Here is a 121,974-nt window from a genome sequence, read left to right as displayed (position 1 = left end):
GTGTCGTCAATATTCCTCGTACTGTCATCCTACACACGATTTGTTATAGTTTCCTTAATTGATATATGCTCTTTATTGGGAAAGATACATATAAAAGAGACATTTCGAATCTAGAAACTGAAACCATGAACGTAGATGAAGAAGAAGTTGAGAGACTTGAGAAGAAATCAATAGGCTTGGCAAATTCCAAATCAATGGTTCTTATAGGGTACAAACTTACACTACCTTTCTTTCAATTTCTGTTGTTCTCTCTCTCTTAGATTTGAGATCATTTTTCTCTATCTCTGTCACCCTTACATTCCAAATTGCTCCTCGACCCAGATCGAGAGATGAATTTCTTGGGATTCGAGTGTCTAATAATGGACTCGATGGTGATCTAGATCCAGGTTATATGAACCATGCATATGCCTAATCTCTTGTGTTTAAGTGTTTAATAGCCGATACTCCCTTGGTAATTGATAGATGGGGAGATCTAATCGTGTCATTTGTAGGCCTGTGCAAAATACTCGCTAGGCCACTCAACCTGCACAACCCGGTTGGGTTGAACCCACTAAAATCGGATTGGGTACATGTTGAATCCTATTGGGTCGAACATGCACAACTCGACCGTGTTGCTTGCTGTAACGTCTAGGCCCCCCCTGACCCTCTTCCCTTCAAAACCCACCGTCCTTATAGTCTCCTTTTTTCTTATGCAAACTACCTAAATCTTGTAGATCCAGTAAGAAAAGCTTAAATTGAAGTGCAAGACTTGGATTTGGGACCACACGGAGAAGGGTTTTCCTGTGACGAAGCTCATGAGCAGATAGTGAGAGGTAAGCTCCCTTTCTCCTATTACTCATCCTCCTCCCCTACGAAGCTACTTCCAATGCCAATAAACTTCATGAGCTGGTGATAGACTCGTCCCCAAAAAACGAGGATGACGATGTTAGACGTGAGGACTCCCAGGAAGATGGCGTTGGTGCTGGGAGCACTACTACCTGTCGAGGAATCAATATCATGGAAAGGGAGCATATGTTCAATAAGGTTGTGACTCCAAGCGATGTGGGCAAACTTAATCACTTGTTTATCTCAAAGCAGCACGCCAAAAAATACTTCCTGCTGGACTCCTCCACCAATGAGAAGGGACTCATTCTCAACTTCGAGGATCGAAACGAGAACTCTGCAAATGAACATATCAAAAGCAAAGTAAAGAACGGGTTCGACCCGATCCTCATTTTTTGAGTCGGGTCAACCCGCATTTGTGAGACTTTTCCTGCATGTCGGGTCGTGTCGAATCAAAATCTGGACGGGTTAGATTGCTGTGTAGGCCTAGTCATTTGGATCCTGGGACATGAATAGTGGCCAACAATTCGGAATGAATTAGATTGCTATATGCTGGAGGACTCATGGTTGGAAGTTGGGTTTGGATGTTGCGTGTTTTGGTAGTTCTTGTTTTCCTAGTCATACCAGATTGATTTCTTGCATTGCTCTTTCATGGGAATTTGTACAATTCATTCCAGAAGCGGAACAGAAAACTCCATTTAATAATGGAGTCGGTGCTATCATTGGGACAAGAAATATTTAATTGCAACTAAGATTTTACTTTTCAACCTTAAAGATTGAAGCTTTTTTTTTACCCTTCTGATATGCAGTGCGTGCAAGGGACGGAGACCAACTTTTTCATTTACATCGGCTTATTTCGATTTGTACTTTAATATGTTATTTGGGTCTTTCTAATCAAAATATATATATATATATAAAAAAAAAAACCTGGCTTGTGTCTGGAAGGTCACATTTGGGGTCCTATTTAATGACGATAAGCGTGCATACTCGAAGCACCAGTTGGAACAGCAGCAAAGAAGAGGAAAGTTTTGGCATATGGATGGTGAGCTACTGCTGCAAGGAGTCCATGACAAAGTGGAAATCACACTCAAACCCACCCCAGCAGCCGTGGCTTCCATCGGATATCGTTTGGAAGTTAGCAACTGTTGTACTGGGTTTTGGTGATGCATTTAATAGTCTATGCTACTTGGGGAGAATACGTTTGCCCTAGTTTGAATCTCCATGAAGTTAACTAAGCTTCTCTTCTTCCCCTCCCCCAATAACTCTCGAGTGAAAAATGAGAATGGAAATTTTGCAAGTTCGCTAACCTGGCTGGCATGTCACTGTTCTTAAGCCGGAAAAGTGCAAAACTCCATGCATGATGCCAGGCATTTTGCGTAATAGGGGTATTATACAAAGGGTCTGAAAATGGGTTGAAACTGAAAGTTAGAAAAAAGGGTTCAACTTCAATCGTTTTTGATCCTATCATAAAAATACGAATCAGTAGCCATGAATGATTACTCGTTAAATTAGAGCCAACTTTTCCCAAAAAATGCCAGGATTGGCATATACAGAAGGGCCGAATCTTCCTATTGCAATGTGCACTTTTTTTGGGGGAGAAAGCGAGAGAGAGAGAGAGCAATTAACACAAGCATCAAACTGGAGTTGTCTTCTCTGAGAACTAATATGAGCCAAGGGAGCATGAGAAAATTTCATCACGATGATCCAGTGAGAATGAATGCGTGGAGGAGACTCTGAGCTGCCTGGGTTTCATCAGGTGTCCCAGATATGACAACAATCCTGTCACTTGATCCAGAAAGAGGTTCGTGCACTATGACCTTGGCGCCCGATATCTGATCAGAAACACCCAGAGAGTAAGTACAAGTTGGTTCTAAAAAATTGCATTAAACAGCAACAACCAACATAGTATCTGAGTATCAGAAAAAGTATAGCTTGGGATAAAATGGTAGAACGAAAGAAGGTAATGAAAGGAAAGAAAGGAAAAACCGAGAGGTTCTCTTTATGTGCAAAAAGCTCAAACGCTTTCAGGGATGCAACTGTGTTGTAGCAGCACTTCTATGAGTTTTGAAATAGTTCACCATTAACCTCGTTTGGACTTAACTGAGATCAACTCAGTTCAGTCTAATTTAAAGTTGAGTCTAATATCCAAACACTCAATTTTCAAATTACTAATTCATATTAACTCAAAACCTCTTTACATGTGAGACCCACAACATTTTTCAACTCAACACCACTTTACACGTGGGACCCACAACCTTTTTTAAATTCCTATAAATACATCTAAATTCATCTTAACATTTAAATACATATAAACTCATCTTAGGTGGGTCTCACAAAACTCACTCCATCATTTTCACTCACTACTATTCATAAAGAAGTCAACTCATATCAACTCAGCTCAACATCTAAACGATGGAAATAACTTTAAACTTTTGGAAAGCTTTCCATAGTTATAAGTAGAGATGGCAGCCATATTAACTAAAAATCATAATGTTAAAATCTATAACTGATACTGGTTTAAATGATGCCAACACAGCAATACTGCTGGAATGGATAGAGTATAGGTTACCTGTCTCAAACGAGCTAAATTACTACCATTTTTCCCATACACGGAGCTAATAACATTATCAGGAACTATGATCTCTACAGTTGTATTTGTCACAATGGCAGATTTGCTTCCGCTGCAAACATTAAACAAAAAAAGTGTCAAACTAAATAAAAAGATGCATACAATTACTCAGTTTTGGACATTGTGGACATATTATACTCCTCAATTATGCTTTCCAGTCAGAAGTACATGGACTATATAGTTTTTTTATCGGTACATTTATTGTTTTTAAATGTTAGGTACATTGACTATATGTATGCTTTCCAATCAGTTGTTTATTTTAGTTTAATACAGAATAGGCGATGTAAAGGGTTTCAGCCACGTGTAGCATGCATATAGGTAATTCAGTTGATATCTAAGAATAAAATGTGAGAATGTGCATAAACTAATAAAGCACAACATTATCTAAATTAATTACAAGCAAAGGCTCACCATTATTTCAAATTTTAACTTGTAAATGACCTTTCATTATCCCTGCAGATCTAATTTAGCACTCCATAGAGCAAAAACCATTAGAGTTTTGATAATCTTTATTTTTTTCTACAAGTAAAAGGATATTTTATTAATAATGAAATATGTATGGCCCACGTACATAGGAAGTATACAAGATAATACAGCTAGTTAAGAACTAGAAGTAGATACAAGAAAATTATGAAGGCTTGGACCATTAAAATCTATAGCAATGGCCCAAGGTTTATCTTCCTGACAACTGGTATCAGAACTGATAATGGAGCCCACTATCAGAACTTAGGGGGCTCCATTTATCTTTTTTTACTTTTAAGTTTTTATTTAATTTTGATTGGTATTGAATTTGATCATTCGTTAACTTTTTTTTGTAAGTGGTATTGATCCTTCATTGCTTAGTTTGATATTAAAAAGTTGTGGGTATTAAAAAAACCGAAAAAAACAAAATGTAGGTATCATAATACAAAATCTCCCACCAACCCTCCAAACTAACCCAAACTTGATTCCGATTTCTCAAACCAAAAGATAATGCATACATGCTTTACACTTTTCTATTTGTTTGCACTTTGTACCAATACTTATAAAAGATGAGTACTGCTACATCTACAAAGGAATTACATAAAATAATTCCACAAACTAACATGATTTCATCTGATTAGTTAGATCTACTTTATAGTAAAAATAATTTTACAATCTGACAAACCACGTCAAGTCACATCAGTTTACGGGATTGCTTTTGTGTATTTCCTTTATGGCTAAAGTATTTTTCATAAAAGATACTTGGTGCTAAATCTGATACAAATTGATTTTCATACAAACCATCCCATGCAAACAGAAATAGAGTTCCAATTAGATAGAATGGCATTGTGTGTTCAAGAATCGAACCTGCCAAGTTCTAAGCCACCTTTAAGAGATGTCAATCCCCTGCCAACATCAGTGATACTTCTTGGATTTACTCCAACTGCTGACTGCAATTGAACCCACCATAAGTGGCAAAATCATTGAGAGAGGGCAGGGGTGAGGAGAGAGTCTTACCTGTGACGTCCATAACCTTGGTGAAGAAGGACGGTCTAAACCATGGGAAATTGCATAATGATCTATACTTTGACTTAAACTAGCATTCTGACTAAGACCAACTGAAGGATCTGTACTTTGAGTTAGGGTAGCATGTCGACCAAGACTATGAGAGACACCAACTGACGGATGACTTCCAAGAGTTCCAGGATCTCTCAATCTTCCATAGGGGCTGGTATCGCTTAATACAGAGGAACTGCTCCTTGCTCCAACTGAAGGATCTGTACTTTGACTTAGAGTAGCATGTCGGCCAAGACTATGAGAGACACCAACTGATGGATGATTTCCAAGAGGACCAGGATCTCTCATTCTTCCATAGGGGCTGGAATCAGTTAATACAGAGGAACTGCTCCTTGCTCCAACATTGTTCTGGGTGCTGGAAAAAAGGTTATCTCGCAGTCTACCAGTTACATTATACAATGCATCTTGAACATTTGAAAACTCTCCCAAAATCTGTAGAAGTTAAATAAATAGAAAAATAAATGAAAGCCTTGCAGCAATTACAGATAATCCTATTTGACTCGGGCAACTATATACAAAAAAGCTTACTAAATGAAAACTGGATTATACAGTTTGCTTAAAGCTCTCATTCCAAAGCATATTAAACTACCAGCACAAACATTTTTTTTTAGAAGTACAATTAGTTTCTAATAAAAAAAGGACAGCTCAAATATACAAGGAGGGTATTGAAGCTACTTCTAAGAAATTACAATCTGAAATTCAGAAGATAAAAGAATAAAAAAAAAAAAAGGAGTTACTAACCCAAAAAAGAAACCATACAATGCAACAAAAGGCTAAATACTCATCGATAATAGCCAAATATAGGGCCCTTTGGACCCACTCCTAGGGAGTAAACTAGATGCACAACCCCACCCACCAAAACTGTGTATAGGTAATCTAGTGGAATTGAATCCCAGATGTATCCCAAGCCCACCCTTTGACTATTAAGTCGGATCTGAAAATAATCTATCCATGCTTTTATTTTTATTTTTTTTATAATTATCTATGCATGCTTCCAATAAGAAATACCCCCCCCCCCCCCCAACCCAAAAAAAAGAAAAAACAACATATAACAATGGGATGAAAAAAATTGAAGCTTATTTTGCCATCCTTCCATTGTACTTAAATAAAGGAGTGACATTGTCGCACCTGCACCACTTGATCATTCTCTGACACACACTTTGGGACCTGTTCACCACCGATTATTCGGATTCCAGCACCTGTAACTTTTCGCATCTCTGAAATGATTGCACCTCCTTTTCCCAGCAAACAACCAACTTGGTTTGACGGGACAACAAGCCGTGCTGCAACAGTTGACCCCTTATTTGAGCCTGAATCTTGCCCCTTTTCAATGCCTGCCTCTACACACCTAGAGAAAACAAGAACAACCGCCTTCTGTGCTGGGGAATATCGTGATTCAGGATTCTACACGCGACAAAGCCAACCATAAAACCTATTAATAACCCATACACCCCATAAATAAGCATATGTAAATCATGAAATTGTTAGAGAGAGAAAGAGTACTCAACAACAGACCTCCGATGCAGTAATGGTAATTAATCGTTCATCGCACTCAGTTATGGACGCTCCAACACATATAGTAGCACCTGTCTCATTTTGAAGAGCCCTCACAATGGCACCCCCCTTTCCAATTACACCTCCAACCCTATCATTGGAACAAAGAATCTTAAAAATAACGTCCTGCTGTAGTGTTCTTGTTTCAACTGCAGGAATCCTCTCAATCTCTATTGACATTGGATGAACTACTGATGCATAATTGATTGAGCTGCTTGGTGTCATGTGTGGCCCAGGATTTCTCTGAGGAAGATGATCTAAATGTAAATGCGGGTCAGGTAAATTCTCACGGGGAACTGCTTCCACAGGTTTGCTTCCAATCATCCTTGTTTTATCACCTGGTGAACAATCTTGAAGACAGCGAGAGACAGCAACAAGTGCTTTCTTTACAGCCAAAACATTCCCCTCTACCTGCAAAAATGTAGATGCATTCCACAAGGAAACAAGAGATAAGTCGTCTACAACATTGTATAATAAGAAACTCATTACCTACTCTACGAACATCCTGGCCTATAAACTTTAGCTCATCTAGTCGAAAAAACCAAAATCTAGAGCACAAAAGGTGAAACCTAGTACACATTATACTGGAAAGAAAGCAAGTAGAAAAAACCAAAATTTAGAGCACAAACGATGAAACCTAATACACATTATACTGGAAAGAAAGCAAGTAATCAGTGAATGTTCGATTCCATGAGAGTTCAAAACAAACCTTACCTCAATCATCTCTTCGGACGGTGAGGCGCAGGCCGGCAACTTGTCTGTCAAAACCCTAATTTTGCAGCCGCTCTCTTTCCTTATCTTCTCGACGACCTTACCTCCCTTCCCAATGACGGACCCTACCTGCGTCGCCTCCACCAGAAGACGGCACGACACAATACCGACCCCAACATCCACGCCATCGCTCTCTGCCGCCACCTCCAGTATCCTCTCGAAAACCTTCAGCAGGGCATCCTGCGCCTTCGAGACCTCAACAACACTGTCGGAATTCAGGAACTCGTTTCCTTTGCCGGCGCCAGTGTTGTTCTTTAGAGTGACCTTGGCGGAGATGGCGCCAGGGGCGATGACGAGAATGACCCGGTCAGGGGAATCGGGCGGGGCGTCCTCGATCCGGATCTTGGCGCCTGTGGACTGCTGGAGGGTCTTTATGACGCTGCCGGACTTACCAATGATGCCACCGATGCGGGAGGCGTGGCAGAGGAGGCGGAAGGGGACGTGGCCGGGGGGAATGGAGAGGGGTGGGGGTGGGTGCTTGGAGCGCTTGGAGGAACCGTTAGAGGGGATGGAGTAGGGGTCGGGCATGGAGGGTGTGGTGGACGAGTAGAGAGTCGAGTTCGGACGCTTCCCTGGTGGAGAAAGATAGGTGCTTCCCATAATCTAACACGCCCACAACACAAACATACACCTTCTCTCTCACTCTTTCTCTGTTCTTCTCTCGCTCTATGTAAGTGTTAGGTTTTTTAAAAAAGAAAAAAGAAAAAAATTGTCTATTTCTCGGTCTTACTGGATAGTTGCAGTGGTAGATAGACAGATAGAGACGGAAGAAGAGAAATGGGTTTTGGTCCTTGGAACAGGGATCAGGGAAACGACGCCGTACTGAAGCGAGCGCTTCGAATTACCATGAAATGTTAAAAAAGAAAAATCTAGCTGTAAATATAATTAAACATTAATATATATATTAGTTTAAGGAAAAATTTATTTGTAAGTATAAATATGTACTAATATGTGCACCAATCTAATATAATTAGTTAAAAAGTAGATTTTATTGAAAATAATGTTAATTTAAATTTTGAATATGAATAAATTAATATTGGTATACAGATTAATACGTGACTTTACTTGTACGTAGCAAAACTCATTAGTATTCAAATTAGTATGCAACTTTGCTCATATTTAGCAAAACTCATGCTAAAATTGGAGAGAATCTATTGGGCAAAAAAGAAAGAAAGACTGTTTACATACCTCAATTGTAGTTTTCTGTTTGATATATATATATATATATATATATATATATATATATATTCTATGGACTCTCCCATGTTTAAGGTAATTTACAAAAACTTTAATTGTGTCAAGTTATTTGAATGATTGAATCAAATCACAATATTCGTACTATATAGAAATTAATCATAATCAAACTAAATATTATAATAATATAATTTTTTAATATTATATTTATTTTAAGATTTGAAATTGTTAAATTATTTTTTGTGATTTGTTTAAAAGATTAACCTCTTCCAAACAACCACTTACTCTTTATTCCTTTTCATAATGATAAACACATTGTTAAGTGATATACTCTAATCATATTGTTATTATCTCATTTGGTAATGTCAAACATCTACAACTATCAATACATTTATAAAAGAGAAATGATTGGGATTATATTAATTATGGAATCAAATAGTATTTCATCTTATCTCATCTCATCATTATAATTTTTTTAAATTTTCATATAAAATATAATAAATAATTCAATTTTTTCAAATTCTAAAACAATAATAATATTAAAAATTAATATTATAATAATATTTTATTCAACTTTTAACTTTCATCTAAAACTATTTCATCTCATCTCTAAATCCAAACGAGTCCTAAATGTAAAATATTTAATTTCTCAATTTTATACATAATAATATATTTAAAATAAGCCAACTATTTTACAAAGAAGAAAAACTAGAGAATTTTCATATGCATATGAAAAGAAAAAAAAAAAAAAAAAACCATACCAATTGCTAGCTCTTGAGTTCATTCTAAATGGAAACCAACATGATCGATATTCGAGTTCATGAAATATGGGCAGGCAGACTCAGACCATAATGACAGAGCTTGCAAATACACCCTCAAATACAGAGATGAAGAGATTCTTTGAACAGCTGCAAAAAGACATCTTTCTAGGCTTCTAACTCTTGCAATTCTTGTATTAGTTCCGGACAAGATTAGCATATGAAAAGGAAAATGTTTGTGTGTCCTCTCTCTATGTCCCTCAAAGTCACAAAAGAGAAAATTTAATTATTTTTTATTTAATAATTAAGGAAATAATTTTCAGTATATTGATATTTTTTTTAAAATTTTTTAAAAATATTTAAATATATTAAAAAAATCTGAAAAAAAAAAAAAATCTGCATGCGGTCAAAATGAGCTGTGCAACTCTGCGCGCTCATATGAAAAACAGGGGAAGAATCTGAATTGTAAGAATTTTACAACTCTTGAGATTTTTGGAGTGGCCGATCACAAACTTTGGGAACTAAAAATCTTGAAACTGTGCTCTGAATAGCGCCATTGTTATCAATCTACAGTAACACCAAAGGCACCAGAAAAAGAAAACAAGTACCAAAAAAAAAAAAAAAAAAAGTAAAACAGAGGTTCAGAGTAACACATAAGGAAAGGCTTTGAAACCTCATGCTTCTTCCGAATTGCCAAGCACAAAGGAGAAGAGTTCGCGCATCGGAGGAAACTCCACCAAGCCTATGTCCACTGCATACCCAGAAACCGGCAACTTCAACTTCCGCACTAGGGTATATGCATCGGCCATCTGAGTGCTCGGCACTTCCTCAGCCACCTTGCAATAAGGAATCCAAGAGTTCTGTCTATACTGATCCGAAATTTCGATCCCTTCCTTCTGCATTGCATCGCACAGTTGCGCCTGGAACTGGAGAAGCGACAACGATGGTGTCGGCGAGAGAAAAAGCAGGTTATTTTCATCGGGAAGAGTTCCGATTGAAGAGAAAGATAGAGGCAAATACTCCTGCTTCGAAGCAAGGCTCTTGAGAACGTTTTCAAGCATCGGAGGATCGATAGAGGGGCTGGAGAAGAGGGTGATATGTGGACGGGATTGGTTGTCGATGAGTTTCTTGCTGATATTGCAGCGAGCGAGCACGTTCCAGGCCTTCAAGACCTGGTTTTCGAGGGCGGTTTCGAAGTAAAGCTCTATAGCATAGCCTTGCGACATTGTAATTAGAATCAAAGTTCAGAAAGAAAAAAGAGTGAATTGAAGAGAAAGGAGCACAACCCAAGAACCAAAATTGATATTTCTTGATAACCCAAGAAATGAAATGTAACAAGTGAAGATCAAAGATTTCGTGCAAGAACAGAGGGAATGGGAACTAGCCAAATGGGATGGAAGGGAAATGCGGCCTAAGAGGTGAAAAAGATGAGAGTCAAAGCAGCCAACAAAGATTAAAAAACCAAAACCCAAGAGTTTAGGGCAAGAACAGAAAGAATGAAAGATTCCCAGATGAAATCTAAGGTAGAAGAAGCCAAATGGGTAATAAGCATGAGGAAGAAAATGGAAGTGAGATGAGCAAAGGGAAATTTATAGGAGAGAGAGAGAGAGAAAGTGAGAGGGGTATTGGTATGGAAATGGGAAACTGAAAGCAACCTTGACGGTGGGAGTAAAGTAATCAGAAAGAGACTGGGAATAAAGGAAAATAAATCAAAAAAGGTTTTTGTGAGGAACTACTGTATAGTTACCCACAACGAAATCTCTGATTTTCTTTTTCTTAGAAAAAAGACATTTATAGATAAATTAACTGTTATAAAATACAAGTTTAATAGGATGAGAGTCCATTATAATTTTTTCAAAATCAATACAAATTACAACATAAAAACAAAAAACCAAAACGATGATCAGAACTAAAAGATTGGCTTCCATCCGATTCCCGCAAGGAGTATTGGCGTATCATTGTTCATTCTGCACATTGCACAACAAGGAGTATTGGCCTGTCGTTGTTCTTTCTTCTTTTCTTACTATTAGTAAATTAGTAGTGGTGGTGGTGAAAACCTATTTCTATGGACATTATTTTTCCTTTTTCGAAACTACAAATTTTATTGAAAAAATCAAATATTCATTTAATTATAGATCCACATCGTGTAAGGAAAAGAAAACGTGGAATTAGTTAACCAATATATTTTTTGTATGATTTAGGTGATAGACATATATTAATATAACTTGTCATGATAACATAATGTGAATATTACTCTTAAGATGCCCAAGAAGAGAAGACAAGGTTGTGTTTGGTTGTTGAATTAAATTTAACTCATTTTAAACTAATCATTGATGAGACTCACTACTTTTTCAACTTTCTGTCAAAAAATCAAATTCATAATCTCAAATTAAAAAAATTAAACCCATCTCAATAGGACCTAGGACCTAGAAATTAAACATTATTATTCACAACTCAACTCAACATTCAAACGTAGCCTGATGGTTGGAAAGTTAGATTGTCATTTCAGATGCAATGTTTATGAAGGCCATGTTTGTTAAAAATTGGACTTTCAAGTTTAAGAAGATTGTACCCCATATTTAAAAGAATAATCATATTTCAACGTCTTTACACCATACACAATTTACATGATATAATTTGATTTAAAATATAAATTTTCTTTGATTAAGTAGTTATACCCACCATTAGGCTTAATCTTTTGGCCCTTTTTATATAAAATTAGCATTAAATTTATTTGCTATTTGCTATACTTGTTGGATTTTTGTTGGGTCGTATCCCAACCCCTTGTAAGTTTCTTTTTAGGAAAAAGAAATTGCATTTAATTACTTGGTGCAAAGAAAAACCCACCATTTCATTTCTTTGTATGGTTCTATATATCTTTCCCTGTAAACAACCCAAACCTAGAAAGAAGATAAAACATTTTCTAGTTTCCTTTCTATTTCCTTCCCATCTTGCAATCAAATAACGTTAACAATATTAGTGTTTGGAGGTGATATATCATCATTATTACTCAAGTACAATATATAAAAGGAATCTTTAAATCGCCTAAGAAACTAAATGAAAGAAATCTGTATGATAAACTCTACATCACCCTAACCTAATTAAATAAGAAGCAAAGCAGGTCGAAAACCAACGAACCAAAGGGAGAAATAGACCGAAACTTTCAGCAAAATGAAACAAATTACGTGTATATTTGTGTTGTTCCTCCCTAAAAATCCAAAAAACTGACCCTAAGTACCAAACGAATGAAATTGATAACTTGGGACGGCACCCTTGGCCGCTCGAAAAAGGTTGATGTCCTAGGGTATATCACTGTAAGCAATTAGGAACAGACAAAGGAAGACACTCTGGGTTTCACGTTCATAAATCATAATCCCCAAAACCCAACTGATCAGAGAAGTATATGGGTAAGGATATCCATATAAATCCACAGCACATCGGCAAGGTTTTAGTTGGATATACTTTTAGACCTTAATTATGCTATTCAGAATGCATGCATGGCAAGTCGATAGGTTAATTGCAAGCACCAATGTGACCCTGCATGCCCCTCTCACTTTCTCTTGTTACCATCCTTGACGACTACTGTCAATCTTATCCAAACAAGAACTTTTGAATTAGTAGAGTTGGTTTGGATATAAAAATATCTCAACTCATCAGCTCATTTAATCATTATAATTTTTTTAAATTCTCACACAAATATAATAAATAATTTAATTTTTTCAAATTCTAAAATAATTATAATATTATAATAATATAATAATATTTTATTCAACTTTTAACTTTTATCTCAACTTACTATTCAAATCTCTCTGAATCACATTGCTGCAAGTGTTGAGGATTTACTTATGCGTATGGCCGTATGCACACGTTTTAGGCCATTTCTCGATTAGGTGTTTTTTTTTTTTTTTTAAAATAAAAAATAAAAAATTTACGTAGCATATCCACATGCTACCTGCATCCATTGTGGAGTGCTACTTTTATATATATGCATGGCCAATCTCCTGGTTGCACCCAATGTACATTAATTGGTTGGCGTATAACATCGTGAAGCTGGGAACAAAAAACAAAGTAACTGTAAACTAAAATGGTGTCTCCAGGAATGGATCTTTTGAAGTGTGAGATCCCTATTGAGCAGGAGTCCGTGGTATTGCATGAAGATGTTGTGACTGGTCTAGTCCTTGTTGGCATCGTCAATGGTTTCTGCACTGTTGGTGCTGGAACTATGGTAAACTTCAAATACCTAACTAATGTCTTCTGGTTTTCATCCCTTCACAGTTCTCTATTGGTTTTTGTTTTTGATACTTTTATTTGGAGTAACAATATAATTACCTTCCATTTAGCTTTTGTGAGTTGTGACACACATGAATTTGCTTCATTTGCTGGCTCTCTCTCTCTCTCTCTCTCTCTCTCTCTCTCTCTCTCTCTCTCTGTGGCATGCACCATGTATCCAAAAATCTTGTTTTGTTCCCTAATATATGTTGTGTTGTGTTTCAGGCTCCAAGAGAGCCTAATAGCCAGATTTCACGAATGATCAACGAATCGGAAAGGCTAGCTAGACTGTTCTGTGAGAAGAAATGGCCTGTTTTGGCATTTATTGATTCTCATCAGCCAGACAAACCGGAGGAACCATATCCTCTTCACTGTATTGCTGGCACCGATGAGTCAAATTTGGTTCCTGGTAATCACTCATGTTTTCTCTTTGCTAATGAATTTATATTGCATGTGATAATTGCTTGCCTGTTTGTTCAATCGCATCTAATCACATGACACCTAAGACAAATCTTTGTTGTTGAAATGATTGTTAAATTTTTTTATGATGATCAATTTCTATTAGTTCATGAATAAACACAAAAAACTGGAGTTTGATATCAGATGCAACTGCCAAAATAAGCAATATTAGTTATTTCCCAGTTGAGCTGAGGGGAAAACATTGCATGAAAAGGTCTTCGGTGTTGATAGTCTTCTGCTCGAACTTTATCTTCCTTAACCAAATATTATGGCTGTTAAAAGGTTACAAGGTAAAGTATTTTTTTTTTTCTTTTTGAAAGCTTATGATTATGTTGGCGAGTCCTTTTTTTCACAATATATATGTGTATGTATATTGATGTCATTTTCTGAATTGTCATTTTGTTGTTGTCTGTACATGCCTTGGTATTGGAAGGGTGGCTAGCTAATTTGAATGCCATCAAGCTCTCTCTCTCTCATGTTTCTTTCTTCCACTACAGCTCTGCAATGGTTAGAGAATGAACCTAATGTGACAATCAGACGCAAAGACTGCATTGATGGATACTTGGGTTCAACTGAGGATGATGGCTCAAATATTTTTGTGGATTGGGTAAAGAAGAATCAGATCAAAGCTGTAAGTGTTTTCAAAATTTGTTTCGGAATTTATGATGGAAAACTGTTTCCAAACCAAATGCGTCCATATCTCTATCTATTTGTTGAATATATCCTTCCTAAGTTTAAATTCGAATTGTAACCTATCAAAAGTACTTTTTATTTGAATTGTCGAGCATGGTTGATTTTGTTTATGGCTTGTCTTGGTGAAGATATTGGTTGGAGGGATATGCACAGATGTCTGTGTGCTGGACTTTGTTTGCTCTACCTTATCAGCAAGAAACCATGGTTTTCTCACACCTCTGGAAGATATGGTGGTGTATTCCCGTGGATGTGTGACATTTGATCTTCCTCTCCACGTTGCCAGAAACATCAAAGGAGCTTTAGCTCATCCCCAGGTCTTTAATACTGTGATTGTTATCATAGTTGCTTTTAACAATATTGAGATCACATAAACTTCCCCTCATACTCTGTTTTCTCATTGTCCAAAGAGGAATTTGACATTTCATAAACTTTTTGGCTCTTCTATGAGGGATTTTTATGAACTAATAACTTCTGTAAGGCTCTAATGTTAGACAATCTGACATAGGGACTCAAAAAATATCTTCGTTATTGGCAGGAGTTCATGCATCATGTTGGCCTATACATGGCGAAAGGAAGAGGAGCAAAGATAGCAAGTGAAGTGTCATTTCACGGACCAAAGAAACCATGAGCTAAAGTGCAGCAGCATATAGGGGGCATTGCTCAGTTAAATTGTAGGGCCTGTGTGTATTTTTACTCTTATGAATAAATTTGTGTGCAAAGTAGGTTGAGAGCAATGAGTTATATGCCGCTCAAAAAACTGAAAATAATATCATTAACGTGTGGTCCAGTGAGTTAAAAAAAATGCATCAGTTCATTAATATGAACCCCCTTGAAGTGCTTTAAAGTTGAACTATCTGCAACGAGAACTTAGGCTCACTGTGTGTACGTGATTTTCGTAGTTGTTAGCATTATGATCAGTTGTTCAGTTTTCAACACCATACAGGCTCTTGTCAGGGAGAACAACTTATAAGTAAAAGAGTAAGGAAATACAGCAACTATGAAAGGCCCATCTAGCCACATCACTTGCATAGTGCAAGCATAATGAAAGTTCAATCGCTTGCCAATGGAAGTAAATGGTGCATTTCTAATATTAATTGTGAAAAAGAATTTTGACTGCTTCCCACTTGAATTCTGTAATTGAACTGCATCCCAAAATTAAGGCCATCAACAGGCCTCACATATTTACATCTCTAGTTAAGGTATTTCCTAAGACCATCTACGGGTTAGAATATGATAAATATACTGCATCCAGTTACAAGGCAAAAACCCTGATAATTGACAATAGATATGCAGCACTACAACTACTCAAAAATACACTGATGAAAGGGTTGCCCAGAAAGGGGGAGCAATGGAAGGGGCCATTCGTTGTGTTTTAAATATATGATGGCCACACTTGCTGAGTCCATAATGCTTGCAAGTGCATTGATCAGTTGAGTGAGAAGCATGGACATGATGACTGAAGAACTCCAGGTATTCAGTCATAGATATCTTCGGACTGCACGACAAAGGTAATAAAGGAAATCATAGTAAGAGATCTTAAAATCTGTTAAAACATTTTATACCGGGCTCCGCATTATGTCACAAAAGGGGAAATTACATTTGAAAAGTACCGGGTGTACGCAGAAAACCCCGCAATTATAACTCTCGACTGAACAACCCCAGAGATGGAGAGTTTCCATCTAATTAAATTCACCCAATAACAAAAGGGTGTAAACCAGATTATTTGGTTCCAAGTGAACCCACTTATGGTATTTTTTTTTTCTTTTTTTTTTTCCTGCAATGCCTCCATATATTAACAAGCATTCAGCATCATAAAAAAGTGATACACCATGCATTTAATAATCTAATTGCAGACCACTGCTATTAGTGATGTTCATATCAAAGGGTGCACAGAGCGCTTCTTTCAAAAAACTTATTCCATACTCAAAGGGGCAACTAAAATTAACGCAGATTATGCATGCATGCTATGCTATACGCTATTGGGCCCCCTTTTCCAAAGGTTAGATGGTGACAAATAACAAGCCTCATCCCAACACTAGGATGTACATGGCAACATTTGTAAGGTTACATTCACATTTAATTAACTGTCTAGAAAAAGTAGACCCCGGCTACCCATCATAAAGAAAGTAAACCCCAGGTACTCATGGCACTGCATGTAAATTTTCTTTTTTATACATGAAGGGAACTTACCGTACAAAATCTGAATAAAGAATTTACAAGCTGGAACAACGAATGTACATTGAAAATCTACTCTTGAAGCCTCAGCCTATTGAAGAAAACCAAGAAGTGATATTCAGGGGCCCAATACACAAATCCAACAACAGGCCCCCCTTTAATGTACTGCAGAATTCCATTGAAGGTATAAGATGAAGTCAGTATCCCTATGCGGAAACAGCAAAGGTACAGGAAAAAAATGATCATATATATATATTGTGGCAAAATGAGACCTTTCCATCAAGAATAACAAGTTCACCATCAACCCATCGAGGATTACGAAACCCAGGCTCAGCAAGCCTCCCTTGACCCTTATAGCGCGCAATCTGAGTAGCCAACAAGATCGCAAGAAGCTCTTCAACTCAAAAGAAAAGAGAAAAGGGCGATAAAGAAATACAGAAATGGAGACTTTATCAGAAAAACTCAGCAGCATGAGCTAAATATATACCACTCCAAGTTCTTCTGGAATGATCCCTTTATGAGGAAGCTGATATCTTTTCCCAACCTTTGCTCGGAATGCCACCTGCAGAAACAAAGAGTGTCATTGCTTTGGGAGACAAACTAGATAAATAAATCAGTTGCCACGGAGTTAAATGTGCCTCAGGACCAGTAACATGTACCATTTTTTTTATGAGTAACGTACCAAGTTTTAGATTACAAAATAACCCAGTCTCATTATCATGAAACTGTAGTATTTTGTTTTTGATAAATAAGACTGTAGTATCATGAAACTGTAGTATTCCTAAGACTCAACAGCAAACATCAATTACACATCCCTCATAAATATTAGTATATTTCATCTAAAGTAATAATAAAACACAAATTTGTTTTAGCAACAAAAATGGGGAGAGGCTAGAGAAAAAACAAGAGTGGTGACAATATAACTGACATAGCAACCCCTATTGTTGACTAAAGACACAGCAACTGTAGCATAATATCCATACAAATTTGTCAATTGTATGTAGAGCTAAAAAGCAGGGATATTTCAAAATAGTCTCTGTACATTTTTTAACAAGTAGTCACCGTACTTGTCTTTGATATTGAACGATTTTTTTTTTTTTGGGGGGGTTGTTGGGGGGGTTGGGGGTGGTTAAAAGTTAAATTTTGTTGGGAAAAATGGATTTAGACGCAAAATAATAGATTTAGTTTCATAGAAATTAAAAAACCTTTGAAATTCTAAATTCTATGAATATCCCTTACAAATCGTGAATAGTGTACTTCTTTGTCATAAATAGCCTCTGAATTAGCTATAACAAGCGTTAAAAGGTATATCTTCACCTCTATCAAGAAAGATTGTTGTGATTCACACCGGCTAGATATCTTTTGTTAGGTACCAATGCCATCAACTCATATGGTCGTACTTATAAAACAAAATCAACTCATATGGCCATACTATTTAGTTAACTATAAAGTTTGTTATTGTCCTTTTAACCTTAAAACTAAAATAAACCCACAAGCTATAGCACGTTTACATCCAATATTTAGTAAAAACTACCAGCTATAGCGCAGACAAAGATGCAATTATGCCTTTTACAAGAACAGAATTTCTGACAATTCAAAGAGAAGTCTTCCTTTTAGTGCCCAAAAAGCAAAAATTCAAAGAGAGGTCTACCTAGGAGTGGGCTCAAGTGGTAAAGGCCTTGGGCTTGGGGATATGCTCCCCCCAGGTTTAAGGTTCAAATCCCCTTGGGTGTAAACAATCTCTAGGGGCCATTGGACTGGGGAATTTTTTCTTTAAATTAGCAAAGGTGCACTTGCGGAAAACTCCTTTACTAAGGGCCTCTGCACCCCCAGGATTAGTCAAGACGTTGTTCTTGAACGGCAGGTGCCAATAAAACAAAAAGACATTTATGAATTTCATGGAGCCAACACTTAAAAAAAAAAAATGTGGAGCCACCACACACTACGGGGAAGCACAAACTTATGTTTTATGCCACTAATGCAAAAGTGACTTCTGTTATTAAGCTCCACAAAATCTGGCTCTATTAAAATATGGATAATGCAAGAATTGGTTTTAAGAAATTACCTTGCCGGCTGGTACGTATGGGTCACCCGTAAGTTTCACGGCTTCTACATATTCATAAAACTCAAGCTCTGATGGCTCCTTTTTTCCACCATCCTCTTGCCACTGACCAAATTTGCGGCTCAGATTAATGACTTCTGAAGCGTACAGGCCATGTGCACCAATGTATAGACCTGATAAAATGGACATTCTGAACTCTTAATATACTGTAAGTTGGTTAAAGGGAATAGGATAGGATTTAGAAACATAAAAAACAAATATCATAACCGTCTAGTTTCATATATAATCTCATCATTATACAAAAGCGATACATTTCCAAAGAAAATCACCATTTAAAGGATCTGGAGTCGCTGGTATTTCAATGCGACTGAAGGTTGTTGATCCGGACAGTGGTTGATGATTTTGAGCCTGTCTGAGCGTGAGATTTATTAATTCACCAACATCTTTGAGAACCTACAGTTAAAGCAAAGATTACAACTAAGCATACTTGATAGGAAAACTTCACTACATGAACAGTCTGTCACTTTGGCATGTATTAGGTGGGTCAGCACTCTTCAAAAAACCAACCTTTAAGGGTATCTTCTCTCTACCAATGAATTTAGCAAGATCAAACATAACATGGTCAATACTGCGTTGATGCTTAGCTGATTTATCTACTGAAGGTCGTTCCTTGACACCAGAATCCTGCTCATTGATGGTTTTCTCTATAGAGAAGGAAAATGACAAACGCCCCTTCTTCTCCAGCTTAGCAGGTATTCGAAGTAAATCTTTAGTAGGCAAACTGTTGGAGAGTTTCTGTGCAAGACCACCTACAACAACTTTAACGGCAATTTCATTGTGCTCTTCGCTTTCAATAATCCCAGGATCATCATCCATCTCAATTTCATCAGTATCTTGGTCACTTTCCCCATCATCTTCGTCCTCTGCCTCTACACCTTCTATCCCATTGTCCTTCTCTTCATCTTCTTCCTCAATTATCTGCTCAATCACCTTAGATATTAAATTCTTGTCTACCTTCCCTGGTGTTGTCACTTTTAAAACCTTGACCTTGACACCAGGAATCATATCCCTCAATATGTTCTGGAAACCAGACAGACCCTCAGCTAGATCAGAATTATCATCACCATCTTCGGGATCTTCAGTATTCACAACAAATAGATCACTTTTATCTTCAGTTGAGTCTAAAGGATTTAAGCTGGCAGTGGCATCCCATGCTTTAGAGCGTATTATTGGAGAACCTTCAAAAGCCCCCCTCTGCTTTAAGTACACAGCCTGAAAATGACAATGCAAAGATAATGTGCTATATAGTATGGTAACTGGCACACCACATTCAACATGAAAGTGCAAAGAAATATAACACCTGAAACACGTGGTGGAAACATGCATCCTTAAATGCATATATTGTATGCCACCATTACGTGTAGACAAGGATGCAATAATGAGTGTAATCTCGATTGCAGTGAAAGAATGCCTATTTGCATGTACAATTACATACTTGTGGAAAATAGTATGCATATATGCCTGAAAGCACACCACTGCCAAAGTCTATGTAAACAAGAGTTAAGAGTATCAAGCTATAGTTGCCTAACTAGCAAAACTTGTAAAATTGATCAAGATAAAAACATGACCATCAGCAGACCACTCGCCAATGCAATCTAGATAACTATACTAAATAAAAATAAAATGATCAGATCACAAAAGCAGCCATATCAATTGCCATCACAATGTCAATAGAATACCATTCTTTAACCGCAACTAAGGAAGCACTTAAAATTTTCACTCTTAATGGGTAGAGATAACATACCTGCTGTTTGTATTCACCTCTCTTATTCACTGTAAGAAAAATTTCAAACAAGGGAACACCAGCTGCAGCCATAGCAAGTTGCCTGAAAAAATAAGCAATTAAAAATTGATGATTTTTTTTTTTTTTTTTTTTTTTTTTTTGTGGTGGTAGTGTGGAAGATGATCCTGTTGTGTATCATGGGGTGTACGTGGTCGGAAAGAAATGAGCGGTGCTTTGAAGATGGGGAGCACACAATGGCAGAACTTCAGAATTATTTTATGCACACTTTAATGCTTTGGTTCTCAGCCATTGTACTTGATGGAAACAATGCTCATGACTTTTTGTCCCTAATCTAGAATGTATTTAGGTATTCTTTTGTATACTTCCTGTGTACATGGGCTATGCCTATTTCATTCATATCAATAAAATTTACTTCTTACGTATAAAAAAAAATGATGAACAGCAGGGCTTGAAAATATAAGAATCTTTACTAGTAAGAAAAAGTAGTGTGATGTGTTGAAGGATCCAAATGGAAAAGTTTCGTTGGCATACCAAAACTGCTTGATATTAAAAGTATATGAAAAAATGTGTAGGAGAACCAAACCATAATTAACACAAGATATCTTCCATGAGAGAAACCCTTCCCAACAAAAATTGACTAAAAGAAAGAAAAAACAATCAAGAAAGCCCAGGAAAACAAAAGGCACCCAACAGAAAACAAAGCCAATCTCAGACCTCCACTCTTATTTGACTAAAACTTGAGGATCAAAATGAAAGAACTAATCAAGAAAAAGTACTTACCGAGGGCTAAAACTTTTTGCCACGTATCTTCCATGTTCTGCTGTTATTCGAATAATTAGACCCTGCGGATCATTGACATTTTTTGAAATGCCAGCCCACCATCCCACCTGAAAGTCAGAATCACAAACAAACTACATAACACCAAGTAACCAAATAATATGAACGGCATTATCTACTATTAGGTAGTATTTATTAAAAATTTTCATAGATATTGGTATTATCTTCCATTAGATCAGGAAAGTGGACATTGACCAAGTAAAGATTATGTGGTCTTTTATTATCCACAGAAATGTTGTGAAGAAATAACAATTTGATGGTATGCCAATAATAAGGAAAAAAACTAGCAATTTTCTTTGGAACCAAACAAATTCCACATTCAAGAAAACAGAAACCAGTTAACACTTCAAAAATAAACAACAAATTTGCAACAGTGGAAATTAGTTGACTTGATTTTCTGTTCACTGCCTTTTACAAATGAACAACCTTGGGTTTATTTAAACACTGAATCCCCTTCCGCCAAAAAGAAAAAAAAAAAAAAAAGTAAGGAAGAAAAAGAATTCACAACAGAAGCAACTCAAAGATTGCATCTTGGCTCAGATAAGCAAAATGTCAGGGCATCCGCACCCCTTATGAACACCGGCAAGCTGGCGGTTGTGGCAAACAGTTACCAAAGATTACGATGAATATATGCAGAAATCTTTCTCAGAGACAAATGAGAAAAATATCACCAGTGTCAAATATGCACATCAAACAACTACAAGAATCATTTATTAATCCACCTACTTGCACATAAAAAGGTATGTTTACAACTGGAGCTGAGACATATTTGTACATCATGATGCACAATTTTTTTATGCAACTCACCAATCCAGCACAGGCATTATCACGTATATCAGCTGCATCCTGGAAACGCTCTTCCTCTATAGCTTTCTGAAACAAAGATTTCAAAAAATAAAAGAAAGATAAAATGAAGGACAAGCCAGACAAAATGTTTTTTTTTTTTTTTGGTGCCAATGACTGTTTTCATACATTCAGATGAGATATCACTCTGCCAACAGTATCATTTGTAGCTGCAGCTGCAATGGCCACCTTGAGCCTAGCAGCATCTTCATAATCCTCTATAAATACTGCATGACCTAACTGTGACTGTTGAAACAAAAAGAAATATATTATCAGCGAATAAATTACGTCCACACAAAAGAAAGCAGCATAATAATTAAACCCGGTAATTTGATAGCATTCACACATAAGTGTGACGTGAGCGTTTCCCTAATTAGTTTCTTAAAATTTTCATAAAAACAAGATTTTAAAGGATGATTCTGGAAACTTCATTTGAAGATCAGTCATAAATTCTTGATTTCTCACTGGCAAGTACATTGGAGTTGCCTATAGAGCCTATAAAAAAGTGTGTACTGGAGTTGCTAAGCAGGATAACAGTTTCAAGCGAATATAACAAAAGATTATTTTTTAAGTCGAATATGTATATATAAAGCAGTCATCGAGTAGAGACTCTGAAGAGTGTATTTAAAGCATAAAAGACGAACTCACGCTATCTCAAAACATCACCCACAAAGCGAAATATGGGGAAAATTAATTAATAATTACGAGGTGTCAACTAGTTTAGCTGGTAAAGTTACCTGGTTTCACGGAGGGTTAAAGTGAATTATTAACGCTATTTTTCAATCTAAAAAAAAAATAACTTTCTATTTATTTCTCATCCTGCCAGTTGTTGAATTCTTCCCTAATAAAAGTCTCCGACCCGGTTCCAACGATGCACTTTGTGTTGGCTCCAACTGTGGAATTCACGCCTTCCAGATTTTAATTTGTTTGCTAGAGCATGTCCATTGTCTAATTGGCACTTCTTCATCGACAAACGACCCAATATAGAAAAAAAAGGAACAAACTCGCAAAGCCCACGTTCGTGCAATAGAAAAGACGTAAACATTGAAATCAAATTGACCTTCAGAAGGGAGACCATACGCTCCTCTTCATCGATTTCGTCGAAATGCTTGCGCCAGCGATCCCAATTCCACTCTTCGACTTCCACCTCTGCATTTCGGCTCTTGCTCAGCTCACCATCGCGAACGTCCTCGGCGTCTTTCTGTTGCGAGTTGAAGTAGGAATCGAACCGTTTGATTGCAGTCTTGACGACGTCGCCGAGCACAGAGTCCCATCGCCAATGGGTGGAGTTGTCGGGAGAGGATGAGGGATTGTGGTGGCAACGGCAGAGGTAGGAGTCGGAAAACCGAGAGAAGGAGAGAGAATGAATCTGAGAGGGATGGGACGGTCGTTTGAGAGGGTGAGAGGAGGGGAATTTGGGGTTTGGAAAGGTCAGGTTGCGAGGAGTCGAAGGAGATATGGAAGCCATAACAGATAACTCAGAGAGAGAGAGAGAGAGAGCTGCGTTTGTGTGCGTGGGTGGGAGCTGTGGTTGTGAATAGAGAGCCAAAACCAGGTCTAGTGGTGAGAGAGAGAGAGAGAGAGAGAGAGAGAGGGTATTGATATTGGGAACCGGGGGTTGCAGGTGGCCGGGAAGGGTTGGGCAACTTTAAGATAAGGATTAAATTTCAGTTGTTTTCCTTCTCTGGGTCTGGGTTTTATATCATCGTTTTCTATTTACTTTTAACCCGTCCATATTTGGTTAATTGAGACAGTTAGGCCTTCTATTTTTTTAATATATAAAAGTTCTGATATTTATATTCACTTTTATATATTATTTATATATTTTATTTATATAATTTATTGAAATAATTATTTTATATTAAAAAAATAATGCAATTAATCAAATTAATAGAACATACAAACAACACATAAAAGTGTCTATATATATAATTTTTATAATAATAATGTTATTATTATTTATGTGTATCTTAATTCCAAATCACAATCTCACAAATTGTGAGTGAGACTGAATTAATTTTGAAGTATTTTAAAAATCGAATTGACAATTTTAATAAATAAAAAGGAGAGTGATGGAGAAAAGTCTCAATTCTTATATAATTATTGTCATTCTTAAGGCTCGAATGCCTGCATGATCTCTCTCCTAAATGAAATCAATCGAATGGAAAAATATAGGTAAGAATGCACAGCAAACACAAAGAATTGAAATTAGTTTGATGGATGTGACAGAGCAGAACTAATGGAATAATAACCAGCTTTTAAAACTCATAAAAAGGTGGCTTTGGATTAAGGATTGGTGATTGCATCATTTCAGCTCATCGTATTGTAGCTGGGAAGTATCTGAAACTTGTTCAACTGGGGACGAAACATCTGCAGCTGCTCAATGAAGTGGACTCCAACTTACAATATTGCTTAAGTAGCAAGACAAAATCATCATGTTCTCTGCCTCTTTCTTTCTCAGGCAATCATATTCTCGAGTGACATGCTCGCAGCCTCGCACGCAGTTTCCCATTTTTTTATTTTTGTTTGACACTATTGCAAGTGGCAGTAATTGATTCTCTACCTACTGTGAAAGTTGCCTAATTTTGGCTTAAACTATAATTTTGCACTTGGGAGGAATGATGGTCTGTTTGATAATTTATAGCCACCTTACTACTATGTTTTTTGGTGTTAAAATCTGATGTTAATTGTTAGAGAGTCATAGACGTAAAGAAATTACATAAAAAATAAACTCACAAATTGATATGACTTCATGTAATTTATTATATTTAATTTATAATAAAAATAATTTTACAATCTATGTACCTAATTAGTTTGGATTTACTTTTACGTAATGACTTAAATATTTCTCTAATTGTTATGATTGATTCAATGTTGTATCTTATTAAGATATTGCCAAATAGATGGTCTACGTATGTATGATAGTAACTGTAAAAACAAAATGGAAACGCAATGATTCATCCTTTTCCTCACCTAATACTTTGACGTAAATGATGGGACTCGTCCTCTCAAGACGTGCAGAGACGTTTCTACAAAAATACACACACAGGGTTAATGTATTTTTTGACTGAGAACTTGAGATATTATTCCAACATACTTTTCAATTATTGCATTGTTTTCTTTTCAGAGTAACTCTTAATGGTACTTGAGATTTACAAAGCTTTCTTATGCAATAAAGGATCAGAAATGACTTGAGGCTCAAAATCTGGCTTCAAATAATGAGCAAGCAGCTCTGCATACAACTCATATCGGGCAGTCATTCGGAATCCCCACTTGTCTTTCAGCTGCCTACAAAGGTTGAGATCCATGTCTGAGATCAGCAGCCCATCCCTGTTACGGGAAAGAGATGGAGTGCAAGAAGCATCTGGGGCTGAAAAATAACTGGATCCATAGAAATGCCCAAAATCTGCATGTTGTGGCTTTCCATCACCGGAGGTGAATGGATTGGGGAATATCTCAGTTCCAACACGATTGATTGACCCAACAAAGTAACTATTTGCTATTGCAGCATTACGGGCCTGTAAAACCGACAATTATATGTCAACATTCTATCAAGAAACATCTTCTCTTTCTGGATATCATGAAAGATTGGGTTTAAGGGTTGAAGTGTAACAAATGGCTGCCAAACGTTTTCATTTGAGTGGTCATCTACTAGACAGTGTCCACAATGGTACTAGAGTATTTCCCTTTTAATAAATTCTGTCATTCACTAGAATGTATTCCTCTCTCTATGCAAAAGAATATGGGGCTGATATTTAACTCAAGTTATTTCTAATGTGAAAATGTTAAACCGGCAGAATCTACAGTCAACAGAGATAAATCCATCAAAAAAAAGAGAATTTTGATAATAAAGCAAATCAATGGAAAAACTAACCTCAATGGGCCACATAGGTTCACTGAGTTCACCAACAGTAGCAGAAGGGTTGAAAACAATCTCTGCACCATTCAAGCCAAAACCTAACCAATTCAATGGATGGTGCCTCCCATAACATATATTAACACCGATCTTTCCATAAGCCGTCTCAAAAACAGGATGCCCGGTATTGCCCTCCATATAATATGTGCTCTCATTGAAGTCTCCAACTCTTGGTATATGGTTCTGTTGAAAAGGCCAATTTCATCACATCCTCCAAAAATAAAATAAAAAATTAAAGAGAACCATAACAACAGACAAACTAGTAGTTTACTTTACGATGCTTGCCAATTATGTTGCCATGATTTCCAATTATAACAGCAGTGTTCCAAATGGTCTCTCCATGATTGACATCCCTCTCAAGAATTGGATTTATGATGACCATATTATATTTCAGCGCAAAATCTTGAAGAAATTGTGTTGATTCCCCACCAACAGGTTCTGCAAATTCACACCAACTCTTCTCCCGCGTACAAAAGGCAAATGGCATCATCCATGCTTCCTGGTTGAAGTTTACATAAATGTCACTTGAGATTTTCAGACTTTAGATAGAAGTGAATCAATAAAACTATTTCACCCAAATCCCATTACGCACTTGTAGGCATAATATGTTGACTCCTGAAGCACCAGCAACCTCAATGATAGGCTTTAGTTTCTGAAAGATAGCCCTCTTTTGTTCCTGGAAGTGGGTAGTAGTTGGAAGAGCTATGGAGTTCTGAATAAGACCAACCCTAACTACTCGAGGTGCTCTTAATAATTCTTTGTCAGCACGAAAGCAGAAAGCCTGAAAGAATTTAACATAAAAAATTAGGATCCATCGATAATGTAGCAGAAATGAAAGAACTATTACATGTCTGGTACTAGCAGACAGAACGCCGTGGTTCTGCATGTAAAATTACTAAAATTACATTTTTTCACATTCTACAACAAAATCACAATGTTGCCGTCCCACAATGGAAAAAAACTCGTACCAAAAAAATCAACAAGATCTCCAACTTATCAATCGAATGATAACAAGTCCAGTCATTATTACGATGAATTACGTTTCTTGAGTTGAAAGGATCAATTCAGATATACTACATAACGCACACGGAAAAGGAATTTATGGTCAACCTAGTACTGCAAAGAGATTCTAAAACTGAACCACTATAGCATAGCCAGGATAAATGCCTACCTGGAGGTCAAAATCATGTTCTGAAGAGAGCGCTTTAGCAGAATCTGGAATATCTATTTTATCAATTGCCCTCGCACAATTAAGCCCCAGAAGTAAGCGGCTGACTTCCTGTAAACTTGCAATCATGTAATCAGATATATCACAATATGTCTACACGTGGTCAATCAAACATCAAAAGCACAGCCAATTTAAGAGAAGGAAAAAATAACCCACCTTCCCTCACAATTAGAGAAAAATTTAAACCCCACCTTCCCCAACAAGAGAGACACAGAGAGAGAGAGAGAGAAGGGTTGGACCTACACATTATTATTTTTTTAAGTACTACACATTATTTTTTGTTTAGTGGTAAAAAAATATAACTAATAACATATATTCACGTGCAGAATTGCAATATTTAGCTCCGCCCAGCAAATTATACTAAGCCAGGGTAGCATGAATATGGTTTGCTCTTCAGATAATCCAGACTAGTCGGACCAAACTGAGTGCTTTTACAGCTGGATAAACAAGTATGATCTAAAGTATAGTTGGGTATGGTACTTGAGCTTAACCTGCCATCTTCATTGCAGAGGAACCAAATCCTTTCACAAATGGTTTTCAGTTTTCAGTTCAATTTACATGATCACAACAATTGCACATATATCCAAAAACCAAATCCTCCAGATCAAAATTATATATTCAAAGATTACAGCACAGGATTAATTTTTTTAGAAAAAAATCGAAACTTGTAATTTCAACCAACTCCACAAGTTTTCTATCTACTCATCGAACGTAACAATTTCTTGATCGCTCCAAAAAGCTTGTCGCTAAAAAATAACGAAACACCAATGTCATCGGGGAAAAAGTTGTTTACAAATTGAGAACACTCAAAGCACCTTGAAAGTGAAGCACTACTCAAATTTGATGGTTCGCAAAATTGAAATAGATCAAATAAAGAATCAGCCCAGATTGAAACCGTAAAATCAATGAACTCGATACATATTTCTTTCTTTTTAAAAAATCTAGAACTAGTTGAAAAACCCAGCTAAGATAAAACGAAACTAACCTGGGAGAGCTCAGGTTTGAGGTTTGCGCTTAGAAGAGAGTGAAGCGATTCGTACCCACAAATGGAACCGTCTTTCACGGTCTTAGTTGTTTCTTCTTTAACTTCTCCATTTTCTGCTTCAATCGCTTGTGCTTTCTCCATTTTCTTCTCTTAGAGAGAGAGAGAGAGAGAGAGAGAGAGAGAGAGGACTCAGAGGAGGTGGTGGTGGTGGAATGGAATATACCAGGAGTGACGTGCCCTCTCTGAATATTAGAAGTTAAAACCTTGAAACAATTTGAAACGGCCGGTTACAGAGTGGGCTGTGGGCGTGAAACTCGAGCCGTTGGATCAAGAAGCTGTTGATGTTGTGGGCTGTGGTGGGGTAGGGTGATGGAGGAATGCAACTGCCGGTCAAGCCTTTCAAGTGCCAGACGGAGGAGGATAATCCGTTAGATAAAGGCACGACCTTCAAAGAACACGTGTCCGTTCAGAGTTTGGCTCTCCAACCGCCACGCGTTCCGTTCTCAATTCAGTTCCTTGAATGGCAGGTGAAGAGTCCCGCTTTCCAGCACTGAGGATTTTCTCGGTGCTGAGAAAATGACGAGAAACGGAGAGGAAGAGGACCTAGTGAGGACGGCATCTACGAGCTCCACCACTAGACTGAGAGTCAGAACGGACCCTTTCCTGCTGGTATGTAGGGGCTTCAGCGTCATAACCGCTCTCACTGCCATCCTCTGCATTGTGGTCAACGTTCTCTCAGCCATTCGATCCTTCAAGGACGGATCCGATGTACTCTTTTCTCTCTATCCCTGTGCATATTTGTATATGAAATGCATTTGTTTCTACGTCGAGGTGAAATTTTGGGTTGTTATATGATCGTAATTGCAGATATTCGATGGGATATTTCGGTGTTACGCCGTTGGGATTGCGTTCTTTGTGGTTCTGGCTGAGACGGAATGGGGATTCATCCTCAAGTTCTGGAAGGTTCGGCTCATTGGTTTAGTTGTTGTCTCAAGCAATTTTAATTTGATGTGTTGTTCAAGGAATTCGATTGGAAGTTGATATTTGAAATGTTAATTGTTCTTTGGAGAGACTTTTGATTTGACATTCCAAACCATGTGTTAGGTTATTATTTAACGCCTCCACTAAATTCAAATGTTTGACAATATAGATGTTACCATTTAGATCAATGATCTCGTTAAACATTTGTGTCACCATTTTGCAGGTGTTGGAGTATTGGGCTGGTAGGGGTATGCTGCAGATCTTGTATGTTATCAATTTAGTAACGAGTTTGTTTTTTTCCCTACCTGTAGATCATCTCTCCCTGACAGTGGCTTGATTCGGATTTCATCTCACAAAACCCAATAAAAGTAAACCCGAGCCGATATTTCAAAATCCAAATCCTAAAAGTTTATCTTAAATGTTTGAATCTGATTTGATTCAGTGCCAAACAGAGCAGGCTTAGGTTAGTTAAACTGGGATGTACCCAAACTCATTCTAACAGTCACATTACCAAATCAAAGAAGCAGGACAAGTGATTACATTTAACTATTCTTTATTATTGGGCAAGAGATAGAACTCTCAAGAAATCATTAGACTTTTTCGATAAGGTATTTTAGACTCATTTTTTACACAATCTGAAAAAAGTAACAATTTTACTCGGTGAACGAGAACATTCTCTTCAGCGTTGCAGTGATGACAAGAGCTTTCCCTGATTATTCTGGGGTGCAGGAGGACCTTATTCTTCTTCAGAACATATCAAGTTATATGCTTCTTGCTTATGGTGTACTCTATTTAGCTTCGGTAAGATATTTGAAAGCTCAGATTTTTAATTCAGGAGGTTTGAATGTTTGAACATGTTTTTATCCTCCTCCAACCCGGCTTATGTGAGGCACAGAAACTTGCACTGTTCAAATTTGTAAAACGGAGCTTTTGCATGTCTCAATGAAATTCATTTTCTCAGTCAAGTCAAATAGGTATTCTTAATTTACTCATTGTGGCACAAGTTCTTCAATGATGCCTTGCCGTGTTGCGGTTAAAGTATGTGATGTATAAGCATCATTTTCCATTATTTCTTTAGGACCTGATGTCTTAATTGATTCTTGTTCCAATTCTAAGGGGCTCCTGTGCATTGGGCATCTCAAGCGTTTACGGCAGAAGAAAGAGATTACAAGGGACCAAGCTGTCAAGGATCTGGAAGTAAGCTATTCTATTACTATAATTTTACAATTGACGACTTACTAACAAGATTTCTGGTCTGCCATTCACTTTCATGATTGTTTTTTGTTTATGATTCCAATTCCCACTGTGATGGAAAATTATATTTGAAAAAGGAGAAAAAAGATGGGATTTTGTTGCATCATATCTTTTGAGTTCAGGCTCGCAGGTTGAAAATTTTAAACCAGCTAATGATGATCCTCTCTTAAATCTTTCATCTCAGTTGGTAAAAAAACCTAACAATTATGAAGCTGGTGGTTAAATCTAGTTTTCCCAAAATTGTCTTCCTACTGGAAGTATTGGGGAAGTCTTTGACTCATACATGATTTTACATGATGAGCTCATATCGAAAGGCTATTACCTATTATCAGTCCTACGAAAACTGATTTTCCGATTTTGGGTGCTTAACTAACTGAGGACTATGTGTTAGGTTGTTCCAGATATTCTGCTTCGTGTGTTCATTAGGGTGCTAAGGAGGCTGTGTGGTTCTTAAACTTTCTTGTGGGTCACATGCATCAAGCTTCCCCTTACATCATCTAATTATAAAACTGGATTCGAACGGACCGCTATTTGTTCCACCTTTCTTTATCTGCTAAATTTGAAATGTAATGATCAGTCAAAACACATATGATGGCGTTTTAGAATGTTTTTTTTTTTATAACCTTGGGTGTCCGGGCCAGCTTACGCGCACCTCGACTAATCCTAAGGGGCCCTGAAGTTAACGACCAGGTAAATCCTCCAATGGCCCTGAGGGGACTCGAACTAGTGACCATTGGGGAGCAAACCCAAGGCCTGACCAATTGAGCTATCCCTCGGGGTTATGGCGTTTTAGAACGTTCATAAGAATATAATAGGCTTTTGTTATTAGTGGGGTACGTAGGTTTGCAATGAATACTGTGATGCTGTTTAAGGTGATGGCATTTTGAGGGTTAAGATTTCACGTCTTCTGTAGTTATGGCACGATTCCTTTGAAGGCCCTGCTAACTGTTAAAATAGGCAAAATATTCATAAATCTGATTCAAACCACTTATCAGATTGATTGGTTGGAACTTGATTATCTTATGAAGTACCCTAGATTTTGGAATGATGTTAAATTCTTTCCTTCGATTGTATTGTTTGTTGATTTCATGCAGAAATTTCCTGTATTAACTTGCTTTTGCTGACAATTATAGGAATTGGAGCGGCGTAGAGAGGAACTCGAACAATGGCTTGTCACAGAAAGGGTCTAAGACAATTTGTGGTTTGGATAGTGGTTTTCAATGAAAGTTGAAAGTAGAAAAAAAATATTATTAGAATAGTATTTTTTAATATTATTATTGTTTTGTGATTTGAAAAAGTTAAATTATTTATTATATTTTGTATGAAAATTTGGGAAAGTTGTAATGATAAGATGAGGTGAGTTGAGATAAGATAAAACAATCTTACAATCCAAACCTAGCACAACAGTCAAGGAAACCAAGTCTGTTTTGTCATTTGCTTTGTTCAGTCAATTTGAAGAGGGATGTTTTTGCTCCTTCTTGACCGAGTAATTGCTAGTTATTTAAACAAGAGAAATCCCAGCGATATACCTTCTGAAGTCCTTGAAGTTCAGTTTTGAGCAGCTAGCATAGTGTATCCATGGAAGACGGTGCCTGATGCTACCTATCTGCTCCTAAGTCAATGTTCTGGCAGGTGATTTGTATATTGTACTGCTGTATTAAATTCTGATGCTAAATAGGGGTAAAAAGTGAAATGAAAGGACCGGAACAACACAATTTGCAACATTAAGGAAGAGGCTCAATCAAAATTTATGATTATGGAGCGAAGATCTCTAGTGGAAGTTGTCTTAGAAGTTCTAGAGACCCAAGAATTTTACCCTTCTCAAACAGTTCCATCAGTAGTGGTGATTTCAGTGCTTCAACATTGCTGGCTGGACCTTTGTAAACCTAAACTGAATATTATTTGCTATTTAAGAAACACAACATTTGCTATGGTATTGTTTACAGTGATAAAAAAAAAAAAAAAAAAAAAAAAAAAAAAAAAAAAAAAAAAAAAGTGAATACTAATAGTTTTTTTATACTAATTGATGTCAAAATTTCTAAATAGACAAGTTCGATACAAGCCCTTGTAAAAAAATGGACACCACATAAAAAAGTGTAAAAAAACTATTTTTTATTAGTGAGAACCCACTTTTTAACAAATGGCTTATGAGTAGTCTGATGGATGTAGCATGACAAGTACTGATAACTGTAAAAATAATTTTTTTTTTCCATTGATTTTTTTTTTTTTATCCTTAAAACATTTTTTTAAAAAAGTCACAACATTATTTAAAAACACTTTATTAATCACTAAGTAAGAAAAAAAAAAGCACCGGGACCCAACCATCGGTAGGAGTAGCATTTTTCAAGGGTTTATATGAGTTTTATCTATTTGATACTTGTACATAGCATTCATCATCCATAGTTCATTTGTTTTCTGAGAGTTACCAGATCCTGATCGAAGAACATGCAACTATTTCGGTTCTTTAATTTGGAATGAAAAGAGTGGTCAGTAGTACTTTATTTGAAAGGGCAGATATTGATCGATTTCTGCGTCCATACTTCAGAAGTAGTATGCCTACTTTGGTTATATGGTTGGTGCCGTTTAACCTACACGCAACATCTATTATACAGCCAGCAAACGCAAAGCATTCTTCTGTAGAAGGCACATGGAAAATGAGCTTGCTTTTAATTAGGCTTCCCCATGCAGCCGGCATATAAAAACAACGGTTTTCTGGGCTACGCCTGATTGATTAGCTTTTATCTGTACTGCCTCTTATTAATTCTTTCTATATCTTTCTTTCTGAATATAAACCTCACAGAAAGCTGCTTTACAAAATCAATCGAAATCGATCATAACAATTCATTATCGAAGCTAAAAATATAAGAATTAAGCACCAGACAAGCTGGTGGATTGCGGAGGCAGGATATATATATATATATATATATATATATATATATATATATATATTTTCATGGGCATTACAAGAAGACAGACTAGAACAATCACTCGTTACCAGAAGTACTGAGATTTTAACATGAAATTAGATGCAAAAAATGGACCTTCCAACACACACACACAAACACACAAAAAAAGGCTATAGATGTTTATATTAATGGTCGAGTTCCACCCCTTTTCATGAACATGCTACGCATACTTCCTGCAATGATTACCAGACACACGACACACAAATACATGTATATATGTATATCATCATGAATAAGTAAGTTCATATATGACATGAGCTTCATAAATCCCAGCTAATCTGTGCATCTTGTACATCATATCTCGCCAATGGATGAGTCTCAACAGTACGTACATGCATTTTCCATTAACGCTTTTTATTCTTTCCCCGACATTATTTTCCATTGGAACAAATTGGCCCTTATAAAATGTGTCCTTAACATGATTATAAGGAGCATCTACTGCTAATCAACATATACATTTGCCGACTTTCTGATCTGAAGCAACTTTTGCCGAAACAAAATGGTCTTACTACTGGAATTTAACTACTTACGCACAACAGTGATCGAGCTGGGTTTGATATTTACTTGGACATGTTTAATTTTCATGTTCTTCAACTGAGAAAATGCTAACCCATGCGCTCTTTATCTCCACTATATATCTTTCAGACTCAGTCATGAGGGTAAGGCAACCTGCAAGACGTATCCAAGGCAGCAAGGCATTTGATCACTGACCAAAAAATATTGATATGTTGAAATCAATATTACTCTATAGTGATGTATATTGATTTGGTACTTAAGATTTACCTTCCCATAAGTTTTATAATCTCATATATCACATCCAAGTAATTATGTCAATTTGTAAAATAATTTTTTTATTCTTTTTTTAGACTAAGACCCTGTTTGGATTGTAAGATGGTTTCATCTCAACTCAACATGCAAACACTTTTCAATTTCAAATATTCAATTTTTTCAATCTAATCATTACTTAATCTTACAACTTTACTAAATTTCAAAACAAAACAAAAAAAATAATTTAACTTTTTCAAATATTAAGACAAAAATAATATTAAAAAATAATATTCTAATAATATTTTAATTTTTTTCTCAAAACCTCATAAAATATCTTAACTCAAATTATTTCACTTCTATTCACAAACTATTACACTACTATTCATAAATTTTTCATTTCATCTTAACATCCAAACGAGGCCTAAACGCTTCACTTACACCAGGGGAAAACATACCAGTGGGATATTGCAAACTCACCCCAATCTGAGAGAAGTGTCAGAAGTGTGAAGGTCCTGATGAGGAGGATCAGCTGAGCTACAAATATTGGTGACTAACTCAGATGGCTGACCTTGTCCAAGTAAATGTGCTTCAACGTTCAATAGATTCTCCATCTGCTTAACAGACATTTTCCATAAAACTCAGGAAGTACCAAACAAAGAAAAGAAAGAAAATCAAGATCCGACACCTGTCTTAGTTGCTGGTTCTCATCCATCATCTTGTCTCTCTGCATTAAAAATGAATCAGATAAACGAGATATATATTATTAAGACATCCTAGTATATAATATTAACCCCCAAAAGGTATTTTATTTTAGGTTGGCATATAATTACCGAACTCAATTAATGTTCATGATAGAACAATATTGATACCCTACTTTTGGGGAGAAGGGGGGCAATGGGCCTATTTAGGTCGAGAAATAGTATAATCATTTGCATAAATAATGAAAAGAGATTCCCTTCAATCACCTAACTTAACTGGATGGCTCAATTCTTTACAGAAATAGACACATCATTTTGGGTGCCAATCATTTTATATACATCATCCAATTTGGTCAAGCAATTTGAAAGAATCTCAATTGGCACATAACATACGATTATAGATTTGTGTAAAAAATGGTTTCACGCGTAAGAGGTTCAACTGTGTTGTGTTAGCAATGCGCCCATAGTCTTCCTCTATGCTTGAGCCAAGCCAGCACACATACAGAAACCTTTGCAAAAGGCAGACAGAGCTTAATGAATCCCAGACTTGTCTCAGTAATTTTTATGACCTAGGAGCATAAAAGTTACTTAAGAAAGAATCGTGAAGATGTTTTTCATTGAAACCATATAGAACAACATTACTTTCGTAGTTTCTGAAATGGTAATAACAGAATGAATTGTATTGTAAAAGTCTGAAGTTTGGCAACTAACCTTCCACTTAAGGGCACTGATCTCTTTTATAAATATTTCATTCTGAAACACAAAATTTTATTATCTGTACTATGAAGAAAATGTATAGAAAATTTCAAAGCTCAAATATTATAAATGCCAGCAGACATGAGGGATCACAGGAAAGAGAGACAAACCTTTGTTTTCGAAACACGGCCCAAGCTCGCATGAAGCAGCTGCTCTAATTCCTGCAACTCATCTACATTCAATCCTTGGAGTTCTTCTCCCTTCATCTTCCTGTTACGTGTAATAATTTCTTTTACTTTTTGTGGAATGCGCATGTCTTTACGTACAGTAACAAGTTGATAGCAACGTCGTTGTATTACCTCAGTTCATGAGTCTTCTCCACGATTTCCTTGCTCAACAAAGTACAGGTGGTGTTCTCAAGCTAAAAGGGCACAAAGAATTGCCATTGATGAAGATTTTCCATGATGATTTTCAGTATACAATCTGTTTGCAAGCACTTATGATATACCAATTGTTGCTAACAAATTACTTACAGGCATTTCCTTTGACACGAAATTAAATTTTCAACGATGTTGTGAATATTAATTAGGGTCATCATTCTGGATTGCTACAAGGAATTTGTTCCAATATTAGTTGTTTCAGAAAACACACCAAGCTTTTCCTAAGCTAAAAAATTTACATTTATATCCAGAGGGATTATGAAACAATATATCCAGAGCAAGCAATTGTTTCCTTGTGATAATGATAGAATTACGAGCATTAACACCTATACAAAAACATTAGAGAAATAGGATTGACAAACATTGGAATTAAATAAGCTATAGCCACAAGTTAGAGGTGTAAATTAATCAACCGCTTGAAGAAATTTTGAGGCTCCATATAATCTTAATTGTGATAGAAAATTTTGAAAAAGGAGGGGACGTTGGATAATGTGGGTGTAGTTACAGTGTATCGAGTATCAGAATAACAAGATGTATACTGCAGGTGTGGGCTAACAACCTAGCTATGATACGTATGGAATTGCATAAAAAACCAAAAATGAAAGAAAGCCACTTCTGCTTTTTTGAGGTATCACTGACTCACTGTCTTGTGAGTCAACAAAGCTTGAAATTAATCTTTGTACCCTCAAATTACTTATTCATTAATTTAAGAACATGATGAAACTTCATCTAGTACTTCTAGCTAACATCAAAAGGTGCGTTATTCTCCGTGCTAAAACATATGTATCTCACCTGCAGCTCCACAGATTGCGGTTGGTTCGTTTTGTCAAGATTCCGGCCTGAATGGAGATCATGCCTCTCAATTACCTGCTGCATACTTCAAACAGCAAAAGAATAACAGATTCAGTTCTTTATTCCTTTGTTTTCCTTAAAATCATGTTGTGGACTCAGAAGAATGGTGCTTGTAAATAGAAAGAACAAGGGTCATGTGACCTAATCAGGGAAGTAAGTGGGAATGACACAACATGAAGATCATGGGAAGTAAGTCCATTTATAATTCTTTATGCAAGTTCTTTAACTCTTATATTTGTTATTTTTTAGCATCGAAATCATTTCACTCTGGACTAGATTACAAGGTTTTTCCTAAGCTTTAGGATTTTTCTCATCAATAAGATCTTGCGTAACACTTGTACATGCATTAGTGTTTTTTGGGATAAATACACTTTGTACCCTCAAACTACCAAGGGCTTTACACTTTATCATGTGATACCCCATTTTGAGAAGTGATAAGTATAGGCCTGGTGCATGCATGGGATCCTACATTACTTGAAAATGAGAAGTTATTACTCTTTATAATGTTCCAATGGAATTCCAATTGTATTATTGACTAGTCTTTCAGGATTATAAGTCATGTAGCTTGGGCCTTCTATTGAAGCATTACAAATGATATCAAAACATATGCTAACTAAAAATGTGGGACTTGAGCCGTGGCACCTACGATGGACTCTTTCAACAAGGACGTCGGGAATAAAAGGTACGAGATTGTGATACCACGTTCTAATAAGTGATAAGAAAAATCGTTGAACTTTAGCAAACTTTAAAGGAGATCTCTCGGAGGCACCATCGACCGTTGAACTTGTGCTACTGCCACTGTCACAGACAAGGCCGACAGGCTTTGGCAAATCCTCTGAGGATACTCCGTTGATGGCCTTCCCTCCAGCAACCACAATCCTCATAGGAAGCTTTCCACTTTGCTTTGTCGACGCAGACTTGGTGTAGAAGGACCCTGGTTTCAATGTCTAGACCTAGGCGAGTGTTGAGCATCAAAAGGAGAAGTGGGTCACTTACATTCAAAGTGGGTTCAACATCAGGTCTTGGTGTGGAGACGACTGAAACGAACTGCCCCTCACCAAAGTTGACCCATAAATCGCCGAAGAGTCGCGTAGCCAATGCTCTTTTGGTCAAGTCGACAGCACCCACGATAGAAGTTGAGGTATTGCTGAGTTTTTGGGTTTCAGCTAACCCCAAACTCCAAATGGCGGCCAGGGTTTCTATTCAGGCATTTTGCAGGTCGGCACAAAACTTTGGCCAAGGTGGTGATAGCATCAATAGCTCTATGGAGGAGATACGAGTTTTAGGAACTGGTGTGGAGGAAGGGACGGGGTTGTCATTGGTGCCTTGCGAGAGGGAATTTTTAGGGTCTGGTCCATTGTTTGGAGCGGAGTCTAAAAAAGATGTCCCCCTGATATCTCTCCCACCGATTAGCAATATAGCTGATTCATCTTCAAATTGGATTTTGGACAAGGTAAATGAGATGCAGTAGTGTGTGAGGATTACCAGTGAAGGATTTGAGGACCAATTCACAACAATACTCACTACAATAGAGGCTGGTCATGTACTTGGCACAAGATCAAGATCTAAGAAGAGTAGAAAGCAAAAACATCTTACTTGGACAATCAATTATAACGATAAGGGAATTAACGGTGCACATTGAGGCTAACAGAATTAACGACTTGGGGATAAGTCTGTTTCTATACAACGTTGTTTAATTCACCATCTTCCTTCTATAAATAGGAATGTAATAACAGATGATATTCATTGAACAATTTGCTTAATTCAGTTCTTTCTTGTAAGGAGGTTTTGGGTTACTCGAAAACCCATTTCAAGAATCAATAACATTAGGTTCATGGTTTCCATTTGGTTCTCGAGTGAGTGAGGTTATTGGATTATTCTTGTTGAGTAAGTGAGTGTTTGTTTTCATTCCCAACTTGGTACCTTACAATTGGTATTAGAGAGGCGATCCTATCTTGGCAATTACTTTGCTGGCTGGAGGCACGAGGGGGGCCATCAAGTCCCTGATTGATGGCAAGCAATAGGAAGCAATTCAAAGGCAATTAAACGATCACAATAGGGCAATTCATGGTCTGACTAATAGGTTAGATCGAATTTTATAAATGCTTATGTCTTTTGTTGAGACTAGGTCAGTTGTTCCTAATCTTGATGTACATAACAATAGTGGGAAGGGTTATGAAGAGGAAATATTAGTCTTACCTCGAGGAATGAGGTTAGATTTTCCTCACTTTGATGGTATTGATCCATCAGCATGGGGTTTTAAAGCAACCAAAGTCTTTGACTTCCATCAAACACCTTTGAGAGAAAGGTTAGTGATAGCAGGGTATCACATGGAAGGTCAGGCCTTAATTTGGTATCAAGATGCATTGGATGCTGGAATCTTTAAATGTTGGGATACCTTCATTAAAGAAATAAATGTTCGATTTGGTCCCACTGCCTACGATGATCCTATGAAGGCTTTAAATCGCCTCAAGCAAACCATTTCATTGACCAGTTATAAGGATCAGTTTGAACTCTTACCGAATAGGCTTAGGCTGTGTTTGGGTGTTGAGGTATATTCAACACTTCTCACTACTATTTATTACTTTATTATTATTTTTTACCTACTTTTACTACTATTCTTTACTTTTTGCCTACTTTTTATTACTATTCATTACTTTATTATTACTTTTCACCTACTTTTTACTACTATTCATAACTCTCCTCAACATTTTTCAACACTCAAACCCACCCTTAAGGGTCTTTCTAAAAGGCACAAGTTGAGTATATTTTTTAGTGGATTGAAGGATGAGATTAGGCTTCTAGTCAGGATGCTTGATCCCATTAATCTTAATGTTGCATTTGATTAGCCAAGATCCAAGAAGAATATGTGTTGGCCCCAAGAAAATTCACTAGATTCATGAGCAATAGTTTTGATAAAACACAATCTAAGACACCTAGTGATCGAGGTTAGAAGTTTGATGGACCAATCAGCCATCAGGAGGGTGTTTTCTACACAAATGGATGAAAAAAAAGGAAAAAAAGGTTGTGTTACCATTGTGAGGAAAAATGGAATCCAACTCATGTTTGTAAAAAGCTTAGAGTGTATTTGATACATGGGGATGAGCAAGAGGATTCTGTGATTTCAGAATCTAGTGACCAAGAAAAGGTATTACAGGGAAGCAATGAAAACAATGAGGGAGGGATGAAAATTTCGATACCTGCATTATCTGGGTGCATGAACAGCAACTATATGAAGTTGTTAGGAAAGATTGGTGATAATTCTATTGAAATATTGGTCAACTCTGGATCTACCCATAATTTTCTTGACCCTCTTGTTGTTAAGGCAGCTAACCAGAAAGTTGATGCAAGTACCAAGTTACAGGTTCGAGTTGCTTATGTGAATTCTCTTTTCAGTCATGGTAGATGTGAGGAGGTCCTTAAAATTCAAAGCTCTAAGTTTCTTATTCCATTTCATGTTCTTGACTTGGGAGGATGTGATGTGGTTCTTGAAGTTCAGTGGCTTAAAACCTTGGGACCTATTATTTGGAACTTCTCAACTATGTCAATGTGTCTTTCTATGGGGCAATCTAAAATGAAGTTAAGTGGGATATTGGAAGCTCAGTTGAAGATGTGTCAATGACTAGGTTGTTTCAAATTTGCTCTAGTTAACCAACAAGGTTGGTTTTTGCAATTGTTGGCACAAAAACCTGATAAAACAATAAGCACTTGCTTGGAAGAGGTGGCTGCAATAGTTTATGAATTTGCATGTGTTTGCTGAGCCAGCTAGTTTACCACTTTAGAGAACTTTTGATCATCAAATTTTCTTGAAGGATAATACTACACCTATTTCAGTTAGGCCTTATAGATATCCCCATTACCAGAAAACTGAAATAGAAAACATTGTTAAAGATTTGCTCAAATCTGGTGTGGTGAGGCCTAGTCAAAGCCCATTTTCTTCACCTGTTCTTTTGGTGAAAAAGGCAAATGGATCACAGAGAATGTGCATTGATTATTGTTCACTTAATCAAGTAACTATCAAGTATAAATTTGTCTTGATGTTTTTTGATGATATTCTAGTGTACAGTTCTTCCTTGGCTGAACATTTGGAGCACTTAAGGGTGATGTTGGGTGTTTTGAGGCAAGATACTTCGTTTGCAAAGAGATCTAAGTGTAAGTTTGGCTTACAAGAAATTGATTACTTAGGCCACTTAATTTTTGTAAAGGGGGTGAGAGCAGATCCTTCTAAGTTGGCAGCAATGATTGATTGGCCCATACCTGGTTCCTTACAAGTATTGAGAGGCTTCCTTGGTCTTACTGGGTACTATAGGAAGTTCATAAGGAACTATGGAACAATAGCAGCCCCTTTAACAGACTTGCTTACGAAGAATGCATTTCAGTGGTCAGATTCTGCAACTCAAGCATTCCAGAAATTAAATGAGGTAGTGATTGAGCCTCCTGTGTTGAGGCTACCTAACTTCACAAAGATTTTTACTATAGAATGTGATGCCTCAAGCATTGGTCTTGGAGTAGTCCTTATACAAGAAGGACAACCTATTGCTTTTTATAGCAAAGGTTTAAAAGGAAAGGCACTACTGCTTTCTACATACGAAAAAGATCTTTTACCTCTTGTTTCTGCAGTGTTTAAGTGGAGATCTTATCTGTTAGGGCAATCTTTTGATATTAAAATGAATCAACAGGCCTTAAAACATCTCCTTGAGCAAAGAGTTGGCACTGAATTCCAACAAAAATGGTTATCCAAGTTGCTTGGATATGATTTTACCATTGAATACAAACAAGGCAAAGAAAATGTAGTTGCTGATGGGTTCTCTCGACAGAATGAGGAGGACTGTGTTGTGCTGGCTTTAATCACTTTTCCTACTCCTTTATGGATTCAGAAATTAAAAGATATTTATAAACTATTTCCTAAGTTAGATGAGATTGTGTTGGATAATTCAATCAGAATGTATTTTAGAGAATTTGTTGTATATTTGTGAATATCTTAGGAGAGTTCTTTAGGAGATTCATCTTTTTATTTTTGGGAGTTATTTCTTTCCTTATCAATTAGTTATTTCTTTCCTTATCTATTTCAACATTGTAATTTATAAATAAGCCCTTGTAAATCTATTTTCCTTATGAATGAGAAAAGTAAACTTCAATTTTTCTAGATGGTATCACAGTCGAACCTAGGTATCTCATACTAAATTTTTTTTACCCTCTAAACCTGCTAGCAACCATAATTTTGAAACTCTTATTACCTTTTTCTCCACTTTGTTCACTTTCCTAATCCCTTCTTTCATCATGTCTAATACATCCAAACCCTTTTCCTTGATCAAGACAAACACTAATCACAAACCTACCCATACCAAGCCTCATTCTATCCAGATTACAATTATTCGTCTCAATGAAGCCAATTACTTGCGGTGGTCATAGTCAATGCGAATGTATATTCGTGGAAGGGGGAAATTTGGATACCTTACTAGTGAATCAAGATGCCTGTCAAATCAAATGCGTCATATTCTACATGGGATGCTGAGAATTCCATGATTATGTCATGGCTCGTGAACTCTATGGATGAAGAGATTAGTGCCAACTACATGTGCCACTCAACTGCTAAGGAAGTCTAGGATAATGCTAGTCAGATGTATTCTGACCTTGAAAATTATTCACAGATCTATGAATTGCAGCAAAGAATTGACAAGAACCAACAAGGAGACGATAGTGTCACGAAATACTTTAATGTCCTTAAGGGGCTATGCCAGGACTCGGATCCATTCAATGAGTATGAATGGAAGAGCCAGGATGACTGCAACCACAACCAAAAACTGGTGGAAAATGCAAGAATATTTACATTTTTGGCTGGACTCAATGACGAGTTTAATGACGTCCGAAGGAGAATTCTGGGTAGACAGCCTTTGCCTCGAATTGGAGAGGTATTTTCTGAAGTGCGACGTGAACATTGTCATGCTAAAATGGAAGGGAACTGATGGAGCAATGGAGAACTAGGCTTTGACTGCTACTAACTCCAATAATTTGAATACGATTGTTGCAGCTAATGCCTCTGCACAGGGGCCATACTCTACTCAAAGGAAGCATGAAGAAAAATCTCAGAGTATGGTGTGATTATTGTAATAAGCCACGCCACATACGAGAAACTTGTTGGAAACTCCATGGAAAACCAGCAAACTAGAAGAGCAGCAAACCTGGAGGCAGTCACACCAACCCGGAAGCAAATGAAGCAAAGGCCAACCCTCTCAGTTCAGATCAAGTGGATCATCTTCTTCAGCTGCTAAAATCTAATCCAATATCTGGTACTTCTACTGGTTCCTTAGCCCAAACAGGTAATATTCCTAGTGCTTATTTGACTTACTCAACTCCTGTACCATGGATCATTGATTCAGGTGTAGGGCTACAAACGAACAGAGCCACTCATGAACAATTCGAGATCAACTCATATAAACTCGACTCAGACTCAGTTAATTTAATAAATGATTTGTTCATGAAAACTAATATTGGTTTAAATATTAAACAAACAAAACTCGTATAATCTCGACTCAATTTGGTTTAGCCTCATGAACAATATTCGTATAAACTCAATTCGACTAGTTTTGAGCTCGTCACAAGACTCGTAATATTTATATATATATTTACATATATACTTAGATATATTCTTTTATTATATATATTTTATTTGCTATATATATTATTTTTGATACTTTGTATAAGCAATATATGTTGTTATTTTAAGTTTGTGTACAAGTACATTGTTTCATTATTTTACAATAATAATGTATGAAGTTCATAAAAGAATTATTAAGTCAAATATAAAATGTTTATAAAAATGTACAACTCTAATTGATTGTGACACTCTCTTAACTAATCCTATTTTGATTATTTGGCCATATTTAATATTATATCGAGGATGATTGAATACTTTAATATTAAATCAATAGCTTTATTATGTAATTTTTTAAATGACTTTAATGTATTAGGCCTTCTTTATGCCATATGTATTAGAAAGTGACAATGAATCAATGTTACATTGATATTTGATAGCCTTATATTTTAGTATGTGTATTATTGTATATAGCTCATATCATGTTAAAATTGATTAAGAGAAATAATCTCATTTATTTAAAAAAAATAATAATCTCATTTGTGCTTCAGCCAACCAAAAAAAAAATTGTGGATCAGATTTAAACTGAGCTCGAGTCAAGCTACCCGAGCTCATATCAACTCGAATATTTTTGTACTTGAATATTTTTTGTACTCGAGTTCGACTATCCTTTATGTTAGACGAGTCGAGAGCTCAATAAGAAATTTTCAATATTTTTCGAGCTCGAGTTGAATTCAAGCGCATATATATGCTAAACGAGCTCTTGACCCCCTGTTCGAATTTGACTCGATTCAATTCGTTTGCAACCCTATTCAGATGCATCTAACTATATGACTAGTCTCCCTCAATTATTTCATTCTTATTGTCCTTTTTTGAGTAATAAACAAGTAAGCATTGCTGATGGAAGTTGTTCACCCATAACAGGCACAGGATCTATTAGAATTTCCGAAAGAATAGATCTAAAATCCATTCTTCGTGTTCCTAAGTTTACTTGCAATCTTTTGTCTATAGTAAATTATCCTGTGATTCTAATTGTCAATTCATATTTTTTATTCTCATTATGAATTTCAGGACCAAAGCTCAGGAATGATAATTGGCAGTGCTAGGATGATCGATGGCCTTTATTATTTTGATGATACTCTATTCAACAATAAACAAGTTCATGGCTTGAGCTATAGCTCTAGTTCTATTCCTATGAGTGATCAAATAATGCTTTGGCATCTTAGACTAGGGCACCCTACTTTTCCTTATTTAAAAAATTTGTTTCCTAGTTTGTTTAAAGATTTGGATTGTCTCCTTTCATTGTAAAACTTGTGTTTTATCAAAAAGTCATCAAGTTTCCTATCAGTTGAAAACATATCGTGATTCGAAACCTTTTTATTTGATTCATAGTATGTTTGTGGTCCTTCAAAGGTTACCACCTTGTCTAGAAAGAGATGGTTTGTAACCTTTATAGATGACCACACTTGCCTTTGCTAGATATTCCTATTGAGTGTAAAATCTGATGTTGCAAAATTATTCAAGGATTTTTATCTTATGATTGAAAATCAATTTCAAATCAAAATAAATATCCTTCATACAGATAATAGTATTGAATACTTCAACCAATACTTGCGAATTCTTTTGAAAGAAAATGGTATTCAACATCAGTCTACTTGTTGGGATACGCTGCAACAAAATGGTATTGCAGAAAGAAAAAACCGTCATTTACTTGAGGTTGCATGAGCTATAATGTTTTCTATGCATATTCCAAAATATTTGTGGGGAGATGCCATTTTAACTGCATGTTATCTCATTAATAGAATGCCTACCCGTGTTTTAAAATTTGCTACACCTTTATCTTGCCTGAAAAATTCTTTCTTGATACTAGAGTAGTCTCAGATCTACCCCTAAAAGTTTTTGGATGCACCGTTTTTGTTCATATACCATCTCACCTTCGGTCTAAGCTTGACCCACGGGCTGAAAAATGTGTTTTTCTTGGTTATGCACCTAATAAAAAAGGGTACAAATATTTGAATCCAAAAACAAACAAAATTCATATGAGTATGGATGTTTTTGTTGAAACACAATCTTATTTTAACCCAACTTATCTTCAGGGGGAGAAAGAGAGTGAAGATCATTTTTGGCAAACTTCCAGCCCTCTCCCTAACACCTTTCTTGAAAAATCTTATCCATTAAATACTCAAGTAACTGAAATTTTAAATAAAGAAGACTTAGGAGATTCTAATCTTCCTGTACAAAGTATAAGTAAATCACAAATAGGGGGAGAAAAGCTACAAGATGATCCTACTCCTTCTGAGCTCCATGTTTATACTAGAAGAAGGTATCATTACAATAATAAAGATCATCAGCCTACAATTCTATAGCAAGGTCAATCATCATCTCCAAAGCATTGTCATCTGAAAGTCCAGCCTACAATTTCTGGTAGTCCTTCTACTATATCTCCTAGTGATAAACTTGCAGACTTTGATGAACCGATAGCCATTAGGAAAGGAATTAGAACATGTGTACCACACATCCTATTGCTAAATTTCTATCCTATCATAGACTTTCTGATAATCATAAGGTCTTTACATCCAATATTTCTCACCTATTTGTTCTAAGGAATATTCATGAAGCACTATATCATCCAGATTGGATATTAGCAGTCCTTGAAGAGATGAATGCACTCTGGAAGAATGGGACTTGGGAGATTGTTGATTTACCTAAGGAGAAGAAGTGTGTAGGATGTAAGTGGATGTTCACTATGAAATGCAAAGCTAATGGCAATGTAGAAAGATACAAGGTGAGACTCGTAGGTAAGGGATTCACACAAACCTATGGAATTGACTACCAAAAAACTTTTGCTCCCATGGCAAAGATAAACGCAATCTGAGTGTTATTATCTTTGGTTGTACATTTAATTGGTCCTTACACCAGTTAGATGTAAAGAATGCCTTCTTAAATGGAGATCTAGAGGAGGAAATTTTTATGGAGTTACCACCAGGTTTTGAAGGTAAACTTGGTAGAGAAAATGTGTGCAAATTGAAAAGGTCATTGTATGAACCCAAGCAATCCCCTAGAGCTTGGTTTGAACGCTTTGGGAGGGCTGTAAAGAGTCACGGTTACATTCAAGGTCAAGCTGATCACACTATATTCTACAGGCACTCAAGTGAAGGGAAAATTGTTGTTTTAATTGTCTATGTTGATGACATTATTCTTATAGGAAATGACAGCAGTGAAATTGAAAGATTAAAGAAGGTGCTTGCTGATGACTTTGAGATCAAAGACTTGGGCAGCTTGAAGTATTTTCCTGGTATGGAATTTGCAAGGTCTAAGAGAGGTATTCTTGTTTCACAAAGAAAATATATACTTGAATTGCTTGGGGAACATGTTTATTAGGGTGTAAGGCTGCAGAGACACCCATAGAGCCGAATCTAAAGTTACAACCTGCCAAGCCTGAAGAAGTCACTAATAAAGATCAGTTTCCAAGACTAGTTGGAAGACTAATTTATCTCTCACATACACGCCCTGATATAGCTTTTGCAGTAAGTATGGTAAGCCAATTTATGCACTCACCTGGACTTGGACCACTTTGATGCAATGTACAGAATTCTAAGGTACTTAAAGGGAACTCTAGGTAAGAAACCATGGACATCTACAAGTTGAGATATACACTGATGCAGATTGGGCTGGGAGTAAAACAAATAGAAGATCAACATCTGGCTATTGTGCTTTTGTTTAAGGAAACCTGGTTACATGGCGCGATAAAAAGCAGAATGTGGTGGCTAGGATTAGTGCAAAAGCTGAATTTAGGGCTGTTGCCAATGGGATATGTGAAGTGCTATGGATTAAAAGATTATTTGAAGAATTGAGGGTGGAAAATTCACTACCCATGAGATTATATTGTGATAATAAAGCTAGAACAAAACATGTTGGAGTTGACAAACATTTCATAAAGGAGAAGATAGATAGTGGACTGATCTATTTGCCTTATATTTCGACTACTAAACAAGTAGCTGATATATTTACCAAGGGATTGCCAAAGAAACAGTTTGAGAACTTGAACAGCAAGCTGGCCATTGAAGATATCTTCAAGCCAGCTTGAGGGGGAGTATTGGATGATTCAATCATAATGTATTTTAGGAAATTTGTTGTAAATTTGTGAATATCTTATGACAATTCTTTAGGAGATTCATCTTTTCCTTTTTAGGAGTTATTTCTTTCCTTATCTATTTCAGCATTGTAATTTATAAATAAACCCTTGTAAATCTATTTTTTGTATGAATGAGAAAAGTAAACTTTAGTTTTTCTAGATGTGCCAGGGCGTAATAAATACAGCTTACAACAAGGGTTGTTGTTGAAGAAAGGGAGACTTGTTCTAGTTCCTAATTCTTCTTTCAAAATGAAGATCCTTGACCATCCTCATGACAATCCTCAAGCTCGGCATGTTGGTTACAAGAAAACACTCCAGAAGGCTAGCAAGGAGTTTTATTGGCAAGGGAGGAGAGAGAGCTAATATTTGGACCTTGGTAAGAGAATGTGCAGTTTGTCAGACTACCAAGCATGAAACAGTGAAGTCAGCAGGACTTTTGCAGCTATTATCAATTCCTCATTCTCCTTTGTTGGATATAGTAATGGATTTTATTGGCCTTCCTCATTCCAATGGTTTTTCTATCATTCTTTCTATGATCGATAGACTAACTAAATTTGCTCACTTTTTTTCTCTGTCTCATCCATCTACAGCAGTTAAAGTGGCTCAGACTTTCTTCTTAGGGGTGTTTAAGCTTCATGGAATGCCTAAATCTATTGTGTTTGACAAAGATCCTATAGCTCAGCCTATCACCCATAATTTGATAGGCAAATTGAGAGCTTGAACAAGAATGTGGAAGGGTATTTGAGGTGTTACGTAAGTGGCAAGCCAAAAGAGTGGAGTAGCTAGCTTTCCATGGCAGAATGGTGCTACAATACGACACACCATTCTTCAATTAGGATGTCTCCTTTTGAAGCAATTTATGGTTATGCTCCTCCAAAGCTGATGACTTATGTGCTTGGAACAACTTCTAACGCAGCTATAGACCATCAATTGAGATCCAGAGATGAGCTATTATCCTTGTTGAAGGAAAACATCCAGAAGGCTTAGCAAAGAATGAAGTTTTTTGCTGATACCAAGAGAATAGAGAGAGAATTTCAGATAGGGGATTGGGTTTTCTTAAGACTTCAACCCTATAGACAAAACAATGTGGCTTTAAGGCACAATTTAAAGCTATCACCAAAATTTTTTTGGTCCATTTTAGGTGATTGAACGAATTGGATCAATGGCATACAGATTGGATTTGCCTAGCTCATCAAAGATTCACCTTGTTTTTCATGTTTCTTGTCTCAAAAAGAAACTTGGTCAGGGTGTTTCTCCTTCACCAGTACTTCCTCCAGCTGGTGTCCAAGGAAGGGTACAGCTTGAACCTGAAGTAATCATTGAAAGAATGATGAAGAAGGTGGGTAACCAAGCAGCAACCGAGGTCTTGGTCAAATGGGTTGGTGCCCCAATTGGAGATAGTTCCTGGGAAGTTTTATGGAAATTAAGGAACTTGTATCCATACCTTGTGGACAAGGTTCTTTGAAAGGGGAAGGAAGTGTTAAGGCCTTGAGGACAAGGTCCTTAAAGGGGTAGATAATGTAAGGTGCAGAAGGGAAACTGATCTTAGTTGGCTGGAATTTGTCTAAGTGTAGAAATGGGAAGCTTGCATCGAGAGGAAATAAAGGAACAAAACGGTGCATTAGCCACTTAAGTGAAATGGTGCACATTGAGGCTAACAGAATTAACGGCTTAGGGATTAAGTCTGTTTCTATACGACGTCGTTTAATTCACTATCTTCCTTCTATAAATAGGAATGTAATAACAAATGATATTCATTGAAAAATTTGCTTAATTCAGTTCTTTCTTGTAAGGAGGTTTTGGGTTCCTCGAAAACCCATTTCAAGAATCAATAACAGTAGGTTCTTGGTTTACATTTGGTTCTTGAGTGAGTGAGGTTACTGGGTTAGTCTTGTTGAGTACGTGAGTGTCTTTTTCATTCCCAACTTGGTATCTTAAAGATATCATTGTTATTCAACCTGAAAATTCTCAATCCTGTCCCCTTGGAATACGGGGGATACGAATTAAAATTAATTTCAGTTTGTTATTCCAATATCTTCTTTAAAGTAAGTAGTTTGCTTTTGTCTTCTCGAATATGAGAGTTCAAAATGTGCATTGGGGCTTAGCTAGGTAGGATCATAATTTCTTGTTCTCTAGGATTAACTAGAGCTAATCGCTCTCTCTTTTAAGGATTTAGGTTATGTAATTTTGTGAATGGGATCCTTCAATATTTGTTAGGAAGGAGAAGTTTTTGATATTTAGCATAATTAATATTTCTGAAGAAGTTTCAATTGTTGTAGTTAATTTGAGTTTTTCCTATGGCTGTTACAGACTATTAGCGTTTCTTTTGATAAGAGAGTTGAAATGTGTATTCATGTTTATCCTATCTGGGAAAAAAACAAAAACAAAATAGGACCAATGGCTGAAGATCATAGATTTATATTTTTAGTATTGATATCTATGTTATATTAGTCTGCATGCATGCCATCATTACTCAATTAAGATTTGAAGCATAAATTGGTAATTTGTTTGTGGTACATGCATCTATGCACCCTTAAACTATTAATATCGATTGATACAGGAGATAGATTGACTACTAACATAGGTTTATTGAGGTTCTTTATGGAGATGCAAATTATATATGCTTGTGTGATTCAGTTACGTACTTTGCTGCTATTTGCCTATCACGAGAGTTCCGGTGGCCATGGGTATTTCTAAATCAAGGCTTTTGCATGTCTTTGTGGATTGAGCTATTAAGACCAATTTAGACATATTTTCTTTTTGATAAGTAAATTAAAACTTTGATAAGTAATTTAGGAATATCTTCAGAACTTGACGTTATTTTTCCTATCCCCTTGAAAGGTGATAAAGTTGCTCTAACACTACTTGGAGATTGAATTATATATTAAAAAGAAGGATTACTTTTTTTTGATAAATATAAAAAGAAGGATTACTTAGAGCTTGCATTTCAGATGTCTCTTTAATTCCAGATCAGTCTCTCCTATTAAAGGGGTAGGCTACCTGTGTCTACTGAGATTTGAGATAGTTGAAGCATGCATTAGATCTTAATTACATATTATCTGGAGAGAGAGAGAGAGAGAGAGAGAGAGAGAGAGAGAGAGAGAGCATTGACTAAAGCCAGTATAGAAGGACAGGGTGATGGTGAGTACTTCTCAATATGCTTCTTAATTATAGTTCCCCAATATATATATATATGCTAACGAGTTTATCTTAAAGGATCCAATTAAATGCATTAATCTAGCACTCATTCAATCTATGGGGAAGAAGAAAATTCATTAAATGGTTTTACTGGAAAAACCTTCACCAAAATTAGAGACAAAACTTAATATATAAAGCTTGTGATAACAGTTTTCCATGAGAGTTCATCATAAATCCCTACAAAATTGTTGACTTCCTCCTGCTATTGATCTATACTTGTACTGATATTTTAATTCCATATCTTACCTAAATTGAGAATCCTTTTAAAATGAAGCCAGTACTCTTTCTAACAACTAAATTAAAAGATATGTTTAGAAGTGTCATTAGCATAATTATGATAAATATATAATTAATACTTTTATGATGGACAGGAGATATATTGATTTAAAAGTGCCATAAGTGAGATTTTTTTTACCAATAAAAAAAGAAACGAAAAGAATTGCAATAAGTGAAACTGACTGATACTTGTCGAGTTGTTAGGAATCCATGCATGAGTTAGTTGACTAAGCTATAACACTTAGGACCGTTTGGAAATTTCGAATATCTTAATATATTTATGAATAGTAATGAAATAGTTTGGATTAAGATGTTTTATTATATTTTAGGAAATGAGAGAGAAAAATTTGAATAAAAATATTATAAAATTAAAATATTGTTTGAATTTTTTTAATATTTTTTTAAAATTTGAAAAAGTAGTATTATTTTTTGTGTTTTGCTTGAGAATTTGATAAAGTTGTAATAATTAGTTACTAATTGGATGAAAAAATTGAAAATTTGAAATTGAAAAGTATTTTGTATTTGAGTGATATTTGAAAAGAAAATATCTGAAAATACTTGAGATGTGTTGTCAACGGGGCCTTATTTTCAGTACTATAGTGCAAGTGATCAAGACATTGTGATTGAAAATCAAAGATTGGTTAAGCATCATTTCTTAGAGAATGAATCCCAATCATGTTATTTCGGCTTGTTGACAGCGCGCGGCTTGCTACTTCTAGTGATCATTTTCACATGTCCGGTTGTCTCAACATTTCATCAGCCAGTCACTACCTACACCCACTAGGGCCATAGGATGTAAGCCCCACAACCCAAAGCGATGAAGAACAAATAGAATATCTACCCTAGTACTCACTCTATTGACCAAACACAGAATTAATACACGTACATAGATTTAAAGATCATAATCAAGAATAAAATCCTAGAATGAAAATTGACAAGTTTGCTTTTGTCCTGGTATTCTTGTGTGAATCAATTCTTTAAAGCAAAATTTATTAGTTTTCTTACAAGATCCATTAATCCTAAAACCTCCCAATATTAGTTGACATATATCAGAGCTACGTCTCTCTAGCTCTACATTGCTATCATTACAGTGTGTCTACGAGCTAAATTGCTTTAGAACTGTGATTGAGTCCGAAAAAGTGAAAGCATGGTGATCCAAAAGTTCATTCTTATATATATATATATATATATATATATATATATATATTAATCAGTAAATAGGAATTTTATAAAAATTAGGTGAAGCCAAGTACAAGGACATACATGAACCACACCTATAAACAAAAAATTAAAAATTAAAAAAAGAAAAAAGAAAAAGAGTTCATTCTTATATGTGCAATTGGATTCGTGTATTAGAGACTTGATGCAAGAAAAATTGATAGAGTTACAGCTTATCACAATTTTAACACAATTATTACTAGAAAAATAAAATTTTCAGTACTTTTAAACTGTTGATTATCGAATGATATGTTTGAACTAAAGTAAAAAAATTATTTTTTAATGCTAGTTGTGTTAAAGTAGTAACCCTATCCTTGCTCCTTGATGCAGCTATAAGAGCTAGCATTGGCACAAATGCCAGTTCATCTTCAAAATTTGAAGAAATAGAGATGAAATCATCTGCATGGAGTAGTCACATGCTAGTGACTTCAAATATGAGCTACAGTATATCTAAGTGTTTCTTCATATTTGAAGATGTACAGTTTATCAGTTTATCTTCAAAAGTGATATTTTATAAAATATCAGACCCTACTGCTCATAACTGCTTTGATATATTAAGATCTACTTGTATATTATACTTGGTCATGTATATTAGGTTCACATATCAGTCTTCAAGAATAAATTGGTTTTATAAATTAGGTTGAGAAAAAAAATTAGTTGGGAAACAATAATTTAAGTAAAAATTAAATTATTAATTAACATGTGATTAGTGTAGTTGCAAAATATGAAAAAAAAAATATAAATATTATTATTAAAAAAATATTATTATATTATTATTTTGACTAATCCAATGTGCGGTTATGGTTTGAATGGTTTTAAATTTAAGGAAAAGACGTACTTTTAGCTAAATTTTGGAGATCACTTTGATGAAACAAATGCTTTTGCTCTAACGATGAGTTGCATGACATTGTGATTGGTTGTGGTAATCATGAAAATGCTATTTCTAAAAAAATATAGTGAACAAGCTCAATTAAGACATATTGGTTCGTATGGATCAATTAAGATAATGACGTAAAGGTTACCAAATGCTGCCTAGTTTCCTTTTTTCTTTTTTCTTTTTTTCTTTTTTGGCAAATTTTACTACGAACAAGTTTGGTATGATGCAATTCATGTGAATGTATGCCATATGCTTTGAGGAAGACCTTGGCAATATGATGGGCATGCTATCCATGATGTGCATAGAACTACCTACACTTTTAAAATTAGAGAGTTAAAAATTGTTCTTTTACCTAGAAAAGAATAAAAGACCACCAAATTTTAATAAGGAGTAGTAATATTACAACGCGAGAAAGACTAAGTCCTATCAGATCTTGTACGGTTGTATTCCAAAATGAGTAGTTAAGATTATGATTGAAACTGATCGTAATCATTATAAAACATAATAACTTCTCTTTCTTACATGATGTGAGATCCCATTCATCACAATGTGTAGGATATTAGTTGTTGATCATGGGGGGTCCAATAAGATTAGTCATTGAATAAAAAGCCTTCATTCAGATGAAGGAGGGAGGCTTGGTGCTCATCACAGAGAGGAGCTAGAGGGTAATGAAAGAGCTAAAACTTGGGAAAGTTATGGTGCAATGGTTCATCAAAACCTTGGAGGAAAGCCGAAGGAGTGGGATGAAGGAGCTGTATGCAACGAAAAGGGAGGGTGACAGAAGCTTTATAGCGCAGAGGTGATCAAATGTCAAAGGAATTAGCTAGCCATTTAAAGTTAGTAAATTCTATACCTTGTACAGCTTTGACAGCTATCTTCTATATTTGTAATATTTTATTCTTTCCTTAATTAGGATATACTAGTTGTAGGCTATCTTTAGGCAAATCTGTATATGGTAGTTTAGCGATTTTTAAGGGCTGAAGATTAGCTTGTATTCGATATTTAAATGGAAACTCTCCACCGAGAGAAATACACTTTTTGCTCAAAGATCTCCAAGTTTATCATGGCATCAGAGCCACAATTACGAATTCTTACATGTCTCTTGTCCAACTCAGCCCTAGTTTAGTCTTTGTTCTTCTCACGTGTTTCTTGTTCTCAAGTCCAACTCAACCCTAGTTCAATCCCTTATTCTCGGTTATTCTTGATCAAGTTCTCTCGGCCTCATGTCTTGATCAATTAAGTATGATGCCTTCTTGGTTCATTTTAATGGCAAAAACTACTCAGCCTGGGCATTTCACTTCAAGATATTTGTCAAAGGCAAGGATCTATGGGGCCATGTTGATGGTAGTAACCCTGCTCTTGACAAAAACAAAGAAAAGGATCAGCACGCCAAGTGGGAGGTCAAGGATGTTCAAATCCATCAAATCCAACATCATCTTGAACCTTCAATCCTCCAAAACCGTAGCCAAGATGTGGACTTACCTTAAGAAGCTCTACAGTCAGCACAACACTACTCGTCGGTTCTAGCTTGAACATGACTTGGCCAATCTCCAATAGAACAATCTCTCTATCTCTGGTTTTTACTCTAGCTTCATGAATCTTTGGGCTGAATATACTGATATACCTTACCTCCCAAAGGTCTTAGTTTTGTTCAATCTGCCCATGAAACTACTAAGAGGGATCAATTTCTTATGAAATTAAGATCTGAATTTGAAGGCACAGGTCTAATCTTATGAATCGAGAACCTGTCCTCTCCTTGGATGCATGCCTCAATGATTTGTTTCGTGAGGAGCAGCACTTTCTCACTCAAACCACCATGGAACAACGTAGATCCACCTCTGTTCTCATGGCTTATGCAACACAAGGCAAGCCAAAAGGCAAGGATATGAGCACTATTTAGTGCTTTATTTGCAAAGGATTTGGCCATTTTGCTTTAAACTGTCGCAAAAAATTCTGCAACTATTGCAAAAAGGATGGCCATATTATCAAGGAATGCTCTACCTGACCCCCCAAGAGATCTAAAACAACATATACCACCTCAGTTGGCTCTTCTAGTACTAGTAATTATGTGGATACACCACCTCTGACACAAAGTGCTCCTGCTCCTTTTCAACCCGTGACCCTGAAATGATTCAACAAATGCTCATTTTTGCATTCTCCACTTTAGGACTCTTAGGCCCTTCTCTACATCACCTCCTTGGTACTTTGATTCTGAGGCTTCCCATTATATGACAAATAATGTTTATTTCCTTACCAATATAAACAAATATTTTGGAAATCTCAAGATTCATACTGTTGATGGGCAACCATTTACCTATCACGGCCACCAATGATGATTCTCCTTCAATAACCAATGTCTTTTTCTCTCTTGATCTTACCACTAATCTCGTTTCTATTGGTCAATTAGTTGACAATAATTGTAAAGTGGAATTCTCTAAATCTGGTTATGTTGTGCAGGATCAACAATCAGGGAAGATGATCGCGAGGGGGCCTAAAGTTGGACGTCTTTTCCCACTCCAATTTCCTTTGTATCCATGTTTCTCTTTGCCCTTTGTCACTTATAATTCTGCTCATGTTGATTACCAAGCATGGCATAAGCATCTTTGTACTTCACGATTTGCTAAATTCTGATTTACTTGGGAATAAAGGGTTACCATCTCTTAGTGCTATTCAATTTGATTGCAATTCTTGTCAACTTAGCAAAAAGTAAAACTCTGCCATTTCCCAGTCACACACCAAAAGCAATCTAGTTTTTTTATATGATACATAGTGATGTGTGGGGTATGGCACCGGTTACTTCTCATGCCAATTACAAATACTTCGTCACTTTTATTGACAACTATAGTTGTTTCAGGTGGATTTATTTCCTGCATTCTAAAGATGAAGTATTTTCTATTTTTAATCTCTTTCATGCTTATATTCAGACCCAATTTTCTACCAATATCAAAATCCTTTGCTCTAACAATGGGGGTAAGTACATGTCTCATTTGTTTCAAGAATTTCTGTAAACTAATGTCATAATCTCTCAACGGTCTTGTCCTTCAACCCCCAACAAAATGGGGTGGCTGAAAGAAAGAACCGTCACCTTCTCGATGTTGTCCACACCCTCTTTTAGAGTCATATATGCCCTATCAATTCTGGTGTGAAGCTCTCTCCACTGCTTTTCACCTCATCAACAGATTGCCTTCTCCCTCATTGAACCACGTCTCTCCTTACACTCGGTTATTTGGTCACACTCCAAATTATTCTAACCTTCGTACATTTAGTTGTGTGTGCTATGTTCATCTTCCTACACACGAATGCACAAAACTCACAGCTTAGTCAATCCAATGTGCCTTTCTAGGATATTTTGTAAACCATAAAGGTTTCTTTTGCTATGATCTAAATCTACGTTGTATTCAGGTTTCTAGAAATGTGATCTTTCTAGAAAACCAATATTTAATCTCCACTCCCCACGATCCCCTTTCTCATTCATTTTTTGTTTTTCCCTTGTTTACTAACTCTTCTGCAGATCCTGTACCTTCTAAATCTCTCATAGTGTATCAATGATGCTCCTCCACCACATCAAATCAAACTTCCACACCTCCCGACCCCCTCAAGTTCATTCCCAGACTACTGATCCTGTTCCAGCAACTACACCTACACCTCTCAGACAAAGTACTCGGGTTCATAGACCGCTAGATAGGTTTGATTTCACCCCTCCTTTATCCTTGACAGCCACCTTGTCTTCTACTCCTATTCCTTCATCTTATAAGCAAGCAATGGAGCATGAGTGTTGGCGGAAAGCTATTGAAACAAAACTTCTAGCACTTTAAGAAAACCAAACTTGGGATGTTGTTCCATGTTCCCCAACCGTGAAACCCCTTGGCAATAAGTTGGTGTTTTCTATATATCAAGCTTCGTTCCGATGGATCCATAAACTATAACAAGGCTCAATTGGTGGTCCTTAGCAACAAGCAAGAGTATGGCCTAGACTATGATGAAACCTTCGCACCAATAGCCAAGATGCCCACAGTGCGAACCATACTAGCTCAACTGCATCTCAATCATGGCCTTTACATCAAATGAATTTTAAGAACACATTCCTACACGGTGATCTCAAGGAGGAAGTTTACATTAAGCTTCACTCTAGTATGCCTACTTCCTCACCTAATGATGTTTGCAAACTAAAATGCTCATATGGTTTGAAGCAAACACCAAGAGTATGGTTTGAAAAGTTTCGATCCACTCTCCTTGGCTTTTCCTTCACTTAAGAGTCAATATGACTCCTCCCTTTTTCTACAGAGGACATCTAAGGGCATAGTTGTTCTCTTTGTTTATGTGAACAACATTGTTGTCACTGGTTTCAATATGGAGCGCATCTCTGAGATTAAAAAATTATTGCATTCTACTTTCCACATGAAAGACCTTGCCCTACTCACCTACTTCTTGGGGTTAGAGGTGCATCATCGGCCTCAAGGTATCTTCTTGAATCAGCACAAGTAAATTCAGGATCTGGTTCAGTTAGCTAGACTCTCAGACACTAGTTTTGTTGACACCCCCATAGAACTTAATGTGAAGTATTGACATGACGAAGGGAAGCTTCTTGAGGATCCTACTCTCTATCAAAACCTGGTTGGTAGTCTTATCTATCTAACAATCACCCGACCGAACATCTCTCATACTGTCCACCTATCAACAAGTTCATGCAAGCCCCTCGGCATATCCACCAATCCACAGTCCAACGTATCATTCGATACATCTTTGGCACACCTAGTCATGGTTTATTTTTCCCTACTGGTTCTTCACTCCAGCTACAAGCCTACAGTGACGTGGGCCGGCTGCCCAGACATGAGGAAATCTACTATCAGATGGTGTATGTTTCTTGGTGATGCACTTATCTCTTCGAAATGTAAGAAACAGGACTATGTCTCCAAATCATCAACTGAGGTAGAGTACCGAGCCATGTTTGTTGCATGCTCCGAGATCATTTGGCTGCGTGGTCTCCTCACAAAGCTTGGTTTCTCCCAAGTTCAACCTACTCCATTACATGCTGACAACACTGGTACCATCCAAATTGCAACCAACCTTGTCTACCACGAATGCACAAAGCACACAAAGGTTGATTGCCACTCCAACTGAGAGGTCTATGACCACCAGGTTATCACCCTCCCACATATCTCCACTACTCTACAGACTGAGGATGTGTTCACCAAATTCATGACATGTCAACGCCATAATTTCCTTGTTAAAAATTGATGCTTGTAGATTTACCAGCAATTTGAAAGGGGATGTCAAAGGAATTAGCTGGCCATTTAAAGTCACATTTTATACCTTGTACAGCTTTTACAGCTATCTTCTATACTTGTAAATCTTTTATTCTTTCCTTAATTAGGATATACTAGCTATAGGCTATCTTTAGGCAAATCTGTATATGGTAGTTTAGTTGTTTTTAAGAGCTAAAGATTAGCTTGAATTTGATATATAAATGGGAATTCTCCACTAAGAGAAATAAACTTTTTGCTCAAAGATCTCTAAATTTATCACTAGGAATCTTATACAAGTTAGATATGGAGATTGTGTATGATCATGTTAACTGGGAGTTCTTGCTCTAAGTAATGTTACTCATAATTCTAATTCTCATCATCCTCTCATCTTCTCATAATGTAGCATTAGATGATTCGAAACTATTTATTATATTTCACTAGTGAACCTATCATCTAATTGTCAGATTTGGCTAAATAATCCATTTGAGGTGCTTCCTTCTCATTATATAGAAATAATTACATAGATAAGATTGAGAATTCAAATTTGAATCTCAACAAACTACATCTTTATCTCTATCTAATCTCAACAAACTAAATCTTTATCTCTATCTAAACTAATATGATTTTATCCTATCTAAATATGTACAAGTTGAATTTAAATACAAGATAACTATTAGAAAACATATCTATTAGGAGACTGCCACATCCTAAGAAAAGAAAACCCTAGTTTCCTTTGATACCCTCCCTCAAATTGATGCGTGAGTCAACTAGCAGCAATTTGCTAACTAGATATTGATGTCGTTGTCGAGTTAAAGTTTTGTTGAAGATATCAGCTACTTGGTGTTCAGTTGGCACATGAGAGAGAATGATAGCTTTAGACTCATAAGCATCTTGGATATAGTGACAATCAACCTCGATGTGCTTCGTACGTTCATAAAAAACTGGATTGGCTACAATTTGAATGGCACTTGTATTATCACCATGAAAAGGTGTGGGATGTGTTTGTGCAAACCCAAGTTCTAAAAGAATACCACGCAACCACATGATTTCTGAACATGCGGCAAACATTGCCCTATATTCAACTTCTATAGATGATTTAGATACACAATCTTGCTTCTTACACTTCCAAGAGATAAGCGAATCCCCAAGGAAGACACACCATCCAGTAGTAGAACGTCGAGAGTCTGGACAAGCTGTCCAATCTGCATCACTATAGACAGTCAAGTGAAGAGAATAACCCTTAGGAAAAAATAGTCCACGATTAGGAGTCCCAAGTAGATAACGAATAATCTGACGAACAGCTACCAAATGAAGATGTCGAAGTGAATCCTTGAACTTACTAACAGTGTGGACAGCATAAAAGATATCAAGAAGCGTGATGGTGAGATAAATCAAGCTGCCAACTAACTTACGATATAAGGTAGGATCTGGGAGTAGTTCGCCTTCATCTTTTCTATACTTAGGACTATCAACTGGAGTAGTATCTTCCAATTTCAACAAATTACATCTTTATCTCTATCTAATCTCAACAAACTAAATCTTTATCTCTATCTAAACTAATCTGATTTTATCCTATCTAAATATGTATAAGTTGAATTTAAATACAAGATAACTATTAGAAAACATATCTATTAGGAGACTGCCACATCTTAAGAAAAGAAAACCCTAGTTTCCTTTGATACTAATACCACATCATGAGATGATAAGAGGATGATGAGAAAATGAATGATGAATAGATTTGTTGTCTTACTATATGTGCTTGGGAGGTGCTGTTTTGGGGAGAAATTGTGCTTATGGATTAGATTGTGTACTTCAATAGTGAGGTTTTCAATATTGGTGAATAGTAGCCCAAATTGTTTCTTTAATAGCTCCTGAGGCCTAAGATAAGGAGATCCTTTGTCCCCACTCCTATTTGTTCTTGTCATGGAGATACTTAGCAAAATGATTCTAGCCTTGGTGAATAGTAGATTTATTAAGGGATTCTTGGTGGGTGATCCTAATAGGGGCACTATTAACCTATCTCATTTATTATTTGCAGACGATACACTTATTTTTGGTGAGGCAGAACAAAATCAAGTTCAAACATTAGGGCATTATTACTTTGTTTTAAAGAGCATTCGGCTTGAAAGTGAATTTTCATAAATCAGAATTGGTGCTAGTGGATAGTGTTTGCAACATCAAGCAACTGACTTGTATCCTTGGATGTAAGGTTTCCTCTCTTCCTATGAATTACATTGGTCTTCCTTTGAGGACAGTTGCAAGATCTATATCGATTTGAGATATAGTGGTGGAGAAGATTCATGAGCATGGATTGGTAGGTTGGAAGAGATTATCGTTAGGTTTGGTAACTAAGTTCAAATACAAAATTCTTATCTTATTTCATCATTACAACTTTTCCAAATTCTCATACAGAATATAATAAATAATTCAATTTTTACAAATCCCAAATTAATTTTTTCAAATTTCAAAACAATAATAATATTAAAATATAATATTTTAAACTTTAATCTAAAATCAAAAATTTTCATCTCTCTCCCCAAACCTAACCTATATCTCTCAAGAGGTGGTAGGATCACCCTTATCAAAAGTATTCTTTCTAATCTACCAACGTATTTTTTATCTGTATTCCCAATTTCAACAAGTGTGGCAAACCATATTGAGAAGTTGTAATATGACTTTCTTTGGAATGGAATAGGAGAAGAATTCAAGTATCATCTAGTCAAGTGGGATAAGGTATGCTCTCCAGTCTCTTCAGGTGGGTTGGGCATTAGAAATTTGAGGGTCTTCAATTGAGCCTTGCTTGGAAAGTGGTTGTGGAGATATAATACTAAATCAGAAGCCCTATAGAAGTCAGTGATGAATTGCAAATTTTTTTGGGGGGAAGGGGTGGGCGCACTAGAGAGGTTCACAGGATTTATGGAATGGGTGTTTGGAAACACATTTGAAAAGGGTGGGGGGTCTTTAATCAGCATACTAGAATGGTGTTGCGTGATGGATCTAGAATAAAATTATGGACTAACCTATGGTGTGGAGACCAAGTCTTAAAGGATTCATTTCCATCAGTTTTTAAGATTGCAAGTGAGAAAGACGCATCAATGGTTAATTGCATGGACTTATCTAGGGACCTAGTCCAGTGGAACGTGAATTTCACTAGAGTCAACCAAGATTGGGAAGTTGGCAGCATTGAGGAGTTCTTTGGTCTTCTATACACCATGATGCCAAGAACCCAAGGAGCAGACAAGATGTGGTGGATTCCCACCGCTATAGGTACATTCTCGATTTTCTCTTTCTATAAGTCTCTTACACAATCACAAAATACGGAATTCCCATGGGGAAAGATATGGTAAAACAAGACACCTCCCAAAGGGTTATTTTTTGTACAGACAACAGAATTAGGTAAGATCTTGATGACAAATAATCAACAGAGATATATGGTGATCATCGTAGATTGGTGTTACATGTGTAGCAAAACTGGTGAAATTGTGGATAATTTACTGTTGCATTGTGAGATGGCCAGGATGTTATGGAATGAAGTGTTTAATAGAATGGACTTAGCTTGGGTTATGCCTACCACAGTGACAGAGCTCATGGCCAGTGGGATGAATATACAAGGTCTCCCACAAATCTCAATAGTGTGGAAAATGGCCCTGATTTGTATCACGTGGTGCATATGAAAGGAGCGAAATGACCGGACATTGGAAGACAATGAGCACTCACTAGAAGAACTTAGATTATTTTTTGTTAGTACTATTTTTCTTTGAGCTATAACTGTAGATTTTCGTGGTCTTTATTTTCATGATTTTCTTGTTTCTATTGCTTCTCTCTAAATAGGTGTGACCTTATATATACCATCTTATGTACTTAGATTATACCTATTCATATCAATATAATGGTTTACTTATTAAAAAAAAAAAAAAAAGATTTACAATTCCTCTAAATCCTTAACATTGTTCTTAAATCATTCCATTGTAGGTGGCATAGCTCAAATCCATTGTTCTTAGATCATTCAATTGTAGGTAACATAGCTCAAATCCCATATTTCTGTCTGAAATTTATCTATAATACCATTTGTAAGGACTCAAGAAAAGTCCAAGCCAAATCTAGTATTATACTTTAAAAAGATTAGTTAAGGTTATAATTGTAGACCATTGGAGTAATTATAAACTGCAAAAACTTCTCCCTATTAAACAATAAGAAATTTCACTCACTACTATTTTGTACTAAATTCGGGGTCTTAGAAGTACTAGTTTTCTTCTCTTGATCAAGTTTGAGAAGAAAGTAACCAAAAGGATCTAGTGCATACGTTGGCTGTTAATTAATAGAAACTTTGTTATATATATATAGTCTTACCTAAAAAAGGAAAACAAAATTATTGTTATATCTCTCATTTGCCATAATGTTAACAACCCAAAGAAAGTGATATCCACGCACGTGTTTATACTTTCATAAGACTAGTACTCCTCAAGGTTGCAATTGGAGCTCATTAAAATTATTATAAAGCTCCATTTTTTACTCAGTAAGGAACCAATGTCGTACTTAGTATTTTTTTTTATCGGTGGTACTTAATTAGTACTTTTATGATCGTAACATTCTATCATCCTTCAAAGTTCAACATCCAAAGTGGTCTACGCTGGCATGATGATATTAGCTCTTTTTCTTTCTACAGCCCTAATCACCTATATATTAGTAGTCAAAGAGTTTTAATAATATCCTCATAGGAAACCAATTATTACGGATCCAAAGAAAACATTAGCCATATCTATGCTTGCCCGCTTTGTCTAAAATGGTCAATGTTTTTATCGAACTTTCTAAAATCATAATAGAACAATAATATCCTCCTATGAAACCAGTTATCAAGGATCCAAAGAAAACATTAGTCATATCGATCTCCGGCGCGCTTAGTCTAAATTAGTCAATACTTTTTACAAAACCTTTTTAAAGCATAATAAAACTAAGTTCCACTTCGAAAAGGGAAAACCAATGTGACTTGGCACTTACAAAATTGCTAGATCTAACTTATGGACTATCTATAAGTAGAGTTTTAATACTCCTAATTAGTAAAATTCCTAGCAATCATATTTGGTCATATAGAGCCTTCAGTTGGAGGACGTTTACGGTTGCATGTGGGCAAATGCAGTTTGATTCCAGTGTAACTAACGAAGGCTATGTTTCTTCATGAGATATATGTCTTTTTGATAGGTATGTTTCTTTAGATATGGTCATGATCATGGGCTTCAAGAGGAGTAGGATTTTTCATTCAATGATGATCATGATTCGGTAGATATATCGGAAAGCACGACTAATATAGGTACCACAGAACAGTTTGGGAACCAAGCATGCAGCATCAGTAATTAATATATATGACAATGAAAAATAGTAGAACTACGAATTGCAAGGGAGATGACCTTTCTGCACTAGGAAACTATATATGCAGGTTCATAGCTAGTATAAATTTCTCCCCAAAATCTCATATCCTAAAAAATTAGCTTGGAAGTACTCGATTTTTGCATGCATTAGTGAATAGTTCTCAAACTAATTCATGATGTTAACATGTGCATATGACTATAAAACACAGGAAAGGCACTAATTATTAAGAAGGCTCAAACCTAAACAAGAAGCTAATTGCAATTAAATATATAGGACATGCATTAATTGAGGATGTCAAGAAGACATGCAACACTTGGCTTCATTATAAAGATGAATAATCTCTTTATGTTTAAAAAGCACGTACTTTTCACTTGCATTTCGTTTGAAGATTGCTTTCTGAATAATTCTTTACCAAAAGCGATAATTAGAATATGATGAGGTTGGACTTCATGTTGCTTTGTCGAACTCATGAAATCATCACTCCACTTCTGTTTGCAATGCCTATATATAGCTAGCTAGGCCTCGGGTTTTCTTTGTGAATAGCCCGGAACATTGGTGTCAGTTAATGCAACTGATCTAAACCAAATGTTCTAATTCCAAAATATGTTCTTATACATCGGCCCATCATGATATCATTCATTTGGATATACATAGATACTCTATATTTTATGAAGACGTTCGTATAGATATTTAGTCAACATATTAGTAGCTAGGACAACATAAGTGAATTGAATTAGGAGGAAATACAAAAAGACAAACGTCAAATACTCGTGATTTGATTCATTAACGAAAAACTTGAAACGTCTACTGAAGTTTTACAGTAATTTAATGTTACACTAAACATGCATGGGGAAAATCAAGTATTAATTATAAGTTAGTAGGCAGTAATTAGCAATATCACAAGGAAAAAAAAAATAGTTGGCTTCTAGCTAGCACCGCAGAATAAGTAGCAGCAACACACGTCAAACCCTTATGGGTGGCATTAGCGTCTCTCTCTTTCTATCCCGCATGGAAACTGGGCTCTATGTAATTTGCAGAAACCGTAAGATTCTCTAGTACTTTTTTCTCTTTATTTGAGGTTTCACATGTAGATATATATATATATATATACTGCATTGTTTCAGGCATTCGTCTAGTTAGTTTAATCCTGTTACTTGGTCAAGGGATCTTTCGTGGCTTTCCGGAAGTGATAAAAGCATGAACGAGAAGATCTAAACGTGTAAACGGTTATTTTGCTATAAGAAGAAACTATATTGCTTTTCTATAAGTAGAAAGGTTGCTGAGATAGAGAAAAACCTTGAGCTGGCGTAGTCGAAGAGTTTTCCAGTAGAAGAAAAGACTATGAGTCCTATTTCAGCATCGCAGAGAGTCGAGAGCTCCAGAGCCTTCTTAAACAGCCCCCTCCTCCTCTTAGAGAAAGTTACCTGCCTGGCCGTCGTGTTATCGATCCTCTTGATCTGAATTTTCTTTCTCGTCATTTTCCCGGAAAAATCATCCGACCCTATACATCACACTAATCAAATTGTTAGTCCAAACTAGTATTCCGGAAAGAGGTCGCTTTTAAATGGAAAATTTTTAAAAGAGACGCACAAAATGATACGTATAGAAAAATACGAAAGAGATCAAGTCTCAATAGGTTTGAATCAGATGGTATAGGGGAGATCAAAACTGTACTTGCACCAAAGGGGGGTAATTTTCTTTCATAAAGTAATCGAGGATCTGGAATGTGAATCATAAAGAAAATCATAAAAGAAGAAGAAGCAAGAAGTAACCTTTACACAAAATCTAAGTGACAGCAAAATAACCAGTTTTTTTCCACACACACAGTATAATCATAAAGAATCAAACTTGATTTTCAATCCCAAAAAATTAAGAAGGGAAATAACAAAATCAAAGCTACTCTTCACACAAAAAGTCGATAATCCAGCAGATCCCCCACAAGTCTTCTAGTAAGAAAGCATTTCCTTAAATGGAAAACGTAGAGAGAGAGAGAGAGAGAGAGAGAGAGAGAGAGAGAGAGAGAGATTGATATGTAGGGGAAGATCAATAGACGAAAATAGAAACATGGGTTTTGCAAAAAAGAAAGAGAGAGGGGGGGGGGGGGGGGGGGGGGGGGGGGGACAAAGCGCGGAACTTTGGCAAATGTAACCACAAATCTGAAACCAACCCTAATTTGCAGCAATACCGTGGGGGCCGGTGAAGAAGAAGGATACCAATGAACCCTAGGAAACCAAGCTCATTGAGTTCACAAATTGCAAAGAGTATAGTGGTGGGAGATATAGAGATCAACTGGTGTCATATCTCATCGTTGCACTTATCTTTCTTTCCTTCCTTACTTTTCAAGGTCGTTGTCGTTTGTAGCGCTGTTGACAGCAGTATCAGATACAAGATGCCACCAATGGGTTATTGCCACCAATGGTTGAGAGAGCCTGTGTTTGAGAATGAGAACAAGATTAAACCCATTTTCTCTCTCTTTTTTTCTTTCTGTTTTTGTTTTCTGGGACCAACCTCTCATCCTAAATGCGTCCTGAGATCAAAAACAGTAAGAATCCTTATGTGGCCAAACAGAGGCCAGGGTTTCTCATCTTTTGGAAATCTCTATTCGTATTCGTATAAGTCAAGTGATGAAAAAAAGTGAAAGGGATGCGGGGAGCATCCATAGTCGTAGATTATATAAAATCTTGAAATCGTGAGTGAGTTCTGAACATATGAAAATGACTTTTTTCTTTTCTCTTTTATTTAATGGGATTATTCTTATTTTTATATGGTGATTGTTGCTTTTCGTACAAATGGCCAGGCCCCATCGCTGACAGAAATCATGGCATGCTGGTACCCTCGTACCCGTCGTGTCTCCCACCACAGTCCTCATTTGGAAGTTATAAAAAAAACTAATAAATAAGAATAAAGAAATATTTCTCTCTTTTCTTTTCTTTTTTTTATCTTTTCTTTAACTTAAAAAAATATTCTCTCTTTAGAAATTAATGCAAAAAAACCAAAAAACCCACAAATATTAAATTTTCTCCATTTCAATTAACTTTTATCTGTGTTTTGTTTTCAATTCATAGTTAAATAATAATCGACTACTTTAAGTACGGCCTGGGCCATTACGCGACTTTTCTGAGATTGTGTTTGGTTGGTGAATTAGATTCAATGCCTTTTAATTTATTTTAAATGAATTATTAATAAGATTTATTATATTTTTAAAACCGTACCCAATTTTTTTATATTTTTTAATTTAAAAAATTTAAATCTATCTCAATAAATTATATAAAATATTATTATTTATAACTCAACTCAATTACTCATTTTAACATCTAAATTGCATTTATTTCTTCCTTTACATTTTCTTTATAAAATATCTTATGAAATAACTATTTATTGAGTTATTTCATAAGATAACTATTTATCTTAAAAAAAATAGATTTAGTCAATGTAGATCTATTTCTGTTCCAAGTATTGGCCAAATAATAAGTTACGAGAAAGAAGATGGAATGTAGACATATCTAGTACTGTAGAGTTATATACTCTTAGCCATGTTTGAGATTATGTTCATCAAAAGAAAACTATAAAATTCCATTAATTAGCTTATAATAGTTTAGCCAGATGATGATTAATCAGAAAAAATAAAAAGGAAAAGAGCGTCTTGTTTGTTATGTTAGTTTCATGTGTTGGCATGATCTGTATACAACCAGTACTATTCGTCATGACCGGGAGAATTCATGATATATAATTATATGTACTTGAGATTTTAGAGGACTTAAAGCCCTTCAAGACATGCACTATTTTAGTCAATGGTGTTTGCTCCATTTGTGGATGGAGCTGAGGGGCATCTTTTTCTGATCATTTGCACATTGGAAAATAAAAAATGGTCGACATTATCTCAATATTGGCGAATTTAGATTGAATTGTTATTGTTATTATTATTATTTGGAAAGCATGCGGAAGACCAGTAGATAATCAATATGGTAGTGCAGCACAAAGTAAACCAAACTCAAATGAACATTACAATCAACCAAAGACAATATATGTAGTACAGTCCAACAGGAGTACCAATATCTGGTGCATGGAAACAAACTAACACAAGAGACAATATAGATCAGCGGAACACAAAGAAAGTGTCGGAATGAATTCTACTAAAGTCCAAGCCAAGCAAGCAGGCATTGAATAAGAGAATGATGCTCAAAGAGTAACAGTTCAGGGATTGTTGGATGAGTGAGTAGGGATCATGGGAATATCCTTGGGCAGTGTTGGGATGGTTGGCACTGGGGGCTTTGGAAGGTCAGGGAGATGAGGAAGAGTAGGCAATTTTGGCATTTCTGGATTCGGCACAGTCGGGATTTCAGGCTTAGGCAAAGTCGGGATTTCTGGTAATGGTGGCAGTTCAGTCTTCGGCAAAGTTGGCAGCTCAGGCTTTGGCAAATCGGGAAGTGGTGGCAACTCAGGCTTAGGAAGCTCTGGTATCTTCGGCAACGGTTCCTGCAAAAGGTGTCGAGCCCCTGCCAGGACTGTGCTGCAGCTCATCAATAACATAGCAGCGAGCAGCAGCTGTGAAATAGAGCAAGAAGGGAGGCGGTCTTGAGCCATTGTTGGAACAGATGGAAGACACTCCAAGACAGATAAGAATGGCAGCTCTTTTTTCTTTTGCAAAGGGTGTTGAGTTTTCTTGGCACAATGACAATGCTTCATAGGCCAAGGGTTTTAATAGAAGGGGAGGTAGGGCAGAATGGGTTGGTTGGTGAGAAAGTTTTGCTGTAGTTTGTTCAACTTCTTACCTATATGCAACGTGTACAAGTTCCGTGATCATCATCATTTTATAGTATAACATATGTGGGTACCAGAATCAGATTACTCGAAACTTTTCAACTGCTGAAGCTTTTATTTATTGCCTTTTCGACATAAGGAATTTGATTCCTTTCGGCAGTTGAGCGAATCGTGTGACAGTAAGGAATTAGTATTTTTATATTACGCTAGTCAATTCATGGCAAGCAAATATATAAATGTTCAGTATTCTACTTCTTTGAGAAATGCTACACATCATCTCACACCACACACTTTATATATTAAAATATTATTTTTTATTTTTTTTATTCTTATTAAACTAATTAAATTATTCTATTTATCATCCACACACTACATATTTATTATAAAAAAAATAAAAAATAAAATAAAATAAGTGTAGTATGTGAAATGTGAGAATGACAAGAAGATTTTCTTAAGATGGAAAAGGGGCTCAGATTGAAGCCTCGTGATAGACCCAATAAGAAAATGCTTTCGATATAGAATTGGCTTGCGTATTGCGTAAAGCCCACCTCAAGATATGGGCCATAGGCTAATCGTTGCCTTTTATTTTTCGAATAAGCAGAGGCCTAACTTCGAAAGCTAGACCCAAAAGTAGAGAGTGAATGGTAAAATTAAGCTGCTATTTGTGAGGAAAAAGAAACAACTTCTGTATTAAAACCCCAGGGGTAATAAAGTTCAATAATTTTCCCAAAAGTTTGTAACGTGTCTCGAGAATCTTGAAGGGATAATGTTGTTCGCTTCCCACATGTTTGCCAATGCTTTGTGGGGAAGACAGATATCTAATTTTACAGATTCAGAATGAGAAACCTAGTGGTAGAATCTAGTTCCCACAACTAAAAATGCAGCAAATCCTTCAGCCAAGCAGGCACAGATTTTTTACAATAGGTTCCCAATTAGTGTCTCATTTACATTTTTACGGTTTCAATCTTCAGGCAGAAACAGAAATCAGCTAAATCGCTATTTTTTCTTCACCAGATTCAGCACCAATAAAACTGGTTTTTTACTGCAAATCTGCTATGTTTCTCCCTGTTGCTTGCCTTGTAGTCCAGTGTCCACTTCTCAAATGTACAATCGATGAAGTCATAGTAGCCACCATGCACAGAGAGAGCTCCTTCAGCCACTTTTTCTTCAATCCATGGGTAAGTGAGCAGGTTTAACAAGGAGTGGTTGACTGATTCCTGTAATAGAATTTTACAGAATGTAAGAGGCTTCATCACTGAACATACAGTAACTTCTTATGAATCTGGTATATTGACCTAAAATTTCTGAGTGATTCATGTAGTAAGATGAGCTGTTCTAGTTGCACAATTCTCTGAACAAATGGCTCATACAGAAAGACCCCAGCTCTTACAAGATGTGGACAGTTATGGACGCAACGTTCATAGAGGTAGGATTAGCCTCACTTTTTTAGCAACTGACTTGTATTCTGGCCCCTATCATATGGCATGAATTTGTGCAAGTAGTTTTAGCCCCACTTCTAACCCGGGAGTAAAGGGAATTTTTATAATAATCATAAAAAGGTGAATATTTGATCTATCAAGCATTCATACCATGGGATTTGATATTCTAATTAAGGATGAAAGAAACTACCTTCTCACAGTGTCTGCACTGCTGGTCAAAGCTTAGGTTGGAAGCTGCAGACTTTGTGATTAACTTTGCGTTCTTTCCAACAACAACCCAACTTCTAATAAAGCTACTGTATGGAAGAGTTTGGCCACATAAAAACATGTATGCACTGTCATCTATGCCTAATACTATATAGTAGAAAATGGTGCACGCAGAACTAGTAAGAAAAAGAGTGGTGTTGTATCAATTACCTTGAATCTACTTCATCTTCCATACTCATAAGTGCATGAATGCCTCCGCAACAGCTGTGGCCAATGACTAATATGTTTTCGACCTGCAATCGGAATTATCATTCAGCACTCAGTATAGGAACTTTTGAAAGATTTTTTCGATAAGTATGAAAAGGGAAAAAAAAATACCTCCAGACTTTGTGGCTGTATAATTGTCCATATTGTTTTGCATTTAAGATGCCAGCATAGAGTGAATTAAGCCAGTGAATTAAGATTCCTTGAGTTTAAAAGCAAATCCATCGTACAGGAAGCTGACTAAAGGTTCATGTTCATGACTTCAACAGATTTTGGTGCTTGAATTTGTGTTCCTAACTAAGACTCTATAATAGCACAATATATTTCTTTTTTCCCCGATTTTTTTCCCTTGCAGTCACAAGTTCATTCTCTTATGCAAATGCACTGCTAAAAGTTACATAAGAATTACAGTCATCACTGACCATTATTTCACACGAGTACAGTATTTAGAGCATTTTATTGATCAATCCCCCCAGGGGTTTAGGTTCCATGGGTGCGTCCCAAGGGCTCTGCCATGGGTTGGTTCCCCCGTCATTAAAAAAATAATAATTTATTGATAATAGACTCTCCAGGATACAAAAGACGTGATCAAAGAAGCCTATTTGCTAGAAATCTAGGTATGAAATACTTACTTTAAGAGAATTTACAGCAAATTCTAATGCAGCATTTGTTTCTGAGGGTCCACTCTGCACACACAAAAGAAAAAGGAAGGGAAAAACACTGTATTCTGCTGGGAGTAGAACTTCAAAATAAACCACATCCAATGAAATATGCACCTCAAATGTGGGCACCAGATTTGCAACATTTCTGACCATAAACGCTTCTCCAGGTTGAAAACCCAGGATAATTGAGGGGCAAACCCTAGAGTCTGCACAAGCAATAATCATGAACTGTTCTGCAACTAGTTAGTTTCAACAGGCTACCTATCCTGACACTTCAGAAAATAAATTGGGGGAAACCAAAGTTTGTCCATCCAGATGTTCTCTACATTAGAAGTAAAACAGAAAAAAGTTATCACCTTTGGTGCTTGAGCTTGGGCAAGATTTTGAAAATGGTCTAAGTTTTCCCTGGGTAGATAATACAAGTCACTTTAGGAGAAACTAATTGGTTTAGAGCCTAACAGCCTTAGGCCATAGATAGTTGCTGCTTACTTGAATTTACGTCTTTTGAATCTCAGAAATCGATGTTTCAGATCTTCAAACAAATCACTCCCATTTTCACTTTCAGTCAAGCTTTCCAGCTTGCTATTGTCAAGTTGCTGAGTCAGTCCTAAAGGTTCCTTTGACGCCTTGAATTTTAAATGCCTGCAAACATCAAAGCAGGACAATTAAAGCAGCATACAGAAATTGTGCTTGTACATTCAAGTTCAATGAATTATATTGCAGATGCCTTTAAGTTGAAATGGAGACATTTTTATCTGTGAGGTTGATGAGGTTTGTGTGGTAGTTGTGATCTTAAAATCTACAATTCTCTCCGGTTAGTAAACCTCAAAAAATATATATATAGTCATTAGTCAATGACAGCACGATGTGTTCCATAACTTTAGTCTTATAACAACAGAAGCGATCCATGGATCTATAGCTACGGGCAGGTTTTTACTCGAACAAACGAAAGGTCATTGTACAAAATAAAAAATTACATCACCAGTCTTGCAGTAGAAATTTTCAGATTTAAGTACGAGATTGAAACAGAGATAATTTGACCAATTAAATCAAATTCAAGCATTTTCAATTCTATCGGAATAGGTAAATCTTAATCTGAATCATCGGAAATCAACTTCTACCTCAAGTTAGAAATAAACATATAGGCAGCTTGTGAGCAGCTTGTGATATTAAGCTATTAACAGTTCAAAGTTCTTAAAAATACAATTAGAATAACTGTATTATAGCAGGGAAACGAAACAAATTTAAAATAGCTAACTTACTTAAAAGAAGTCAATAATCTCAGATGGGCCTGCTCAGTTTCTCCTGATTTCAGCTTAGGACCAAAGATCTATTGCCAAAAATGACATTATTTTATTTAATTTTTATTGTTAAACCAAAATGACAAGAAAATCACAAAACCGCATAGAAATGGGGAAACCTCAGGGAGAGAGAGAGAGTATATGCAAGAACGAACAGTTGCTGTCTTTAAGGAAGTTGGGCGAGAATCCACGGAAGAATTGAAGAGCCGATAAAAGGGAGTTGGTGAAGGAGCTGCCATCGGAGAAATCTAAGCTGAAGGGGATTCGGGAATGAACGTAGCAGAAGGTGGATTCGGAAGAAGCAATGACATAAAAGAGGCACAAACGTCGGTTGTATGGATCAAGAAACAGCTGCCCTTGTCTCCAAGAAAGACGGAGAAACCGAAGTTTGAAAAAAACAAAAAGATAAAGGAAGAAGAAGAAAAGGCCAACTGTATGCGCCATTCCGTTCAGTGGCCAGCCAAGCTCTCCACAATGAAGTTGGACAGTGATGTAAACCCTACAGCAAGTGTCACACTAATTAGAGAATAATTACAATAAAATAAAATAAAATAGTTATAGGATTGAGAATTTAAAAAAAAAAAAAAAAAAAACAAAATAAGGAAAAGTGTTATAGAACTATCGGAAAGGAAAGAGAGAGATAGATTTATTATAAAACTTTCTAAAATGAGAGAGAGATAGAACTCAGAGAAGTTATGAAACTTATGAATTTTTTAAGAAATTCAACGATATATATAGGCGTACAAAGGGAACTATGCCAGTTACTATGCAGTACTATGCTGGTACTATGCACACTGTGCTATGTCGGCCAGTTACTATGCAGTACTATGCTGACACTATGCACACTGTGCTATGTCGGCCATTTACTATGTCAGTTACTATGTAGTACTATGCTGGCACTATGCGCACTGTGCTATGTCGGCCATTTACTATGCCAGTTACTATGCAGTACTATGCTGGCACTATGCGCACTGTGCATTTGACGACTAGATAAATGTGGTCATATAATTTTACAATGTTATTTTACAACACTCCCCCTTTGGATGACCACATATAATGAATATGTCTCGTTAAAACCTTGCCAAGGAAAAACCCTGTGGGAAAAAACCAATGGCGAAGGAAAAAGAGTACAATATTCATGTGTATCGTAAAATGCTTTAAGATTGCCTCATTAAAACCTTGCAAAGGAAAACCCAGTGGGATAAAACCTTAGCGAAGGAAAAAGAGTACAATCAGCATAAGTCTTCAAGACGTTACTCCCCCTGAAAAGTGCATGATAAAAGGTCTTCAAGTCTCCGCATTCCAATGTTCTGCATAATCTTCTTAAATGTTTCAGTTGGTAATGCTTTAGTGAATAAATCTGCCAGATTTTTACTTGACCGTACCTACTTGATATCAATTTCAACTTTCTTCTCATGAATTGCAATGATCTTCTTGTGTGTATCTGAAAGATAACTCGCATCTGTACATCCAACTAACTGTGGACTTGATCCATGTTGATAAAATAATCACAACTGGATCTTTCTGTACATCACTACTCTTCTGGAGTTGTACTCTTCTGGAGTTCTTGTAAATAACACAGTTAGTAGAGAATTCATCAACATTAAACCGCTAACCTCATTTTTTAATAAAAACGGTGGCCAGCCTTTTGAGATCAGACAAGCACCGCAGATTTTCAACTCCTCTGTAGGTGTCAGGCGTGCTGTTAGGTGCTGCAGCTGTCAGGCGTGCTGTCAGGCGCCTTAGCTGTCAGGCGTGCTGTCGGGCGCCGCAGAGCTATGAAGCTATATTTCGTCTCTTTTCTCTTGCTTCACGAGAGATGTTGTATCATAATTTTCTCTATAAAAGAGATATTCAGCTCATCTTCATTCACATCTCATCTTCTTCACTTTTCTGTAATCATACTGCATTTTTACTCTGCAATCTCTTTCTGCATTTTTACTCTGCAATGGCTCAGCGATCTTCTCATGGCCAATATATGAGGTACTCTGCACCTCGTTCATCAGCTGTTCCTGCTTCTACCACAGGTGCTATCATGCAATATAATGATCTGACTCGTAGGGCAGATAATGAAGCTATCTATGAGCTTGTGAGTCTCGGTACCCAATACTCATCATCCATTGTCGCATTTTCTCAGCGACTGCAATCCAGAACTTGTGGAGTTGACGATCTCCACGAGAATATTGCTATACTTCAGCGACTTCTTCTGGAGTCCAACATGAAGATAGAATCAATAAAGCAAGAGAATAGGAATTTAAAATCCTTGCTTAAATCTTCTTTTCGATTGCCCACCGCTTTAGATAGGGATGCCATGCAGATTCTTGAAGAACAAGAGCATTTGAAGAATGAGGCAAAGTGCCTTAAATTTCTGTAATTCTTGTTTCAAGATAATAAAATAATATTTCACAAATATTCATATTTGTGTTTCTATCTTTTGGTAAATGTTCTGTGTGCTTTATTTCTTCTTTAATAATGCACATTTCATATCAAACCCATAATATGAATCTGAAATACTAATTGTATTAAAAGATGGCATTTCATGACTAATAACATCATCCATCTTCCCCTTGAAGCCGCAAGGGTTTCAGATTTATATTTCAAATATGTGCAGTTTTTATGAGCTCTTCTGGAGTTTCAATGACATTTAAATCATATATATAAACTGCAATAATAGCTTGTTTTCATTTGCGTTTGGATTGCTTTAGATCATATAAGGATCTTTGAAACTTGATAGAATACATATTTCCAGATGTATTCATATTAGAAGTTTCAGATATTTTCTATCCTTCAGGGATTTTCATATATATATATATATCATGATCCAATTATCCATATAAATATGCAGTTAATCATGCATATCCAAACTCTCGGTAACTTTCAAGCTAATAAAAATCTCAATATGATTTCAACCACTTTAAAAACATATCAATATTGTTTCTTCGAGAAACTAACTTGTAATCTCTATATCACATTTTCATATTAAAAGCTTCAGGCTTTTTATATCATGTATATAAATATCCACTGATATTTAACAAAAATCACCTCTTTAGGTATTTGGACTTCAAGTCAATATTTATCACATTTTACTTAGTGATATCAATTCTGCATATCAATTCTGCAGGAATTGAGAAACTGACTCGTGATTTATATATCACATTTTTATTTCCTTTCTATAAATACCCGTGTGACATTCAACAAGCATCACCTCTTTTAGGTGTTTGGACTATAAGTCCCGATGCATCATATTTTACTAGTGAATCAATTCTGCAGGAATTGTTTCTTTCAAATTTGGCCAATATTTTACGTCGTATTCTTCGACAATTCTTGATTCACTTTCATCATTACTTCTGGTAATGTCAATTGCCATCTCATATGGAAATACGTTGTTGACAACGATTTTATTTCTATTCATAATTTCTCCATTATTCATGAAATGTAACGAGATCTCGTTATTTTCAGGTACCTGTCCCTCTTCAAGGGAAGACATTTTCATGATAAACCTCTTCAGGAGGCACTCTTCAGGAGATTTGTACTCTTCAAGAGTTTATATAGGAGAATTTTATACAGAAAATCTGGATGGACTTTATTGCTTGTTTCGTGGGTATGGCCTCTTCAGGAGCACCAAATTATTTGTGCTTTTCTCTTTTGAGATGCTCTATCTTTTGTATCAATACGTCTCACATGCCTTTAAACATGTCTTTAGACTGCTGAATTTCTTAATTGTCCTTCAGGGACTTCAATCCTGGCTGGGATTTTAGCAGCTCGAATATGAGACATTTTTATCTTATTGCATCCATAATTTAATTATCATATGAACTTCTGGTTCACATATGATAATCAAGATAACGTCGAATTATTTCATCTTATTTGCTTCTGACAAATTTTTCTTTCCACTTCTGGTGGTAAGACTTTATAGTAAAAGAATCTTCTGGTTCTTTTATGGACGTCCATATGAAAATCATTCGACTTATCATAATTGATTTTGGATGATCAAGATAACCATTAAAAGATACAAATATTTTGAATCATATCACCTTTTGATGCATTGATGCATCATAATATTTGATTCAATAATTTGTATAATATCATCTCAAAGAGAAAGCTTACAGCTTTTCCAATACGAGCTTCTGGCCCGAAAAGATATTCATTATCACGTCCAATCTCTTAGTTTCTTTGAATGAAACGCATCATTCTTTTCATTTCAGGGAATAGAATGATATAAATTTATTATCATTCACTTCAGGGAATGATGTAAATTTAGTAAGACGTGACTAATGATTCTTATAAAAAACTCATTATTTTGCTCAGTCACTGAAAGACCTGACACAAATTTAGAATATATTGTGAACGTTTGCATTTCATATTACTACTTCAGGAGCATACTCAATATTGCTACTTCAGGAGCACATTCGAGACGTTCATTCAAATATATATTCTTTCCACAATTTCAATTATGCAACTTCAGGTGCATAAATCATAATGAGTTTTTGGTACAAGTATCACTCATATGAGATACTCAATAAAATTATTGATTTAGGGCGATCCTTCAGGGATGCTCTATTTCCATTCTCAGATAAATTATATCATCAATAATTTATAACAAGTATAAAAGAATAAATAAAACTTTCATTACTACAAAACATTGCAGAATATAAAAATATTTTATAATAAGATAAAGGAAATACATTAATTAAAAAGGAACACTTTCATGATCAACTCTACCACTAGAATCCTCAAAGAAATCAGAAACATCAAGGCTTGTAATATCTTCTCCATCTATAGAATCTAAAGCATATGATGGTTCAGCAAAATTTGTTTCAAATTTCTTTGTTTTTTCTTTTATAGAAGATTGGTATAAGTCAACCAAGTGTTTATCTGTACGACAGATACGAGCCCAATGTCCAGTCATACCACATCTATGGCATCCATCTTCATCTTTCTTTAAAAATTTGTTTTGAGGACTTTTGCCTTTCTCTGAGTTGAACCACTTCTGGTGGTACGGTGTATATCTATTATTGTCCCTTTTAGTGTGGTCACTTCTAGGACCTCAACTTCTATAGTTTTTCTTACCACGTCTACGCCCTCTTTTTCTTTGAAAAGATGCACCATTCGCTCCTGGGAATGATGTAAATTTAGTACCATTCATTTCAGGGAATGATATAGAACCAGTAGGACGTGACTGGTGATTTCTTAATAAAAGCTCATTATTTTGCTCAGCTAATAGAAGACAAGATATAAGTTCAGAATATTTCTTGAACTTTCGCTCTCGATACTGCTGCTGCAGGAGCACATTCGAGGCATGAAAAGTAGTATATGTCTTCTCTAACAAGTCATCATCAGTGACTTTTTCACCACATAATTTCAATAGCGAGCTAATTTTAAAGAGTGCAGAGTTATACTCACTAACACTCTTGAAGTCTTGCAACCTCAGGTGCATCCAATCATGACGAGCTTTTGGGAGGATTACAGTTTTCTGGTGTTCATATCTCTCCCTTAAATCATTCCACAAAATAAGTGGATCTTTCACCGTTAGATACTCAGTTTTTAATTCTTCATGAAGATGGTGCCGAAGGAAAATCATTGCCTTAGCACGGTCCTGCAGGGACCCTTGATTTCCTTCTTTAATTGTATCTCCCAAGTTCATTGCATTCAGATGGATCTCAGTATCAAGGATCCAAGATAAATAATTTTTCCCAGAAATGTCAAGAGTAACGAATTCCAATTTTGTAAGATTTGACATTTTCTACATATATAAATCAGGAACATAAGTATGTTTAATATTTCATATTCATTTTGAAAACTACGAAAAAATATATTGAAAGACTTACTTGAAGTAGAGGACTATTAGCTTCAAGATCGTCAGAACTCTCGTGCTGATAACGTGTTATAGAACTATCGGAAAGGAAAGAGAGAGATAGATTTATTATAAAACTTTCTAAAAGGAGAGAGAGAGAGAGATAGAACTCAGAGAAGTTATGAAACTTATGAATTTCTTAAGGAATTCAACGATATATATAGGCGTACAAAGGGAACTATGCCAGTTACTATGCAGTACTATGCTGGTACTATGCACACTGTGCTATGTCGGCCAGTTACTATGCAGTACTATGCTGGCACTATGCACACTGTGCTATGTCGGCCATTTACTATGTCAGTTACTATGTAGTACTATGCTGGCACTATGCGCACTGTGCTATGTCGGCCATTTACTATGCAGTACTATGCTGGCACTATGCGCACTGTGCATTTGACGACTAGATAAATGTGGTCATATAATTTTACAATGTTATTTTACAACAAAAAGTACATTGTCTATCTTGCAAGTTCGAACCCATCAATATTTTTTTAATAGAAAAATATAGTTACAAGCACAATTATACACCATTATGATATAATTGATTAAAAAATAAATTTTATTGAAAATAGTATTAATTTAAATTTTAAATATGAATAAATCAATATTAGTACATAGATTAGTGCGCAACTGTACTTGTATGTAGCAAAACTCTTTTTCAATTTACATTCTAAATTGGATAATTGGCGGTATAAAGTATTAAATTTTATTATAGGAGAAAGGTTGAATATAGTATTAAGGTACGTATTCTTTTGGGTTCCTGATCTGACCCCCTCTCTCTCTCAACTCTCATCATTTTCTCTAAACTTCTCCAAAAATCAGAGACATGGGACAAGAGGTGGGAGCTTTGGCTCCCCACTCTTTTCTCTCTCCCCTCCCTTTCTTTGCTCTATACATTGTTCATTTTTGCTTTGTTTTTGTTTTAATTGTTTCAGACTAATAAGGGAGGAGCGTCGATTGAGTCTTCCAGTCGTCTACGTCAACACGTGCCCCACCAGAATATTGGCCAACCATCCATCTTCAAGACCACAGAACACGGTGCCATACAAAGTGGAGTGTAATTCGCACGGGTGGGACAAAGACTCAGACTCTGTCGGCGAGTGCCTATCATGCGCAACCAAGGAGACATTTGCTGACATATAGCTCGACTTTTTTGGCACCTTGGACTTTGGATCTACAAATATAGACCATTAGCTCTCCTCCCAAAGTAACCGTTGTTGTGGTTTGTACCTCTGGTTTTACAGATGTATTTTTGATTTTTTGTTCCTTTCGTTTCATGTTTTCAAAACGAGTGTGGTGATGAGATGCCTGATTGATTTCATCTAGGGCAAGGTTGAGAGTGGTGGACGATGTTATGGCTGGCCTTCGCTGTGGAGGTTGTTGTGGTCTATATGCATGCTAGATGCTCGTGCCGTTTGAGCTCATGATGTCGATGCCTACAGTGGGTGTGTTGTCAGAACTCATGCCGGTGCTCATAGTTCGATTGTTTTGTTGTGTGTTTTGTACTGTAGTTTTTTATGTTTAATTAGTGTAGAAATATACTATTGGACTTAGTGTCCATAGCAGTAGTACCCCGTATTTCGCCTTTCTGGAGGTTGGAGGGGCCATCTCATTCTGTATATATAGAGTGCTTTCTTTCTCTTTGGAAAGATTTAGAAATTAAGACAATATCTGTTATTTTATTTACGGGAAAATTCCTGAACAGATATTTTAATTGACTTATAATCTGGTTTTCTTGTATTGATAAATTACAACTGTAATTTTATTTATTAAATGAATGCAATGAAATATGTTTTCATAAAAAAAAAAAAAAATGGGTACGTATTCTTTTTAAATAAAAACAGACTTATCATTAAGAATCTTTCTACATCAATCTTAAATTTATCAATAATTTTTAAAAGAAATGGGAGAAAATAATTTCTCTTACCCAAATTAGAAGCAGACTTGGGCTCATAATTTTGAGGCTTGACGGGACAAGATGAATATAAGATTAAGCTTGATTGAGATTTTGAGTGGAACGTGGGCTGAGTGTGAAAAAGGTCACTGGGCTCATGAACAAGTTATTGCCAAGTGACAGTTGAGCTCATTAACATCCTCAGTGAATGACAAGTAACCTGGCCATGATTCACTTCTCTATGGGACCTTCTGTAATCTAATTTAGAAAAAAGATTTTATGAAAATAAGATATAAATTAATGTAATTTACTTTACTGTAAAATATCATGATTATTATGAGTTTATTTAGAATTTATTTTCATAAAATCTATGGATACAAAGAATTTTATAAATGCGGTAATTTAAATATTATTCGAATTTTGGATATATAAGGTGAGTGTTATTTGAATATTTACCGGTATATTTTCATATTTTAATTAAACCATTCAATAACTGAGATTTTACAATTTCTTCATCCAAATATCTTTTATATATAGTTTGAAAAAAGAGAATTTCTATACAACAACATAAATGATATTTACAGTCATAGAGTGTGCAAATGTGATATATTTTTTTTTTAAAAAATGAGTAGATTTAAGATGTATATAAAATTAATTAATTTTTTAATAATAAACTATGTTCTTTTTTGAATGAGGACTTGATGCTTGCATAATTATTGAATGTATTTAACATTATTCAAAACAAACTTATAAAGTAACGTGGTTCGATATTAAACATTGAAACTACTTTAAAATTAAATCGATTTTACAATATCACGTATCAAGTGAAGCCAAATTAATTTATAAGACTAATTTTACAAGAAAAAGGACCCATAACATTAAAATGCTGCAATAACTAGTATCAAGCTCTGTCAATTGGTTGAAAGCCTCCGTTCTACATGTATTTTTCTTTCTGCCTATGTTGGGTAGTGGGAGTCCATGACCATTAATTATTGACCTAATTCTTCAAAGGAGGAGACAATTTCCTGATTCCACAACAACATTTTACGCTGTTTAAAACCGAACACAAGAATCCTCAAACACGCAATCAATGCATGAAATCTAACCCACCAAAACCAGTGGCCAAGACCTCCCCTCATTTATATCTGTACATACTTTTACTCGATTATATAAGCGCACACAGCCAGTAATTGTCTAATCCACATTCACATAAAGTAACTAACTTTAATTTACGCAATAATATTCTTCCTGCATCGATTGGCGTTAATGTTCATCATGGCATCTTCCCGTACCTTTGCCTTGGCGTTAATGTTCTTCATCGCTCTGTCTTTTCCGGGCCTTGATGTAGCCGTGTCTACTCGAAAACTCTTGGCACCGACGACGACCTTGCCTGCAATTCCTGGCCTGGCACTTCCAGCTCTGCCCCCACTTCCAGGACCAGGAGGAATCATCCCCAACCTACCAACATACCCGGATGACAGGTTGCCGCCACCATTGTTTTCATTTCCAGCTATCCCCCCGATCGGCGACATTCCTACGTTTCCGATCTTCCCTCCCGCTATAACTACCACCCCTTAACTTTGATATTAATTCTGATAACTTTACTTGGGTACTACTAGTGTTGGTACTGGATCTATATATTATATAATATATATTTATAGAGTGCTCTAGTACTCCATGATGTATGTAGTTGCATATATAAATGCACGTAAATAAAAGATCCATTCATCATAAGCTCTAGTTCCCATGCATGCACGCACTATATATGTGCTAGCTCAATTTATGTAGCTTTTGGTGATCTCTGATCACTTTCAGTCTTCTTTTGTGCATATATGATATGAGATATATCCTTCATTACATGATATATTCCAGAATTGTAATCATGTGTTTGGTCGTGTAAATATATATATATATATATATATTAACAAATACTCACAATTAGTAAAATTGAAAAAAAAAAAAAACGATTATATATGAAACTGCGTCTTGACTGTGAAGTACTGACAAATAATCAAAACGAGACAAAAGATAATGAAATAATTGAACCTTTGGTTCAGGAAATTTAAGGGTACACTCGCATGCACTAGGCAGGCAAGTGGACTCACAATCCTTGAATTACTTACTTTTTAGGCAAGGAATTGCCACCTCTGATGGGGGAATGATATCAAATTAATTTTCTTTTTTTGGTCGCTCCCAAGTTTGCCTCAATCTAGCGTTCTACTCCGATTTCTCATTGTTTACTTTACAGAGAGTCAGAAACCTCACACACAGTACTTACTGTACTATACCTAATAAGTGGTGGATAAGGATATTATACCTAATAAGTGGTGGATAAGGATATGCACCAAATATGGAAATATTGCATTAGTTACACGACTGACCGACATGGCAACTCAGACCATCTCTCCCACACTCTCAAGTACCCCACCATTGGTGAACAGAAACTCCCTCATCCCTAAGCCTTCCATACAAAGCCAAGCACTCCCAATAAGCCCTCTTGCTGTTGTATCTCCCCCCACGTCCCTGCCACCATTGGCTCCTGCACTCCAGAAACAGTTGATCCACCAAACAGATTGTTCTCCTGTTTATCATTTCCACCACCACTCCTGCTTCTGCGTTCATCACCACATACTCCTCTTCCCTCACATTCTTCATTAACCAATCCGAAATATCAACATTAGAAGCCACCCTGCTGCTCGACTCCTCCTCACGTCCCACCGCAAGATTGTAAACCTCGAAATCTTGGTTCCTGATCTTTGGAAAATTCTGATGAAACCATTCAGTCACACCGCTAGCTATATATTCTCCTGATCAGCCAAGCCAACACCAATGAAAACTCTTTGCTTATAACCTTCAAGAGTATCACCCAACAAGTCAGAGAGGAGCTCATCAATTTTCTCAAAGCACTCGTTGGATTTCACTGGAGCCCTTCTTGGTGGTTCGAGCAAGACATCTTCAAGGCGCACTAACATGGCATTCTTGGCCTCGGACGCCCATTGGCAAAGGCGCCGCTTTTTCGAGGACTCCACCAACTGGTTGGATTGACCCACTTTCCTCAATGCCATTATGGTGGAATTATAGCGCCGAAGAAACACGATCCTATGATTAGATTGCTTACGGAAACCAGTTGGAGGGTTATTGCTCAATGGAACGGCCACAATGCCCCCAGTCTTCACAACACGGTTGGCAAATTTAGTGTCCGCAATGCTGGATGTGAACACGAAATCAAATGTCTCATCTGAGATCGAGCTGTTGTGCAGATCAGAATCCACTACCACGTCGATCAAGCTGTTGTGCAGATGCTGTAGATCATGAATAGTTCCCACGATGTCGGGGCTTACGATGAGAACCTTATCGTTCATTCTCAAAAGGCCTTCAGTGGCCAAGTCTTGAAAAAAGGGAACAGTGTTTTCAGTTCCGATCGAGATTCCTTTTGCAGAAGGAGATCAAGAGATCATGACACTTCCCTTCGGCTATTAAATATAGATAGAGTAGGAGTTGAGATTTAGAATTGTCTCGGACAAATCGTGTAATATCACAGAGATCGCATTGCAATGGTGCTGTCATCCTTTATTTCTCACCAAGGTTTGTGAACTGCGTGAGCCATAATAATGAATGAGAGAATGTGACTATGCTCTTGATCAGGAATTAAACCCAATTTGTGGACTGAGCTATGCGTGAGCTGATGATGATCAACTACTACTTCATCTGAAATTTGAGATTTACATTGGCAAATCTGAGCCTGCGTCGAGGTTATATTTAGATTTACGAGAAGAATATATTATATGCGGAAAGATTTCCACTTTCTAAGAATACGATTTTTTTTTTTTAATGAATAACGTTATTTATTATTTAAATTTTTATGATTTTTTCATTATTTTATTTTATGATGTGATATTATATTATTAAAAATTATTTATTATATTTCACTTATAAACTTATTATCTAATGACATATTATTATTTTCGATTTAAAAAAAATAAAAATAAAGAAGAAGAAGAAGAATGCGACAATTTGGTGTTTATGCTCATAAACCCCACTACTACGTTGTCTTTTTATTAGTTTTCAGGTAAAAAAATTAATAGTACTACGAAACAATGTTGCAGACATGTGAATGCATGGTCAAATAATACACATATAAATTATTTTTTTCCTCTCTTTGATTTAACACAAAAACAAAAACCCTAGCCACTACTTTTAGGTTGACCCACTTAACACTCGTACTACTCTTCGAATCACTTCCAATCATAATATGCACTCGAGACTAAAGAAATATATGATACAAGACAATTATGATCAACTGCGTTTATTTCTTTACACAAGACTAAGGGGGAATCTCCAAATTATTGCAGGCCACCTTAAACAACAAAAAACAAAAAAAAGGCTTAACAAGGAGATCCCATAATTGGACAAATAGACTATAGGTGGTATATATTTGATGAGAAATACTTTAATTACAAATGAATTATATAAAAATAAATCTATAAACTGATGTGATTTGATACAATACGTCAGATTATAAAATTACTTTTAATGTAAAGTAGATCTAACAGATCATATAAAGCCACGTCAGTTTGTGAATTTAATTTTTTATAATCTTTTTGTGTCTGTAGTAATTCTCATATTTAATGCTTGTTCCCTCCGCTCAAAACAACATGATATTATAAAATATTTTTAATCTACAGATTTATGCATTAGTTTATGAATTTATTTTCATAAAATCTCTTTATAAATAAAACATTTTTTTTTAAGAATAGACTATATAGGCTAGAGCTTACTCATTTTTCCTTTAATTTTCAGCTCTTGATGCACGAGAGCAATATATTAGATCTATGATTAAGGTTAGTGGACCATATCATGGCTCTTGGCTGTTTGCATAACACTGTTTCTTTTGTCTTTAGGTGGTTCTCTTGCGTAAATCAAACACACTGCCTTTTTAATGATCATACTAAGCATTCATTGGTGATGACAATTGACAATGAGACCCATAAAACTTGATAATTGTTTATGACCAAATTAGGTCACTAACGAGTGGACTACATTATCAATTAGTTAACATTTCTCACATGGCATTTTGTCACTAAACTCGATCGTTCAACAACCTTAAAAATATAAACATATATATATCCTTTTTGGGATTATAACTGCACTCTAATATTTTTAATCTTAAATAAATTATATAAAAGAAAATTTATAAATTACGTAATTTTATTAAAATATTAAATTTATTTTATAATAAAAATAATTTTATAATTTAATATATCAATTTATAAATTTATTTTTATTTAATTTTGTATAGTTAAAGAATTTCCTTTTTATTTATTCACAGGGGAGAGCAAGATTCTATGCGCCGGGAAAGAGAGAGAAGACCGTCCACTGTCGGCTGTCGAGTGTCGGCCCATCGCTCGGAAAAGTGGCCGCCATGGCCAGGGCCCGGGCAATCTGGGTCCCCCTCACATCTTAAGACTTTCATTTCAACGCAATGAAATATTCATAAACAGTAATTGAAGTAACTAAAAACCAGAGATCAGGTTCATCTAACCTAGACATTCTACTGTACTGGAACCTTAATCCCAGATTTTAAAATTGGGCAAAATATATGATTTGGTTTCTCTTAATATGGTCCTGCCAACCCCAAGCAAACGCACTTTCTTTTGGACTCTTTCCTTGCACCCACTCTCTCACTCTTGCCTTTTGGCCCTCTTCACCTCCTCTCTCTCTCTCTCTCCCTCTCTCCTTCAAGAGCCTTGTGAAAGATTTCGTTTTATTCAGATCAGAGAAGAAGGTATTTGATTTCTCTCTAATCTCCCTGTAAGTTCTTGAATTCCGTTCCCCCCCCCCCCCCCCCCCCCCCCCAAAAACTGTTTTTGCTGTTCTTAGTTACAGGTTTTGTATCCCCCGACTCGTAGCTGAGAAAAAACAAAAGATTGGAAAAAGAAAAAGAATTGAAAGTCTGATTCTAACCGTGAAAATAAAGACTCTGAGCGTATGGAAGTGTTGTCGTATGGGAATCAGAAACCCGATTTAATTGTGCCTGATTCTGCTGCACGCCTTTTTCCTCTACTTTTGCATTTTTCAGTTTTAGTTGGGGCAAACTCAAGCCAGGCTCGAACATGATTTTTGAAGATTCTTCTTCATTTTTTTTCAGATTTCCTTAGATTCCCAGATACCAAACGAAGAGTTAATGATTATGTGATTTCTTACAAGTTCTGATATTTTACCTATTTCTTTCAAGTTCTGAGATTTTTCCTATTTTTTCCCTATTTTTAACATTCCTTTACCTGTTTGTGGACAACCAAGTCACTCATAGCATCCTTAGATAATAAATTTCGACTTTTCATACTTTTCTGTCAGCGTTTTCCATGATCGTTTTCTTTTTACCATCAGATAATCCAATGTCTTTTCGATTTCTAATATTTAGATTAGAAATTTCCCCAATCTCGTCCTAGAAATCAGTTTGTGGATCGATTTTTATAGAAATTTGCCAAAGAGTTGGTCTAATGAAGCAAATGGCTTTGTATGGTTTGGTTAAGTTTATGCATAAATCTTCTAGTGTTATCTTTGCAACTAAAATAAGCATAGTTATCTTATTTAAATTCTTCAATTATAACATTTAAACTCTGATTAATATTCCCATCATTTGATATAGATATGTACCTATGCTACATTTTGTCAGGAATTTTGGATTCAATTTATTGCACCAGATTAAGCATTCGTGGATCATTCGATACTGCAGAGGAGGGGAACAGTATGCCGTGGTCGAGTTTATCTGTTGATGTGTTTCGCAAAGTCGTGCACTTAAACTTATATTGCAGGGTTATTCTGTAAATCATTGCTTCCTTAACACCCTGGTCTTACTTCTCTTGACCGCTATTCTTTGCTCAAAAGTCCATGGGATCCAATCACTTTTTTGTCATTTCTTATGACATGCGAAGGATTAGCTGAAAACATAGAGACAGAACATAGTTAGAACTCCAACTCTCATTTTTATTCCCCCTCGTGTTTGATCTCATCTTGTTTCTCAATCTAAGTCTGTTTTTTCCGTCAAGGTCTAGTTTTGCCGAATTTCTGCTCCCTGTTGGGTATTTGTTTTGTGCTTCTATAGTAGTCAGATAGTGAAGGGTTGAACGAAGTTATGGTGTGCCAAGCAGCAAGCCAAACTAGATTCCGGGCTTTAAAACATGAGAGTGGGATTGCAGGGAAACCTACAATTATAGTTAGAGTTATTGCTTGCTTTCAACCTTTGCAGGATTGCCAAGTGAGTACAAGAAACATTTGCATTTTTTGTCCCATTTCAATTTTTCTTTCCCTAACAGTTTCCATGATCAATCAGTCAGCTTTTCTTATTAAGAAGGCAGGAATAATATTGTGTTCTTACTGTTTTCCAGGCTGAGTACTTCCGTCACTTGCTTAAACCTGTCACGTAGATTGATGGTTTTTTCCGCATCAAATTGAGCTGGAAATCATTGGTTTTCTTTTTCTATTTTTTGTTCATAAAAGAAGTTGCAAGTTTTTGAATATTCCAGATTGAAGTGCCAATCCATCTCCTGGTAGGTTTTATCGATCTCTTACTTGTCATTAGTGCTAAAACGATCTTGTTTCATTTTTAAAGTTATCTTTTATTTTTCTCATCTCTAGGTTATTGTTTTATGTGAATGGTGAAGGCCAGCGGATCTCGGCTTTCTCTAGAGAATTCTGCTTGGAAACCATCTAAACTGAGTTTCATGAACACGGATCTCAGGTTGAGGCAACAGGAATGTTTGCCTGCATGCACAAATCTTGGCAATCGCATGTCCCCAGCACCTATGGCACAGCCCAATTTCGCAGTTCCTGGTATACCAGACTTGAAGACTGAACAAACAAATGGAGCTCATGGTTCTCTTCAATGTTTACCTCTTCAATTCCAGGGCTTGCTACCCACTCCTGACCCATATCTTAAAACAAAGAAATCCATGCTGTCAAATTCTGGGTTGTCTGCAAAGAGATTCCTTATTTTTGATCAGTGTGGGAATCAAACAAGGCTAGTTTGCTTCCCTTCCCCGAATCCAAATACTGCTGCAAAACCAATTTGTTGTTATTATGGGGAAGAGCAGGCAGCTAGAGTGAGTCAAATTGATCCAAGCAAGTACATTTTACACGAAGCATCTGGTGACAATATAACAACTTTTGAAGAAAGTGAGATGCATGAAGACACGGAAGAAATCAATGCATTGCTATACTCTGACAATGATGAATATGGTGATGGTGACGATGATGAAACAGCAAGCACAGGCCATTCTCCAGTGGTTATAAACGGGAGATACGAGAAACATGATCATGTTGACTACCTAACAGATGAAGTTGCTGGCCCTGATGGCCCAAACAAAAGGCAAAAATTCCTCGATGGTGGGTACAAAAGATTATCACCAATGGACACTACTAGTTCCATAAAACTGGACAGATCTGTTGAGTATGGCAGTGATGCAGAGTCAGGCTATGCCTTTGGCCAGAACCAAGGTGAGAAAGCTGGTTCTATTTTGGGCAAAATGTGTTTTAGAAGGGATAAGATCTGTGAGACTCTGAGGATTCTCGAGCACATAATTCCTGGTGCAGAAGGTAAGGACCCATTGTTTGTTATTGATGAAGCTATAGATTACCTGAAGATTTTAAAGCTTAACGCCAAATCTCTAGGGGTGAACAACCAATAGGTTGCAGCGTCCTTGGCGTGTTTGCTGGAGGGTTGAAAAAAAAGGGTGAAAGGTGCAAAGGTGGTAAGCCTTGATTTCTTGGCTTGAATGATTAAGAGTTTGAAATAACTGTAGTGGTTTTGTTTTGTTGGGCTGAAGAGCCGTATATAATGGGCCAATAAAGGAAAGATGTAATGGTGTGGAAATGCACTTTGGTTGCTGGAAGTGTTGAAAAAATGGGTTGTTTTTGTTGACCAGAAATAATTATCTTTTAGCTTTTGTGGGATTAAAGACTGAAGGAAGTCGCAAAGAATTGAACGCATGGGAGATGCTAGTGGTGGGCTGTGCTGTGAAATGAGGACCCCTTTATCCGGATTGTTGAGAACCCCCCGAGTAAGCGCATGCGTGTTTGGTAATTAAGGTCCCACTTTCAATCCCGCTTTTCTTGTTGATTTTATGTTTTTCTACTCTCCCTACAAGTTTGCATAAATTCTAAAGGTATGAAGAAAGATGCTGCCGTGTATGAGTGCTTGGAGTGGGGGCATAGTCTTTCACCAAAGGCATGTTGTAAAAGGTTATAGCTTGTTTTTCATAGGGTAAAAGTCATTCTGCTGTCCTGTAATTTGTGGGCTCTGATAACTTTAGACAAGTTTTGTATCTTTGTGAGGATTCCCTTGAGTGGGTTTGGATTGCTCTATGGTGATGCTATTATGGGTTTGTCAGTTTTCATGTTTGAGTGTGAAAATAATTGGGGTGTGGATGTTGCAGTGGTGGTGGTGGTGGTGGTGGTGGGTATGGGGCTACATGCTTTGGATGGGTGGAGCGGTGTTTACCTTGCTTAATGTTTAGCATGTACGTGTCCTTGTGTGTGGTGCCTTTTTGTAAACTTGAAAAGATATCTATTGTGAATACGTGGTGTTCTCCATGTTCCATGCCGATTGCAGTGGGTACTGAACTCAAAACATGTAATCAGGGACTTCAATTTCTCACATTAGCACTCGAGTGGATAACTTGAAATTTTCTGTTTTGAGTGTAAATTTGGGATCATTGATCAACTCGACGCGTAGAAATTTTTTGGATAAATGGATGGTTGAACTGACTGAGCTTGCAAAAGCTGGCAAAAGGAACTTCTATGTTAATGGCTAATTATCATTTTGGTAAAATAAGTTATTCTGAATCCTTATTCAAGCAAACATATTCATTTTAATTGTGTGCTATCATATGTAAAGTGAAGACATATAATGGCTCCAATTTCAATGCTATCAACGAAGATGTCCTTTCTTTCCCGAAGAGCCTGATCAAGAAAACTGGGCCCTTCAAGTTGGGAAGAGAGAGGGTTAAAAAAGAGTAGGGCTAAAAAAGAGTATCCTACTACCGTCACAAACAAAAGTTGTCGATAGAGGCCACCGAATAGAGTATTCTTTTCTCTATTTTTATACATTTTTTTTATATACTTAATTTTAAAAAAAAAAAAATCAGTGACTTTTATCTATGGTGCTATCATTATCCAAAAAAGAAACGGCATAAGCACAACTTACTAATGGACACCCGTGTTTGATGTCCCTCTTTTCATGTTCAACTCCATCATAAGTTTTCAGCCCTTTTTTTAATAAATAATATTTGCAGTCTTAAATATACTAATCTTGCGTAATCATTTGAAAAAATATATAAATTTAAAATTTATATAATTTTTTTTAATAGTAGATTCTATTTTTTTTTAAATATAAAATTCATAAACTGCATTATCGTTTTTCTTTTGGTATTTGGTGACCATTACCTGAATCGCCGCCAAAAATCTTGCCAAATTCCCCTTTGCAACTTCTTAGGTAAGACTTTTTAATGATCTTGATTTATTTGTTTGTTTTAATGTTGTTCAGGTTGCTTATAGTGCTCAGAGTTCAGCCACCGTTTCAAGACCACGGTTACAGCAGAAACCAACATAGAAGTCAATCTGCAACAAAGTTTTAAATTTATTTCCAGGTCTTCGTAGCTGTGAGATAACGTTATCATTCGAAAGAAGAGGGAGAAAAGAAACAAAACCACTTAATTCGGGTATTATATATAAAAACTTCATAAGTTACATCTCTCCAAATTTCTTAAGATTTCGGCAAATTTGTAGTGGCATGGATAGAGAAGTTAATGCACTTCATGCATGTGGAAAATACCTGATGACTGGAAGTTGGTGCTGGTAAATGAAACATGAGGCGCAGATGCTGGAACCCAAAGGAATTCGGCTAATGCAGAGCATATTAATAATTGGGAGAATGATGGGTTTTTTCACATGGTATACGTGGAGTGTATTGGGCTTGCCCCTGGTGCAGACTATTGTGCATCATTTTAGAAGCGTGGACAATATCCCATTAAGTAAAAGCCTAGAGTTCATCATGGGCTAGTGCTTACTGAAATTGGGTTGGGGACTTGTTAGTCTGCTGACAAAATATTCTATATATTACATCAGCAATGCCTTTTCCCAAGTAAGATAACGAAAGTGGAGTATCTTCTCATGTTTTTTCCTTTCTATATTTGACGAGATTACATTATTGAATCTTGCACACTGCGCATCAAAAAGTAATATAAAAAAGCTCATTAAGTAAGAATTACAAAGAATAATCTGCTTTCCATCAGAAACTCGAGTTGTCTACAGTTCAATAATTTGGAAGCAGAGAATACATACAGCAGCCAAAGTGCATGTGTCCATGCAAGGACTAGTCTTCTCGTATCATTGAAATCTTGATGGAGTTTGTGAAAGGTATGGGTGCCATGGCTCATGAGGGGCCCTGGCTAATGGCTATGAGCCTTTCCTCTTTTTAAGTGCATTTGTAACAGGCTTTTGTAAAAATTACTTGATAGGGCGATCGGTGGGTCTAACTATCCCAAAAGGCATTTGCATCTGCTCATTTCCTGTCGATAAAGTTCAAATACGAAGTGTAGTAAGCGAACTTTTGAAAACTTCAGTTCGTGTCTGTGCTTTGTAATACTGATGGTGGGACTCATGCCCACAATCTCAGCGGACGATGACATCCCTTTTTGCAGCACATTTGCTTTCGTGTGTTCTGCTCATTGTTGGGCGGAGACATGCATTGGCAGTAATTTCCATCTCTCTCTCTCTCTCTCTCTCTCTCTCTCTCTCTCTCTCTCTCTATATATATATATATATTTATATATTGTATTCTTCAATCTATCATATCATGCTTGTGAAAGTACATATCAACAATGACACCAATCTAGTTCATATCAACATGAATGTTAAAAGACTGCAAAAAACTCGGCAAAATACTGGTTTTGATCAACTTATAGTAATTAAAAGGGGTATTCAGAAATAGCTGCTATGTAATGAAGGATCCATTGACTCGTACAAATAAAAGAAACAGAAGGAAAGAAATTTTGGAACACGATCAAAATGTAGGACGTATCTATTTTTGGCAACTGCAACTCTCTAATCTATCAGGATATTGAATTTCTCCACCTTCTAGGTGTCTTTCTAGGCTGTTCTGCAGGGTTTGGGAGCTGAGGCCCAGTATTCTGGTTTTCTAAACCAGTCATCTTCGTAAATTTGCTTAGTTTCTTCCACCCACTGCTCCATGCTGACGTCTGTTTCTGCTTTACCAATCTATCGAACTGTTTCTGCAGATTCTCCATGTCATTTTGAAGCTCATTGTACTTGGTCTTCACACTATTGAGCTCAAACTTCAGAGTGTTAATGTCTTTCTTAGCGGCTGTCCATCCTTCTTGGAATGATTGTGGAGTCCCTTCGAGAAGTGATTTCCGGTTTGAAATCAATGGCTGGTAGTAACATTCAGCAGCTTCTTTCAGGGAACTGTTGGCTATTGTATTGCTTATCTTTAGCTGCTCAGAGAAGAGGACTTGCACCACGACTCTTAATGGAAGCCTTTCATTTTGAGCAGCATGCATGCATGCATCAATTGAGAGCTTCTGGCAATCCATCAAACGGCAAAGTCGCTTCCTTTCATGCTCAGAAAGCATTGGATGGGCCTGTTACGTTGTTAGACTACCAGAATTATAATAGCAAGTACTATTATTAGTTTTTATGTTCATTTCACTAAATTTGGTATGCTATACGTACTTGTTTATGGATCTCATGATATGCATGTCACAAGCAAAAGCATGGCATTACTGGCATCTTGATGATGCATGCATACAAAACATATTTTTGCTATAACACTTCTGCATGTTGGAGACTTCATGGATACATAAATTTGGTATGCTATACGTACATGTTTATGGATCTCATAATATGCATGTCACAAGCAAAAGCATGGCATTACTGGCATCTTGATGATGCATACATACAAAACATATTTCTTGCTATAACACTTATCCATGTTAAAGACTACAACTATGTTTGTGAATCTCTGGTAGGCAGATTTGAATGCATGCTCGCGCTTACGCATATAACAATTAATGCGAATGAATTTTGGAGTTCATCTGTTCCAACTTTGCAAAGAAGCGGCAAAGTTTGTCCTTTAGTCATACTTATAGCACTAATCAAGCATGCACATCTGTCATACACCTCAAAGCAAAAGGAACTTCACTGGTGCACAAAATTCACAGATGAGGAACCTTCCCTATTGTGGGATATTTTCTTTTTGTTCTTTGGGTGGCTCACCAACCGAACCAGGTTCCTTTTTTCTTTTATTTTTTATTTTTTGCTTACAAGATTAACTTTAGAAATAGGGAATTACCTTGAGGTATGAATCAATTGCTCTGTAAAGTCCGTCATCACAGGTCCTTGCAGATTCAGGCAAAGCTTCTGCCAGCACCTGGAACTTCGTGAGGGAGAGGTCTCTATCTCTGGACACCTCTGTAAGATAACTGTCAACAAGCCTTGCCACTCTCATCTTAGCGTTTGGGTTAGCAATCCTGTGACTACCGTCATACATGTGTTTGTCAGAAAAGGATTGTCTGCTCGGACTTGAACTTTCCGTCTGTTCTTGAACTAGAAAATGCTCCAGAAGTCTCTGAACAAGATCCACATCGTACATTGTCTCACTTTTACCGTAAGAAGGAATAAGAAGATCTGCCAATGTAGCCTGTTCAAACTGCATTCCCACTCGTTTCTCCAATTCAGTTACCAAAGCAGGAGCCACTTTCAACATGTTTGCCATTCTCAACAGCCGAAGCAGGAAGCTGCATGAGACACTATCCTTCTGTGGGGGAATTATACTAATAAGGCTCTCGATGATCATCCGCTGATCTTTGGCCTGAACAGTAGAAAGCTCATCTTTAGTTCCTGCCACAATCATATGGAGCCCGCCCCTCCAACTACTGCTGATACTACCTATATTAATGGTTCTGCCATTGCTAATTCCTTCGTCTCCTGCCCCTGCTGCATCACTTATCAGGCCTGGAAGCCATTTGGCTGCATAGTGCATTATTGCTGCTCCAATCAGTTCAAATTTCATTCCTTTAACCTTAATTGCCGTGACGACCCTGACAAAGTGATCAATCCTAAGGAGAGAAACATCTTCAAACCACCAATCAGGAGGAACCTGCTGATTTCTACTGGGACTGGAGTCCATGTCATTCCATTTTGGGCTGGAATCTTTTGGGGGCTTTCCAGTATATGCCCATCTTATTCCTTTTGGATTGGCACAAGCCTTCCAAGCAATAGACTCGCTGCACCTTCTCACAATTTGAAGGTTCTCTGCCCATGGTGAGAGCTTCTCGCAGCTTTTCAACACTGCTATTGAGTCTCTCCATGAAGACAAAACAACATAGCTTAGAAATGCTTCGGTTTTGAATATAAGATTGCCTTCTTCCAAGTCCTCTGTCATTTCAAGGTACTCTGCAGCACATCTCAGGCCAGAGATATTGGCTGCTGTTAGATCAACAGCAACTCCATAGCAGAATTTTGCAGCTAACTCAAAAGCATCAGATCCGCCAGGTAGGTCATCCAGCACAATCTTATTCAATTCCGGGTTTCTTGATTCATATAGGATCCTGTTCACCTTTCCACTCCGAGAAAGCAAGGGATACTTATCCAACAAAAGAAAGAGAGAATCAAAGAGAGACACGAAATTAAATACATGTGTTATCACTAGTAAGCTTCATTTTCTAAGCCACAAAAAGTATAATTTTAAACATCTGGGTCGGAAGGAAAATAAAAAATAAAAAAATAGCTACCTTGTGCAAGTGGAAATAAACATCCCCAACTTGAACTTGAAGATCACTAGGAACATCAGTATCGACATACCTACATAAATGAAAAAACCCACCGCATGCTTCAGAATGGAGGAAAATTCATAGTACACTAGAAAAACTGTAGCAAGATTATTTTGGATGAATTAACTATATACCAAGGCACTGGTTTGCACACATGCAGAACAAAATTTGGTTAATTTACCTGAAGCTCACAATCTCTAGACCTTCTAATTGTTCCAAAAACATTTATTTACTAGCATTAAGAAACTAAACCTCTATCTTTAACTTTGGTTCTCATCTCAGTAAATATACTCGGTCTTCATTCATACATACCAAGACTGGCCCCTCAGCTCAAATCCGTCAGGCTTGACCCCATGCTTGCTTGAGGTAAGAACGCTATTCCCATAGTCTCGGCCATCAACTGACTCGTTCTCTGATTCCCACATGATGGAAACCAAATTATCAAGAAAACTAAGTAGGATTTTATCAGGAAAGAGCCTCCAAAACAGAAGGAGAACGAAAAACTGATCACAAGAACAAGGTCGGAACAACCAGAATGACACAAGACTGACGAAAAAAAATGGAAAAATCCCACGCGGTAAGCTTGGAATTGTCCTGAATTTTCGCTTCCTAGCAGAATTTCATGGCCCCTTACAAAGTAATGGGAATAGTAGGCACTGTTTTTGGATCATATCGGTTGCATTCTTTGCTCTTTAGCTTTGGATTTCAGATATCCGTGTATAAAGAATGGGATATTCAGTACTGTTCTAGGACCATGATCCTAGTGGATCTGGATGCTCTACGGTGGAAATACCTCTCCTTAATCAGCTTGTATTGATTTAAGAGTTCGTATTTAATACTGAAGCCTATGTAGCCCAATGATTTGTTAGCATAATTACTTGCTTTGGTATGCATTAATCGTCCCTGTTTACCTCTGCATAGAAAACAAAAAACTTTTGAGTAACTAGCAAAAAATAAAACCGAGAGAATGAATTACTTCCATGATCAGGGTCACTTTTCAGTTCGGATTGACAACAAAAAAAAAAGAAAAAAAAAAAAGAAAAAAAGAAAAAAAAGGCACCTCAGTCCAGCCAATAGTTGACCACATAAGGACCAATAAATATTCAGTCTATTAGCAATAACTTGATTGTGCTCTCATTGAGAGTTGATTATCTGTTAAAAATGAAATCGTACAAATGCAGATGCGTCCTGAATCAATAGGGTTTGGTACTTGGGTCCCCATCGTATTAGGAGAGTTTGTCTTCCTGCTAACTCATGCAACTTAGAGAGAGATCTATTTCGACCCTTTTCCCCCCTTCGTCTTTTTAATTACTGATATAACCAAATACATTTTTTGTTGGGGCCTGACTCTGTCTGGGAGATCCATTTTTCATTTTTTTTTTTTGAAAAAAATGGTAAATCTTTAACTTTTTGCCATATTAAGGCAGTTTTTTTAGAGCACTGATAGAAATGGAGCAAATGGTGAGCATATCCTTCATCCTCCAGACCTTCACCATCGGTGGCCCTTTCATAAAGCTGGCTGTTGCTGTCCTTTTTCCTCATTGAATAATGAATTGCACCCCAGAAGTAGGACCTTTTTACTGTGTCGAGATGTGTGCATCAGTGCATGTGATACTATATTGCTCGATCCCATGCCGTTCTAGCCGTTCATTAACCCACCATCCTCTAATTTCATGTTTCTGCATAATACACAAACACATATATCTGAGTGTATATTATTATTATTATTATTATTATTATGACAGCAAACCTTAACAGTACTGAAGGTTCTCTCTGGGACTCATGAATGAAAGCATTGAAAGGAAAAGACAAAGGGAAATAACACAAAATTCTGCGACCTAACAGTGATAGGGATAAGGAAGATGGGACCCCTAATAGCTTTAGTGGCTGAGAGTATGGTTACCACGCCTTCATCCTGTGGCAGCTGCCTATGATGTGGTTTTTAAAGGACAGTCGATATACCAACACAACAAATGAGTTTTCCTGTTGTATGATTGATGCAGAAAACTCAATTATTAATCATCAATCATAGGTAGAAGCTTTTAGGAGAATTAAATATTTTATTAAATAAAAAAAAAATGAGTCCCCTTAAAGAAACTCAAACTATATTATTTTGTGATTTTCTAATGCTAACAGTTCACACCACCATTATACCTATGATCTGACTTCTCATGCAGTTGTGTTTCTGCATGTTCAGATTCCCTTGGCCTTAGGTTTTGCATCGTCAATTCATGATTGCTTTCATCAGAACTCGTTCACTCTCTACATGGAAAGCGAAGGTTGCAACATTTCAAGCCTTGCAAGTTTCACACACTTACTTGAGACAAAAGAGAAAGAAGAGTGTTTTGTTCATGCATTTGTCAAGAAAAATATGCCCAAATAATAATCAGAAGGTGTTAGATGGGAGCAGAACTTGGAAGGGAATGAAGGGTCTGCTTTTTGGACGTAATTCGAGGGTGAAGGGCACACGAGTGAACAGCTGCTGTGGGGTTGTAGTACTACAACAGACACAAGTACTATTTTTTATTTATAATTTGATTTGTTGTGTCGATGGATAGATGTGGACTACACATAATGCATAATGGTGATATTCTGTAAGAGTTACAAGGTTGTTGAAAATTAAATCGGAGATTTGATTGCTTCAAGCGTTCATACTTATTTATTTTTTCTTTTTTTAAAAGAAAAATATAAAATCGTGCCTAAACATCGAATAAATGAATATTTTGTCTTTTTTTTTTTTCAAAAAACAAAAATTTCAGAGATAATTTGATCTTTTAAATAGAAAATGGATCCCTTATAAATTTTTTTATAATTTAAAAAGGTGATTATCAAAACTGATAATTTCATGATATTTTATTTTCTTAATAATACTTTAAGATAAAGTTTTGTTATATATAGTCATTTTTTCATATACTTTGTACGTTCTACTGATATAATTGACCAAAGTATTTATTTTATATTAAAAAATTGATGCAACAATCAAATTAAGAAAATGCACAAAGAATATGAAAAAATAAATACATATTATTGAGGTTATACCATTCGGTATAAGATTTTCGGACATGTAGATCTAACAGCAGCATTTAAAGTTGTAGAACTATTCAATCTGATAAGATAATTTGAGAGGATCTCAATTCTAGAAATTTAGCAAACTTGAAATAAATAAATAAAACTTGTAAAATCCGAATTCTAGATTTCATTAACCAATCTCCTAAACTGTTACGTTAATAATTAAAGTTTTCTCCCACATCTTATTTTGGCCACCCCAGAAGAAAGAAAAAAAAGAACGAACAAAGGAGAAATCATAATAAATAATAGTGTCTTTCGTGGACCGACAGTAGGCTTGCAACTTGCAGAGGCCATCAACGTGAAGGGGAGAAATCTGTATGAAATTTAAAGGCAAATTTAATTGTCGGGATGTCTTCTAAAATGGCTGACAGTGTGTGTGAAAGCGAGCGTCTTGGAGGGCTTGGTGGCAATTGCACCACGTTACCTTCCGCTCTTCCCCACATCACCATGGGTGATTTGGACTCTTCACCACACCCTGCAAATATACATGTCATTTCCCTCGCCTCTTCAGTTTCTTATATATATTCGAATTGGTCAACCTTTCAAACAGTTGCTGAATCCTTGGGCAGACAGGAGACCACCTGGCTAACTGGAACAAACGATACCTCAACTATACCTTCTGTCTTTGACAACCAGACCCAAATAAACAAACCACCGAGACAAAACTGTAAAAAATGTGACCCAATGAACAAAAAGCGGATTTATTTGATATGCACAGACCACTCTACTTTTAATTAGCACAAAGCTTCTACAATAGATATATACAGATTTGGAGCCAATCGGATGTCGCTGCGTGTAATACTCGGTGATCAGACTGCAGATTCACGACTAAAGGCAAACCAAAATAACACAATTTCTATCCACATAAGAAGATATACAAACAATTACACATTTTCCGACATGTCAGGCCAACCCAATTGTTTAGACATTACCTCTTGGTTCCAGGTAAAGGGTCAGCTGGTTATTAGCCTTGTTTCTTCACAGCTAAGCCTAGATGTTTTTTATTACAGAAGGGGCAAAAAAATCTAGTGATTTTAAGTAACCCCACAATGGGTACAGGTGGCGGCTGTGTCAGTGGGTTATGGTTTATACAGCCAACTCAAAACGCTGCACAGAGATTATTAAGCTTCATGTTAGAGGAACACTGTTGTCGGATTGGGCTGTTGGGGCTGCAAAGCCTACTTCTCTTTGGTTCAGATATTCTCACACGTGAAATGGCCACTGCAAGGGCATCAACCAATCCACATTCCTGCTCTTCTGACCTCCTACTCGAACTATCCGATGATGAATTTAGGCAAGAGTCATCACTGAGAAAGCTGCTGGCAATTGTCTTGTTTCTCTCTGACTCCACTCCAGTTATAGCAGTCAGTTGTTTGGAAGTCAGTTTTACACGGTTTCTCGTTTTTGACTTGAATGTTGAAGTCTCCAATGTTTGTTCTGTATAGAACAAAAGCCACGGGTGTCCTGAAAAATTTCACAACTCGATTAAAAAAATCCACAAAATGGGTAGAAAATGAAATTCCATTTAGTCTAGATGAAATAAATGGGGAATATAACTCTATACTACACTACACGAAAACCAAAACTGCTTCTGTAACTCTGGTGAAGTAGTCTGAAGGTAATGAATCTAAATTCTTCCCAATACGTTGAGAATTGAAGTTCAAGTCTCGGACAGGTTTCTACAGTCTTCATCCAGTAATTGGACGGCTGTAAATATGATGTAAAAAGTCTCCGTCTGGCTCGTCTCAACTAGTGTAAAAACTGGTACAAACTGCAAATACAGGTCCCAGACCCAGACCCACAAGCAGAGCCCTATATTCAATCAAGCAAAACATGGCCCATAAGATCCAAGAGGCTGGAGAAGCTTCAACATTTGCTCTCTTGATCATCTTGATGACAAACTACAAATGCATAAAAATACTTATATTTCATTGCCGTAGAGCTGAACCAACATGGCCTCCTTTCTTCATCTTCTCCTTCTCCTTCTTTTATTAAGAAGATTTGAAACTAAAGACCAAACTTAAACCCACGCTGCCCCTTTGACACTTCAGCCAAAGCTTAAAAAAAAAAGAAAACAGCATACTTCAAGGTTGATAAAATTTGATGGAACTCAAAACATTATAGATGTTTGCACAAGACAACAGAAATGCATCAAACGAGGGATGCAGGTCTGGCTTCCACAAAAAGCCTCCCATAGATGGCAAGGAAAATTTCAGACTTCGAGATTTAAGTTAAATTTTACTAGGTACAATTAATTCTTCAAAACTCAGAGGCCCCAATGAACATTTAATAATTCACTTTGTGGAAACAAAAGGGACTAGACAGAGCTTACTTAATACTTCATCAGCAGTTAGCCTTGCAGAAACATCCCTTGTCAGCATGCCAGCAATCAGATTTCGGGCAGGTTGAGAGACTGATTCCCATACTCCAGTCTCAAAGTTGATGTTCACCTTCTTGATAGCCTGAAAAATTGCCTCCACTGAATCACCCTGAAATGGAAGCATGCCAACCAAAAGTGCGTGGAGGAGGACACCGGCACTCCAGATATCAACCTTTTCTGAGTAATCACCGATCAAGACTTCGGGAGCAACATAAGCAGGGCTGCCAACCACACCTGCCAGGCTCTGACCTGCAGAAAAGAAACCACAGTTTCATTTTAGGCAAATCTACTAATTATTGAATGCAGTGTACAAGAAAAAAGAAGAAGAAGATGGATGGTAAAAGCAAACTAGTTGCAAAGCCTACTTATGAATCCAATTATTAAAACAATTATTACCAGGGTAAAGAAAAAGGCAGTAACAGTAAAACAGATAGAACATGAAATAAATAAGTTAAACAACCATTAAAAGTTCAACTATTTACACCATCTGTGACAAAAATAAACTAGGATCCCAGCAGATTAAAAAAAAAGGTACCATTTCAGTCCAGATCAACAGAGTTTTGATAATCTTAACAGTTTTCATCTTAAATCTCATCATGTGGTCTCAATAGGTTTGGGCAGGTATGTTTGACAAGCGGGCACAAGGCTTCAAATGAAGTCAGATAGAGTAAAAACCATGTTTCTGATTTAAAGCCAAAACAAAAGTAGTAAAATAGAAACAATCACCATGCTTTACACCATATTTTAGAAATCATGAACACAAAGCGAATGATTTACAAAAGAAATCGACCAGTATGATGTCAAGTTGATGATTGCATTATGCATACAACCATTCTCATGAACAATTAGTTTATACTTGAGCAACAGGTTGTACGATGCCTTCTTTAAATTAATTCTAGAAATAAAATATGTGTATCAGCTCTGTTGATAGAAATATTATTACCATTAGACACCCTCGCAGCTAAGCCAAAGTCTGCAAGCTTCATCTGTCCTGAACTAGTAAGCAGGATGTTCTCGGGTTTTATATCACGATGAATGACTCCCATCTCATGGCAGTACTTGATGACCAAAACCAGTTCCTTCAGTATATTAGCCGCTCGATGCTCTGAATAATTCCCTTCCCTAGCCATCTGATCAAGCAACCGTCCTCCAGAACAGAACTCCATCACAAGATAGAATGATTCTGCATCTTCATACACTGCCCTTAATGTTACAATGCCAGGATGACCAGAGAGATGCTGCATTATCTCCACCTCCTGATATACAAGCTCCTCACCCTTCCGCAATGTCTTGCATGCAAACTGCTCTCCACTCACTTTATTCCGACACAACGTCACTGACCCAAACTTCCCTTTCCCAATTATCACACCCAGCTCATAATCCTGATCAATCTTCTTCTTCCTACCCATTTGAGTTGCAGCATCAATACACCCAATTTTTCTCTTAAGACCCCTTGCAGGTGGGTTCGGGCTGGTGCTCCTACAAGGTGGAGCAGTAACTATTCCTTGAAATACATTTTTACTGGAACTAACTTCTTTAATATCATCTTCCTTACACTTCTTTTTGTGCCTTGAGCTGCTTGCCAATGACAAGTGAGACCAAATGGTTAATTTTTTCAAAGAATTGCAACTTAACCGCAAAATTTCCAATCCCTTCCTTTTCTTCCCAAGTGCCTCCATGATACAAATTAAGGTAAACAAAAATCATACAACATCGTAGATGCCATGAGCACCTGAAGAATATATCATTCACTGTGTAATTGACAGAATCTCCGTTGTAATCCTTGAATCCAAACAATAACCGTCAACTCTTTTCACTGGAACACTGGGAGAAACCACTACATCAATCGATTGCTTTCTTATTGAGTTCTGCACTTTCAGGAAATGGGTATTATTTAGAATACATTTAACTGATTATCAATTCCCATGAAACACCATAAAAATCCTAAATTGACATGATGATGATAATAATGGCACAGAAACACAAAAAAGGGAATAGTCTAGACCTTTGAACATCGGAAGCCGCTTGTTCTTTTTCTTCCGCCCCATCTACTTTGATCAACAAAGGCAATCTGAGAACGCAAGATAAAAATAAAATAAAATAAAAAATAAAAAATGCACCATTTTGTTTGCTATAAGATTAAAGAAAAAGAATATAAAAGCATGCTTTTAAGACCTTAGTCTTGCATCCATTAGTTGAGACCTAAGAAAAACCATAAATTTCCTCTCATCCGAGAAAATCTAGCAACCATATTTGATGTTGATTAAGGCCAATTTCTTTTCTTTTCTTTTTCTTTCTTTTTATTGAGATCAATTTCTCGATCTTCAAAACAGAACTCGCTAAAAATATAGAATTCACCACTTCTTGAGATCGAAACAGAGTTTAATTTCAAGCCAAACTCCTAGACCCTAGGGAACGAAATACAGAAGTAGCTGTTTATCAGTTAAATTTTGAATGGCTTACTGCAGGATAGTTTACCAATTGAAAGATAAAAAATTGTCCCAAGTGCCTTTCTTTCCTTATCATTTGCCTCTGTTTTCTCATTAACCAAACAGGAGATAATCTCAAGGGGAAAAAAGAATAAAAAAAAATTCGGGATAAATAAAAGTAAGCTTTGGATTGATAAACTGAATGATGGAAACGGAAACCGTTAAGACGAAAAAAAAAATGTAAGATCGGTGCGTGAACTTACCTTTAAAGAGAAGAATAAGAACTGAAGAAGGAATTAGATGGAGTGTTGATTTGAGACTACTGTGGGCTTTGATGGAAAGAAAGAGCTGCGTGTCGGAAAGAGCGAGAGAGAGTGAAAAGCTCATGTGACAAGGGCAACAGCCTTATATTATTTAGATCTCTGTCGGTCTCGCGCGTCCCCATTAACTACCCTGTGGTTCCAAACACGGTATACTAGTGTGAGACCTGCAAGTCTTCAACACAAAAGTCCGGATGGAGGCATCAGCCAAGTACCAACATTCCTAGTTTTAGACTTTTTTTCTCTTTTTTCTAGAATGTTTATTTAAATTAAATTTATCACGTGACATATTTTTAATTAATTAATTATTATTCGAAAGCACTTGAAAGCATAAATACTTGAGTATCGACCATCAAGAACAGCTAGCGTCTTGAATCTTGATGATTGACAAATTATTACAGTACGTACGACAACATTCATTAATTAATTGAAAGCTCGAACACGATCCAAGCAGGATTTCCCATCAAGTTGGTTGCCTTGTTGAAGTTCCAAGTAGCCTTTGTATGTCATCCCAATGTATGCTGCTGGCTGCTCCTTGCTTTCCAACTCAGGTGCTGGCCTGATCATCGTCTCCAATGAAGGCCCGTTCGCAATGCCGAGCGATATCCTCGTAGCTTTGCCGTTCACCACTGCTCGATGCACGTTACTCTTGTACTTCCCATTACTCAAAATCTAATACAAAAATAAAACATCATTGTGTACGTAGAAATTAGAATATACGACAGTATTGGATTAAGAAAAAAATGATATTTTTCATCTTAAATTTTATTATCTTTTTCTTTCAAGTGATTGATATATATATATAAGAAATCATATGTATCAGTACTTGTTGTTTATGAACGATGAAATAAAGAATAAAGAAGCTTTGCACCTCGAGCTGATCGGCAGTATTGACCAGAAAGGAGTTGGGAATGGCATTGACCTTGACCCAATTCCCATTGTGCTGTGTTTGGAGGCCACCAATTCCATTCTGCACTAGAAGAGTCAAGAGGCCGTGGTCCGAATGTGGTGGCAAGCCCATCGCAAGTTCAGGCTGTGGACAGGGAGGGTAAAGGTTTGCAGCAAAGACTTGCAAACCTGATTCCAGATTCGTGGCCTTTTCGATGTAGCAGGGTTCCAATCCCAAGCTCATTGATATTGCTTTGAGTAATTCCCTTGCCACTTCCCGGATTCTTTTGCAGTAATCCAATGAAACCTCCCTGCAACAACAGCAACAAATAAACTAATGAGTAGCAACAGCATCAATAAATAAACTAAACGAGTGTACAAGCCTAAAATGCTAAGTAAGATGCATGTGGCCTATTCTGTTTTCTTAAGCCAATGTTTTAATAATTTTGCTGAATTGAGAAGTTTGCTAGAAAGTTTTAGGAGGTGTTGTCAACTTAATTTTTTTCGATTGATATTGAGACATACTCTCAAATTTTGGTGAACTAGATTCTAAAGGGAGAATGCAATAATTGGTATCTTTTTTTTTTTTTGGAATAAAAAAGGAAACCTCGTATATTTATCTATCAAAAGTTGCACCAGTATAATTTGACTCCTTACAAACTTGTAAAGAAATAAATTCTGGACACTCATCAATCCAAATTTGATCATGTTCAACTAATAAAGCTTGTTTCGCTTACGAATTTGCCACCCTATTTCCTTCTCTTCTTGTAAATTGAACCTTCCATGCCCTTCTCTCTCTCAAAACAACTTTAACATCTTCTACTATATGCCCACTAGGAGAAAAGTCATCATCCTCACTATTAACAACTTGTACCACCACTTGAGCATCCCCTTCAAGTTTGACTATTAAAACCCAATTCATTACTCAGTTCGACAGCCTACCATAGTGCCATAGTTTCTGCTATAGTAGAATTAGAAACTGGTGGTTTTTTATAACAAGCACAAGCCAGGACTTCTCCAATACCATTCCTCAAGCTAGACAATACCAAGTCCCAAGTTTTGTGTGCCTAAAGAAGCATCCCAATTTGCTTTTATGAATCCTTGTGTCGGCTTAATCTACGTTTGACTGTCACTTCCCATGATAACTTCACTTTTTATCTTTGACTGATCATTTGTCCTAGCCTCTTGAAAATCTTCAATAATTGCAATAATTGATATCTTGAAGATTATTGAGACGAGCTTCAGGCTTGCCTTAATTGCCTGGATTATAGAGTGAGTCATGTATCATGTGAAGGAAATGTTGTGGCTGATTTACTTGCTAAGCTTAGTACTAGGGGTCTTAATATGGAATGGTTTGAGGATAGAGGTACTTTGCCCAGCAAGCTAAGAGGCCTCCTTTGCAGGGATGAATTGGTCTTCCTTACTTGCGAATATCTTGGTGAGGTACATTTCTTCTTACCTCTATTTTTTCTTTGATATGCTATTATATATTTGCTTGCCCTGTCTTTTTCTTGCAGAAGGTTTTTTTGGTTGGTTGTAATGTAATTTTTTAGTCATTTTGGAATTTTGTTTTGATGGCTAGGCTTTTTGCTGCTTGGATTTTGATCTTTTTTAATATTTATAACCCTTAGGCTTCTAGTTTGTAATCACGGTTTTTCTCTATTATAAATGAGGGTTATCAATATAATTGAGATACCGTCATCTTCTTAAAAAAAAAAAAACTTAACTAGACAAGTCTTATATCATTGTAAAAAATAAATCATACTAATAAAGAATAGTTTTTTTTTACAACTTTTTAAAGTGGAGTCTAACTTTTTACAAGAAGATTTGTCTATTTAAAATCCGTATAAATCATTTTCCCAAACTAATATTAGAATTCATTTTACAGAAATTAATATTAATTATTCTTTATCATGATTTCATCATTCAGGATTAATATGTCAACTAGTATATAGGAACGTCATCGTATTGCATCGGCCGATATTAATTATATATACCTCGTAAGTAGGAAATACCATCTCAAAGTCAGTCCAATCACTCAAACATGATCATGGGCCCATGGCAATTATGAGTAGACAATTAGTACTGGCCATTCTGAACATGATCAGCTTGCACTTGTAGGTGTAGGAAAGTACTCTTTACAAAGAGAAATGATATTTATAATAGTGATTATATAAGCGGCGTGTAATTATTTTAGAAAAATGAATTAATATGAGATCTATATGAAAAAAAATTAATTTTTTAATCGTAGATCTCACTCTTTTTTAAAACGATTGTACAGCGTTTATAATTTTACGACTGTATGTAACATTACTCATTTTTAAATGAAAAAATCATGAAACTAGAAGACAAAAAAATCCTAATCCATCCTTACACCACATATTATATATTATTATTTTTTATTAAATATATAATGTATAGATGATAAATAAAAATTTTATCTGTTCAAGCCGAATTGATCACAGAAACTATATGATTCACCTTTGAAGATCTAGTCACTGACTAGCATTTTATTATGATCAGTACTTATAATGAAGAATGCACGCAGTAGCTAATTGCTAAACCATATATAAATTAAATACCTGAATCCAGCAGGTTTGTAGGGGAACTGAAACTCATGATCAGGATTTATAAGGATTTTGAGAAAATCCCTCCAGAAGAAAACCTTCTCCAATGATTTATTGAAGCTGGTTCCGCACCTGATCGGATCCAACAAGTTTTTCCCCTCGAATTCTCTCTTTTCCTCCTCTGTCAGATCGAAGAACCCTCTAAGACCCTCTATCACTGCCTCCATTTGCCTCTCCGGTACGCCATGATTGATCAGCTGAGACAAGTTTTCAAACTCATGAGCACGCATGCGCCAACTACGTACACATGTATCTCCAGTACTGGTAAAGAAAAGAAATGGTTAAAAATTGATTGATATTTTACCATGAAGAAGCCCCAGTCCTTGCAGGCCTTGCCAAGCTCTTGGATGGCTTGAGACCGTTGATGAGGAGTGCCTGAGGTGAGTAATGAGAAATCAATGACCGGGATTGGGTCTTCCGGGTCTTCTGAAACTGCTTGAATATCTTTAGGATTTGCGGTGTGAGTGTAAAGGGAAGGAATAGAGGTGAGGCCAGGTGATTCGGCTAGTTTCTTGCACGTCGTCATGGGAAATTGATAGAAAATGGTTGAGACTTGAGAGGATGATTGGAAAATTGAGTAGGAAATGGTTAGACGATCAGATGTGGCAAAATGAGTGCTGGATGGACGCTGATATAAAGTAAAAAGAAAGACCTGTCTTCATAGAGGTCTTGGATCCAATTGAGTGCATAATTTAAGTCAGTCGGCCACTTGAAAGCATTTTGTTTAGGACCGTACGTGCTGCAAGGACCGAGAATTCAATCCAAGAAAGCGACCGATAAATGCAAATGCAAGTTAATTTTTATTTTTATTTTTTCTTTAATCATTAATTTGAACATGTATTTCACATATTTTTATTTGTTTGCATCTTTTTTCGTTTGGTTTGGTTTAGTTATCTTTTATTTTTTTGGTCTGTATCTCAGTTTTATTTTATTTTTTTCAGTTGAGGAAAGTGATCCATACTTGATGTGCAAAGTCTTGAGCACTTGAGTTCTCACAGAGTCCATTCCTTGAGCTGAAAGCATTAATTCTCCATGCATTATAAACGTTTATAATTCTCCATGCATGCATTATAAACGTTTATAATACTCCATGCATTATAAACGTTAATTCTCCACCCACTTTGTTTTTTTCTAAACTGATTTATAAATATATTTTTGTTTCTAAACGTTATTTTCCATGCATTATTCTTTTTCTTAAGTGTAGATGCAAGAGTTTGTTACCAATCCACCAAAAAGGGAGATTGTAGATGCAAGAGTTTGGCTTGGAAGTTGATACGTTTGGATAGAAATAGGTGACTAAGATGATAGACTTTATAAGCGCCAATGTATATGAGTTGTCTAAATTTTGTCTTGCAACAAGGATAAGACCACAAAAAGTTATGATTATGTAAAGATAGTCCCAAAATTTAAAACAAAATGGGTGGTCAAAGAAAATACCGTCTCACATTAATTGATAGAACTACTTACATGTTTTTGTATTCTTTGCATATCATTAGTTAAGGACATGCATTTTACATTCTTTTATTTGTTGGCATCTTTTTTCATTTGGTTTGGTTTAGTTGTCTTCCATTTTTTTGGTTTGTATCTCAGTTTTATTTTTTTCCGTTGAGGAAAGTCCAAACTTGGTGTGCCAAGTCTTGAGCACTTGGGTTTTCACACAGTTCATTCCTTAAGCTGAAACATATCTCTATTTTGTGCAATCAATTTTGTGTATGTTAACCTTATGGTTCATCTTGATAAAGTCAAATTATTATATATACATTGTGAGGAACTAACTTTCATACTCTTTATTATTATGTTCCATAATTGTTTAGAGGTGCTCACCAAATGGGGAGTCTATGTCTTAAATTGATCAATATTAGTTGAACCTAGTACTAAAAAAAGAGATCTCCCCTTGCCAAACATAAATCTTTGATCTATATATATGGAAAAAGTCAGTATTTATTTATTACGGAAGAAGACGAACACCCTATACGGATCTGTCCCTTAAGTCCTTATAGAAAAAAATAGTTTTTTTTTTTTTTTAAAAAAGAGCCGGTAGCCACATGTCCAATAGTGGCTCCGTCCCAAGTTTATTAAAAAATCCTCACTTATGGCGGAGGGAAACCGTGGTTACAGAACCAACCTCTGGGAGTTAACAAATGAAGAAAAACAAAGACCTCCCAAAAGCAACCCAAAAAACAAGAAAAAACCACAAACCAACCTAAACAAGCCTATAACAAACCAACGTCTAAACATGCCTAACAAAAAACTACACATGCCTAAAAACCAACACACCACCAAACAAAAAACAAAAACAAACTCAGCTAGAAGCGAAAAGAAGGAAGGCCCAGAGAATCAGTCCGAACAATGCCTTTCAAGAGACGAGGGCCTCTTTGAATGCTATCATAAACTTCCGTCCTCCCTCTTTCTCCTTCACGAGCTAAAAAATCCGTCGCAAAATTTGCTTTCCTGAATTGGTGTTCAACCATATAAGTCATTCCCCTCAATTCCTCACATAACTCATCCCAAAAATCCCAGAGATACCACAGCGTGCACTTCCTTGTACGAATCCAATCGACGACAATTTTAGAGACGCTTTCAATAATAATATTATTCATATGAAGCCGTTTACAAAGCCGAACTCCTTCCACAATGGCCTTTAATTCCGCACTATTATTGGTGCCACGTCCGTAATACGTAGAGAAAGCCCCTTTCACGAGTCCATGACTATCCCTTATGATGCCACCACCTCCTGTATTACCGGGATTGCCTCGACAACTCCCATCACAATTAAGTTTAAACCAGCCCTCGGGAGGCCTAGACCATTTAACAATTCTTCCAGGTCTAGAATTTATATTTTGACATTGTAACTGAAAATTTTCAAAAACGACTCTATCATGTTCTGAGAAATTTCAGGCTGAGCAAAGAGTGTCATCCAGCAATTTAATCCAAACACGAATAGCTCGCCAAACCTGATCCGCATTTTCAGTCTTCCCCTCCATTCTCGCTTTACATCTTCTTTTCCAAAGACACCACGTAATTAAACAAGGAATTAAACCAATCAACATTCCCTTGATGGAAGACTTTTTGGCATAATTAAACCAATGCAACACTCTGGATTTCCAAGACCAATGATTTGTCGAAGGGATCCCCATTTCTGTGCTAGCAACCACCCAAACCTGAGTCGCAACCTCTCCCCAGGAGAAAATATGGTCTATGCTTTCTGTTTGACGCCTCAAACAACAATCACAAGCCGAAGCTAACGATACCCCTTTATGCTAAATACGATCATCCACTGCCAAAGAATTAAACCAGCTCCTCCACATACACATAGATATCCGTGTAGGTAAACAATTATGCCAAAACCACCGATGAACCAGTAATAACTACCCTTTACTCCGAGACACCTCCCAAGCTGTAGAAGTAGAGAAATTACCATCAGAAGAAGGCATCCATACCATTTTATCCACGCCCCTTTTCCCAACCGGAACATGTAAAATAATATCTGTCATAGTATCAACATCAACTAATTCCCTTAACAAATCCGTGTTCCAAGAATTGTTAGTCCAACAATCACTAATACGTAATTTCAAATTAGCAATATCATGAGCTCTAGTAGAGAGCAGACCTGAAGATAACCATCTGTCAAACCAAAAAGAAGCGTTACCACCCCTTACCAAAACCTTCACATTATCCACAACTTCTGGTAATACGGAAATAATAGATTTCCAAAAACGGGAATCCGTGGGTCTCCTATTTTGTGCTAAAACATGAGCATTGCGAGAATACTTGGCTCTGAAAAAGTCAGTCCACAAATTATTAGTAGCAATAAGACGGAAAGTAAATTTCATATGAAGCGACTTTTGCACCTCTTTAAAATCCCGAATACCCAAACCACCTTCCTTTGTAGGCTTGCACACCTTCTTCTAAGACATCCAGTGTAATTTTCGTTTATTCGCCGTCTCCCCCCATAAAAAATTAGCAAGAAGAGAATTTATATGGGAAAGAATAGAAACCGGAACATTTATCACTGACATCAGATGGATAGGCATGCTAGACAAAACATGTTTAACAAGAATCAACCTGCCACCTTGTGAGAGGAGTCGGAATTTCCATCCAGCTATTTTCTTTCTCACTTTTTCCACAAGATACTCAAAAATTCTGGTTGTCGATCTACCTGAGTTCAAAGGGGCCCCCAAATACGTGACCGGAAAATTACCTTCCCTGAAACCAGTGATTCTTATCAAACTACGCTTCCGATTTGATGCAATCTTCTTAGAAGCAAATAACGCTGATTTCTCCTTATTAATTTTCTGCCCCGACCATTTTTCATATAACTCAAGCACATGCATAAGATTTTTAATCGAACATTTCCCTCCATTAACAAAAATAAGGACGTCATCAGCATAGAAAAGGTGTGAAACCAAAGGAGCACCAATAGGATGATGATATTTACCAATCCTACCTTCCTCAAAATTTTTCCTCAGCAGTCTAGTTAAGATCTCCTCCATGACAATAAATAAATAAGGGGATAGGGGATCTCCTTGACGTAAACCCCTTGAAGAGTTAAAGAAACCTTTCAAAGTTCCATTCATCAAAATAGAAAACCAAGGAGACTTTATACAATTACCAATCAACCTGCAAAACCTCTCAGAAAAACCAAAGGCCCTGAAAACCTTTAATAAGAAATCCCAATTCACCCTATCATAAGCCTTAGCCATATCAATTTTCAACATCACAGTTCCACCAACAGTTTTTTTATTCAAAGAATGAACCATTTCCTGTGCCAATGTAATATTTTCAAAGATACTACATCCTGGAACAAAAGCACCTTGTTCATGCGACACCACTTTATCAATAATGCCTGTCAATCTATTAACAATGATCTTGGAAAAAATCTTATACACCACAGAACAAAGACTCATGGGACGAAATTTATCAAAGCTCGTCGGTTCAGGTACTTTTGGTATCAAAACAATAAAAGAGGAAGAGTCAAACCTGGGTAAAGGAGTACCTCTGAAAAAATCTCTGGCAACAGCGATGACATCCTCCTTCACAATATCCCAACAAACCATATAGAACTCAGACCCAAATGCATCAGGACCTGGACTACTATTTTTTGGAATAGAGAAAATGGCTTGTTTAACTTCCATCTCAGTCGGCTCCACACAAAGCATCTCGTTATCGTCTTCTGAGACTTTTTCATCAACTAACTCGCCCAAAGCACAACTCTCAACTTCTGAATTTTCATTTAAGAAGTTCTGAAAGTAACTCTCAGCACCCAAATGAATTGCTTCGACACTCTCCAAAACCCTTCCGTCTGAAAGCACCATTCTCTTGATCATGCCCTTTAGACGACGTTGCGGAAAAAGATGAGCAATAAAAATGGGCATATCAAGGGTTGTGCAATCTTATGTTTGGAGAAGATACTCTTTCAAATATCTAGGCCCTAACATAAAGTTTGACTTTTAAGGTGAAATACATGAATCTCTTGAGAGTATCTATGGAAATAAATAAATAAATAAGAGGGATGGAAATATATATATATATATATATATATATATGATTCCTTGAAGTAAGTATTTTCACTCATACACTTACATGAACTTTGTTATTGATGAACTTATGAGGTGTGAGCAACCATTGTGATTGTTGTAAATAAGAAAGTGTATTTTCTCTTTGGCTGTGTGAGTGACACAATGCTTTGGAATTGTGATGCACTTAGGCACAAGCAGTCACTTAGTGACTTAAGTCATAGACACTAACCCCCTCCCCCGATACTTTCTCAAATCACACTCACATCTTCATACCCCATGTCTATCTCACTCTCTACATGCCTTAATCGAATGCTACTTCACTACCTCCCTTCGAATTCGTACAAATCTTCTCGATTCTTTGATTCCGAGTCACAGTAAGTGCATTTCACATCTATATCCTTTTACATTCTCATTTTAGGACTCAGCGCACATGTATTTTGGGAGTGTTGATATCTGTTTTGATTTTTGATTTGAGGTTTGAAATTTTTTATGTTTGGGATGTGAAGAAGTGTAGTCTCTGAAGTGAGTCTAACTTGTCAATGTATTTAGAATGGATTTTGGTGGGTTACGGCACTATGCATTTCGATTGTCATGGGTTGTCCACCAAGTATTTGATTTTTTTATCTCAATCAAATTTTCTCAAGCATTTTGTAAATTGTTATACATGCATTCATATTCATACATGAGTTCTATCTAAATGTATAACTAAGTTGAGATGAGAGGGCGTTTTGGCCATATATAATCAAGGAAAATCATCTTGTCTTTTACACGGCACACATAGGTTTGGATCTCATTCATTTTGATTATGACAGTGTCACTGACTTTCGTAGTGAGATTCACAGATGACAAATTGGTGTAGCTATTATTGGAAATGCAGCAATTGTTAGAGAATGTCATGGACTCCGACATGGAAAAATAGTGACCATTGTCAGATTAGTGACAAGAATAGAGAGTGAAGAGAGAAGCAGATTTAGGAGAAGTTAAATATCTTTTGAGGGGGAGTTGAATGAATTTGCTGCTGAAATGAATTTGTTGAGGGGGAGTTGAATGAATTTTGTTGTTATTCTGTTTAAGATAGTTGAATATTGAGGGAGAAAACTAAATTCTGGTTTGTAAAAATTACTTTAGATTCATTTTTAAGTTTATTTTTACTAGACATAATTTTGATGTTGGACTAGAACATGCTTAGACTTTGAATTAGATTTTAAATCTTGTAAATTTTGATAGTACTAATCTTAGTCATTGTTTTAGGTCAGTATTTTTTTTTTATTATTTGCTTGAAATTTCTATTCGGTTTCTTGATCTGCTGGTTGTGTTTTGGTAGATCTATATTACATTCATCAAAATTTATTTTGTCACTAATTTGCCAATAGGGGAGATTATAGATGCAAGAGTCTGTCACCAATCCACAAAAGGGGGAGATTGTAGATGCAAGAGTTTGGTCTGGACTAGGTGACTAAGTTGATGAGTTTAAATAAGCCTAGGTGACTAAGATGATAGACTTCATATTATTTTTGGTTTTGTAATTTGGACGAATGTAAAATATTTTGACTTTATCTATAGCTATTTTGAGTTTAGATAAGTCATGGGTGTGAAAATCGAGTTCTAAGGATTTTGTAATTATCTAGAGAAGAGTTTGAATGGGAAAATACTATTACTGAGAAGATTTAGTACTAGGTGTCAGCATTCCGTTATAAGAGTCCGTCACAATAAAGTTGCTCTGTCAACATCCTACTGCAAATCAAACTTTTTCAATATTTTTTATTTAGGGTAGGGGTGTAACCGGTCTGGTCCGGTTTTGGACAAAATTTAGGACTGAACCGGTATGCACTAGTTTTGCATTTTTCAAAATCGATTACGTACCGGTTATCCTCATAAACCAATATTCCGATTTTATTAGTTTTCGGTCCGATCTGGTCCATTTTCCTGTTTTAATGTACTATATTATATATTATATAATATAATACTAAAGTGATAATATGCTGTAGTATATTATACTATATATTATAATTGTATTATAGACTATAGTGATATATTATAATATATAATATATTGATATATTATAGTATATTATAATATATAGTGATATAGTATTAGTATAACTATTAATACAGTAAACAAAATGATATAAGATTCTAAAATTTAATATTATATTAATTAGTAATTTATTATATAGTACAAAACTATTTTATATATAATTATACATTATATTTAAAAATTATATACAATAGAAAAAATCAAAATATATATATATATATATATAAATCGGTTCGGTCCAGTCCGGTTTTAGAAAAAGAAAAATCGGAACTAGATAAATTTTGACCGATTTTAAGAAAAATAAAACCGGTACCGAACCGATCTCACTAGTTTGGTCCAGTCCAGTCTGGTTTACTGGTTTACCGGTTTACCGATTTTTTTTACACTCGTAATTCAGGGGATCCTACTGGTTAGGATATGTAGAGATTCAATTTTAAATATTTTTTTGAGCACTTTCCAATGTATATTTTGGTGAGAATATTCCTTGGAGGATTTTTATATTATTTCTCTCAAAGAGTGTGATCATTGATCCAAGATTGAGATAGCGTGATCATGATTCAGCCACTGGAATTTCCGTAAAAAAGTCAATGTTTGAAAATCGTTAGAGGTTTTGAATGCTACTGCAATACAGACAAACATGTTTGGTTAAGTAAGAATGTCAATTCCTCTGCCTCAATGAGGGTTTTCTAATAAGAGGCTTGTTATTTTATAAAAAAATAAATAAAAATGTCAATTGATAAAGATTTTATAATTGAAACTTGCTTGTAATTGATTTTCAAATAATAAAATTAATTTTTTTAGAATTGGTTGTCCTGTAAGATTTTATCTTTAAAGAGTTTTTTAAAGGATTTTTCTCCGTTGTCAATTTTGATGTTATGTAATTTATTTACATTATGTTATTGCTTATTAATTTAATTATTAAATAATTATATGATTGAAGACTAAATAATTTGTTAAGTGAATTGATAAATCTTTACGTTAATATACAAGGATATGCAGATAATTTTAATAAGAAAAAAAACAAAGCATAAAACAATTTTAAACACATATATAATTACTTCCGTAATACATACGTACGTTAGACTTTATAATTAGGTAGAACTGAAAGGAACTTGAAGTACTAGGGCCTAGGCTATCTATTCGGTTAATTAATTCACATGCAATTTTAGGGTCGTTTTCTCTGGAACTCCGATTCTAAATTCTTAACGTAGTTTGGACCTTATATTTCACGGCCACAAACTTTAAAGGAAACGTTTGTAGGCCTGCCGACGATTATACAAGATGATATTTAAATAATTTAATAAATTATTTATGTTTATTAGAATTCTTTTTACTGAATTTGTACGAGATTATAACACTAAACATTTTTCTCTCCCATGTCCTCTCTTTTTCTGATCTTTGTCCACACCATTTATATATAAAAACTCTCCTATTTATAAGAGAAGTTCTCCTAAACAAATTGCTAACAATCAGCCATAATTGATGGTTAACTTCTAGCTGCGGCAACTTTAGTTGAAAATCAACATATATGTACAAGTTTCAACATTCAATATTGTAGGACGGTACATGTGCAGCAGCTGTATAATCGAATGTTAGGACGGTGCAGGTGCAGCAACTGTGCCTTCTATGCATTCACACTTATGATGGTTTTCAAAACGTCTTCATAGAAATAGAATCCACATAAATAAAGAATTTTTTGACTGAATACTGAAGACAAGAAAGAGATCGCATCCACACCCTCTAAGGACATTCACGAATATACCCCCACAGTGCACCATCAAGACCTCAAAGAGCTAACTCAGAGGCTTGAATTATATATTGGGCAAGGCAAAAGCTCATCATGAATGAAATCATCCATGATTTTCGGGTTTATAAGCGCTTGATCCGATCGATAAGATCCAATAACTAAATACACAAGCATTGTTTGAAAGCACTGGAAAGCATAAATACTTAGAGAGTATCGATCATCGTGAACAGCTAGCGTCTTGATGATTAACAAATTATTACAGTACCTACGACAACATTCATTAACTAATTGAAAGCTCGAACACGATCCAAGCAGGATTTCCCATCAAGTTGGTTGACTTGTTGAAGTTCCAAGTAGCCTTTGTATGTCATCCCAATGTATGCTGCTGGCTGCTCCTTGCTTTCCAACTCAGGTGCTGGCTTGATCATCGTCTCCAATGAAGGCCCGTTCGCAATGCCGAGCGACATCCTCGTAGCTTTGCTGTTCACCACTGCTCGATGCACGTTACTCTTGTACTTCCCATTACTCAAAATCTAATACAAAAATAAAACATCATTGTGTAGAAATTAGAATATACGGCAGTATTGGATTAAGAAAAAAAATGATATTTTTCATCTTAAATTTTATTATCTTTTTCATTCAAGTGATTGATATATATATATATATATATTTATATAAGAAATCATATGTATCAGTACTTGTTGATTATGAACGATGAAATAAAGAATAAAGAAGCTTTGCACCTCGAGCTGATCGGCAGTATTGACCAGAAAGGAGTTGGGAATGGCATTGACATTGACCCAATTCCCATTGTGCTGTGTTTGGAGGCCACCAATTCCATTCTGCACGAGAAGAGTCAAGAGGCCGTGGTCCGAATGTGGTGGCAAGCCCATCGCAAGTTCTGGCTGTGGACAGGGAGGGTAAAGGTTTGCAGCGAAGACTTGTAAATCTGATTCCAGATTCGTGGCCTTTTCGATGTAGCAGGGTTCCAATCCCAAGCTCATTGATATTGCTTTGAGTAATTCCCTTGCCACTTCCCGGATTCTTTTGCAGTAATCCAATGAAACCTCCCTGCAACAACATCAACAAATAAACTTATGATCAGTAGCAACAGCATCAACAAATAAACTAAACGAGTAATGCTAAGTATAAGTTTCTAATAGACAAGTCTTATATAAGTCCATTGTAAAAAAATGAATTCCAATATAAAAAAATAGGTTTTTTTTTATACTTTTTTAAGGTAGAGTCTATTTTTTACAAAGTCTTATATGAGATTTGTCTATTTAGAATTGCTATAATTCATTTTCCTAAACTGATATTAGAATTCATTTTACAGAAATTAATATTAATTATTCTTTATTATGAATTTTATCATTCAGGATTAATATGTTAACTAATGTATAGGAACGTCATTGTATTGCATCGGCCGATATTAATGATAACTCGTACGTAGGAAATACTCTCTCAAAGTCAGTTTCAACCTCTCAAACAAGATCATGGGCCCATGGCAATTATGAGTAGACAATTACTGGCCATTCTGAACACGAGTCGTCTAATATTGCATGCTCGATCAGCTTGCATAAAGGTGTAGACAAGTACTGTTTCTAAGTTAACAAATCTTGAAACTAGAAGATAAAAAAATCTCATCATCCCCCTTACACCACATATTATATGTATATATATATTTTTTATTAAACATGTAATGTATAGATGATAAATAAAAATTTTATCTGTTCAAGCCGAAGTGATCACAGAAACTTTATGATTCACCTTTGAAGATCTAGTCCCAGACTAGTATTTTATTATGATCAGTACTTATAATGAAGAATTAAGCACATGCATGCAGTAGCAAATTGCTAAACCATATATGAATTAAATACCTGAATCCAGCAGGTTTGTAGGGGAACTGAAACTCATGATCAGGATTTAGAAGGATTTTGAGAAAATCCCTCCAGAAGAAAACCTTCTCCAATGATGTATTGAAGCTGGTTCCGCACCTGATTGGGTCCAACAAGTTTTTCCCCTCGAATTCTCTCTTTTCCTCCTCTGTCAGATCAAAGAACCCTCTAAGACCCTCTATCACTGCCTCCATTTGCCTCTCCGGTACGCCATGATTGATCAGCTGAGACAAGTTTTCAAACTCATGAGCACGCATGCGCACTACAGGAAATCAGGGATATTCCGGCGATTACATAATCGCCGCAAAAATATCGTTGGCAAAAGTGTGTTTTCCCAGCGAGTTAAAAATCCCCGCAAAATTTATGATCTAATAAAACCATTTAGTAACTAGGGCTTTATAATAACTATTGCAACGATTATGAAATCGCTGCTATAGTACAATATGCTTTTCCCATCGCCTAATTTACCTGTATCTTTGGGCGCCAAGTCTTAATTTTCATCCTCGTCCCGCGCCCCCCCCCCCAAAAAAAAACCCACCCCCCGATTCCCTATGACCTGCTCCTTCTTTCTCCACGCCTCTATACGTTCTGTCCTTCTCCAAAAGACCATCGACGCCATTTGCTTACCTATTTCAGCCGAAGGAAATCTCCAGCGATTTAGCCACACCACCCCCACGCCATTTCCCTCCCACGGAAGTTGAACCAGACTCCATCCTCAGAAGCTTCAGGTTCGATTCTGAGTTTCTCTCTCTCTCTCTCTCTCTCTCTCTCTCTCTCTCTTGAAAACCCTCTGACTTTGAATCCTAGGACATTCAGTTATTTCGCCTTCTCTATCTCCACCGCAGATTGATTGTGGGTTTGGTGCTACACGGCTTGTGGGAGTTGTTGGATTTCTGAGTTCCCGACCACTGGTAAGCACCTTCTCCTTCTCTGCTTCTCACGGACACACCCACGTTCACTTCAAGTTATAAATCAGATGCCCCATCCTTTTCGTTCCCGGTATTAGACAAATCATATAAGCTTCCTAATTGAACTATAGTTTTAAAATGGGAACTGAATGTAAAAGGGAACCAATATTCCATTCTGAAACCTTCAATTGCAGTTCAATTTCTGATGCAAATGGAGCCCGACCTGCCAAATAATATATAACTGGCTTTAGTGATTTTAAATTTAGCAAATCTGGGCTGATGTAATGTATTTAGTTATCTGATTGGGCTCACTATGGAAAATTGCTTAATCCATAGTGATAAAGAGGAGGTTAGGGCTGTTCATCCGGGGGCCCGGAATCCGGTTATACCGGATTGCGGTTCCGGTTTTCGGCCCGGGTCAAATCCGGGCCGGCATCCAGATTTAAAAAACCGGATTAATCCGGTACGGGTACCGGATTTTAAATCCGGATCAGGGTTTAAAACCCGGTACCCGGATTTTATAAACCAAAAAGAAAAAACCCTAATAGCGCTGTCCCCCACCCCTTCTGATTTCCCTCTCCCTCTCTCTCTCTCTCTCTCTCTCTCTCTCTCTCTCTCTCTCTCTCTCTCTCTCTGCTCTACGAAGACTACGATGAACTCCTTCGCCTCCCTCCCCAGCTTCTTCTTCGTCTTTCTCGGTTTAGCTTCTTCTTCGTCTTTCTCGGTTCAGCTTCACCCACGAGACTTTCTCGGTTCAGCTTCACGACTCGGCCCGAGTCAGATCGCTCACCACCAAGCTCGCAGCTTCTTCTTCGTCTTCCTCGGTTCAGCTTCTTCCTCGTCTTTCTCGGTTCAGCTTCACCCACGAGACTTTCTCGGTTCAGCTTCACGACTCGGCCCGAGTCAGATCGCTCACCACCAAGCTCCAGGTATCCCTCGACGGCGTGAGTGAGTCGGATCTTGAACCCATGAAGACGGAGCTTCGCCCTGAGGACCTGTCCACTCCGATCGTGTCCGGGACGAGCCATGGTAGCGGCGAGAACTTCTCGCGCGTGGGTGTGGGAAGCCCGCCCAAGCCCTTCTACATGGTCCTCGACCTCGGTATGACATCAACTGGCTCCAATGCCAGCCGTGTCTTGCTCCGAGTCCCAGCCCTGTTCGGACTGCTACCAGCAATCCGATCCGAAAGGTTGCAATATTTGAAAAAAAAAAAAAAAAACCCGGTTTTGATCCGGAACCTGGATTTCCGGGTTGTAAAAACCCAGATTAATCCAGGTTTCGGACCAGGTCATAATCCGGATATAACTGGGCCGGAACCCGGTCCGGATTTTGAATCCGGATTCCGGCCCGGGTATACCCGGATACCCGGTTCGAAACCCGGTTGAACACCCCTAGAGGAGGTGGGATTTGGGGCTCATGAGGTTGGCCCTACTGATAATCTCTTTAATCTCAAGCCACTAATAGCTTTGGTTGTTTGCATGAATATTAATCGTTTGTGCATGATGCAGTAGTGAGTGCAAAGGAAAAAGGCAATTAGAACTAATGGATCAGTTGGCTGTTACTTGTCTTACCTATTTATCCTATGCACGTCTGATAAGATTAATAATACTTTAGGCTACATGTAAAAAGGTTGAACAGTGAGTTCTCACTTTTGAAAAGAAGAACACACTTTTATTATATTACAATATTTTGGTTAGGTATAACTAGTTAGTGTGAAAATAACATTCATGTCTTTTGCCTATCATTCAATTATTTATTTATATCATTAGTACGTTTGACATTCAAGAATAATTTTAATTTATAACAGGTTGAACAATGATTTCCACTTTGAAAAGGATCAAGAAATGCTGTTAAGAGATCAAGTCTTAGGTCTAGAAAGAGATTTTATAAAAGTGAATATATAAACTGGCATGATGACTTAATGTGAAACGTTACATCATCTATTTTATAATAAAAAGTGTTGGTCTATAATCTGACGCCTCACATCAAACGACGTCATGTCATTATTCCCAAGTTTATTACTGCAAGATCTCTTTATAGATCAAACATTTCTCGTTAAGTTATCATCTTTTAGCTGGGTAATTGTTTGATCTTGATAGTATAGAGATATGAGTATTTAAGAATAGAGATACCTTGCCAGTTGCCAAGATTATTATTATTATTATTATTATTATTATTTTTTCTGATTTAATCTCTTTTCATGCCTGTTAATTTATAATGATATTAGGGCATGTGGGGACTCAAACTTAAAGCAGAATTAAGTCCAATGAATGAGTTAAAGGCAAGAAAAACAAAGCCAGTATATGATAAATGTTGAATATGCAGATCACTTAAAACTCCCATGCTGTGAGAAGCTGTGACATTCATGTTCAAATAATATTACTAAAGACTACATAAGTTAGTGCATCCCATTAGAATATTAGAAGAGCTTCCAGCCATCGATATTTTTACAAATTTTTAGTGCGTTGCTCTGTTTTTTTAACAATAAGGTTCATGCCTTCAGATGTTCTACATGTGTTTAACATCTATTCTATATTTCAAATTACTAAAACTTATAAAGAAAATATAAAAGAAAGAGAAGAGGCCTACTTATCAAAAAAGAAAGAAAGAAAGATAAGTGGCCTTCAACTTGTATTTTCTGCATTCTACTAGCCTTTGAGACTGCTTGAACTACAAACTTCATCTGTTATGTGGTTCTGTTTTAGTGCAGTGACATTTTAGTGCACATGATAGTTGTGGTTCTGTTTTGTGCATCAAAGTTGTGGTTCTTTTCTGTGCATCTGTGTTGTGCATCTGTTTTGTGCATATGAGTTGTG

General features: G+C 36.4%; 15 protein-coding genes across 36 annotated transcripts in view; 3 read left to right on the top strand and 12 right to left on the bottom strand.

Moving 5' to 3' along the window:
• Window positions 1-2,260: 2,260 nt before the first annotated feature.
• Window positions 2,261-8,055, bottom strand: LOC122313574 (KH domain-containing protein HEN4-like). Its single transcript, XM_043128684.1, has 7 exons — window positions 7,259-8,055; window positions 6,506-6,955; window positions 6,119-6,394; window positions 4,931-5,422; window positions 4,781-4,863; window positions 3,392-3,503; window positions 2,261-2,654 (listed from the first exon to the last, which is right to left on the bottom strand). The coding sequence occupies exons 1-7, from the start codon at window positions 7,913-7,915 to the stop codon at window positions 2,517-2,519; spliced, it is 2,208 nt and encodes a 735-aa protein (XP_042984618.1). The 5' UTR covers window positions 7,916-8,055; the 3' UTR covers window positions 2,261-2,516.
• Window positions 8,056-9,225: 1,170 nt separating this feature from the next.
• Window positions 9,226-11,084, bottom strand: LOC122314198. The gene has a single exon (XM_043129618.1). The coding sequence runs from the start codon at window positions 10,491-10,493 to the stop codon at window positions 9,942-9,944; it is 552 nt and encodes a 183-aa protein (XP_042985552.1). The 5' UTR covers window positions 10,494-11,084; the 3' UTR covers window positions 9,226-9,941.
• Window positions 11,085-13,351: 2,267 nt separating this feature from the next.
• On the top strand, window positions 13,352-15,634 carry LOC122313350 (nicotinamidase 1-like). The gene is made up of 5 exons (XM_043128271.1): window positions 13,352-13,492; window positions 13,762-13,945; window positions 14,493-14,626; window positions 14,817-15,002; window positions 15,224-15,634. Exons 1-5 carry the CDS (start codon window positions 13,352-13,354, stop codon window positions 15,314-15,316), a joined length of 738 nt encoding a protein of 245 aa, XP_042984205.1. The 3' UTR covers window positions 15,317-15,634.
• Window positions 15,635-15,752: 118 nt separating this feature from the next.
• Window positions 15,753-24,066, bottom strand: LOC122313349 (protein EXECUTER 1, chloroplastic-like). 4 transcript variants are annotated; one of them, XR_006243362.1, is made up of 12 exons: window positions 23,470-24,065; window positions 22,539-22,655; window positions 22,374-22,439; window positions 21,510-21,616; window positions 20,730-20,811; window positions 19,493-20,197; window positions 19,255-19,378; window positions 18,929-19,098; window positions 17,351-17,425; window positions 17,136-17,257; window positions 16,879-17,028; window positions 15,753-16,183 (listed from the first exon to the last, which is right to left on the bottom strand). XR_006243362.1 is itself a non-coding variant. In XM_043128269.1 (11 exons), exons 1-11 carry the CDS (start codon window positions 23,875-23,877, stop codon window positions 16,950-16,952), a joined length of 2,055 nt encoding a protein of 684 aa, XP_042984203.1. In that variant the 5' UTR covers window positions 23,878-24,066; the 3' UTR covers window positions 16,463-16,949. The 4 variants fall into 4 exon arrangements, 2 of the variants coding, with proteins under 2 accessions (XP_042984203.1, XP_042984204.1); XR_006243363.1 differs by having other exon boundaries at window positions 17,136-17,228; window positions 23,470-24,064; XM_043128269.1 differs by lacking the exon at window positions 15,753-16,183 and having other exon boundaries at window positions 16,463-17,028; window positions 23,470-24,066.
• A 1,424-nt stretch (window positions 24,067-25,490) lies between these two features.
• On the bottom strand, window positions 25,491-28,780 carry LOC122313504 (beta-ureidopropionase-like). The gene is made up of 6 exons (XM_043128583.1): window positions 28,539-28,780; window positions 27,497-27,604; window positions 26,918-27,106; window positions 26,597-26,824; window positions 26,284-26,508; window positions 25,491-25,927 (listed from the first exon to the last, which is right to left on the bottom strand). The coding sequence occupies exons 1-6, from the start codon at window positions 28,677-28,679 to the stop codon at window positions 25,562-25,564; spliced, it is 1,257 nt and encodes a 418-aa protein (XP_042984517.1). The 5' UTR covers window positions 28,680-28,780; the 3' UTR covers window positions 25,491-25,561.
• Window positions 28,781-28,979: 199 nt separating this feature from the next.
• LOC122313505 lies at window positions 28,980-32,247 on the top strand. 2 transcript variants are annotated; one of them, XM_043128584.1, is made up of 6 exons: window positions 28,980-29,306; window positions 29,406-29,501; window positions 29,743-29,783; window positions 30,194-30,320; window positions 30,636-30,716; window positions 31,907-32,247. In XM_043128584.1, exons 1-6 carry the CDS (start codon window positions 29,115-29,117, stop codon window positions 31,961-31,963), a joined length of 594 nt encoding a protein of 197 aa, XP_042984518.1. In that variant the 5' UTR covers window positions 28,980-29,114; the 3' UTR covers window positions 31,964-32,247. The 2 variants fall into 2 exon arrangements, with proteins under 2 accessions (XP_042984518.1, XP_042984519.1); XM_043128585.1 differs by having other exon boundaries at window positions 28,986-29,306; window positions 30,203-30,320.
• Window positions 32,248-33,935: 1,688 nt separating this feature from the next.
• LOC122313682 (MADS-box protein JOINTLESS-like) lies at window positions 33,936-66,722 on the bottom strand. Of its 9 annotated transcripts, none has more exons than XM_043128862.1 (9): window positions 66,273-66,714; window positions 65,402-65,606; window positions 37,134-37,218; window positions 36,261-36,322; window positions 36,072-36,171; window positions 35,917-35,958; window positions 35,193-35,231; window positions 34,963-35,118; window positions 33,936-34,408 (listed from the first exon to the last, which is right to left on the bottom strand). In XM_043128862.1, the coding sequence occupies exons 2-8, from the start codon at window positions 65,581-65,583 to the stop codon at window positions 34,981-34,983; spliced, it is 648 nt and encodes a 215-aa protein (XP_042984796.1). In that variant the 5' UTR covers window positions 65,584-65,606; window positions 66,273-66,714; the 3' UTR covers window positions 33,936-34,408; window positions 34,963-34,980. The 9 variants fall into 9 exon arrangements, 8 of the variants coding, with proteins under 8 accessions (XP_042984796.1, XP_042984795.1, XP_042984794.1 ...); XM_043128861.1 differs by having other exon boundaries at window positions 34,985-35,118; window positions 66,442-66,707; XM_043128860.1 differs by having other exon boundaries at window positions 34,985-35,118; window positions 65,402-65,618; window positions 66,442-66,706.
• A 1,364-nt stretch (window positions 66,723-68,086) lies between these two features.
• Window positions 68,087-68,790, bottom strand: LOC122313753 (protein PELPK1-like). The gene has a single exon (XM_043128966.1). It carries the CDS (start codon window positions 68,687-68,689, stop codon window positions 68,300-68,302), a length of 390 nt encoding a protein of 129 aa, XP_042984900.1. The 5' UTR covers window positions 68,690-68,790; the 3' UTR covers window positions 68,087-68,299.
• Window positions 68,791-69,527: 737 nt separating this feature from the next.
• On the bottom strand, window positions 69,528-73,379 carry LOC122313945 (beta carbonic anhydrase 5, chloroplastic-like). 4 transcript variants are annotated; one of them, XM_043129288.1, is made up of 9 exons: window positions 72,895-73,364; window positions 72,701-72,768; window positions 71,928-72,080; window positions 71,795-71,843; window positions 71,553-71,666; window positions 71,409-71,462; window positions 70,723-70,805; window positions 70,496-70,601; window positions 69,528-70,083 (listed from the first exon to the last, which is right to left on the bottom strand). In XM_043129288.1, exons 1-9 carry the CDS (start codon window positions 72,976-72,978, stop codon window positions 69,883-69,885), a joined length of 912 nt encoding a protein of 303 aa, XP_042985222.1. In that variant the 5' UTR covers window positions 72,979-73,364; the 3' UTR covers window positions 69,528-69,882. The 4 variants fall into 4 exon arrangements, with proteins under 4 accessions (XP_042985222.1, XP_042985220.1, XP_042985221.1 ...); XM_043129286.1 differs by having other exon boundaries at window positions 72,859-73,362; XM_043129287.1 differs by having other exon boundaries at window positions 70,496-70,598; window positions 72,859-73,361.
• A 9,523-nt stretch (window positions 73,380-82,902) lies between these two features.
• LOC122312813 lies at window positions 82,903-83,849 on the bottom strand. Its single transcript, XM_043127463.1, has 2 exons — window positions 83,339-83,849; window positions 82,903-83,294 (listed from the first exon to the last, which is right to left on the bottom strand). Exons 1-2 carry the CDS (start codon window positions 83,847-83,849, stop codon window positions 82,903-82,905), a joined length of 903 nt encoding a protein of 300 aa, XP_042983397.1.
• Window positions 83,850-85,909: 2,060 nt separating this feature from the next.
• On the top strand, window positions 85,910-90,083 carry LOC122313456 (transcription factor bHLH143-like). 4 transcript variants are annotated; one of them, XM_043128487.1, is made up of 4 exons: window positions 85,910-86,272; window positions 87,164-87,745; window positions 87,876-88,037; window positions 88,152-90,083. In XM_043128487.1, exon 4 carries the CDS (start codon window positions 88,212-88,214, stop codon window positions 89,172-89,174), a length of 963 nt encoding a protein of 320 aa, XP_042984421.1. In that variant the 5' UTR covers window positions 85,910-86,272; window positions 87,164-87,745; window positions 87,876-88,037; window positions 88,152-88,211; the 3' UTR covers window positions 89,175-90,083. The 4 variants fall into 4 exon arrangements, with proteins under 4 accessions (XP_042984421.1, XP_042984419.1, XP_042984420.1 ...); XM_043128485.1 differs by having other exon boundaries at window positions 88,126-90,083; XM_043128486.1 differs by having other exon boundaries at window positions 85,910-86,298; window positions 88,126-90,083.
• A 2,335-nt stretch (window positions 90,084-92,418) lies between these two features.
• LOC122313865 (root phototropism protein 3-like) lies at window positions 92,419-95,782 on the bottom strand. Its single transcript, XM_043129144.1, has 4 exons — window positions 95,649-95,782; window positions 95,298-95,367; window positions 93,857-95,149; window positions 92,419-93,146 (listed from the first exon to the last, which is right to left on the bottom strand). The coding sequence occupies exons 1-4, from the start codon at window positions 95,759-95,761 to the stop codon at window positions 92,598-92,600; spliced, it is 2,025 nt and encodes a 674-aa protein (XP_042985078.1). The 5' UTR covers window positions 95,762-95,782; the 3' UTR covers window positions 92,419-92,597.
• Window positions 95,783-99,234: 3,452 nt separating this feature from the next.
• Window positions 99,235-103,683, bottom strand: LOC122313285 (serine/threonine-protein kinase PEPKR2-like). 4 transcript variants are annotated; one of them, XM_043128144.1, is made up of 6 exons: window positions 103,478-103,683; window positions 102,791-102,856; window positions 102,518-102,653; window positions 101,729-102,360; window positions 100,738-101,034; window positions 99,235-99,869 (listed from the first exon to the last, which is right to left on the bottom strand). In XM_043128144.1, the coding sequence occupies exons 4-6, from the start codon at window positions 102,192-102,194 to the stop codon at window positions 99,505-99,507; spliced, it is 1,128 nt and encodes a 375-aa protein (XP_042984078.1). In that variant the 5' UTR covers window positions 102,195-102,360; window positions 102,518-102,653; window positions 102,791-102,856; window positions 103,478-103,683; the 3' UTR covers window positions 99,235-99,504. The 4 variants fall into 4 exon arrangements, with proteins under 4 accessions (XP_042984078.1, XP_042984075.1, XP_042984077.1 ...); XM_043128141.1 differs by having other exon boundaries at window positions 101,729-102,653; XM_043128143.1 differs by having other exon boundaries at window positions 101,729-102,653; window positions 102,791-102,833.
• A 139-nt stretch (window positions 103,684-103,822) lies between these two features.
• On the bottom strand, window positions 103,823-107,729 carry LOC122313286 (2-oxoglutarate-dependent dioxygenase 19-like). The gene is made up of 4 exons (XM_043128145.1): window positions 107,354-107,729; window positions 107,005-107,246; window positions 104,406-104,733; window positions 103,823-104,206 (listed from the first exon to the last, which is right to left on the bottom strand). Exons 1-4 carry the CDS (start codon window positions 107,573-107,575, stop codon window positions 103,958-103,960), a joined length of 1,041 nt encoding a protein of 346 aa, XP_042984079.1. The 5' UTR covers window positions 107,576-107,729; the 3' UTR covers window positions 103,823-103,957.
• An 8,744-nt stretch (window positions 107,730-116,473) lies between these two features.
• LOC122314504 (2-oxoglutarate-dependent dioxygenase 19-like) overlaps window positions 116,474-121,974 on the bottom strand; it is a 14,066-nt gene continuing 8,565 nt past the window's right edge. Inside the window, exons 2-4 of the mRNA XM_043130135.1 lie at window positions 118,233-118,474; window positions 117,096-117,423; window positions 116,474-116,885 (exon numbers count right to left, since the gene is read on the bottom strand). Coding sequence (XP_042986069.1) covers window positions 116,637-116,885; window positions 117,096-117,423; window positions 118,233-118,474 — 819 coding nt within the window. The 3' untranslated portion in view covers window positions 116,474-116,636. The remainder of the gene's footprint in view (window positions 116,886-117,095; window positions 117,424-118,232; window positions 118,475-121,974) is intronic.

The sequence above is a fragment of the Carya illinoinensis genome, chromosome 6, assembly GCF_018687715.1.
Source record: "Carya illinoinensis cultivar Pawnee chromosome 6, C.illinoinensisPawnee_v1, whole genome shotgun sequence".
Classification (NCBI taxonomy): domain Eukaryota; kingdom Viridiplantae; phylum Streptophyta; class Magnoliopsida; order Fagales; family Juglandaceae; genus Carya; species Carya illinoinensis.
This window is presented reverse-complemented; position numbering and strand designations above follow the sequence as displayed.

Bases quoted from the DNA above. Each gene is read 5' to 3' on its own strand.
- LOC122313574 (XM_043128684.1), bottom strand. From the start codon at position 7,915: ATGGGAAGCACCTATCTTTCTCCACCAGGGAAGCGTCCGAACTCGACT. The intron at 6,956-7,258 runs GTAAGGTTTGTT...ACATTTTTGCAG, and splicing joins CGTCCGAAGAGATGATTGAG to GTAGAGGGGAATGTTTTGGC. The intron at 3,504-4,780 runs GTTCGATTCTTG...TAATGTTTGCAG, and splicing joins GGTGGCTTAGAACTTGGCAG to CGGAAGCAAATCTGCCATTG.
- LOC122314198 (XM_043129618.1), bottom strand. From the start codon at position 10,493: ATGTCGCAAGGCTATGCTATAGAGCTTTACTTCGAAACCGCCCTCGAA.
- LOC122313350 (XM_043128271.1), top strand. From the start codon at position 13,352: ATGGTGTCTCCAGGAATGGATCTTTTGAAGTGTGAGATCCCTATTGAG. The intron at 13,946-14,492 runs GTAATCACTCAT...CTTCCACTACAG, and splicing joins TGAGTCAAATTTGGTTCCTG to CTCTGCAATGGTTAGAGAAT. The intron at 14,627-14,816 runs GTAAGTGTTTTC...GTCTTGGTGAAG, and splicing joins AGAAGAATCAGATCAAAGCT to ATATTGGTTGGAGGGATATG.
- LOC122313349 (XM_043128269.1), bottom strand. From the start codon at position 23,877: ATGGCTTCCATATCTCCTTCGACTCCTCGCAACCTGACCTTTCCAAAC. The intron at 20,812-21,509 runs GTAAGTACTTTT...TTATTTTTTCAG, and splicing joins GCAAAAAGTTTTAGCCCTCG to GCAACTTGCTATGGCTGCAG. The intron at 19,379-19,492 runs GTTGGTTTTTTG...CTTTAACTGTAG, and splicing joins GAGAGAAGATACCCTTAAAG to GTTCTCAAAGATGTTGGTGA.
- LOC122313504 (XM_043128583.1), bottom strand. From the start codon at position 28,679: ATGGAGAAAGCACAAGCGATTGAAGCAGAAAATGGAGAAGTTAAAGAA. The intron at 26,825-26,917 runs GTGCGTAATGGG...AACTTCAACCAG, and splicing joins TCAACATATTATGCCTACAA to GAAGCATGGATGATGCCATT. The intron at 25,928-26,283 runs GTTAGTTTTTCC...TCGGTTTTACAG, and splicing joins AACCTATGTGGCCCATTGAG to GCCCGTAATGCTGCAATAGC.
- LOC122313505 (XM_043128584.1), top strand. From the start codon at position 29,115: ATGACGAGAAACGGAGAGGAAGAGGACCTAGTGAGGACGGCATCTACG. The intron at 29,307-29,405 runs GTACTCTTTTCT...TCGTAATTGCAG, and splicing joins CCTTCAAGGACGGATCCGAT to ATATTCGATGGGATATTTCG. The intron at 30,717-31,906 runs GTAAGCTATTCT...TGACAATTATAG, and splicing joins AAGCTGTCAAGGATCTGGAA to GAATTGGAGCGGCGTAGAGA.
- LOC122313682 (XM_043128861.1), bottom strand. From the start codon at position 65,583: ATGACGAGAAAGAAAATTCAGATCAAGAGGATCGATAACACGACGGCC. The intron at 36,172-36,260 runs GTAATACAACGA...TACACGTAACAG, and splicing joins GAGAAGACTCATGAACTGAG to GAAGATGAAGGGAGAAGAAC. The intron at 34,409-34,984 runs GTGAGTTTGCAA...TACGTCTTGCAG, and splicing joins GACACTTCTCTCAGATTGGG to GTTGCCTTACCCTCATGACT.
- LOC122313753 (XM_043128966.1), bottom strand. From the start codon at position 68,689: ATGGCTCAAGACCGCCTCCCTTCTTGCTCTATTTCACAGCTGCTGCTC.
- LOC122313945 (XM_043129286.1), bottom strand. From the start codon at position 72,978: ATGGCAGCTCCTTCACCAACTCCCTTTTATCGGCTCTTCAATTCTTCC. The intron at 71,844-71,927 runs GTAAGCAGCAAC...TTATCTACCCAG, and splicing joins TTCAAAAGACGTAAATTCAA to GGAAAACTTAGACCATTTTC. The intron at 71,667-71,794 runs GTGATAACTTTT...GTTGCAGAACAG, and splicing joins CCCAAGCTCAAGCACCAAAG to TTCATGATTATTGCTTGTGC.
- LOC122312813 (XM_043127463.1), bottom strand. From the start codon at position 83,849: ATGAACGATAAGGTTCTCATCGTAAGCCCCGACATCGTGGGAACTATT. The intron at 83,295-83,338 runs GTTATAAGCAAA...TTGGCTGATCAG, and splicing joins GTTGGGTGATACTCTTGAAG to GAGAATATATAGCTAGCGGT.
- LOC122313456 (XM_043128485.1), top strand. From the start codon at position 88,143: ATGGTGAAGGCCAGCGGATCTCGGCTTTCTCTAGAGAATTCTGCTTGG.
- LOC122313865 (XM_043129144.1), bottom strand. From the start codon at position 95,761: ATGTGGGAATCAGAGAACGAGTCAGTTGATGGCCGAGACTATGGGAAT. The intron at 95,368-95,648 runs GTATGTATGAAT...TCATTTATGTAG, and splicing joins GAGCTGAGGGGCCAGTCTTG to GTATGTCGATACTGATGTTC. The intron at 95,150-95,297 runs GTAGCTATTTTT...TTGTTGGATAAG, and splicing joins TTTATTTCCACTTGCACAAG to TATCCCTTGCTTTCTCGGAG.
- LOC122313285 (XM_043128141.1), bottom strand. From the start codon at position 102,464: ATGGAGGCACTTGGGAAGAAAAGGAAGGGATTGGAAATTTTGCGGTTA. The intron at 101,035-101,728 runs GTAATAATATTT...TCTTTTCTGCAG, and splicing joins AGCTGCGAGGGTGTCTAATG to GTCAGAGCCTGGCAGGTGTG. The intron at 99,870-100,737 runs GTAAGCTCTGTC...GAAATTTTTCAG, and splicing joins AACTGCTGATGAAGTATTAA to GACACCCGTGGCTTTTGTTC.
- LOC122313286 (XM_043128145.1), bottom strand. From the start codon at position 107,575: ATGACGACGTGCAAGAAACTAGCCGAATCACCTGGCCTCACCTCTATT. The intron at 104,734-107,004 runs GTATTTAATTTA...CTGTTGTTGCAG, and splicing joins TACAAACCTGCTGGATTCAG to GGAGGTTTCATTGGATTACT. The intron at 104,207-104,405 runs GTGCAAAGCTTC...TTTTTGTATTAG, and splicing joins ATACTGCCGATCAGCTCGAG to ATTTTGAGTAATGGGAAGTA.